This window comes from Raphanus sativus, chromosome 9 (genome assembly GCF_000801105.2).
Source record: "Raphanus sativus cultivar WK10039 chromosome 9, ASM80110v3, whole genome shotgun sequence".
NCBI classification, from domain to species: Eukaryota; Viridiplantae; Streptophyta; class Magnoliopsida; order Brassicales; family Brassicaceae; genus Raphanus; species Raphanus sativus.
This window is the reverse complement of record NC_079519.1, coordinates 18,499,633-18,639,463: the sequence shown is the minus strand read 5'-3', so window position 1 is coordinate 18,639,463 and position 139,831 is coordinate 18,499,633. Positions and strand designations below refer to the sequence as shown.

General features: G+C 35.6%; 18 protein-coding genes, 3 long non-coding RNA genes and 2 other non-coding genes across 38 annotated transcripts; 14 read left to right on the top strand and 9 right to left on the bottom strand.

Annotated features, from left to right (window-relative positions):
* The first annotated feature begins 10,001 nt into the window (after positions 1-10,001).
* Positions 10,002-10,109, top strand: LOC130500519 (small nucleolar RNA R71). The gene has a single exon (XR_008939140.1). It is a non-coding gene; the product is annotated as a small nucleolar RNA R71 (small nucleolar RNA).
* Positions 10,110-16,885: 6,776 nt separating this feature from the next.
* LOC108825780 (uncharacterized) lies at positions 16,886-17,784 on the top strand. Its single transcript, XM_018599128.2, has one exon. It carries the CDS (start codon positions 16,971-16,973, stop codon positions 17,526-17,528), a length of 558 nt encoding a protein of 185 aa, XP_018454630.1. The 5' UTR covers positions 16,886-16,970; the 3' UTR covers positions 17,529-17,784.
* Positions 17,785-33,048: 15,264 nt separating this feature from the next.
* LOC130500462 (small nucleolar RNA R71) lies at positions 33,049-33,155 on the top strand. Its single transcript, XR_008939087.1, has one exon. It is a non-coding gene; the product is annotated as a small nucleolar RNA R71 (small nucleolar RNA).
* A 4,754-nt stretch (positions 33,156-37,909) lies between these two features.
* LOC108823933 (uncharacterized) lies at positions 37,910-38,982 on the top strand. Its single transcript, XM_018597248.2, has 3 exons — positions 37,910-38,223; positions 38,297-38,438; positions 38,659-38,982. Exons 1-3 carry the CDS (start codon positions 37,978-37,980, stop codon positions 38,760-38,762), a joined length of 492 nt encoding a protein of 163 aa, XP_018452750.1. The 5' UTR covers positions 37,910-37,977; the 3' UTR covers positions 38,763-38,982.
* A 226-nt stretch (positions 38,983-39,208) lies between these two features.
* Positions 39,209-42,321, bottom strand: LOC108823932 (subtilisin-like protease SBT3.8). Of its 3 annotated transcripts, none has more exons than XM_056993415.1 (10): positions 42,220-42,321; positions 42,040-42,131; positions 41,851-41,948; positions 41,544-41,699; positions 40,803-41,464; positions 40,633-40,721; positions 40,325-40,573; positions 40,130-40,244; positions 39,867-40,059; positions 39,209-39,780 (listed from the first exon to the last, which is right to left on the bottom strand). In XM_056993415.1, the coding sequence occupies exons 1-10, from the start codon at positions 42,319-42,321 to the stop codon at positions 39,209-39,211; spliced, it is 2,328 nt and encodes a 775-aa protein (XP_056849395.1). The 3 variants fall into 3 exon arrangements, with proteins under 3 accessions (XP_056849395.1, XP_018452749.2, XP_056849396.1); XM_018597247.2 differs by having other exon boundaries at positions 40,325-40,540; XM_056993416.1 differs by having other exon boundaries at positions 40,325-40,602; positions 40,659-40,721; positions 42,220-42,300.
* A 6,967-nt stretch (positions 42,322-49,288) lies between these two features.
* LOC108825634 (molybdopterin synthase sulfur carrier subunit) lies at positions 49,289-50,134 on the bottom strand. Its single transcript, XM_018598963.2, has 2 exons — positions 49,900-50,134; positions 49,289-49,723 (listed from the first exon to the last, which is right to left on the bottom strand). Exon 2 carries the CDS (start codon positions 49,691-49,693, stop codon positions 49,382-49,384), a length of 312 nt encoding a protein of 103 aa, XP_018454465.1. The 5' UTR covers positions 49,694-49,723; positions 49,900-50,134; the 3' UTR covers positions 49,289-49,381.
* A 115-nt stretch (positions 50,135-50,249) lies between these two features.
* Positions 50,250-51,718, top strand: LOC108838180 (uncharacterized). 5 transcript variants are annotated; one of them, XR_001947465.2, is made up of 6 exons: positions 50,250-50,501; positions 50,620-50,705; positions 50,800-50,857; positions 50,958-51,097; positions 51,203-51,283; positions 51,359-51,718. It is a non-coding gene; the product is annotated as an uncharacterized LOC108838180 (long non-coding RNA). The 5 variants fall into 5 exon arrangements; XR_008938258.1 differs by having other exon boundaries at positions 50,251-50,501; positions 51,453-51,718; XR_001947464.2 differs by having other exon boundaries at positions 50,252-50,501; positions 50,620-50,716; positions 51,203-51,718.
* A 1,392-nt stretch (positions 51,719-53,110) lies between these two features.
* On the top strand, positions 53,111-54,530 carry LOC130500347 (uncharacterized). Of its 2 annotated transcripts, none has more exons than XR_008938955.1 (4): positions 53,111-53,411; positions 53,692-53,916; positions 54,014-54,070; positions 54,179-54,530. It is a non-coding gene; the product is annotated as an uncharacterized LOC130500347 (long non-coding RNA). The 2 variants fall into 2 exon arrangements; XR_008938954.1 differs by having other exon boundaries at positions 53,156-53,411; positions 53,769-53,916.
* A 7,937-nt stretch (positions 54,531-62,467) lies between these two features.
* On the top strand, positions 62,468-63,787 carry LOC108828426 (uncharacterized). 3 transcript variants are annotated; one of them, XM_018602122.2, is made up of 3 exons: positions 62,468-62,595; positions 62,719-63,282; positions 63,479-63,787. In XM_018602122.2, the coding sequence occupies exons 2-3, from the start codon at positions 62,824-62,826 to the stop codon at positions 63,602-63,604; spliced, it is 585 nt and encodes a 194-aa protein (XP_018457624.2). In that variant the 5' UTR covers positions 62,468-62,595; positions 62,719-62,823; the 3' UTR covers positions 63,605-63,787. The 3 variants fall into 3 exon arrangements, with proteins under 3 accessions (XP_018457624.2, XP_018457623.2, XP_018457622.2); XM_018602121.2 differs by lacking the exon at positions 62,468-62,595 and having other exon boundaries at positions 62,604-62,821; positions 62,915-63,282; XM_018602120.2 differs by lacking the exon at positions 62,468-62,595 and having other exon boundaries at positions 62,604-63,282.
* On the bottom strand, positions 63,731-66,182 carry LOC108828423 (probable serine/threonine-protein kinase PBL17). Its single transcript, XM_018602118.2, has 6 exons — positions 65,844-66,182; positions 65,325-65,665; positions 65,070-65,205; positions 64,820-64,956; positions 64,573-64,696; positions 63,731-64,465 (listed from the first exon to the last, which is right to left on the bottom strand). The coding sequence occupies exons 1-6, from the start codon at positions 65,917-65,919 to the stop codon at positions 63,951-63,953; spliced, it is 1,329 nt and encodes a 442-aa protein (XP_018457620.2). The 5' UTR covers positions 65,920-66,182; the 3' UTR covers positions 63,731-63,950.
* Positions 66,183-66,446: 264 nt separating this feature from the next.
* Positions 66,447-67,945, bottom strand: LOC108828424 (elongator complex protein 6). Its single transcript, XM_018602119.2, has 5 exons — positions 67,564-67,945; positions 67,419-67,491; positions 67,109-67,305; positions 66,873-67,019; positions 66,447-66,766 (listed from the first exon to the last, which is right to left on the bottom strand). The coding sequence occupies exons 1-5, from the start codon at positions 67,801-67,803 to the stop codon at positions 66,653-66,655; spliced, it is 771 nt and encodes a 256-aa protein (XP_018457621.2). The 5' UTR covers positions 67,804-67,945; the 3' UTR covers positions 66,447-66,652.
* Positions 67,946-68,143: 198 nt separating this feature from the next.
* Positions 68,144-70,958, top strand: LOC108825943 (uncharacterized). 3 transcript variants are annotated; one of them, XR_001945326.2, is made up of 6 exons: positions 68,144-68,352; positions 68,445-68,624; positions 68,846-68,917; positions 68,992-69,096; positions 69,508-69,658; positions 70,216-70,958. It is a non-coding gene; the product is annotated as an uncharacterized LOC108825943 (long non-coding RNA). The 3 variants fall into 3 exon arrangements; XR_008938752.1 differs by having other exon boundaries at positions 68,705-68,917; XR_008938751.1 differs by having other exon boundaries at positions 68,445-68,917.
* A 142-nt stretch (positions 70,959-71,100) lies between these two features.
* Positions 71,101-72,303, bottom strand: LOC108826927 (mitogen-activated protein kinase kinase kinase 20-like). Its single transcript, XM_018600271.2, has one exon. The coding sequence runs from the start codon at positions 72,273-72,275 to the stop codon at positions 71,208-71,210; it is 1,068 nt and encodes a 355-aa protein (XP_018455773.2). The 5' UTR covers positions 72,276-72,303; the 3' UTR covers positions 71,101-71,207.
* Positions 72,304-77,597: 5,294 nt separating this feature from the next.
* LOC130500132 (glutathione S-transferase T3-like) lies at positions 77,598-78,506 on the bottom strand. The gene has a single exon (XM_056994859.1). It carries the CDS (start codon positions 78,504-78,506, stop codon positions 77,598-77,600), a length of 909 nt encoding a protein of 302 aa, XP_056850839.1.
* Positions 78,507-80,351: 1,845 nt separating this feature from the next.
* Positions 80,352-83,601, top strand: LOC108834202 (probable serine/threonine-protein kinase At1g09600). The gene is made up of 7 exons (XM_018607550.2): positions 80,352-80,804; positions 80,879-81,163; positions 81,284-81,601; positions 81,688-81,915; positions 82,021-82,121; positions 82,202-82,505; positions 82,596-83,601. The coding sequence occupies exons 1-7, from the start codon at positions 80,352-80,354 to the stop codon at positions 82,764-82,766; spliced, it is 1,860 nt and encodes a 619-aa protein (XP_018463052.2). The 3' UTR covers positions 82,767-83,601.
* A 2,470-nt stretch (positions 83,602-86,071) lies between these two features.
* Positions 86,072-87,701, bottom strand: LOC108834203 (uncharacterized). Of its 4 annotated transcripts, none has more exons than XR_008938592.1 (3): positions 87,353-87,701; positions 87,111-87,203; positions 86,072-86,534 (listed from the first exon to the last, which is right to left on the bottom strand). XR_008938592.1 is itself a non-coding variant. In XM_056994038.1 (3 exons), the coding sequence occupies exons 1-3, from the start codon at positions 87,366-87,368 to the stop codon at positions 86,431-86,433; spliced, it is 285 nt and encodes a 94-aa protein (XP_056850018.1). In that variant the 5' UTR covers positions 87,369-87,701; the 3' UTR covers positions 86,072-86,430. The 4 variants fall into 4 exon arrangements, 3 of the variants coding, with proteins under 3 accessions (XP_056850018.1, XP_056850019.1, XP_056850017.1); XM_056994038.1 differs by having other exon boundaries at positions 87,111-87,275; XM_056994039.1 differs by having other exon boundaries at positions 87,111-87,256.
* A 1,260-nt stretch (positions 87,702-88,961) lies between these two features.
* On the top strand, positions 88,962-92,526 carry LOC108828146 (N6-adenosine-methyltransferase non-catalytic subunit MTB). 2 transcript variants are annotated; one of them, XM_018601736.2, is made up of 6 exons: positions 88,962-90,816; positions 91,054-91,137; positions 91,221-91,325; positions 91,420-91,528; positions 91,674-91,825; positions 91,937-92,526. In XM_018601736.2, exons 1-6 carry the CDS (start codon positions 89,014-89,016, stop codon positions 92,342-92,344), a joined length of 2,661 nt encoding a protein of 886 aa, XP_018457238.2. In that variant the 5' UTR covers positions 88,962-89,013; the 3' UTR covers positions 92,345-92,526. The 2 variants fall into 2 exon arrangements, with proteins under 2 accessions (XP_018457238.2, XP_018457237.2); XM_018601735.2 differs by having other exon boundaries at positions 91,665-91,825.
* Positions 92,527-96,164: 3,638 nt separating this feature from the next.
* On the top strand, positions 96,165-96,642 carry LOC108824863 (uncharacterized protein At1g43920, Chloroplastic-like). Its single transcript, XM_018598237.1, has 2 exons — positions 96,165-96,290; positions 96,367-96,642. Exons 1-2 carry the CDS (start codon positions 96,165-96,167, stop codon positions 96,640-96,642), a joined length of 402 nt encoding a protein of 133 aa, XP_018453739.1.
* A 593-nt stretch (positions 96,643-97,235) lies between these two features.
* On the bottom strand, positions 97,236-99,762 carry LOC108824862 (uncharacterized). Its single transcript, XM_018598235.2, has 4 exons — positions 99,474-99,762; positions 98,792-99,347; positions 98,335-98,700; positions 97,236-98,235 (listed from the first exon to the last, which is right to left on the bottom strand). The coding sequence occupies exons 1-4, from the start codon at positions 99,760-99,762 to the stop codon at positions 97,236-97,238; spliced, it is 2,211 nt and encodes a 736-aa protein (XP_018453737.1).
* Positions 99,763-103,755: 3,993 nt separating this feature from the next.
* On the top strand, positions 103,756-107,936 carry LOC108823748 (agamous-like MADS-box protein AGL11). The gene is made up of 8 exons (XM_018597026.2): positions 103,756-103,879; positions 105,328-105,510; positions 106,716-106,794; positions 106,903-106,964; positions 107,085-107,184; positions 107,293-107,334; positions 107,430-107,471; positions 107,580-107,936. Exons 2-8 carry the CDS (start codon positions 105,329-105,331, stop codon positions 107,763-107,765), a joined length of 693 nt encoding a protein of 230 aa, XP_018452528.2. The 5' UTR covers positions 103,756-103,879; position 105,328; the 3' UTR covers positions 107,766-107,936.
* On the bottom strand, positions 107,904-110,367 carry LOC108823747 (immune-associated nucleotide-binding protein 13). Its single transcript, XM_018597025.2, is given in 7 exon segments — positions 107,904-108,230; positions 108,233-108,311; positions 108,399-108,533; positions 108,632-108,799; positions 109,614-109,882; positions 109,967-110,200; positions 110,289-110,367. Coding segments are annotated over 6 exon segments (1,008 nt in total). The 5' UTR covers positions 110,193-110,200; positions 110,289-110,367; the 3' UTR covers positions 107,904-108,099.
* A 10,595-nt stretch (positions 110,368-120,962) lies between these two features.
* Positions 120,963-122,564, top strand: LOC108823986 (uncharacterized). Its single transcript, XM_018597308.2, has 7 exons — positions 120,963-121,122; positions 121,190-121,339; positions 121,412-121,677; positions 121,760-121,824; positions 121,908-122,010; positions 122,086-122,196; positions 122,278-122,564. The coding sequence occupies exons 1-7, from the start codon at positions 120,969-120,971 to the stop codon at positions 122,401-122,403; spliced, it is 975 nt and encodes a 324-aa protein (XP_018452810.2). The 5' UTR covers positions 120,963-120,968; the 3' UTR covers positions 122,404-122,564.
* Positions 122,565-123,858: 1,294 nt separating this feature from the next.
* Positions 123,859-126,589, top strand: LOC108825863 (putative methylesterase 12, chloroplastic). Its single transcript, XM_018599219.2, has 5 exons — positions 123,859-124,327; positions 124,800-125,039; positions 125,153-125,296; positions 125,628-125,762; positions 126,201-126,589. Exons 1-5 carry the CDS (start codon positions 124,061-124,063, stop codon positions 126,471-126,473), a joined length of 1,059 nt encoding a protein of 352 aa, XP_018454721.2. The 5' UTR covers positions 123,859-124,060; the 3' UTR covers positions 126,474-126,589.
* Positions 126,590-139,831: the final 13,242 nt, after the last annotated feature.

Here is a 139,831-nt window from a genome sequence, read left to right as displayed (position 1 = left end):
CTTTCAATGATATGATAAAGAACAGTGGACTCCTAGAGTTCCCGGCTAGGGGAAATAAAATGTCTTGGCAAGGTCGACGAGGAAAAGGCAAAGGGGCTTTTACAGTCTGATGCCGACTAGATCGGGCACTAGCCAATGAGGAATGGCATACTCAGTTTCCGGCTTCTTATACGGAATATTTAGGAATGGTAAGGTTAGATCATCGACCGGTAGTTGCTATTATTGAGGACAAAGTTCGCAGAAGAAAAAGGTAATTTCGGTTTGATAAAAGATGGACTAGACAGGAGGGTCTTTTGGAATCAATTACTTCGGGTGGAAGGAATCTAATAACGGAATTGGGGAGGACTTTGTCTCGAAAATTAGTAATTGCAGATATGAGATTGCGGCTTGGAGAAAAAATAACCCACCGTATGGGAAGGAAAAATAGCAAAATCTTCAAAAGGCATTGGAAGAGGTTCAAACAGATGATTTTAGGTCTCAAGAGGAGATCATAGAGGTCTCTAAAAAATTACAGGATGCATATAAGGATGAGGAGGAGTATTGGCATCAGAAAAGTCGAAATATGTGGTATTCATCGGGGGATCTAAATACTAATTTCTATCATGCATTGACGAGGCAAAGACGGATACGTAATAGGATCGTGGATCTTTATGATGAGGCAGGAAATTGGATAACGGATGCAAATGGGGTCGAAAAGGTGGCAGTGGACTATTTTGGGAATCTTTTTCCTTCTACGGACCCTTCAGATTTTGATCATTTCCTGGAGGAGGTTACAACATCAATTTCCGTCCAGATGAATCAGTGTCTTTTACGAGTGACAACGAAGGAGGAGGTGAAACAAGCTTTATTTATGATGCATCCGGAAAAAGCACCAGGACCGGACGAAATGACTGCTTTATTCTTTCAAGTTTTATGGCATATTATTAAGGATGATATGGTTGAATTGGTGAATCATTTTTTAGCTACAGGAGAGATGGACCCCAGGTTAAATCTTACCAATATTTGTATGATTCCAAAAACGGAAAGGCCTACAAGGATGACAGAGTTGCGAGCGATTGAAAATATGTCTTCTAGGACTTATTTCGGAAACACAATCGGCATTTGTACCAGGGCGTTGATTTCATATAATATTCTGATTGCACAAGAGATGTTTCATGGGTTGAGGACAAATAAACTTGTCAAAATAAGTATATGGCGATAAAGACGGATATGAGTAAAGCATATGATAGGGTGGAATGAGATTTTATACAAGCACTACTCAATAAATTGGGATTTGACCCACATTGGACGAAACTAATGATGGAATGTATATCCTCGGTTCAGTACCGAGTACTACTAAATGGTCAACCAAAGGGTCTTATAACCCCACATCGGGGACTTCGGCAGGGGGATCCACTATCCCCATATCTTTTTATCTTGTGCACTGAGGCTCTGATTGCCAATATTAAGAAAGCGGAGCAAGGAAAACAATTAACGGGAATGAAAGTAGCGAGAGCTTGTCCATCAATATCTCACCTACTGTTCGCGGACGATAGTCTCTTCTTTTGCAAGGCACAAAAAGATGAATGTGAGACTATTCTTAGGATTTTGAAGGAATACGAGGTGGTGTCAGGTCAGCTAATAAACTTTCAAAAATCGTCCATTCAATTTAGACATAAGATCGAAGAATCTAGGAGACAGGAGATGAGGGATATATTGGGGATACATAATATAGGAGGAATGGGATCTTATCTGGGGCTCCCAGAAAATTTAGGGGGATCGAAGGTACAAGTATTTGGTTTCGTACAAGATCGACTGGATACTAGGATCAATGGATGGACTTTTAGATTTTTTTACTAAAGGAGGGAAAGAGGTGGTTATTAAGTCAGTGGTTACGGCCTTACCAAATCATGTAATGTCGCGCTATAGATTACCACAAACTACTATAAAGAAGTTAACGAGCACAGTATCAAAGTTTTGGTGGAGTCCTGGGGGAAGCACCAAGGACATGCACTGGAAATCATGGGACAAAGTATGTATCCCTAAGAAAGAAGGTGGTTTGGGTTTTAAAGATATTAAGAATTTCAATACAGTGATGCTTGGAAAGCAACTCTGGCGGCTAATAAATAAGCCGAATACTCTTTTTTCTAGAGTTTTTAAGGGTCGATATTTCAGGAATGCTTCACCCTCGGAACCAATCCGTTCTTACTCCCCATCATATGGTTGGAGGAGTATTGTATCTGCTAGATCTATGGTTAACAAAGGACTAATCAAAAGGGTGGGAACAGGTTCATCTATCTCAGTAAGGAATGATCCCTGGCTTCCAACCACTCGTCCGAGCCCAGCAAACAAAAATCAGCACAATCTGTTACCGGAACTTACCGTTGACGCTCTTATTATTCCCGGTTCTAGGACCTGGAATACACAAGTCATTCGAGCTTTGGTGGACCCAGTGGATGCGAAGATTATCGAGAGTATACCACTCAGTAGAAATAGCATGGAAGATAAGGATGGTTGGCATTTTACTAACAATGGAAAATATACGGTAAAATCAGGATATGAATTGGAAAGGGTCTACCCAGACAAGGAGAAACAACCAGATTTCTATGGTCCGACAGTAGATGATTTGAAAGCTTTTTGTTGGCAGCTACAGTGTCCACCGAAAATGAAACATTTCCTCTGGCATATTGTTTCGGGGTGTATGGCGGTTAAGAAGAATTTGAAAGCACGAGGGATGCAAGGGGAGATTGTTTGTGATAGATGTGGGAATGTAGAGGAATCTCTAAACCATGTCTTTTTTGAATGCCCTCCATGATAGTGCTCAAATTACCCAGTAGAGCTTACTCTCTCAAATAAGAGGTAAAGCTGTAGTACTTAGGGATCAAATCACGAGGAGCTAGGGAACCAATTAAATAAAATCTACTAATCAATCCTAGGCAAGGTTAGTTTATATGATAGAAATGAAAATAACAAATCCTAAAATGAGCAAGGTAGTTGCTCCAACTAACAATATGAAGGGTTGTTTAAATGAGATAAAGAGTGCTAGACATAGGGTTTCTATTCAGGAATGGAGATTATAATCTCTATAAATGCTTTAATAAGTTTCTTGCATGATACTATAGATCTCAGCCGCTTAACATATGTGAATGAATCACTGGTTAAAATATCTAGATCTCTGGCCACACCTTTCGCATGATGACACAGAAAAAGAGTCGGTCGATATCCTTTTGAGATATCGAGCGATACACCTTTCAGGGCGCCGATCGATTTACCAGTAGGGTATCGATCGACGGCTTCTAGATCTGCCTAGGCGCGAACCGAAAATGACCGCGAGGTCTCAAGGAGGAACTGTCGTTCTTCTCAACGGGAAACAGGCATCGCTCAAATGGATAATTCAAGATAATCTAAGATCCTAGTGTTCTATGTTCTAGTTAGCTACTCTAAAACAAGCATAGGGTGCAATCCATTTGATGAGTATCACAACTTAGCAATTATAGCTTGGGGCTAATCCCACAAACCTATTTAAACCCTAGATCTAACAAGTAGACTACTCAGACATAGCTAAACAATTCATAACAATAGATAGATGAAAGAATTGCATAGATAGAATAAAGTAGAAATACAAAAGGAGATGAGAAATCTCTCCAATCTCTCTCAAACAAATAAAACTCTAGTCTCTCTCTCACACTCTCTGCTTTGGTTGTGAAAAGCTTCAAGCTTCAAAGGGTTTCAAAACTTGCCGTCAAAAAGACTTTGCAGGAGTATTTAAGCATTTCCATTAGGTTAAAAACTCGTCAGGGGCAATCTCGTAATTTGGTGAAGTCTTGGTGAAGTAGTCGGCTAAACCATTTCGTCCTCGATATCGATCGACAACACTGAATGTGTATCGATCGATTATAATCTTCTAGTACGCGGATCTTCTCAGCTACATCGATCGACAACTCAGGATGAGTATCGATCGATTGTAATCGCAATGTTGACTTCCGACTTAGTCTTGAATGGTCAACTCGGGTGTATCATCTCTTGTACTCCAAAATGCTCCAAAAACATCACTTTCTCACGAAATGCTCCTGAACCTGAAAACATACCTAACAGGCTAGAAAACAGATTAAATATATAATAAAATACTAGTATACCATGGTTAAAAACGGGTAAAATCCATGGTATATCAACTCCCCCAGACTTACTCCTTTGCTTGTCCTCAAGCAAAAACAGTAGTCTTTGGAAAAGGTTTGGAAATAGCAGGAACTCAAGGATTCAATATATTGAAGTCATCACTCTATGGGTTTGCAATTCATGTCTAAAATCCTAATCACAGAAGTTCATCATGCCTTATCCTAGCTTAGCAACTAAACTCATCTAGTCAACAACTTAGCAATTCTCATCTGACATTCCCCTCTACTAACCTCATTTCTTAACATAAAATAAAGTGCAGGCTTTACCTTGGGAGTATCGATCAAAGAACACATGGATTCAACTCAAACAAGTATCTGAACACACAGGTAGTCTTCTCTGATTCCTTTCTCCCCTCTTCTCTCTTCACTGAATCTCTTATTAGTTTCAATTTCAACAGGTTTCGATGCCACATAGGCCATCTAGTCCATCTCATTGACATTTGCATTGTAACTCATACATTTTTGACAAAGTGTAGCGAATATTGGGGTCGCAGGAATCACTCCTACCCCTCGTTTCCACAATGTGTGATCATTCTTGAGATTTAGAATACTGGGGTCGCAGGAGACACTCCTACCCCTCTGCTTCTCAAGAAATCATTTCAATCTTTTATAACATAAATTTAGATCTCGAGATGCCGAAGAGAGCGAAGGAAGGGAACCAGAAACACACAGACTTTTTACCTTCCAGACTTGTAAGAGGATTCCGATCCAGTGATATCCAAGCCCCAAGACAAGCAAATAAGTCAGTATTAGTGTTGGAGGTCAGCTTTGGTTCCTTCAAACAATCTTAGCTAGTGAATATAGATAGCAAGTTGATCCACTTTAGCATCTTTAGTACTATCTGCAATTAGTAATCTAGAATGGTGCTAAAGAGTGGTCAGACAATCAAATAATAATCCATATCAATGTTCCTATTTAATACTTATGCGAAAAATAATTTTGAAAAACATTTTAATAAAAACCAAAATAAAAACACATATTAGTAAACTCCCCCCCAGACTTAAATTACACTGTCCCAGTGTAACATCCGGTGGTGAGGTAAATAAATAAAACATAATAAATATAACAAGTTAGAATGAATAAACCTGATCGACAAGATGTCGATCGATTCGTAGTGGTATACGTCGATCGTTAGTAATGGTCGTGTGGTGTCGAGCGATATGAATGGTGAATGTCGGTCGATGGAATTATCATTCTACTTGGATCTAAGAAAAACTGCAAAATAAAGTCGAAAAATAAAAGCAAAAAGAAAAATAAAATAAAATAAAGAAAAAGAAAACCTAATAGTGGGTTGCCTCCCACTCAGCGCTTGGTTATAGTCATTTAGCTTGACTGTGGTAGGTGAGTGACTCATGGGGTGCAAAAACTGCTGATTGCCGGACAGCAATCATCAATCTTGTGTCTCCTACTGTTGAACCATGTGGCGACGAAGCTTCTTGTGGCATCGTCTGCTCGTAGTTGCTTCTTATCTATCTGGAGGACTGTATCTTGAAGTTTCCTCACAGAATTCTCGATGTATTCGATTTTGTCAACTTCCTTGTCAATGGTCTGGTAGGTGTGTACGGACAATAACTTTAGTTCACTCTGTAATGCATCGATCCTGTCCATAATAAACTGATCTCGGTCTGCTAAAGACTCAGTGTCGATCGATGCTACGAGATGCGCGTCGGTCACTTCGCTGACGGGTCTGTCGGTCGACTCAGAATCCCTTGTGTCGATCGATTGTGAACATTGTCCTTGGTACTGCAGAGCACGTATATTGCCCTTCATGTGGCGAGTAGTTCTGCAGAGGCTGTTAACCCTTTCGTTAACAGTGTAGTCAATAGTATCACAGGTCCCGTTGAGTCTTCTTTCCATAGCATCCATAGCCTCATACAGCTCAAGTTTAAGTTCATCAACTGCTGCTGGAGTGCATACTCTCTTCGCTGGTGGTGGTTCGGTGTCGATCGATGTTGGTCGAGGCCTGTCGATCGATGCTTCGTAGCTGTCACGGAGATCAATATAAGCTTGAACAATGCTCATGTCTCTTTCTAACTTGTCCAGCTGCCGTGACATTGTGTGTTGGCATCGCAGGATAGGGGAACTGAAGAGTTCATGTTTTCTTACATACGCTTTCATCCTATCTTCCAGTTCTGCGAACCTTTTGTCGATCGATGATGAAGTATATGTGTCGATCGATGAAAAAGTGGCAAGCTTAGCTTTGTCATTCTGGCGAATTGTGTCCAACTCTCTCTGTAGTAGATCGATCCTCTTGCTTAACCATTCGACATTGTTGTTGAGAGGGCTGTAGACGTCTCCAATCCGTGTATTGATGTAAGCAACCTCCCATTCATCTTTCTTAGGTGATGAACATTCCGGTCGGTCCATGGATGTAGTCTTGCCGATGTCGATCGATGGTACAGGTACTCTGTCGGTCGATACTGGTGGCGTAGCCTCTTTCTCAAGCGTGGTTAATATGTTTCCAAGCTCCACTCTTATCTCAGCCATATCATTCTGGAAGTCTTTGTAACTGACATCCAAAGGCTGGAAAGTGTCTTCCACCAATGTGCGCATGTTTGCCTCAAGGTGCGCCTGAGCTCTCCATACATCAGTCACCATATCATCCACCTCCTCTGTACTGTAGGGCACTGGTGGTGGTGTGTATGCATGGGAAGGGCGTGTGTGTATTGGAAGTTGTAAGCAACCTTTGTGAAAAAGGGATGCTCTATCCAAAAGTCTCTTTACTTGCTCCTTGGTAACATGGATGATCTCACCATCAACTCCTCTAGCATAGCCAAACTCATCTCTGTAGACACCATATTCATCCTTAGCTTCCCACTTGAATCTCCTGGATCCATCGGTAGTGAAGGCACGTCGTCCAAACTCCAGTCGTCTGTCGGGCGATCGGACTCTCGGTCTGTCGATCGATCCTGGATATCGGCCGTCGATCGACGGTGTTGAAACGATGTCGATCGATTGTGAATGTCGAGGTGGACCGAAGTGTTGAGGAACTTGATCCTCCCTTGTGTTGGTGTTGTGGTTGTCCTGGACGTGTTGTAGGATGTTTGGATGGCTACGTTGCTGTGTGAACAGGTTTTCTGGTCCATTGGCAACTTGGAGGATGTCTGCTATGTCCTCTCTGGTTATGTGCAGAACTCTTCCATCCATAGCTCTTGCATAGCCATCTGTGTCCCTGAAAATTCCAAATTCATCAGGTGTTAGTGAAACATTCCTGATGTCATAAGGTTCATGAGATCTCGGTTGAGCTCTGTTGAAGGTGTCGATCGATGGGTGTGTGGTGGTGGCGGTCGATGGTGCACGTCTAGCTGCACGGTTGGATCGATTGAACATGTTGTTGCAGTCTTCCATTGATGAAACTCTGAATGCTGGAAGCTGCTGGGTAGAAGGTGAAAAGTTTTGAATTTTCGTGGCTTGAGTTGTCAACCTTTTATACCCATGTGTTGTCCTAATCGGTGAAATTCCGATTTTGTCCTTTAAGTCGTCCGGGTTAATATCGATCGATATTATACTGGCAATGTCGATCGATGGACGATGTCGTTTTGCTGGATGAAGTAGATAATCGATCGATGATGGACGTTTGTTGTCGATCGATTGTGGTGCAAATCTGTCATTCTCCAGGTAGATTTCCCAAGCTCTCTCTTCCCAATAGTCTTCATCATATTCTTCACTGTGGTCTCCACTGTGGAAAGAGGTGGCTGTGTCTACTTCAAAACTCTCATGAAATCCGCTATCTGCCCAACTCCTTATTGAGTAATCATCTTCCTTTCGGTTGGGTGGGATGGCGAAATTCGGGTAGCAATGATCTGGTAGATCGAGTTTATCATCTGGTGGGTCTCTGTCGATCGATAATCCATAGTTGTTGTCGATCTCCTCTGACTTGAATGTGTCGATCGATGACGTCAAAGTACTGTCGATCGATCCCGAGTACTCTGTCTCGTACTCAACTTTACAATGACAAACTGCGATGATACCAGTATCATCTTCCTGTACCACTAATTTGGCTGGTGGTTTGTCAAGCTTGACAGGGTCGTAGTGGATATCTGGATCTATCATAGTCAAGCACATCCTGTTGGTCTTCATGTCACATATGACTCCTACTGTAGCCATAAATGCTCTTCCAAGTAAGAGGAAAGAGTTCCAATTTAGCTTGATGTCTAGGACATGAAAATCCACAGGGACGATAGCATCACCAATGTGTACCTCGAGGTCTTTGATGAAGCCTCCAGAGTTTCTCTGAGAGTAATCCACGAAAGTAAAGATCTATGGTGAGGGCTCTACTTGCATGCCCAGATGGTCTGCCATGACCTTTGGTAAGATGCTGACTGATGAACCAGTGTCACATAGTGCGTGAGGAAATTCAATACCTTGTACCACACAGGGTATTGCAAACTTCCCAGGATCACTCTTCTTTAGCAAAGTAATCCTTTTCCTCATCTCTTCTCTGACGTTGTCAAACCTTCTCCTAATGTCAGTTTCAGTCTCCCTTGTTTCTCTGAAGAACATCCACAATCTCTTTGTGAAATAAACCTCCTCAAAAGGTTTCTCTGGTGGGATTCCGATAATTCTCTTAGTGAAACCATCAATCTCCTTTTCATTAGCTTCCCTCTTAAGGTTCTTAGGAATCTTTTCCTTCCGACTCCTTAACCTTCTTCCTTCAGTTCCCTCTGATGTAGGTGTAGTGTCTGAAGGGTTACAGTTATTTCGGTAGGGATAGCTTGTGGTTTCGGTGTGGGTCTGAGTGCATTGATTCGGTTGCTGTCTATCGATGGTAGTTGCACTCGGTATATGAGAGGTGCGTGTCGATCGATAGGTGGAGAATAGGATCGATCGATACGTTTCTCTTCATTGTGTTGATCGGCGAGTGGCTCGTCTCGTCGGTCGATATCTTCGTAGGTGTGGGTGGGTGGGTATGGATGAGAAGCCGCGAACTCAGCATGTGTCAAAATCCTAACCGCGTTGCAGTCTGCAAGCGTGTTCGGAAAAGACATCGTCGATGTCGATCGATGTGGACTAGTTGGTGTCGATCGACACCATTGCGATCCACCGAGACTTAGCGAACTTTCCACTTCAAAGTCTCCTTCTTGTAGCTTCTCCTGTTTCACCACTTGCCAGAAATCATCATCTATGATAGCATTGACGTGGTGTTTCCTATTTCCTTCCCCTACTTCCTTAGAAGTTCCAATCCTCCTGATAGAGTCTTCAGTCTGGACAATCTGTGTCTCAAGTTTCTTAACTTGAGTGCAGATGGTATCTATCCTCGTGGTCAGATTGTTAAAGACAGAATCAATCTTCCCATTGAAGTCTACCGTAAGCTTCTGCTGACCTTCCAGAACTCTATCAATCATGGCATCAAACTTACTCTCTTGGGTGGGTGGCGGTGGGTTTTGGTAAGCTGAGTTGTCGTAGTTCCTTGTGTTGGTGAAGGGTTTGATACTGTGAATTCTGGTTGTAGTTACTCTTCTGACCACTGCCAAAAAAGTTTCTGTTTCCACTCTGGTTTCATATCTCTGAAATCCAGTACCTCCAATGTAGTTCACATCTTCCTCTGTATCATCCTCTCTAGCCTCTCCTTCTTCAGCTGAGCAGACTGGTTGTCCCAGAAATGCATGTAAAGCATATATCTTGGTTCTGACTTCATTCATCTGGTCTTCACCTATGGCTGCAACCGATTTCTTCTTGTCAGAGTCAGTGTTCTTGGTGCTGCTGCTGTTGGCTAGGTTCTCAATAAGTCTCACAGCCTCTCTTGGATTCCTAGTGTTGAAGTTTCCCTCATTAGCAGTATCAAGAGCCATCTGATACCTTAAGGCGATACCTCTGTAAAAAGTGCTTAACAGCTGCACTTCATTGAATCCATGGTGTGGACAGTCTTGCTGGAAGAACTTGAATCTGATCCACGCGTCTTTAAAAGTCTCACTAGGCTTTTGCGCGAAAATGGCTATTTTGCTCCTTAAGTCTTCAGCGCGTGCCTCATCAAAGAAATTACGCAGGAAGGCGTTTATGATGTCGGCCCAGGATGTCAGTGATCCTGTAGGTAGCTGCTTGAGCCAGTGCGAAGCTTCTCCAATCAGTGAGTATTTGAAGAGCTTGCAGAGTAGGTAGTCCTCGGGGACTCCATCCATACGAATAGCAGCGATGAGATCCTCGAACCTCTCCAGATGGTCCATAGGATGCTCGTGTGATTGCCCAGAATAAGGTATCTGAGACACGAGAGAGTAGTACTGAGGCTTGAGCTCGAAGTTCGGCTTCTGAATCTCTGGAAGTCGAATAGCTGATATGTTGGTGTAGTACTCGTCTGGACGGTTATAGTCTGCCAACGATCGTGTTTGAGCTTCTCCTGTAGCCTCAGCTTCAGTTTCAGGGATTATGTTTCCCTGTGCATCTAGCTTCTGACCTGTTGCATTACGCAGATGACCATCTTGATCATACAGGTTTCCATTCTCGCCCTGCGTGAGAATGATAATCGCGACCATGCTTCGCGGAGTAGTGTCGATCGGTATACAGTTAGAAGTATCGATCGATGTAGATCGGTGAACGGTATCGATCGACGGTGCTGTCGGAGTGTCGGTCGACTGTTGAACGTGAGTATCAGTCGACGGTAATGCGGTTCTGTCGATCGATGCGAAGCGTAGGTCTTTGCGGATTGAGCGTTCCAAGTGTGCAGGATCCTCTGAGAATAATAGTTGATTTCCCTTGTTGCTTCTGGTACTGCTGGACATGTACCTGAAAAGTCAAGGAAAAAAAATTTAAATAAGAAATGAGGTAAAAGAAAAACCTAAGATTAATAAGATTAAATCTAATGGCGATCAAAGCTCCCCGGCAACGGCGCCAAATTTGATAGTGCTCAAATTACCCAGTAGAGCTTACTCTCTCAAATAAGAGGTACAGCTGTAGTACTTAGGGATCAAATCACGAGGAGCTAGGGAACCAATTAAATAAAATCTACTAATCAATCCTAGGCAAGGTTAGTTTATATGATAGAAATGAAAATAACAAATCCTAAAATGAGTAAGGTAGTTGCTCCAACTAACAATATGAAGGGTTGTTTAAATGAGATAAAGAGTGCTAGACATAGGGTTTCTATTCAGGAATGGAGATTATAATCTCTATAAATGCTTTAATAAGTTTCTTGCATGATACTATAGATCTCAGCCGCTTAACATATGTGAATGAATCACTGGTTAAAATATCTAGATCTCTGGCCACACCTTTCGCATGATGACACAGAAAAAGAGTCGGTCGATATCCTTTTGAGATATCGAGCGATATACCTTTCGCGGCGCCGATCGATTTACCAGTAGGGTATTGATCCACGGCTTCTAGATCTGCCTAGGCGCGAACCGAATATGACCGCGAGGTCTCAAGGAGGAACTGTCGTTCTTCTCAACGGGAAACATGCATCGCTCAAATGGATAATTTAAGATAATCTAAGATCCTAGTGTTCTATGTTCTAGTTAGCTACTCTAAAACAAGCATATGGTGCAATCCATTTGATGAGTATCACAACTTAGCAATTATAGCTTGGGGCTAATCCCACAAACCTATTTAAACCCTAGATCTAACAAGTAGACTACTCAGACATAGCTAAACAATTCATAACAATAGATAGATGAAAGAATTGCATAGATAGAATAAAGTAGAAATACAAAAGGAGATGAGAAATCTCTCCAATCTCTCTCAAACAAATAAAACTCTAGTCTCTCTCTCACACTCTCTGCTTTGGTTGTGAAAAGCTTCAAGCTTCAAAGGGTTTCAAAACTTGCCGTCAAAAAGACTTTGCAGGAGTATTTAAGCATTTCCATTAGGTTAAAAACTCGTCAGGGGCAATCTCGTAATTTGGTGAAGTCTTGGTGAAGTAGTCGGCTAAACCATTTCGTCCTCGATATCAATCGACAACACTGAATGTGTATCGATCGATTATAATCTTCTAGTACGCGGATCTTCTCAGCTACATCGATCGACAACTCAGGATGAGTATCGATCGATTGTAATCGCAATGTTGACTTCCGACTTAGTCTTGAATGGTCAACTCGGGTGTATCATCTTTTGTACTCCAAAATGCTCCAAAAGCATCACTTTCTCAAATGCTCCTGAACCTGAAAACATACATAACAGGCTAGAAAACAGATTAAATATATAATAAAATACTAGTATACCATGGTTAAAAACGGGTAAAATCCATGGTATATCACTCCAGCACGGCAAGTATGGGCTTTATCAAAGATACTAACAAATCCAGATGTTTTTCCTTCGGGATCGTTGTTTGCTAATATAGATCATTTATTCTGGCGAGTTTTACCCAAGATGGATGATCACCATTTTGCATGGATACTATGGTATATTTGGAAAGCAAGGAACAATAAGGTGTTTAGTAATCGAGATATCGATGTCAGGGAAACATTAAAGTTAGCTGAAACGGAGTCTACTATGTGGGCTGCGGCTCAGAAATTGGATCTAAGCCATACTATAACACCGCAGGTGCATCAAACTGTCACAAAATAGAAGAAAAAGAAAGAAGAAAGATAGGCGGACGACTTGACTATAGTATAGGTCGGATGTTTCCGTGAGCAGTAAGCAGCGGATCTCCCCTTCTTTTGGGAAAGCACAGGGCGATGGTGCTTTATCGATAGATCGTGGAAGGATAAAGATTTTTTCTCAGAACAAGGTTGGTATAGTACTTTGGAAGGATTTGAGAGACTAATGGGAGCACGAAATGTGCGGACAAGTATGTCCCCCCTCCACTCGGAGGTAGAGGCTTTAATTTGGGCAATAGAGTGTATGAAAAATTTACGACAGTTTCAGGTTACGTTTGCAACAGATTGTTTTCAATTGGTGAAGATGGTTTCGGAACCAGAAGAGTGGTCAGCGTTCGCAAGTTATCTGGAGGATATTAAGAGGATATTTAGCACGCAGTGCCAAGCAGCAATCGTCTTTCGTCGTTCACATGGATGCAGAGCTCCCAGTTTGGTTTACAGAGTCTATATGAATCTGTATGTTTGTATGTTTGATGACAAAAAAAAATAGATAAAAGTAATTTTTGGATTCATTTAGCATAAAATTGATTGTAAATAAACAATACTTATTGTTTTGATTTATATGTCCATACCCATTTAATTACATATGTATAGTTATTGACTTCTCAATTAATAGTACGTAAAATATTTGTATGTATAATACTTATTACGCACAAAGTGTGGATCTTAATATAGTCTTTATTAAATAAAAAATTACTTAAATGACTTCCGCTTATGTGTCAATCACTTTTAAAATATTAAAAATTATTATAATCTGATCGGTCAGTGATTTTTATTTTTTTAATATTTTCATTGGAGTTAAAATTAAAAGTAAGTTTAGAATTAATTAACACCACTTTCCAAAATAATCTAAAGAATATTACAAAGATATCTTATGTTAAATTTGTTTTGCCAAATGTCTCTATATTTCCCTAAATAATAACACAAACCATACCGTCAATGAATGAAGAACTCTTTTTAGAATCATTTTTCAGTTATATCATTACCTTATTTACTATATTCTGGTCTATTTGACTTCAACACGAAAAAAGTTTATAATTGTAAAGTTCTCACATGTTTAGTTGAATATAGTATGTCTGATCTTCAAAGCTTATAGGTCGAAGGGCTAACATATATATATTCTTCGATGTACATTGCAATAATCACACATTTATATAGATATGTAATTATCATATTGTTTTTAATTTTTAATTAAATACAACATGATGTTGTTTTTAATTTTTAATTTCTATTACAAATTTCTCATCATTCTCCAAATTTATATTTTTAATAATTTCTTATAAATATTTTAATTTCTAATAAAATAATTTTGTAAGCCATGATAACTAATTTTAATTTTTAAAATCTTTATATTATATCATAAATGAAATTTATAATACAATAATAGTTATTATATAAATATATATGAAAATAATTAACTATGTAAAGCACAAAATTATCATATTTATTTTTGTATAAAAGATTCGTTCATATATTATATATGTTATAAATATTAAAATAACTGATCAAACATTATTAATCTTTCTATAATTTCGAAATTAAGTTATTTTTTTATATTCTTAAGATTATTTGGCAAGTGATGTAAATTGGTTCTAAACTTATCTTTAATTTTTTAGATCCAATTAAGGTGAAAAACCAATCAAATTATAACAATTTCTTAATATTTTACTAGTGATTAACACATAAGCGAAAATCCTTTAAATAATTTCTCAAGATAAGATTTACCGGAAGTTTTAAAATGTTATAGGCAGAGCCATTCGTTGTCGTTATGTGCTGGGTAGAGAGTAGTCCATCGAGAACATTACACATGCAAAACCATTCATCCGAGTGTTTTTTTTTTTGCTAAATCATCCATATCACATACGTTTGATACGGTATGAACCATATCATCCATCTGAGTGTTACAGAGAAAGTTACGTCATGGATCGATATCCTTGAAGCTGTTCATCAATATCACATACGTTTGATACGGTATGAACCATCTAGGTCACTAATCAAGATGTGGTTCAGTGGGCTATTTAAAAAAGCATGTTGGTCTTGTCCAACAGATATCTAGACGTGAGTCTCATTCTGTGCGACGGGCGATGCGTTAATTTTTGTTCTTGAGGCTTGAAAATCTTGCCTACTGATCCTACAATTATCATATGATGCTTCTCCATACTTTGGCATCATTCACACGATATCGTGAATCACTTCTCGATATATCTTCTATTCTTTCAATACTTCAGATCAAGCACGCTTAAATTCAGAGTTATTTTTGGATGTGTGACCAAAAATGTAAATTCACTTTGATGACATATCTTTAATAATATTATTTGAGAAGTCAGTTTCCTATGTGTCGCATTCACGTTAATTCTCATGATTATAGATTAAAGTGATATCCTTAATGAATTAAAAATATTACATATAATAACTATACTAAAATTGATTTTATTTATTTTTAAAATAATTTATGTTAATTAGAAGTTTCATTTTATAGTTAACATATATATAACTAAAACATTTAAAAATTAAAAAAAAAACGAATTTAAAATAAAATAATATATTTATATATAATGTAATTTCATAAAAAGGAAATTTAACAAAAATACTTTTGATATTAAGAAAAACAAATATTTCCTTTAAAACATAATCTTCAGAAATATAAATATATTTTTCAAAGTAATAAAAATATTTTCCTTAAATCTATATGTTTTCTAAGATAATTACAGAAACAAAATTGATTAGATAAACTAAGATACCTTTAGTTGAATAATGATAATTTATAATTAGTATTGTTGAAATGGTTTATTCATTATTATAATATTTGCTGACTAATAATATTTTATAATTAAGAAAACATAAAATGTCTATAAAACATTTTACTTATATAAAATAATTTCTGAAGAAAAAATTTAAAAGAACTGGTATTTAGATTTAAAACGTTAAGATGATATTTTTATGAGCTTACAAAATTTTATGCATGAAATTTCAAAATATTAACGTAAAACATATATTTTTTTACAATTTATTTATTTTGTAAAACATATATGCATGAGATTTCAAAATATTATCGTTATATTTATTTATGTATTCTAAATCGATCAATACTTAATTTTATTTTTCTATTTGATTTTTAAAACAATATATATAATATTATTACTAAAATATATTTGCATATCTAAGAGAAACCCCAATCTAAATGAAAATCACAAATTATTAAAAATTTAAATCTATTTAGAACAAAAAATATCATGGCTGAATTCGAAGAATTTGATGCTATCTAATATACTAAAATGATAATCAAACTAATCATATATTACAAATCCAAAATCACATGTCTAATTAAAATAATATCATTATATAAATTTTAAAATAAATGAAATTGAAATTAAACTATTAATAAATTATTTCGTTATATTTATTTATAAATATTTATATCCGTGCATGAGCACAGGAAAGTCACATAGTGTAGCTAAATTAACAAAATTGTTACTCATGTTAGTGTGAACCCACACAAGGGCTCAACTCTCGTCTAGGTCCGGCTTTGTTACCATTGGTAACGTTTTGACTACTTACGGCTAATACGTCTCCCATGTATGTTCATTCGGTCCGTGACCCTAGTCTTTGTGACGGACGGTGCGTTAATTTTTCAGAGGTTTGGAAGTTTTGTTTACGAACCATATAAGGATCACATAAAACTTCTTTGCCCATTAATCTCACTCATACGATATCACGACTAATTTCTTGATAGGTTACTTATCCTTATACAACTACATTTTAAACACCTTTAATTTTAGAGATTTTTCTAGATGTATAACCAAAAAAATAAATGCATTTTGATAACATAGATAATCAAATCAATTCTTTTAATTTTTTCAATATAGCACAAAACTAAATATTACAATCAACTTATATGGTGATTGATATATGATTTTGGCAAAAACTTTATAATATTTGAATTTTTCAGAAGTGGTAAATATATATATCGTGATATATTGAGCATGGTCTTTTAACTTCTAAGATCTTTTTATAGGAAACTTTAGTATATTGACTGTTATATCCTGTTTGTTTATCTAGACTATTTTAAATTTCAAGTTTAAGTTTAAGTAATAGAATAGTATAGTTAGTCGTCCGAAAAAAATTAGACTTGGCCTTTTGACTTTTTTCAGTGTGGAAGCTAATTGAAATATTCTAAACCGAATCGAATTGAACCAAAATGCAACCGAAATCAATTGTGAAACCAGAATTGCCTTACCCTAACAACCCTTTTGGTGAATCGTAATTTCACAAGGATTCAACAATCATGCTTCTGGGTGAAACTTCTCTCCTCGAGACATACTACGAGATTCTCTCCGTCAAAGAAGATGCGAGCTATGACCAAATCCGCAACAGCTACCGATCCGCCATCCTCCACTCACACCCAGACAAGCTAAGCAGCTCTCGTTGCAGCTCAGACGAAACGTTTCTCAAGATCCAAAAGGCGTGGCAAGTCCTAAGCGATGCAGAGCTACGCGTGGTTTACGACAACGACCTTCGGTCTTCGAGACAGGACGGAGGAACCACTGCTGATGAGATTAGCATAGAGGATATGTCGGTGGAGATCACTGGAGAAGAAGACGTGGAGATTTTTTATCAGTGTAGGTGTGGTGATTACTTCTGTGTTGATTCCTCTGAGCTTGAAACGATGGGGTTTGAGTTGTTGAGAGACGGTGGTTGTGTTCGAGTTAGGAGATTGGGTGCTTCTCTGGCGTCTGTGGTTCTTCCTTGTGGGTCTTGTTCTTTGAAAACAAGAGTTTGGGTTGATTCTGATATGAAGATTCCTTTCCAGGATGATTTAGATAATTTAGGAATCTTATCTTAGAGGTGAACTCCCTCTGCTTGAGGATGATCTTTGAATGTGTGGATACATTCTTTTAGGAGAAGTGGTCTTACCAATGTGATTTTGGTTGGTTCAAGATTCGGACACTCTTCCACAAGCTTGTTTCTTTTGTGACTTGTGTGTACCTCATTTTTATATTAGCTGGAGAGCTTTTAGTTCTGTAAGAATCTTAAAACTTTAATGGGAAACAAAAGGGGCATTTGGATTTTCAGTCCTGTCTCGTTTTTTTTTTAATTTCCATTCATTTGTGCCTTTTCTGTATGAGAATAAAAACCTGATCGAGACAAAGTAGTGTAAGTGTGATTGATGTAGTACATCAAGACTAATACTTTCTCAAGAGGACGGTATCTCTTTTTCTATATCATAAATTCTCTGATATCTATTGAATCTATTTATGTGGTAAAGTCATGGCTTATAGTGATTTTGATTAAGGTGAGATGTAGAGGACCTAAAAGGTGAATGGTCTGTTTTGGAAGTACTTATACAGATTTGACTTTGGTGAAAGACGTAGATCAGGGATAATTTTTCTAAACAGTTTCTGGATTCAGTTTTGGCAATTTGGCATGTACAGTACAGATGATTCAATAAAAGTCTTAGCAGTTGAAGCGTCTCCTTGTCTTTGGGTAGAAACTTTTCCGGTTTGGTATTTCAGTTCTGTAATCACAGTGCGGGGAAAAAGTTAACTGCAAAACGCGAATAACCCAAAGTTAGTGTAAGAGAAGCCTAGGGAGTGGAGATAGCATAACAAGATAGAGTAGTAGTGTACCATTATCCTTCAGGTGTCTAGCTATCATACTCTCTACCAACCTGTGAACTGTGAACACCTAAAGTAACTAGGAACAGACTGCACATTCTAGTTCTATTGAATCTGTGCTTGTACAGTTGTATCCAGCTTCTCTTATTGCGCTATATAAATTTCATACATATATAATGTTGTGTAGTTCCGTTATTATGCACTGTTTACTACTCATTGAAGTATATGAACTGAGTTAATAAAGAAAATCAAGAAAAATTACTTGATCCCGTATGCGTCAGCGTGGATTGAATTTCTGGAGCTCCGCCACTCTCTTCCACATAGGAAAAGTTAAGGTTGTCTCATAGAACTAAGAAGAAGCTGCTCACTGTTCAGCTTCCACTGCACCTTTTATAACGATGCTTTTGTGGAGACAACCCCGCAAGTCATCATAGTCTGTGTCTCTGTTTTCTTTCAAAGAGAAAACAGACTTCGACGTTTCAGTTCCTGACCTTATCGAAAAGCAAACAAGCTGTGTCATTCCCACTGTATGATCATCTTACACATAGCATATTTGGTCTTGACAGTATCTAACCTGACTGCTTGGAATTTTGATGCACATAGTGGTATAACATTTATCCTTGTTGCAGCATGTGTGTAAACAATATAGCTCCTTACACCTCTCATCTGAAGCCTCTGTCTAAGGTCATCATCTTTTAAGTCTGCGGTCAGCCATTCACACACAGGCATCAACTTTAGTTTCATGATTTTGACGGAAGTACGCACTTAGTGAAAGAGTTACATCAATTCCTTGTTTGACAGAATCTGCATAGCATGTTGTACTAAATGCGCTTGTATACTCTGTGATGTCATACTCAGTTGCAGGTGCTGTACATGCAAGTCTCGGAATCACTGACCTAATATTTTCATCAGGCCACTTGTTGCCCACATGAGCTTCATGGTCTGCATTAACGTCCATATCTCTCCATGGTTAGTAGATTGAAAGGAGTAGTCTTAGGGAAGTCATGCATCTTCCAGTTATGGTTGAGTACAAGGCTTGGCGGACAATCAAATTTTTTAACTTTGGTATCAAAATTGCCAAAGAGATAAGACTAGTTTAGTTGAAGGAGTTGAATGAAATCATAGTTGAGTTTGATTATCAAGTGTAGTTGTTCCATTCCCGGTTGATGCTATTTACCCGGGAAAATCAGATCATAATATAATTTTATTTATTATATAACTACATATAGTTTAATATCTTTTATTTATTGAAGAGTTTAAAATAATATTATTACATAACTAGTTTATTATGAAAAAATCTAACTTAATTTTCCATTTCCAATATTTTTCTTTGGCTGCAACTCCAATACAATTTTTTTTTGGAATAAAAACTTCCTAAATACTTAATTCATGTGCATTCCAAAAATTGTTCACCAATTACAATGAAAAAATTGATTAGATATTACATTTCATTCCGTATCATTCCAAATAAAAAAATACCTTATGTTTCAAAAATCATTCCAAATCAAAAATATTTTAAAATAACTGGAATGTTGATTCCATTCTATTAAATTCCATAAGATATAATTCATACCATTCCATATATTCTTTTTATTTGTCACCAGTTACACTCTTTGTCTTCTCTATAAGCAAAAACTTAAATCTACATTTATGCTTTTTTCTCTTAACAATTGTTTTTGGGTAAAATGTGTGCCGAATCGCATTTTTATGCATTATGCCGAATCTCATTTTTATGATAATTGCAATTTGAGATTTTAATAGGTTTTAGATGGATTATTCAATGCCCAAAAATATATTGTGTATAAATATTATTTTTTAAAAAGTCAATAAAATGTTATATTATAATACATTGATTTTATTGGGAGATTCATGAAATCACACATTAGGATAGATTTTATAAAGGGAAAATTTGGATAAATGCACTCCAATACGATTATAATTTGAAAAGTACACATTTATTTAAAATTTTGAAAAAATACACTTATTTATATATAAATTTACCAAATTGCCAAATTTTAATATTCTTAATTCTTATTATATTTTTCAAAAAATAGTTTTAAAAAAGAGTTAGAGAATCTGTTTTTTTTTAAACACAGTTAGAGAATCTGTATAATATCTTTTTAATGTACTAAACAATATATTTCCCATATCTTTTTAATGTATCTTAATTATTTTAGTATTTTGAAAAATAAAAGGAAGCAATATATTACCCATATCTTTTTAATATATCTTAATTATTTTAGTATTTTGAAAAATAAAAGGAAGCAATGCGTCGTCTTCTCATTTATTTCCCACTTGAACTGCACAATGTTTTGGGCAGATAATATTTTTTTGGAAGTCCCGTTTCATTTTTGGAAGAAAGAACAACAAAGTTGTTTTGTTTCAAATGCTAACGTCACTATGTTTGTGAAACTAAGAATGTGAAACCAAGAGTAAGAAAAAAAAACATGTCTGCTTTGTTCGTTTTCATTAGATTCAGTTCTGGTTACAGCTTTCTTGCAGTACAAGATGCACTTGATCAAAACTTAATAAGCTATACAAGAAGCGTATCCATTATATAAATATATATAATCCTCTATGTATGTACGCTCTTTCTAATTTATTTTTGTTTTAGTAAAACCAATAGTTTTAGTCATCATCATCCCTTTGTTCATCCTTCAGAACTCTTGGTTTAGCTGTAGGACTTATCTTAAAACACATATTTATTTTAAACATAAAATAATTATAATTTTTATTAATTTCAAATTTATATATTAATTATTGAAATATCAAATTGGGATAAAAAGTAAATTCACATTAAAGAAAGTGTAGTTTAAAAAAAAATAAAGGCAGTGTATTTTTCAAATTTCAAATCCTAAATAGGGTATTTTGCAAAATATCTCCTTTATAAACACTATAACTGGTAAAATATTATAATTGGTACAACTTTAGGAATATTTTTCCTCGTATGGTAAAAATGGCCAGTTGTGATGAATGACTTATATGAATAACTTTGATATGTATGTGTTTTAATCCTAGTGTTCTTGTCTTAGAATAGATCGAACTAAAGAGAGAGAGAGAGAGAGAGAGAGAGAACCGTATGGCTTAGAGATGAATGAATTGTTATATTATTCCATGAGTAATGAGTTCCTTATATAAGATTACATAGCTTGGAGACAAAGTCTAATAACTTGGAGTAGGGAACAAGTAAATCTAGAACATTCCATAATAGACATCACACAATATTCATAACACTTCCCCTTGATGTCCATTATGCGTGTAAGATGCTATCTCGTTAAAAACCGAGATTGTAATGCCATAACCGTCTAGAGTTGTAATGCGTTTGGAATACTGCCTCGTTAAAACCTTTCCATGGTAAACCCAAAAACCCAATGTGGTAAAAACGGGAAGCCATGGATAGGAAAAAGAGTACAGCCGCATTACTCCCCCTGAAGTGAACATCACTGAAGGCTTATCAGTGATCGCATACCAATCTGCTGCATAAGCTTCCTGAGCGTGCATGTTGGTAATGCCTTAGTGAAGAGGTCGGCTGAGTTCTCGCTAGATCTGACTTGGAGTACCTTGACTTCTCCTTCTTTCTGAAGATCGTGGGTGAAGAAGAACTTGGGGAGAACATGCTTAGTCTTGTCACCCTTGATGTATGCATCCTTGAGCTGAGCTATGCAGGCCGCATTGTCTTCATAAAGAATGGTCGGCCCATCCTTACCATCTGTGATCCCACATGCTGTCCGAATGTGATGTGTCATGAGTCTCAACCAGACACACTCCCTACTTTCTTCATAGATCGCCAATATCTCCGAGTGATTGGATGATGTGGCTGATATAGTCTGCTTGACTGATCTCCATGAAATGGACGTGTCTCCATATGTGAAAACATAGCCGGTTTGGGACTTAGCACTGTGTGGGTCGGATTGGTAACCTGCATCAGCAAAATGCTTTCATGATATTCATGGTCCATTCGGATCATATGGTTTATCTCTCTTAGATAAATTCGACCATGAATGTCTTTGTATGTCCATGATCTGTCCGGATCATAATATCATCCATAATCCATCCGGATTATGTTCTTGTCCACTGCTGATCTGTGCGGATCATGCTCTCGTCCATAATCCATCTGGATTATGTCCTCGTCCACTATGTATCTCGTTCATAACCTTTGACCAAAATTCTTCATGAACCTTTTAGTATATGTCCACAGTCTGTTCATGAATGGCTACTATGTTATAGTTTGATGTTAATCAAAACTAAGCCAATTTTTGGGTCAATAGGACGTTCCCCTTACTCGGACGATTCTGGTCGGTTTAAGACCTAAGGGAACTGGTCGGAACGAGCTGGACGGGACGGACTGGTCGGGACCAATAATGATTAAGGTCGAGCTAGGTCGGACATGATCCTAGTCGGTATGGTTCCCTTTGGTCGTGAATCTGATGGATTCTCGGACCATTTGATCAATCTATTCTTGGTACGTTGGATCATAGATCCCAACATTCATATACGGCTAATGATCTCTATTATAGATCATCGTAGTCTCTTCATAGCCTTTCCAAGAATCAATCATCTTAATCATCCTTTCTTTAAGTATAAACACAAGGAATATATTGACTACTATATGGAATGATCTGAAACGTTCTTATAGAACTTTCTACTAAGCATCACTTAGTCTTATCATATCGTGTGTACATACACGCATGCAGCTGCATTTCAGTCCATGAACAACGCAGGAACGATGTTGTTCTATGAGAACTTCTTTCTCATCTTTCAAGGTATCTTATATTACCTTTATATATATCCAGTGAGATATCAATTGTCTACTACATCTTTCTTATATGCCCATATATTTATCAATTTCGATATTGGGTAGTAGAATTCACCACATAGGAATTTATTTCATTGTTCCTTAGTCCCTGTGAGTATCCTTGTGTGATTTAGCCATTCTATTGGATGCTTCATGTAGCAACATGTACGACCACTTGTCTGTATTTTCATGTTCTACTGCTCACGATTTTCTTTTTCTCACAAGACTCATATGTTCACTGGTTAGATGGCGTCTCACTTATGTATTTGGCCAATACGCCCATCATATACATTCTTTACTATAACTCCACGTCGCATTCATTTCTCTATGATGAGTACTCTTACGTGGGTTAGTGATCCTCGCATATCTCTTATGCTCAAGTGCTTTCTCTTTATCACTTATGAGTGTGTGTATGTGTCGACACATTATATAATGTTCCATCGCGTTCTATCGCGTTCTAGACATGATACAATCGATTGAGATTTTATTATTATCAGGATCATTGAATACTTTGTAGTTTGCAAGGCTACATTGTATGATACCTGTACCTTAGGACCGGCCGGTCTTATCTCATTGTCTAGTATGGTTTCTCTTTCATGAACTCGGATCTATCATTATGAGCACCTTATCTCTTTCTATCCGAGGTTCCTTGTATATGGAACATACTGGTCTATCTTGTATAGACTTCTACACAACTTGATTATGTCTCTACTAGGACATTTATATAGTGGTGCTAAGCTGGTATGACTTAGTCATTCTTTCGGGTCTGTCTGGCTATCATTCTTTCTTTGTTTATGGACGTCCAGTACATATATATCTGGTCCGAGGATCTTTGCCAAGACTTGGATGGTTAAAACCATTCCACTTTTACTTTCTATTTACCAGCTTATAGCTTTCTCCATGATGTTGGATAGTCGGATTCATCTTGTATGTAATCCGTGTACATTGGCCACAATATGATCACCTTTGTTTGGCTCATGGTCTCATTGAATTCGTGGGAGAAAGATCATGTTCTCTTATCCAACATATATTCCCGATTTTCATCTCATCCTTAGATGTGGTGGTTTATCCATAAAGTCTTAGGATGGTCTATATCTGGATTATGACCCTTTATCATCTTTAGACGGGAATATATATGCTCACTTTATATGGCCTAATGTATCTTATCTTTCATACATGTATTCTTGTGGTGTACCCAAGCTTATAGACTTTTGAAGTCTCAACCTTATAGGTTATGCCTTATACGGCCAAGCTATAATGCCTTATGGCCTTCGGCCAGGCTTATCATGTTCGGGTTTTATAGTATGGTCATGGACCACACGGAGTGTTTATTCTCCCCCTCATGAACATGCTATAAAATACGTTTGTTTGTCCTCACTTAAACGTAATGCTTGGACGGTCAGCATGGTTTTAGACCATGATACACGAATTTGTGGTCTGGTCATGATCACGGGTTTTGTCCTCACTACCCTCATGATCAGATTATACTTTCGTTTTGCTTGGAACAATGAAGCCTACTGAGTTTTTCTTGTGTACATGTTTCACAACGTGAGATCTTATGAGATAACCCTTTGTGCCTTAGTAATCAAGTTCGGACCAGGATGGCTAATCCGGTCATGCCATAAAGTGTATAAATTCGTTGGTGAACCTTACTGGTTACCTAGGCTTTTATGCCTTATCACACTGATCCTTAGCATAGTATTAGATCAGTAGGGAGAATGTAGTCTCGACCTCTTTTATATGTATGCCTTTGGCGATTTTCATAAGCTAAAGGAACATTTCCTTTTTTTTTTACTTTGCCCATTGATTTATTATTGAAACCATTTTGATGTGGCTTGTAATGCCATTTCGACCTTTACTCCCTCCTCGGCCATGATTGGATCTACAACCACGGTTATTGTGGTATCCTTGTCCACGGCCAGTGGGGATTTTGGGTCTCTCTCAATGGGTCTTAGGTGATAAATTTCGTGCCTCTTAAGGCCATGCCTTAGGCGTGGTGGTCTAGACATACTCTTCTCGAGTTTTCATTCTCATTTGTCAATCAAAAATATTTTTCAAGCAAATCAATCAATGAAGATAAAAGAAAAACTTTTATTAATGCTATGAAATTTTGAATGACAAAACACCAAATCATAAGTATGAAATCAGAATGTCTAAAGGCTTTAGACAATGGTCTAGCCGGCCACTCCATCAGTCACTTTGGACGTGGCTCCCATGGATTCTTCATCATCACTATCTGCCTCATAGCCGCTCATATCATCTTTCATCTGATTCATCTGTTCATTTTGAGATAAGTATAAGAACAGATCGTTGTATGTGGTGAAACCTTTATCTCGATAGGTTAGTTGTATGAATAGATCTTTTGGATCTGCTGTGGAGAAAACTTTTTCAAGTAATTCTTCTTCTGTCAACTTTTTACCACAAAACATCAGTGTATGAGCTACTTTGGATAGAGCATAATTGTATTTTTCCACGGACCCAAAGTCCCGGAAACTGAGGCTCATCCACTCATGCCTTGCCTTTGGTAATATCACCTTAGTGTATTTGGACTTTAACTCTGTCCAAAGACATCGAGAGCTTTGTATATCTTGGTACTGATTTCTCAGTTCCACATTGAGATGATGGCGCATTACTGTTAATGCCATATATTTCTCATTCTCGGTTCCATGATCATCCTTGATGATACATTCACTAAGACCTTCTATCGTTAGTATAACCGAAATATTTATTGCTCATCTTAGATAGTTCTCTCCAGAGATATCTAAGGTATCGTAGTCCATGGGTTGGAATCTCAACATCTGAAATCATATCAAAATGATTTAAGTGTTATTACATACAATTTCTGATGCCATTCGGCTATACAAGAAATAAAAGGCACTCGGCCAGTATGTAAAGAATAAAGCCATATGGCTTGTGTGACCAATGCCATTCAGCTATTACACAATTAAGATCACACGGCCAGCAAACAAATAAGAGGGCCCCACGGCCAGTTTGCATTCTCTTTAGAAATTTACTTTCTCATAACTCATCCATCTCTTAATCAACTTGTTTGATTTATAAATCCCTTGAAAATAGTGGGATGGACGAGTGCATGGTCTAGCCATACCATATGGTATGCTACATTGACCCATGCGGTTTAATGGTCTAGTAGTACCATTCGGTACACTTCCTCGACCAAATAAAACGGATCGTGATTTAGCTGCACTGTGGTGCGCATCATCCATCGCCTGTGATTGTGGATCACCGTGGATCATCGAGGATCACCGTGGATCACCTTGGATCACTGATCATCGTATATCATCGCGGATCATCGAGGATCATCATGGATCATAGATCAACGCGGATCATCGTGGATGATCACCGTGAATCACGGGTGAAAAATCTAGTTGCACCTGAGGGTGAACATCATCGACCATTGATTTTGTTTTATGGTCTAATCGTACTTAAGAGTACGTATCATCGACCTTTACTTCATATGGTCTAGTCATACCTATTGGTATGCATCATTGACCTAAAAGAAAATCATGGTCTAGCCACACTATGGTGTGCATCATCGACCAAAAGATGTGGAAAACATTAACCTTATGTTTTGTTTGGACATATAGCGTGTCATCCTTAAAGGGGTATCACTTGTTGTCCATACAAAACGAAAGTCATGTAATCACATGCTTTATATTTTTAGGTTTTAGGGTTTCTTAAAATCGGATTTAAACTTTAAGGATTAGGGTTTAAAATTCAAATCTGATTTTAGGATTAGGTTAAACATTGACCTTAAGTTTTGTTTGGACATATAGCGTGTCATCCTTAAAGGGGTATCACTTGTTGTCCGTACAAAACTAAAGTCATGTAAAACTATTAAGGGTTTAGGGTTTTGATTTTAAAATAAAACAAGAACTAAAATCAACCAAATCAAATCGCAAAACCTTTTAAATCGGATTTAAGATGAAGAGAAGTTTGAAATTCGAATTGCTTGAACCACAAGTAAAGATTATGGTTCTTGAGATCTTACCTTAATCTTTGCCGATTCTTCCCCTTGGTTTCTTTCTTAGAAACTCTTGATGGTTGATCTTGGAGCTAGATCGTGCTGATAACGTGTTCTAATCCTAGTGTTCTTGTCTTAGAACAGATCGAACTAAAGAGAGAGAGAGAGAGAGAGAGAGAGAGAGAGAGAGAGAGAGAGAACCGTATGGCTTAGAGATGAATGAATTGTTATATTATTCCATGAGTAATGAGTTTCTTATATAGGATTACATAGCTTGGAGACAAAGTCTAATAACTTGGAGTAGGAAACAAGTAAATCTAGAACATTTCATAATAGACATCACACAATATTCATAACAGTATGTATAATGTTACATTTGATGTTCTATTTATTCAACTCTTATAACTCGTCATATTAATAAAGCTAAGATTATTTTACAGTATTACTAGATAAAAATTATACAACTTTGTATTTTCAGAAATTGACGAAGTTTCACCATCTTCATCTATATGAAATAAACAAACAAAAATCTAAATTGATATATGTTAGAAAAAGTTTCATCTACTTTATTCAAAGTTTTCAAAATTTTGGGCAATTACTACATCACTATCTTAAGTTTAAATTATCTACATTATATTTTAATGTTTTTTAGCTTTTACTAACTTAGCCACCTTATTATGGAAAACAAACACCAAATCTGTTTCTACAAAAATTGTTATGTGGAGATATGTTAAATATAATTTGTATATTTAGGTTGAATGGTACAACTAAAACAGTTACACATAGTGTACGGTACAACTAATTATAAGGTTTTGGTGTCAAAATACAACTATGTTCATCCTATTAAAACAATGTGTTATGTTGTGATTGTTATATATGTGTTCGCGAACTTTTTGATGGAGAAAACTCCGATATAATATTTTATGCACGTTACTACTAGTTGATGTTAGGAGTTCTGAGGCTCCTAAGTCAAATGATAATATAGTGGAAGTAAGTTGTCGAACCAGTTCTGAGGGATTCAAAGGAGTGAGAATGCAAGTATTTGCCTAATCTAAGTGCAGCCAGTGATTTGATGATTTCTAAACTAATGATTAAAGCTAAAGCAAAATAATAAAAATGATACTTTTAATCTATTGGAAAGGAGAACTCATGGGTATAGGGATTTAGACCTTGGGTGATCAGGTTTCGAACTAAGGAATGTAAATGATAAATCAAACTATCAACCTTAAGCCTAGACACAATTCTAAGCAAGCTCTATGTCTAGATGAATGCTCATTTGCTAACATGTCTCAAACATCAAATGTCTTTGGTTTAATAACATGCAAGCAATCATTACTAACAAGTCTATTAGCTATCTTAGCATCTTTAACAACAAATGTCTTTGGCAAAGTACACTAAAAGCCTAGGAGAGTTGACTCAGGCATTTCATCAAACACCTGTCGGGTGAGAAATGCCTAGAGATCACCCTTTGAGTGGCCTACTCAAATGATGCATTAAGATCACTCTACTATGCAATGAACAAGTATGATCTATACCTAAAAACATCCTAGAACTAGCCTAATCACCCTTAATCACCCTAACCCATGAATCCAAAAGGTGATTACTCACTAATCTCCATGATTCCTCTTAAACCCATGGTGGATTTCAGATGAATCATATAGAGAATTAGAAGAGAAACTCACAAGAACACAAGAACAATCAAATCCAAAAGACAACTTTTTTTTGAGAGAGTTTTGTGTTCTTCAATAGATAAAAGATAATCTGCCCATGGTGGCTACAAAGAATACTTAAACATTAGGTTTTTTTCAGTGCAAAAATGTGCACAATAAATTGCAAAAAGGTCCTTGAAAATAATAAAAATCGTGCACTGATAACGCGGAGCGACCTCGGCCAGTCGCTCCGAGAGGTCGCTCTGGGCTTCGGGAGCGACCTCGGGTGGTCGCTGCGAGGGGTCGCTCCGGAGGCATTTCCTTCGTCTTCGAGCCGTGTAAAGCCGAGCGACTTGGAGTGGTCGCTCCAGCTTTGGTCGTCAAGGTCGCTCCGGCTGGAGCGAGGTCTCACAGCGACCTCTGCAGGTCGCTCCAGGATCCTCTCGTCCAATCATCCTCCTGTTCACATCTTTTGAGCTCCAAGTGCATCCAAATGTCTCCAATAACCTCACTTGGCACTCCAGTACCTAATAGAGACTTATGCATGCAAAATGCAACCTAAACATGTCTAAATCCTATTCTATATGATGAAAATGCTTATGAATGAATGGTTAAAACAATGCAAATATGCAAGACATCAACTCCCCCACACTAGTCCTTTACTTGTCCACAAGTAAACTTTCAAGAACCAAGGAGAAAAAGTTTGAAAATGGGGACTCATAACCAAAAGAAACTCTTCTTAGTTCTCAACCTAACAACCTTACATAATCATACCAAATAGCAAGAGCAAAGATTTTATCCATCTCTAACTTCTCTAAGCCTATCTCAGCTCCTTTGATCTATACACTCATTAACCATGCATCTACAAACCACAAATCCACATCTCTCTAACATTTATGAAGCAAACTCAATAGACATCTCACAAATGGTCAACTGGTCCAAGTCATTTGGTTTGGTAAGACAAATGCTTTAATGCAAGTGAAATCAGAGGTTCAAAATGATCTTTTAAGGTGGTTTACTCTCAAAACAAAGTAGCTTTGACATTACACATAATATATCTAAGAAAAGGATCAACTCATGCATACAATGCTCAATCTCCATTGTTCTACCCTTTCCCAAACACACAAGATATTCAATTATTCCTCAATGTCAAACCCAACTCACATCTCTCACCAAAAGATCCCAAGAACATTTTTCACATCAGACTCTTTCTTTTTGAAATCAATAAAGGATTTTTCACAATTTTAAAACAAATCTTAGCTCCTAACAACTTTGCTAGCCCCCTTTTTCATTATCTTTTTTTTTCTTTTCTTTTTTCTTTTTCGTTTTTTTTTTATATATTTGGGGGCCAAGACTTTTCACAATAAGAGCTAGATACTTCTCCACTTATCCCATAAAGACTAATCATTTAAGCACAAGAGTCAAACCTTTCATATTCCCAAATCACAATCACAACACTCACCCCCTTCCTATAGCTAGACAATAAAGTGACTAATCTAGCAAGAATGGAGACTAAGCATTGTCGTTCCCAATACTCTCAACATTATGCACATGTAAAGCTTTCCAAAGAGGCTTCACTCAACAAATAATGATGGTTTAAAAATGAGGTATGGGTTTTGGGAGTGGAGTACCACTTGAGTTTGTCAAGAAGATTGGTAAAAAAGATGGGACAACTCAAGTGTGTATATCCATGACTTAGTACACAAGGGACCATATGCAAGAGACATTAAAACAGGAACTTGCTTCAAAGAGAGAGTATCAACAGTCAAATGAGTTTCAAGAGGAGCATTCAAGGCGCGAAGTTTACAAGCTTTCCAAATGGTGCTCAAGCTACTTGTCATGATTACAAAGGTCAACAAATTCAGTACTTAGCATGAGCTCTTTACAAGGTTGAAATCCCCCTAATGCATGAATGCAACCTATATGCTTCTAGACTCAATCCTAAAAATGCAAATGATGCAACTAAATGATTCTTTTTGTGCTTTTCAAATTTTTTTATTTTTTTGGATTTTTCTATGCAAATAAGAATGTAATATGCAATGCATGAGACTCAAAAACATGGAAACAAACATGATCAAATACTTGGTACCTCCCCCACACTTAAATCACACAGTCTCTGTGTGAGTGAGGTACCCAATGGATATGTGAAATACAAAGAAAAGTGGGATTGTGTGTTACCTTCCGTGGAGCGAGGTGTGAACGTCGCTGCGACAGGTCGCTCCCAGCTGGAGCGACTTAGGCATGTCGCTGTGAGAAGATCGCTCTGAGGTCGGTTTTTGTGTTTCCACTCGCGTGTGACGCGAGCGACCTCAGCATATCGCTCTGGACATGTCGCTCCCAGGTGGAGCGACCTAGAGGTGTCGCTGCGATGAGATCGCTCTGGTGTCCGACTTTATGCTCAATACCTGCACACAACTTCACTTTCCCATTGTTTTATGCAATAGAATGATAATGCAAATACTAATGCAATATATACAAGGATACTCATGGGACTTCCTCCCAAGTGAGCTTGTTTTAAGTCTCTAGCTTGACTTTGCCTCCTTTGGATCAGGCTGGACTAGGTGCAGAGAGTGGAGTTGACACCCCATCTTCCTCAGGTGGTAGCTCAACAAAGTGATCATCAGCAGGAGGAGGATTCATCTCTTCAATGGTGAAGGCTTGTCCAAATATAGTGGGGTTCCTCATCTTCTCCTTGATGTCAAAGTGGAGGATGTTCTCCTTGCCCAAATGGAGGTCAATCTTCCCTTCCTTCACATTCACAATAGCTCCTGCTGTAGCTAAGAATGACCTTCCAAGAATCAATGGGTCTTGAGCCTCCTCACCCATTTCAAGCACCACAAAATCTGTAGGTATCTCATACCTTCCAATCTTCACAGGGAGGTTCTCTAGGATGCCCACAGGGTACTTCACTGAACGATCAGCCAACACCAGAGAGAGTCTACACTTCTTGTATTGAGTGAAGCCAAGCTTCTTTGCCACATACAAAGGCATCAAGCTGACACTAGCTCCCAAATCGCAGAGACATTTCTCAAATACTATAGGTCCAAGAGCACATGGGAGTGTGAAGCATCCTGGATCCTCTAGCTTCTCTGGAGCATCAAGCCTCTGAATGATGGCATTGCACTCATGACTCAGAACCATCATGCCCTCCATCTCCTTCTTCTTAGCAGCTACAACATCTTTCAGGAGTTTGCTGTATTGAGGAATCAGCATGAAAGCATCAATGATGGGCATTGTAACCTGAGCTTCACTCATCTGCTTCTCAAACAAAGCCTTGTACTTCTGTAGCAGCTGCTTCTTGAATCTACCAGGGAATGGAAGCTTTGGTTCATAGGGAGGGGGGACAGGAGAGCTCTCACTTGCTGGAGCAGCAGATTCACCATCTTTTGTTGTTTTCTTCTCTTCTCCAACCTTTCCTTTACCCTTGGCTTTCACAATCTTCTCCAAGATCTCAGCATCTGTCTTCTCATCAACAATGACCACTTCATCATCTAGGTTGATGGCCACCTCTTCACCTTGTTTCTCAGCATCCTTGGTGAGGGTTACAGGAGTCAACTGCTTACCACTCCTAAGTGTGACAGCTTTTGCTTCCTTGGTGTTTTTATCTGACTTTCCAGGTAGAGATCCTTGTTGGCGGTTCTGGTGGGAGCTCATGGAAGCAAATTGATTCTCCAAATTCTTGACAGAAGAAGCAAGGTGGGAGAATTTGTTGTTGAGCTCATTATAGCTCCCATCAATCTTGGAGTGAAGGTTCTTCAGCTCATAGCCCACATGCTTCTCACTCCTAGTCTGAGATTCCAAGATCTGTTTCAGTAAGGCATCAGTGCTGCTCTGTTGAGGGGCAAAGGAGCTAGGAGAGGAGTTTTGCTGAGGCTGATAGTTGCTCTGCTGGTTGTTTCGAGGCTGATAACCACTCTGCTGGTTGTTTGAATAGAGCTTCTGTTGGTAGTTGTTGTACTGAAAGTTGGAAACACAATTCTTCTTGCCCTTCCAAACCCTCAACCTCATTGACAGTAGGAGGTATCTCCTGGCTTTGGTTGCCAACAAAGTTCACCTGCGCTTGTGTGGCCTTATCAGCAATGAGTTTGTCAATATTCTCCTGAAGAGCCTTTATCTCATTCCTTGTTTGATTGTTATCACCTCTGCTGCTTCTGTCATGGTCTCCACTGTAGACTGCATCACTCTTAACCATGTTGTCAACCAGAGCCTCTGCCTCTTCCTCAGTTCTCCCCAAAAAGAACTCATTGCTAGCTGTATCCAGTCTGGCTCTGTACTTAGGAAGAGCACCTCTGTAGAATGTGCTCAGCAAGCTCTCCTTAGAGAATCCATGGTGTGGGCACTGAGCTTGGTAACCATTGAATCTCTCCCAAGCTTCACTGAATCCTTCCAAGTTCTTCTGTTGGAAGCTGGAGATCTCATTCCTCAACTTAGCAGTTTTTGAGGTAGAGAAGAACTTCTCCAAGAATGCCCTTTTGCAGTCTTCCCAAGTGGTGATGGAGTCACTTGGTAGAGACTTCTCCCATTGACGTGCCTTATCCCCCAAAGAGAAAGGGAATAGCTTGAGCTTTAAGACATCCTCTGACACACCATTAGTCTTTGACATACCACAGTAGCTGTCAAACTTATCCAAGTGATCAAATGGGTCCTCCACAGCCAGACCATGATACTTGTTGTTCTCTATGCAGTTTAGCAGTCCTGACTTGATCTCAAAATTGTTAGCAGCCACAGCTGGTGCTCGGATTCCAAGTCTAGGACCATGGATGTTGGGGCAGTCATAAGTGCCAATGGGGCGAGCTGGTCGCTGTTGGGGCCCTTGTGGAGCATTGTTTATTCCATTGGGGTTCAGAGGATTTTGTGGATCAGCCATCTCAGCTTCATGTGTCTGCAGTAAAGCTTGTTGCTCTTCTTCTCTTCTTTTTCTAGCACACTCTCTCTCTAAAGCTCTGATGTCTGCGGCTCTTGGAACAAGGTTTGATGTACCCTTGCTCCTCAAGTTCATACACCTGAAAATCACAAAGAGTGAAGAAGAGAATCAGTAACTTACAAAAATAAAAATGACTTAGTCTCAAGCAAATGACTAAATCTCAATGTTCAAATCAAACTCAGAATTTGGCAACGGCGCTAATTTGATGTTAGGAGTTCTGAGGCTCCTAAGTCAAATGATAATATAGTGGAAGTAAGTTGTCGAACCAGTTCTGAGGGACTCAAAGCAGTGAGAATGCAAGTATTTGCCTAATCTAAGTGCAGCCAGTGATTTGATGATTTCTAAACTAATGATTAAAGCTAAAGCAAAGCAATAAAAATGATACTTTTAATCTATTGGAAAGGAGAACTCATGGATATAGGGATTTAGACCTTGGGTGATCAGGTTTCGAACTAAGGAATGTAAATGATAAATCAAACTATCAACCTTAAGCCTAGACACAATTCTAAGCAAGCTCTATGTCTAGATGAATGCTCATTTGCTAACATGTCTCAAACATCAAATGTCTTTGGTTAATAACATGCAAGCAATCATTACTAATAAGTCTATTAGCTATCTTAGCATCTTTAACAACAAATGTCTTTGGCAAAGTACACTAAAAGCCTAGGAGAGTTGACTCAGGCATTTCATCAAACACCTGTCGGGGGAGAAATGCCTAGAGATCACCCTTTGAGTGGCCTACTCAAATGATGCATTAAGATCACTCTACTATGCAAGGAACAAGTATGATCTATACCTAAAACATTCTAGAACTAGCCTAATCACCCTTAATCACCCTAACCCATGAATCCAAAAGGTGATTACTCACTAATCTCCATGATTCCTTTTAAACTCATGGTGGATTTCAGATGAATCATATAGAGAATTAGAAGAGAAACTCACAAGAACACAAGAACAATCAAATCCAAAAGACAACTTTTTTTTGAGAGAGTTTTGTGTTCTTCAATAGATAAAAGATAATCTGCCCATGGTGGCTACAAAGAATACTTAAACATAGGTTTTTTCAGTGCAAAAACGTGCACAATAAATTGCAAAAAAGTCTTTGAAAATAATAAAAATCGTGCACTGATAACGCGGAGCGACCTCGGCCAGTCGCTCCGAGAGGTCGCTCTGGGTTTCGGGAGCGACCTCGGGTGGTCGCTGTAAGGGGTCGCTCCGGAGGCATTTCCTTCGTTTTCGAGACGTGTAAAGCCGAGCGACTTGGAATGGTCGCTCCAGCTTTGGTCGTCAAGGTCGCCCCGGCTGGAGCGAAGTCTCACAGCGACTTCTGCAGGTCGTTCCAGGATCCTCTCGTCCAATCATCCTCCTTTTCACATCTTTTGAGCTCCAAGTGCATCCAAATGTCTCCAATAACCTCACTTGGCACTCCAGTACCTAATAGAGACTTATGCATGCAAAATGCAACCTAAACATGTCTAAATCCTATTCTATATGATGAAAATGCTTATGAATGAATGGTTAAAACAATGCAAATATGCAAGACATCACTAGTTACAACATGTACAACATGCCTTTCATTATATATCAGTTTAGTACTACTACATATGACTTGTATATACAACTTTGTAATTTCATAAATTGATTAAGCTTCGTTAGTTTCGTAATTTAAAATGTAAGCAAATATCCAAATTGGCATGTCGAGAAAAAGGCTCCATCAATGTTTTTCAAAACAAAATTCAGTTTTCTTACAATTATTACACAAATCTATTTTTTCGTTCACACACAACTATTTTAAATTTACATAATCTACCTTATATTTATAGGATTTATTCACCACCTTAAATTTTGTGTATGGTACAACTAATATAACTAGTATTTTAAATTTACATAATCTACCTTATATTTATAGTATTTATTCATCACCTTAAATTTTGTGTATGGTACAACTAATATAACTAGTACAATTTATCATTGCATACTAATATGTGATAATACTGGATACTACTTCTCATTAGATACCAGATTGGTACAACTAGGTATTTATCAATTTAGAAATTGATACTACTCATTGAGTATTACAAATAAAAAAAATATATATCTAAATTGGTAATTGGTCAAAAAGTTTTCCTCTAGTCTATTTGAAGTTTTGTAAAAGAATTTACGATTATTACTCCACTCCATAAATTTATATTTTTGACATGCCTTGTCGATAGTTTTCCTGCAACAATTCACTTTTATCATCAAACAAAAATCTTCTCATAAGAAGATGGTGGCAGATGCTTTAATTCGGAGTCATTCTCTTGTTGTGATGTTAGAAGTCAAAATCATTGGATTTGCGGCTATCGCAGAGTTATATAGAAATTGAAACTCACACCATCAAAATTTGTAAAAAAAAATATATAAGTTTTTTGGAGACTATAATTTATATTTATATGAGATATTTTAAATTTTTGAGTTTAAATATAAATTCCCTAGTCTATATTTGAGAAGTGATTTGCCATATGTCTTCTCTACAATCGTTTTCACAAAAAAAATTGTGACGTGACTATTAGAGTTGATGACATGTCATATGGTTAAATATGACATGAACAATTATATTTAATGCTGATATATATTTTTGGAAATCTTTTTAGAATATGAAAATAACTCATATATTACATTTAATATTGATTTATATTTTTGGTAAACTTTGTAGAATATGGTAATAACTCATAAATCATCACTAAAATAAATATATTCAAATATGACATTTTGAATTTCAAAATATTATATAACTTTACTTTTATAATTATAAAATTTTTATTATCTAAAATTTTCTAAATTTTCTGAAGTTTAAAAAAAAAAATTAAATAGTAATATCATTAGTTTCTTTTAGATATCTATAAATTATATAAATATTATTTAGTTTTAATTTTTGATAACTATACAGTTTTATATGATTTTAGTAATTTTGTACAAGTTGATTTAATATATTTAACCAAATGAAATAAATATTTTTTTACCTATATAAATATATATTCTATAAATAATTTAAAATAAAAAAAATTATCTTAATTTTATGCTTAATTAATGATATTTATATTAATTATTGGTCAAAATGATAAAATATATAATATTAATAAATTATATTTTAAAATATAAAATTTAACTTTTAAAAAATTCATCACTACACATGGTGCAGAAAACACCTTGATTAATAATTGTGACATGGCTAATAAATTGATGACATGTCTTATAAATTAATATGATATAGAAATTATATTTAACGTTAATTTATATTTTGGTAAACTTTTAAAAATATGGTAATAACTCATATATTACATTTATTGTCGATTTATATTTTTGGATTTTTTTTTAAATATGGTAATAACTCATAAATCATCATTAAAATAAATATATTCAATTATGGCATTTCAAATTTTGAAATATCATTTAAATTAAAATATTTCAAAATATATACATATTTTTAGAAATTATAAAAATTAAATCATAAAATCAAATTAAATCGTAAAATCATTAGTTTCTTACATATTTCTACAGATTTTATAAATATTGTTTAATTTAATTTTTGACAATTATGCAATTTTACATATTTATTTAATATATTTAATTAAAATAAATAGATAGAAAAATTTACCTAAGATTATAAGTTTAAATATATACATGCACATTCTTAAATATAATTCAAGATAAACAAAATTGTTTTTATCTTAATTTTAATGTTCAGTTAAATCAAATTTATATTAAAATATTGATAAGAAAAAAGAAAATTTATAATAGTAATAAAATTAAATATAATTTATATTTATCTATTAAAAAATATTTTAAAATTTTTTTACTGCACATGGTGCAGGAAAATACTTAGTTTATTGTGATAGATGATCAAATTTAGATATATAAAACATAAGAAACTAAACAAATTTGTAAATTTATACTAATATCATTGTTTAATTTAACATATATTTAGACTAATTTAGATTGATTTGAATCGTATAAATCGGTATAAACTAAATTAAAAAAAAAAACATTTTATATAGAACCGAATTGATGTCTACCTAGACGCTGCTTATACTGTTTTTTTTTAGAATCTTGGTCAACACTCATGGTTAATGACTTAAATAGATGGTTGCTACTCGGTATTGGTGCTGCTGTAAACCGAAACCACTAGTACGATACATAATTTTTTTTTTCTCAAAATTAAAGGAAATTACAGTTCCACCCCTCTTGAAGCTTTTCTCTTCTCAAATTCACAATCACTTCACACGGAGACGAATCTTGGAACAGTAGTATATCTTTTCATCTTCTCCTCTTTTTTTTAGGGTAATCCATGTCGGGGAACACCAATTGCACCGTCTACATAGGGAACTTGGACGAGAGAGTGAGCGATAGGGTGTTGTATGACATCTTGATCCAAGCTGGGAGAGTAATCGATCTACACATTCCTCGCGATAAAGAAACCGATAAACCAAAAGGCTTCGCGTTCGCAGAGTATGAGACTGAAGAGATCGCCGATTACGCCGTCAAGCTCTTCTCCGGTCTTGTCTCTCTCTTCAATCGAACTCTCAAATTCGCCGTGAGTCCTCTCCTCCCTCCTCCTTTCTTTGACTTTGTGTGTGGTGCTGATTTTTTCGCTTGGTGGATTTTAGATATCTGGACAAGACAAAGCACAGTCAGGTTCCGGTCACAGGACAAGACCTCATTCTCTGAGTTTCGATCATCACCATTCGGAGAGATTCTCATCACAGTTGATGTCTTCACCTTCTCCCATGCCTCTTGATTACACTCAAGGTCTCTTCTTTATTATCCCTCTTGATTGATTCATGGAACTTTTCTTTGATAAAGACACTGACTACTGTATATATCATTTGTTTGAGATAAATAATTCGTTACATCTTCTTATTACGTGTTACGAGCCTGTTCAGTCTTTTGCCTTTGATCTTGTAATTGTTATTAAGAAACAGAGTAATTAATTAGTTTGCATTAACCCTAGTCTCTTGGGTCTTTGCAGAGCCACCTCCGCCAGGGGTTTCAAATGGAGCCGGTTTGGAGTACAGTAGAAGGGTTCTGAGTTCGGCGCTAGATATCAACCCTCCAAGACCGGGTCGCTACTGAACTAGTGAGAGCACACTTTTCTTTTGCTTTTTGTTGTTGTTGTGATAAATTAATATGATAATCAGTGTGTGTCTTGATTCATCCTGAAAAGAAAGAAAGAACTAGAGTGAGATGAAGAAGAACCCAGTGATTGTAATCATCCAAAGAAGTTTAGTACCACTGATGTGAACCCAAGTTAATGGAATTACATTTGCAGGTGCATTAGCCACCTTTTATTGAAGGCATTGTCTTTGAGATAGGTAAAAACCTACAGAGATCCATTAGTCAATAATAATAAACTTTTCTAAAAACTGGGGATTAGAGAACAGAGATTCAACTCTGTTTTTGCCTGTATATCCCCTGGTTAAATTACAAAGTTATTATTCAACATTACATACAAAGTTAAAATAGTTTGAACACATACAATATAGTATAATTACAATCACAATTGCTAGTCAGAGAGAAGCTCAATTCTCATCATAGTAGTTCTGCAGAATCTGTGTTCTCACAGACAAAGGAATTGTAACGTTATGAACATAGTCACTCCAAGTCAAGCTTCCAAAGTAATAGCCTGTGTTGGTTTTGTGTGTGGTCGAGACTCTCACTTTGAAAGAGACCTTTTCGTTGGTTGAGTTGAACACTAGCGTTTCCGGTGTCACAGTCACTTGAACTCCCAATGGTGGCTCAACCTCTACTTTATAGACCGAATTGGGTGGTCCAACATTAGTGAGGGTTCTGGTGAGAGTAACTTCTTCTTTCAGGTTTGGGATTGTGATGGAAGGCAAGTTGAAATCAAGTACGGAAGGTATGGGGTTGGAGCAGACGGTTCCTTTACCAACAAGCTGAGAGATTGATGACTCGTTATAACCAACAGAGCACATGTAGAGAACATAGTCTTCAAGGCCCAAGTCATATACAAGACCTGGTGTTGCTGCTTTCTCTGGATTCACAAGACCTCCACCATAGTCGAACGGATCAGCTAGCTTCCGGGGTGATCCTTCTGCGAATATCGGCTCTCCAAATGGATCTGTTCTCCAAGCTGCATAGTTATTAAACACATTTGTCAGGATCAGTATGTTCTTAAAGAGTTATCTCCATTAGTTAAAAGGTAAAGCAGGTAAGGACCAGTAGTGACAATGGCTGATCTAATGGCAGCAGGAGACCAATCACGGTGTGTAGCTTTGAGAAGTGCAACAACTCCTGAAATGGCAGGAGCCGCCATCGATGTTCCTGACATCATAATGAATCCTCGGTCGTTGAAAGTGGTGTTAGTGTTTGTAGCTGCTAGTATGCTTACTCCTGGTGCTGCTATATCCGGCTGCATTAAGAAAATCATAATGTGATTAAAAGCATTTTGACACAAGTTATCTGTATGGACTTTGACATACTTTAAGGATCGCAGGGGAAATCGAATTAGGTCCTCTTGACGAGAACTCAGCCACCTTTGTACCAACTGGTTGTCCAATGAGAGTTTTAGAAGGTTGTATCTTCACAACAGGTGATCTGCAAACCACACAAGCACATTATCAAGAATACAAGAGCCAGAGTTTGATCACATTCTCTCAAAGTTCATGTTTCCATACCCACTAGAACGTATGTAGAGAAGTATATTTGTCCCCAGCTCGTAGTCAACAGCAACACAAGGGAAATCATCTACACATGGTGAGAGAGTGTCTCCTGGGTTTTTTGCGACAATTACACCAACACCACCAGCCCTTTTCACAGTACTTGCATCGTTTAATACAGCGCCTGAACGTTTTGATGTTGTAAAGGACAACACAACCTTTCCCTCCACTTGACTATTAGAATTGATGGCAAGAAACAAGAGTGAGAACTTAGAGAATATTTGGTGAAAATAGATCTTAATAAGAAACTAGAGATTTAGTATTACTCAGAAAAAGTTTGGTTGCTGTCCACTGAATCATCTGGGTAAACCAAGCTAGTGAAACCAACTTCTGGACCTGTGTACATTGCTTGACCCTGGAATACAGTGATAAGACATTATCTTGTGAAAACATCTACACTTGTAATTGGTATAACAATGTATTATCTTATTATTACCAATATGACTTTATTGTTCCCAAGTGTAAGAGGTGTGGGGAAGGACCGGTCTAAAGTAGTTGCAGCCACTGTCAAGATCCAAGGAGCCGCGTTTCCCACAGTCTGAGCAGCTGGGCCAGAGTTACCACCTGAACAAACAACTGTGATACCCTTTAAAACGGCATGGAATGCCCCTGTAGCTATCGGAGCGCGAACATCAGTTTCTGGGAAGTAAGGAATTCGATATCCAATAGAAATGGACAAAACATCAACACCATCATGTATAGCTTCATCCATAGCTTTCAAGATGTCAGCTGAATAACAACCAGAATCGTCCCAACAAGCCTTGTACATTGCTATACGAGCACGAGGTGCACCACCTCTCACAGTCCCTCCGGCTAGGCCCTTGTAGCTTATGCCAGGCAAGAAAGAACCGCCTGCTATTGTGGAAACATGTGTGCCATGACCATCATAGTCTCTAGGGGAAACAAAATCAAGTGATTCTGTCTCGTTGAAGCTTTCGTTCTCCGCAAGAAACCCATTGATGAAATATTTGGCTCCTATGAGCTTTTTGTTGCAGTTAGAGGAGTTGAACTCCTCTCCTGATTCACAGCCTCCTTTCCAGTGTTTTGGCACCGGTCCAATCCCATTGTCGTTAAAGACTTCAGACTCTGGCCATACTCCTGCACAATCAGAATATGTTTTTTTTATTGATTATATTCAGAAGCAACAGGACATGTATGTACAAATTAACACTCGAACCTGTGTCAACAACGCCAATGATAACTTCTTCACCCATATTACTGTCGTTTAGAAGATTTTTCGGAGTGGCGGCTGAAAGTCCTAAGTAGTCCCACGTCCGAGTTGTTGCCAGTTCGTAGACACTATTAGGTGTGACATGAACCACCTCAGGTAAATCTGTTGCCACATAACATTAGCAGTGAGGAACATTTTCAGATATATGTGTGTGTGATGAGACAAATGAAGATGGAATGTAAATGAATGACGTAGGTGTTTGTTAACAAGAAAGCAAAGAAAATAATGAGACTTCCGATACATGATATGATACCTGCTATTTGTTTGGCTTGGGACTTGGTAAGCTTGGCTGCAAAACCTGAGAAGCCATGTCGGTAACTGTACACCATTGAATCATAAGCATCCTCTTTACTGTAATCATGGGAACAAAAAAAACTTAGAATCTGAGAAACAGTTTCAGGCATTAATTTAAACTTGGGAAAGGTAAACTACTCTTACATACCTTCCAAGAAGTGACCACAACATCTGATGATGAGATTCCGTGACAAAATCAGGATCATCATGCTGCTTCTCACCCAAATACACTATATGAACCTATTAATGTTTATGAAAACAGGACACCTTTGTTAGTCTATTTATGTTGCTGGTCAAAATAATGTTAATAATAATCATTGTCGAGTACCTTTCTGTCAGCACCAGCTCGTGCCATGAAACTTCTCTGCCCATTGAGAATTATTAGCAGAGTTAGCACCACAAAAATTATGTAATTCTTCCTTCCAAGCATAAAAAGGAGTCCCATTTCAAATCTCAAGCCACAAAGAGAGAGAAAGAGAGAGGGAGAATGAGATGTAATGTACTTGAAGACTAATATCAAGAACTCTCAAACATTTATATAGATGTCTGCTCAAGAAGAGTTTGACCAAGAATGATTCTATTTCTACTTCTTGGAACTGTTCTAACTTTTGATTGTTTGAATCTCTTATTTTACATCAAATGTATAACAATAAAGCGCAGACACACAAAATCTAAAGAATATGTCAAGCTGCGTGGTTTAGTCAACTAAATAGTAATTTATTTGCGGAGAATGGAGCAACAACAATAACCAGGGCAATGAACATATCTAAACGAAGTACAATCAGTAACTATAACAAGCGAATGGATGGTGCAAAGACATCTTGCTTTGACCATAAACTCAGGTATCTATGCGCAGTCATGTTTGCTTTATTGATGCTCTTGTGCGTGGGTGTAAGCAAGCGTTTGACAAAAGAAACGGTTAAATTTTAGCTTCGGAACTTTACTTGGCATGTTGGTATGCACCATGCTAATTCCTTTGTTCTATAGAAATCAGAAAAAGTCTAATATGACTTTTAGAAAACAAGTATTTTTTTTTTAATTTTCTCAATATTATAAATTATATGTTTGAAGTAATTTAGCGGAAAACTACTCTAGTTTCTTAATTTGACCAGTTCTATTCTGAGTTAATACTTAAAATTACATATTTGAAGTATTTACTTGCAACTAAACCCAACAAATTTCTTAGTATATACATCTGAAAAACTATGCATATGACATAGTTATTGGGGAACCTTGCCCTTTTTGTATAAAAGATGATGGTTTAAAATGAGCGGATGCCCTTTATACATGGATTTGAATAAGGCTACCAGAATTAGTACCACAAGTCGTTCTTTAGTTATGATCACTACACGAATTTTCGTATAAATATTGACAAAATAAATATATTATAAAATTTAATAGATTATTTAAGTTTTATTTAAAATAAATTTGTAATTATATGTATGCTTTATTTAAAATAATATTGTATTATTTTAATTGGCCAATTTAATCTTGGGTATATTAGATTATATTTATTTTTCCAAATTAAACCAAAGTAGTTTTTGTCATGAATAAATTTAATTTTAATTACTTTTTTTTTATTTTCATTTATACTCTGATTTTGGGTATAAGAATTTGGATTGTTCTAGTTATTCAATTTGTGAGTTATATTGAGTTTTATATATTTTTACAAATAAAAGTACATTTTTGATTCTAGTTAAGCAAAACTTAATTAGTTTTAATTGTTGTGACTATCAAGCAGTGACAATTGCTTTTTTCCAGCTAGTTGATGCAACAAATAAAGAAGATATATCTACGTTAACAAATGCAATGCAGTACTATTGCCATGCGAGTTTAGTGTATGGTGTTGCTGATGATACAGTGGATGAATATATAATAAAAGGAAGTACTGCAACATTGGAGTGTTTAAATCGATTATGTAAAGGAATCATATAATTGTATGAGCAAATGTATCACAGAGCTCCAACTTAAACTGATTTGCAAATAATTCTACATATTAGTGAAATGCAGGGTTTCCGGAGTGATCGAGAGTGTTGATTGTATGGATCAGGAATGTAAAAATTGTCGAATGGCGTGGGAAAGTCAATTTACTAGGAAAGATAAGAGAAGCACCACCATGCATTTTTCGGATGTTCAAGCACATCAAACGGTGTAAACGTTCTAGATTGTTCCTAGTGTTTGATAATGTTGAACAAGAAAATATTCCAAGAATAATTTTTCGTGAACCAATATCTCTATGACATACATACTATCTACCTAATGGTATCTATCCTTCTTATTCAACTTTCTTTAAATTAATCCAACTTCCTCAAAGTGAATCAGACAAATTATTTGAAAAACATCAAGAAAGACGTTAGAAGACAACCAAATGTGCATTTGAAGTGTTACAGGCTCGATTCAAAATCATTCTTGTACCAGTTCACATGTGGGACATATCCGATTTGGATATCATCATGTCGTCACCTATAATATTGCATAAGATAATTGTAGAGGATGAACGAGACACGTATGATCAACATTAGACCGATTACGATCGATCTGAGGTAAGTGGTTCTTGTACACCATATCTATTTTCGACTGAAGTGTTACCCGTATTTTCAGATCATGTGTTTGTTCGATCTCAATAGCATGGTTCAAAACATCAACGAATTACAAACAGATTTATTTAAAACACATGGCAAAATTTGGAATGTTCCATGAGTAAGGACATTAAATTTATGTGTGTAATTTAAGAGTTTTATTGTTGGAATTATGTCTATTATACCAATTAAGTTTTTTTTTTGTTTCTGAATCATGTGTATTTGAAGTTTCGTAATACTATTCTTTTAATAATATAAGTTTTAGTATCATTTTCTTACAAACAATTAGTTATGAATAATAAATAAAAATTATTAAAAAAATGTTGATTTAATTATTTAAGTTAATTACAATTAAAGTAATTATTATATATACTTTTAAAATTATAAAAATATAAATATGAGTTAAAAATGGTGGATCTTGTATTGAATTTTATTAAAAAATTATCATAGATGCTTAAATGAAGTAGTGTTGAATAACTAGATTAGAGAGAGAATATGATGTGGAGCCTTAAGAAGAAGAAAAAGGGTATTGAATTTTTTTTTTCTACAACAATAAACTAAACTATCATATATGCTCAGCCGACTTAGAGAACCAAACCGGAGGCATAGAATCGACATCGAACATAGCAGAAGGGGAACATCTAACACCTCGTGCCAGCTTGTCCGCCACTAGATTTTATGCCCTCAGAATATGTTGGATCTTGAAGGTAGGGAAGAAAGTTTTACTGCATTGGAACTCCTCCAAATGTGTAGTAAAAGCTGGTCATTCCGGGTGATGACACCATCTTAACCAGCTAAGAACAGTCTGTTGCAAACACTACGTCTGAGAAATTTAGGGTCTTCATGCACTCCATAGCCCATATCAAAGCTTCACATTCAGCATGTAAAGCAGATAAACTTCTTCGGAGAGTCATATCTCCCATCATCTTCTCGGTTGCACCATGGTTTCGACTGAGAAGATGATGGGAGCTATGAATCTCCGAAGAAGCTTATCTGCTTTACATGCTGAATGAGAAGTTTTGATATGGGTTATGGAGTGCATGAAGACCCTAAATTTCTCAGATGTAGTGTTTGTAAGAGACTGTTCTCAGCTGGTGAAGATATATTAGATTGTATAAATATTATATAAAAATTAAATCAAAATATTAAGCCCTATATAATTTTCTTAGTAGTATATTAGGTTTAATTAAGTTTTGTAGATTTTTAATGTAGTTTGTTAAAATATAAATCAAAACATATTAACCAAAAAATATGCAAAAATAAATAAACATATCAATAGTACAAATTTTTAAAAATATTTTTAGTTCACCAAAGGTATTTTAGTTATGTTATTTAATTACTTTTTCTAATAATCTGAGAAACTAAATTGATATATATAATATATTTTTTATTATTTTATAATTTATATAATGTTGTTTAATATTGTATTTTGAAGAGATGGTCACTTTTTACTAATATCATGATTGTTTTTTGTGAAACTTCCTTTTAATAAAATAACATTATATATAAATGTATTTTCATGCTCATATATTTATAAATATATACTTTCTTAAAATATGTTTTATTTCCTTTTTGTAAATATAGTTTTGGTTTTTATTTTTATTTTTAGGAAAATTTTATTATTTTATTTGAAAAAGAAAATATAAAAAAAGGAAAAACTTAAATTTAAAATTTAATTGACAGAAAATATACAAAGACATTTAATTATAATATTTTTAATTGGTTAAGTGTACCTCTGTAATTGACATCGTAAAAATTAGTGGGAATGCGACATATAGAGAACTCACTTTCCAAATAATATAAATAACTAGTGGTTTTCCGGCGCTATGCGCCGGGTCTGTAGTTTTATTCTTACATGAATTTATAATTTATTATATGATCTTAGTAAAGAGAATATGTTAAAAATATGAAAATATGTTAAAAGAAAATGATATTTTTCTAATATTTTTGATAGTGGTTAACAAACGTAGTATATTACTTTGTTTGAAATTGTTTAGTTCAAGAGAAATAACATAAGTGGCTGTTACTAATTTATTTAATAAAAATAGAATAAAAAGCTGATAGTCGTAACAAAGTTAATTTAATTAGAAATAAAGCAAAGTTGATATTTTATTTAGAGAACATACTTATGTTATTAATTATTAGAATACTTATGAACTATTAAACTTGTACTAATATATGTAGTTCAAAGAATAGAAAGATAGAATAAGTTTCATATTTTATAAATTTTTTAAAAAAAATAAGCGTGAAGTATCAATTTTTGGTAAACTAATTGATGAGTATTAATATATATTTTTCAGATTACCACGTTTATTTTTTAAATATGGAGGTGCGAGTTGTATGTGTTAGTTTAGTTTGAAGGCCTCTAAAACATATGTATTTTAAAATAAGAAACATAAATTTATTCTCTATATTAGTTTTGTTATAATGGAAGATTATGTTCGTCTGTTAACGAAATTCTTGTTTGTCTACCCTTATTTGAAAATACCAACGAATAATTTAAATATATTTTTTTAGCTAAAAAATATAAATGTTTGGTAACTCATCTATTTAATGGACAAATTCTATTTTAACCGGAGTGGAACATTTCACCAAATCTTCCTACCTTCCCATCAATCAACAACATATCAACCCCAACAGCTTGCCTCTTTCTTAACATTTCAGGCTTGCCAAAATTGTTGTATCCTAGTCTTAACAACATCTCTATAACGGCTTGTCTTTAACTCCGAGCAATGAAACTGGTACTTCGACATGATCTTAAATGGAAAAAGTAAAGGAATTCCCACCCGAGCTCTCACACCGTCTATACATACGCAATGAAGCTGAGGAAGCATGAATTAAATAAGTATTCAATATGAGAGAGTGGGATGAGTGGGATTTCTGGATTAATGAACGGTTACGTCGATTGTGTTAAAGAAGGAGAATCGTAGAGGTCCTATTCTCCATCGTCTACATCAAATTCTAAGAAATCCCGTGAAGCAATATTTTGAAATTTGATTCGGATACTGAACCAGACGATTTACCGGGTCGTTTGGTCAAATGATCAACTGCTGATTAATATGAATTAAATTTATTATATAATAATATATTAGCAATGAAAATAAATATATAAAAACCAAAGTTAATATTTTAAAATGTTTTTTAAACATCAAAATAATAGTTTTATAAAATACTACAATTCCATCAAATATTTTTTCTTTGGTTCTTAAATTTTGGATTTTTTACAAAACCTAAATCCGATTAATATGAATTAAATTTTGTTGTCAAAAAAAATCCGATTTACATTGGGTCATCAAATCTACCGGTTCAACCGCGGATCCGGATCGGATTCAAAACACTGTTATAAACTCGTGGACATTTATGAAATAAAGTTTAAAAATTCAATGCATTTCACAATTAACACCAATTAAAACTCATTAAATATAAGTTGAGAAAATATTTTAATGGTTAAAAAGAGAATGCTACATGACATTTTTTCTCCATAGAGAGAAAAAAGTCTACTTTATTATATAAGATATTATAGAGACTCTAAACATGGAAACGGTCTTATTTGTTAATCCAGCAACAAATTGAGACATGTAATACACTTGGACAATGTTTATATTGATGTCCATTCAAGGAGAGTTTGACCAAGAATGCGTTCTACTTTTTTGAATTGCTCTTACTTTTGATTGTTTGAATCTCTTATTTTACATCACAGTTAGACACCACACCGTAAACACACAAAAACAAAATCTATAAAATGTCAAGATGTGTGGATTAGTCAACTTATGTATTCCATAATTTATTTGCAGAGGACGAAACAACCAACATGGCAAAGAATATATCTAAACAAAGTATTGGAAGCTATAACAAGCAAATTGATGGATCAACACACATCAATCAAAAGGCAAACTAAGAGTTAACCAGTTCGGTTGGCTCTCTCCCAAACCTTAAAACTTATGTACTGATCAGTCAACCTTGCTTGGATGGTATTTAAGCGTGTAAGCAAGCTGATAAGTTTAAAGTACTGATCTCTCTTCTCTCTCTCTCTCTCTCTCTCTCTCTCTTTCCTTAAGAACTCTAACGCTGAACTGAACGAAAATAGAGCAATCTCGAACAGAAGTCCAAACGAAAAGCTGATAAAGACATATCGCATAGGTATCATTGATGGATGGACCCATGGCGATGTTCCAATTTGTCAATGTTCAGCTTGAAGAAAACACTCTTCATGCAAAGAATGTGCCACTCCGTGGCTTTGCTCCCTCTTGCTAATCACAGGCTAACACACCGAGTTAAAACTTACCTCTATTTTATGCAAATGAGAATCCGTTGCTCCCTCACTTCCATGAAACTTACTCCCGAAGTAGACACCTTGTATCATCATATCAATACAATTGTTTCTTGTTTGGGCTATTCACTTACAGCATTCTTTGCGTAGACTATGCAATATTGCAAACTGCATAGAACGTTTATGAGCAAAGTTGTATTCCTTTTCTTGTCTATACAAGTTTTCAACAAAAGGCCATGGAAGAAGGCAAACTTGTGTAACAATCAGCGCCTTTATCAGGTTCAAAACAAACAAAAAACATGAAAAAGCTGAATGCATTGACACTAGTAAGTAAGCGAAAATGTAGATGGCTGTAAAGCTATAAACCAGACACCGGATACATAACTATGTGGTCAGTTTAGCGGCTAAGTTACGAATGAATACACAGAAGAAGTCATGATTGTAATGATCCAAGGAAATAGAAACAGAGCAAAGTGGAGCTGATGTAACCTTCTTCTCCTGCAAAAGACAGATATTTATGTGTTGTTTAAAATTTATAATTTTCCAAGTCTTTTAACTGTCACATTTATAATTTTATTTCCAATGAAAATACAAAACCCCAACGATAAAAGGATTTAGTTACATATACAAAAAAAAAGGCATTAGCCACCACTTATAGGAGGTATGATGGCTAACTCATCTCTGTGCTTAACAATGGCTGAGTCAGTTGTATATTCCTCGTTCAAAGCAAGAACCACACAGCTGCGTACCTCTTCTAACTTTGGAAACTTGACGACCAACTCGTCCATACATTTCTTTGTTGTACTACCTGATGGCATCTTCAGTGTTAACTCAGGCACACCCGTGAGCTCACGCGCTCTGGCGAATAACAACACTTTGATCTCGACTGATGAAAGGTCGTCGTTTACAGTCTTTGAAACCTCTTTCTTCTCTGCTTGTCCTGTAACGTCCATGGCCAAAAGGGAAGATCCCGACCAAAGCACCTGAGAAACAAGGATTAACAGTGATTGAGTCCTAAACAGAAGCAGAAAGTCTCCAACTTTTGATCAACACACGAATTCGATTTGGACGCATCGGAGTTGCCGAAACAAGAATCACTTTCTTTTGTTGATTTCAGATATCATTGCTTTTGAATATTGGGGATATATAAAGAGTTTACCCGGCTGTGATTTAGCGAAACCGTGAGATTCTATTGCCGGAGATTCGAGCGACGGAGGCAGAGTGTCGATTTAAGCGGGAATCGCAATCAGGCGGTGAGCAACCAACCACAAGGAGATGTTATTTGGTCAGCGGTCGGTCGATAAATTTTCTTTGGTTTATGTCCAACCACGAACCACCGCATGCCCCCATGGTCCACGCGATCTCAAGTTATTTAATATTCCCTTTCCTTTAGCAACACCTTTTATTTTGTTATCTTTATATATAAAGGAGACTTCTCTGGATGCTCAGCCAGGGGCTTTTTTGGACACGTGTTTCATTCATATTAATGATTCTATTTCGTTTTGTTTTGTGTTCGAATGGACTTTTAGACGAGTTAGTTATCTGCATGTATTGGGCCGCAAGCTTAAAAAAAATCTGGCCCTTTAGGTCTACCATGTCTCAGAGAGACGAATCTCCGTCAGTATTGATTCATCTCCCCCACAGGCGTTACAAACTTCATTGATTCAATGCCATTAGCAAGTTCTTAACTCTTTAGTGATCAATCACTCATTCAATGATTCTTATCCATCTTCCAAACGGTGTATCTCCACCTATAAAACAGTAAGACCTCATTCCTTAATAATCATCCTCACAATTCCAATAGCAATAGAAATTAGTTTAATGGCTTACTCCTCTGTTTTTTTTTTGCTGATTTGGCCTTTGTTCTTCCACTTTGAAGGTCCAGCGGCTCAGATTTTGGGAAGCCAGAACCGTTAAAAGCTGTGGCGAGTTGATCGGTGTCGACATACTCTTTGTAACTATGCCGTATAATCTCAGTGCGATCTAAATATTTCTTCTTACTCTTCGGGATTTGATTTCAATACTGTTTATTGAGTACATTTCATTACTCTCATGTCAGCCACCACTGAAAAGGCGGTGCAGCTCATAAAAAACACTAAAGAGGCAGATGGTTAATGGTACGTAAGGTCACTTCAAACTTAAAGAGTGTACATCTAATGCAAAGCATGGTCATGAGAAGTTATTGATGTGTAAGAAGCGTTTCTTTACCATTGGCAGGTATGGAAGTTGGGGAGGTTGCTACACATATTCATCATGGTTTGCTCTTGGAAGCTTGGCAGTAACTGGCAAACGTATGAAAACTGTTTGGCTATGCACACAGATTGACTTCTTTCTCGAGAAGCAAAACAGCAATAGAGGTTGAGGAGAAAGCTATCTTTTAATGTCTCTTCTATAATCAATTCTAAAGATTTAATTTCCTTCAAATCTCTCTCCAAAACTCTTGATTGTTTTTGGATATGTAGGGATACATAGAATTAGAAGGAGGAAGGTCGAACCTGGTGCAAACCGCTTAGGCATTGATAGGTCTGATTCAAACATGACAGGTTTGCCATACTTATGTAACATATCTCATTTCTCTTAAAAAGGTTTGTTGTGTTTAATTAATATATTTTTAACAGGCCGAGAGAAACTCATTGCCTCCTTCACAGCGTAGTCACTACCCTCACTTAGATTATCATAAAAACATATGTTTTTGGTGCTGGTGATGTGCAGGAAATGACGGGAGTTTTCATGAACAATTGTTTTCTAAACTATGTCACTTACAGGGAAAACAACAAATGCACTTTTGAAGAAATAACTCAGGGAAAGCAAGGAATCGTATTTGCAGAAACTAATAAGAATTTTGTTCCAAGAACTTCCTTTTTCCAATTATTACTGTCACACAGACAAGTGGTTACAGTTAGTCAAACAATAACAATCTACTTTGGTTATGCCGTTTCCAAATATTGGGTTTCATAATAAAATAGCATTTAATTGCATGTGTTATATTTCAAATCATTATGAGAGACCAATGTATCATCCTCACATGAGAAACGAAAATGAAGAATATTGCACATCAGGATTTACAACTACAACAAAGGATCACACGCAATGGACAAACTCAAAACAGTAACACCTATCACCTACAAAATTAACTTCAAGATTTTAAATATGAAGTGCTGTACACTCAAAAAGCAATTTCATAACTCCAAAATTTTAAGTTTTGTACAGTAGAACTTCATATTCGAAGTTTCTTTCTTTTAAATCTTATACAGTTATATGTTTTTCTAATTATCTTACTAATTTTGTTAGTTATTTTCTTAGTCCTTATAGTTTTTTAATCCTATGCAAAAATCAATATTAGTTACAGTAAAATAAATATTATACAAGACAATATTACAATACACATTTAATACAAATTATAAAGCAAAAATACAAAAAAAAAGATAAAGTCATGAAAACCAAATTATTACATCAGCTAACGATAGTACAAGATTTTAAAAACTTTTACTTTTGTGATCTGCAAATAAAGATAAAAAGATAGTTATTATTTTAAAATGCATGTAATATGCTATTAAAATGCATTATTTTACTAATTAATAATATGTTTGATATTTTTATCATATATTTATTGCTAAATGAAAGTCTTATGATTTTTGTTAACTTTTATTAACTTTTATCAATAAGAAGGCCTATAGTACAAAATATAAAACTTTTAAAGTTAGGTCTGAAGTTGTTTTTTTTTTGGAAAAGACCACCCTCAAATTTCAAATTTAAGATTTGCTAACTTCAAATATGAAGTTGTTTTTGAAGATTTATAAACAGATTTAGTATTCTATAGCTCCATACAAGCACTCCATACAGCCCTAAGTAATATAAATTATCAATAAATATTCCAAACTTCTACAGCCCAACACAACGGATTTTATACCTTTCACACATTTTAAACCAAATTATACCGAGGTATTTACACACTCTTCAACTGGATTTTACAATGAGTCAATGACTAACTGGTCCTTCAGCCGCAATCTATTATAGTTGTCGTATATTCAGAATGATTATATCTTTCTTCAATATTATAATTTGCAAGAATGATAATTTAGAATTCTACTTACTCTTATTTCCTATCAAATATTGTAACAATGAAATCAATCGTAAACATTAAATTTTTCTAATAAACAAAGCATTCACAATACAATTCATATGGAAATAAAAAATATTAATAATAAAAACATAAAAGTATTTATTATATTCAGTCTAAAAATAATTTTTAATTTTTTTTATAAATTTAAAACAAATTATAATATAGGGCGGGCCAATCCCTAATGTACTCATAAAATCTATTTATATAAAATACAGTGTGCTCTCTCCTGAGCTATGACACATAGGATGATAGGCTGGAAATTCAGTCTCCCAGCGACTGACACGTGTCTCTGTCGAGTAAAACTATGCGTTTCATTTAATTTTTTTTGTTGGGCTTTTGCGTAATCCATCTTTCTTATGGGTTTCGATTGGGCTTCATACCCTAATCTGGATTGGAGCGCATCTTCGTGTTCTTCGCTTCTCTCTGATCGGCAGAAGGGACGATTCAGCTTTCTGTAACAGTATGCGTTGTGATTTTCCGTATTAAATTCTCTTAATTTGTAAGCCCACTACGAGACCTTCGATTGCTCTGTACGTCGGCGAAATCAGGTATAAATATGTTACAATCTCTCCTCTGTGAATCGCAATCTCCATACCTCTCTTCTACTCATCTCTTCCATGCTTGGTAGTTGTATTCTCATTGTGTTGTTAATTAGTTTGTTTTATATGTTGGATTTTAGATATTTAATGTTCACACTATGCTGCTACCTACTAATTTTGTTTGTCAATATGGAGATTTAGTGTGTTAGATGACTGGATTGTGTTGTACGTTTATGAAAGCTTTCTATTTTATGATCTCTAAGCTTGAATTGATTATTTTGTGATGTAGCCATGATGAATCTGAGATGGAGTTTTGATGTTCTTTCTGGTCTTTTTATTGTTGTATCTGGTGATGATATGATACAGAAAGCGAAGAGATATGGGATCTGCATGTTTTCAAAAAGTGCACAGGAAAAAGCAGAGGTTGTCAGACAAGAGCTAAAGAAGGCTCACCAAGGAAATATGAGCCCTTGGCCGGAGCTTCTCACGCCAAATGAATCGTCCTTGAGCTCATGTAAGACATAGAATCTGCTTCTTTTTCTGTTTTTTTTTTTTTTTTGGTGTGGACATTGTTGATGATGAGCGATTCTCTGTCTGTTTGTGCTAAGCAGCCAAACTCTGGTATATGTAAGTGTGCTAGAGTACAACTTGTCAAGAATGGAAAGAAGGTTGCTTCTTTGTCCCCAACGATAGCTGAAAGAATAAAGCTTTTTGTAACCATTTATGATTAGTTTTGTCAAAGGTTAAATTCATGTTTTGTGTTATGTTGTTTGCAGGACGAGGTTTTGATCTCTGGATTTGGGCGTAAGGGTCATGCTGTGGGAGATATTCCAAGAGTAAGGTGCAAGGTCCATTCGTCAAAGTTTCTGGTGTTTTACTCCCTTCTCTGTACAAGGACAAGAAGGAGAAGCCAAGGTCTTAAAACAAAACCTTCAAAGCTTTTGAATTTTATTTTTGATGGCATAGCACTTTTCAGTATTTTAGTTAAATAAAAGAACTTTAGTGTTCTGTTCTACTTTGAGATTCAGTAACTTGGTGTGTGAAAACTTGTATTCTGATGAGCATTTGAGTTTAGTTTATTCGACCTTATAATATGACATTGCCAATGGCATGGAATTCTATTACTAATCGAACACAAGTGATACATATTACTACATAAAGATGATACTCATTCGTAATCCTGGCAATTATAAAAGTCATAGAGATAAACAAAAGTCACACAGCCAGCTTACAAACTGAACAAGGTAGCCAAACAAGTTTAAGATCAGATCAATGGCCGATCAAAACAGACCAGAAACTAAACAGACCATATCTAAATATTACATAAATAATTTTATAAATAGATTATACATTTTAACTCATACAAAATTTTACCAATAATCTACTGTAAAACAAAAGATAAAATTAAACAAAAAATTAAAGAAAAAGTTATGTAATACATAAGATAGTCCATTTAAGTATATAAAATTAAACAAAAAAATTATGTAAATTTCTTTACAAGTTTGTTTCTTTTCTACTAACAATGAAAAAAGAACCTCATGAGTTTTGTATGATCACCTAACTACAGAAACTCACGAGAAATTATGTAATGCCACATCCAACTCTTAATATATAATTAAAACATAGATCATTTACCAAAATAAAATCGTCTTGAACCTTTTAGCAAGAAAAAAGAAAATCATATTTTAAAAAATAAACAGTAATATTGTTTTAAAAATCATAACTAATTTTTCAGATAACTTGATTTATTTAATCTTCATATACAATAACATGTACAAAATTTAACTAATATGTATATTTCTAAATAATAAGAATTATATTAAATATTTATTCTAATTACTTAAACTATTTGTTAATTGTCATCCCGCCCGTAGGGCGGGCCGACCCTAGTTCATTTATAAACTAGGACTCGAAATTCTTAACTGCCAAGAAGCCTTAATTATATGTCCACCGTTTTAAAACTGAGCACCCAAAGAAACATATAAAATGAAAAATACAAATATCTTCCCTTAACTGGAAAAAAAAATCATTAAATTATTAATATAATGTAACATCAATACAAATAACGAAAATTAATATGCTTACTCACTAATCTACACATAATATTGAATATTACAGATAATCTAACGAAAACAAATAGACAATTATGCAAAGGCTCCTATGCAAATGATCCTTATAACAAAATGTAAAAGATAATCAAGAGAATAAATAACTAAAATTCACCATCAATAAAACATAACTCTTTAACCTTACCCAACTTAGAACTTTGAACTCATACACAAAACCAAAGAATAATTTATAAAATCAAGATACTCACAATACAAACAAAAATAGTTTATTTATATTATTTTCTCTTCGGAACATCAACGTTTAAAATTCTTCTATATTTATTTTGGTGCAACTATCACCTACTTACGATTAAAAAAACAGATTAAAATATATGCACTAACAACTAACAAATGAAATAAATAAACAAAATGAAATCATTAGAAAATAAAACGTCTCAACCCGGCGCGTAGCGCCGGAACACCCCTAGTTGTATTTGAAAATGATGTTTTACAATATAGTTTAATCCATTTATCTTTGAAACAAAAGCATCAAATAAAATGTAAAATTATGATTGGTAAAACTTTATTTTAAAAACTAAAAAATATTAAATAAAATAACAGATTTATTATTTACTAATATGTGTGAAATAGTTAAACATAAATGTTCATGGTTAAACTTTGAGCGGTACACAAATCAGATATCCGAAGTTTTATTTTATTTTTCTACATATATGTAATTTTATGATTCAATTATTTTTGTGACATCACTTGGAAAATTGATGTCTGAATATCCTGGTAAAATATGTATTTTTAACTAGATATTCAATTAGAATCATAAAATAAATAAATAAACTATTTTTAACGAAGAATTAATAAAACAGGAAAAATTTAGTGAAATTTTCAAATATGTAATAACTAAATAATAAATTTAGTGAAATTTTAGAAGTAAATAATAACTATATTCTATATGTTGCCAATAATTGTAAAGAATAATAATTAAAATTTGTAAATTTATGTAGGAAAAAATAGTTATACTTGTATAGAAAATTATACAATATAGTATCAACTATATAGGCAAAGCATTCTAATTAATAGCAAGACTCGAAATTATTTAACTCTAATATATATAATTATTTAAATGTACATATATATACCGGATTGGATAATAATACTTGTCTTCTAATTTTTTTTGAATTTATGATCGGATTCATTTTGAAAGGATACTGCATATTAGTATGTGTTTTGTTCTACATGGTTAAAGAATCTAAATGTTTTATCTAAGCAAAATGAATAATGTATTGAAACAAAATTTATAGATATTATCTACCCTAAACTTAAACTATAACTTGATTTGAATGTTTCAAGTAATTTATAGTTTTTATTTAGTTACCCGACCTAAATAGTAATGAAACCATCAAACCAAAACAAAATATGATCTTATAGATTTCTGAATAGTTTATATACCTATATCTAAAAGATCAAAACTAAATCAAAACTGAAGATCCGAACGGTTTTACCTAAATTCGAACGGATATTTGAAAAAACCAAAAACTTCAAAAACCTGAAACACAGATCCAGAATAAGTTCTTGAAATACTTAAAGATCCTAATTAGTACCTTCAATACGTATAATATTACATGGTTAATTAAGTCAAATACTCGATTTATTGTATATTTGGTCAAATATTTAGTTCTTTTCTGTTGTTATGACGATTTCATTTTAAGCTTGATTATGAATAAATTTTCATCTGAATTCTAAATAGAGAATTCTGATTTTACCTCATTTTTATTATTATTCATGTTTATTTTCATTAGAGGGATATTTTCACAAATGTATAAAGTACGAGGTTTTATTAAATAGGCAAACTTCGATCATCACTTTATAGATATAAGTAAATAATTAAAATATAGGTTTCGAATTATTAATTTTTAGATTCTTAATTCTTATAATTTTTTCAATTTTTTTTTTGAAATTCAAAAAGTTATCTTTGAAGCTATTTTAAAAATTCTTACTTTAAATTGTAAGTATTTGTTCATTACTTTTTAAAAATCCTAAACCCCATCTTCCACCCCACCCTACAAATCTAAACTCTAAATCTAGACTAGTTAACACTAGAAATATAAGTGTTTATTTATATTTTTCAAACCAGAGTTAATTGGCTTAAAATCAAGGAAAGATAGTGATATTATCAGAAGAGAAATACTTGGGTTCACCCCTAGAGTGAACATTTAGGTTCGCCCAACCAATAGAATTTCGTTATTTCATATTCAATATTTTTTAAAAAAGGAAACAAAATATTGTCAAGTTTTATTATGTTTTTAAAATAAAAATAAATAATAAATAATAGTAGTAGCAAAAAAAGATTTTATATTTAAAATACCGTCAACAAAACACTAAACCCTAAAACCCTAAATCATAAACCCTAAACCCATGGTAAACCCTTGGATAAATCCTAAATCTTTTGATTTTTTTAAAATATACTTTTAACACAATCAGCAAAATACTAAACCCTAAATACTAAACCCTAAACCCTAAATACTAAACCCTAAACCCTTGGGTAAACCCTAAACCCTTGGGTAAACCCTAAACCCTTGGATAAATCATAAACTCTAGGATTTAGAACTTATCCATGTGTTTTGGATTTACCAAAGACTTAGGATTTACCCAAGGGTTTAGGATTTAGGATTTAGGGTTCAGTGTTGATTGACGGTATTAAAAAGATATTTTTTTAAATGTGTTTTTGTTTGCAATTATTATTATTTTTTATTTATTTTTATTTTTATTTTAAAATATAATAAAACTTGATAATATTTTGTTTCCTTTTTTAAAAGATACTGGATATGAAATAACGAAATCCTATTGGCTGGGTCAACCTAAAGGTTCACTCTAGGGGTGAACCCAAGAATTTCTCTTATTAGAATGCCAAAAACAGTGAAAAGTTGGATGTTATTGTGGTATCAGAACATACAAAATTACCTCCAAAGCCTTTGAGAATGTTTTTCTGGTTTAAATATTGTAGATTTGTAAGTAGCACAAGATTTATTAACTATTATGTGAAGATTTTGAAGATTTTGTTGGAAAAAATTCAGCCATACAATTTATAAAATCAAGAAAAAATTATATTTCTCTCTTATTAGCAATAACATCTATATCTACTTTATCTTCTGTTTCTTTTTTATTTTTCCAATTATTTGAAATCAAAGAAGATACGAGTTCTAAACAAGCTCACTAGATTTTGACCCGTCCTTCAAAGGGCGGGTATATTTTTATTTTAATTTTTTTAGAAATTTAATTTTTATATTTGTATTTTTTGTAATCATATTCGTGTTTGATATTAATTTAATTTAATATGATTTTAGTAACTATATTAAATATGTCAAATTGTATAACTATACACTTGTGTCATATGCATTTTGGAAACAATTTTAAAATTTTATTCATAAAGCTGGCAGCATATTATATTTTCTTATTAGTTACTTAACATAATTAATCATGAATATTCGTCCCAAAAAACCGACTCGGAATCGACTCAAAAATCAAAGTCACATATTCTATTAAAGATGATCTATATACTCGAACGGTTCTTAACGTGTTATATCCGAAAACCAATATCAAATTCAACCCGCACCGAAGACCGAACAAATTTTTTTGAAAATGTGAAAATAATTTTTAATATATTTTGTTTTATATATATACATATATATGTAAATGAGTTAATATGGTCTTTACTAACTTTAAGTAAAATCACATTTAATAAAAAATTCTTAATCGAATAACCTATTTAAAACCCGTTAAACTAAATGAGTTTATAAGAATATTGATTCTATTAAAGTCCATTTAAAGCCTGTTAAAACCTAATATCATGTACTTTGTTAATTTATAAATTTAATGTATGTGTAAAATATTTACAATTTGAATAAATTAATGTCTGGTTGAACAAATCTCAATTTCTTGGACTGAGATTTTAGTTATATTTTTACAGTGTGATAATGATCTTTGAAAAAAATTGTGTTCAATTGTATTCTTGCTAAAACATATGTAAATATGATTACAAAATGTAAGTTGACATACTTTATATTGATGTAAATAGATTTGCATTAGACATGAACAAATTTGAATAAAGTAATATAAGATAAAAATCAGCTTCAAATATTTTAATATATATTATATTTACTATTATTGTTAGGTTTGTGTAAAAATTGTCAAAAATAAAAAGAATTTTAAAATTTTAATATTTTATTATTCCAACAAACCAATTTTTTCAATAGAAATAAACCAAATTTATTTGATATAGTTCGCAATTTTGTATTTTTGCTTATGATTTAATATATTTTTTAATTTTTTACATGGGTAAAATATATTAGATGATAAGAAACCCGTGTCAATTATACTGTTGCATGGATCAATGAAGAATAAGATCACTTAAAATTAATTATTAAATATATATTAGTCGACCTAATATTAAGCATTTATTTCTACATTTACAAACATTATACTCACGGACATTATGTACCATTGACTATAGTATGTATAAGAGAGAAGTGGATCCGAAAATTTTGGAATCATAACGGAGGTTACAAATATTTATTTTATTAATTGGTAGTAATATATTACATGATAGTTTATATATTCAAAAGTAGATTTAGTGTGTATATATTACATGCTAGTTTATATATTTAAAAGTAGATTTTAGATTTAGTGGCTATGCACAATCAATAATTCTAAGGCAAATTCTAGGACATTTCTGCAACAAATGGAAGTATTGGGGTCAAACCGTAAACTGTCAAAATCTCAGGGATTAAGTGTGCAAAAATACAGAAATCGGCCATAGCCAGATCGAGAATTGCAGGGCGCTCGCTGCGGTGAAGACGGAGTGCTCGACGTGGTCTTCTTGGCTGAAGCTCGCTCTCCCTCTTCCCCGAGACGACGAATCGACCTATAAGCAGAAGTGTGGCTTGCTCGCTTTGAGTTCCTCGATCCAAGCTTCACGCTTTCGGTCCACAAAGCTTGCAGCGACCACTTGGAAAAGAGATGAAGGAGACATACTGCTCGATTCATCATCCAAGGAGGGGCGAACGCATCACTATTCCTAGATGAGAGAAGATCCCAACAGAATATATAAGATAGAAAGCTTCATCACTATCGTCGGATTGACAAACCCTGCAAAAAAAACTTTTATTAGCAGGTTCAATTGAGATTCCAAGAATATATCTGGGTTTCTGTAATTGGGTTCAATCCTAAAATATTGTGTGTTCATCAAAAATCAATAATCTTAACATATTTTTGTAAGAAGAAACGTAACTGTTTTGGTTATAGACAAAGAATAAGTGAAAACTGTTTCTGGCACAAATAATTATAACGTGGTTAGTGGTTAGTGTTTAGATATAGTTATATAAAGAGAATAATAAGTGATTCTTTAAATAAATAAAAAAATGGACACAACATATATCAACTGGTCATACAGGAGAATTAATAGAATAGATTAGCTCATAAGTTTCTCTATTCTACTTTTTTTTCTTCCTCTAAATAATCACTTGATTGTACCCGACCACTCATCACCACAATCCCAAACAACTGATAGAAACACTTTCTACAAGCCCGCGATCAGAGTCGCCACCACCACAGCAGTACCAACAAAACTCAGCCGGCGGCTTGAACATGAACATGGAAGTGAGCTGGAGAAGAATAGAAGAGGTAGACCGAGAAAAACAGACAGGAAAGTGCGGAACATTACTGGGTTTTGTACATGGACATTCTTCTTTCACCGCTAGCCAACCTAGTGGAGAATGTGGTGGCTGAGAGCTTGTCTACTTTTTCGACCAGGGATTGCAGTACGGCTGAGAGGTCGGCGCTTGGCAAGTCCTTTCCAGGCGCACAGGAATTTTGAGGTTCTGTTAGGTATTAAGTCGCTTGTGCTGGATGAGTCCGACTTATTGTAGATTCGTTGGGATGGTTTGTTCGTGCCGTGGAAGGCGTCATGGTGGAAGCGTTTCTAGCATTGGAAAGCATGATGTCCATAGGGGCATTGGTAGGTGGGCGCGCGCTTCTGGGGTTTATATGGCTGCTCTTATCGGTTTCTACTGTGTTGTATGTTGCAGCGTTCGAGGATTGCCGCTCGATTGCCTTTGTTGGAGGCTGACTGCTGGATGAGGTGGACATTCGTGCGGTTGCTTTGTGAACTTCGTGCGGTTGCTTTGTGAACTTCGTGCATTAGAAACCTTTACGGCCTTACGGTGGACGCTAATTGTTAAATCCTAAATCCGGTAATGGAGGTTTGGAATATATCAATCAGATATCAAATGAGATTAAGAGGGCTAAATGTTTCGTTTAATGAAGCGTAAGCAAAAAGCCGAATGAGAATACAAAGAAAGAACTCGTCGTTCTAAGACTAACTCGTCATCAGAGCTATTTCTCTCTTTTAGTTTCTCTCTCGAGTTTTCTCCGGTATTTTTCTGTGTATATTTTTTCATTGAATGCTTCTCTTATTTATACTCTTTTCGATCTCACTTCCCTGCTTCGTAGTTGTTGTGGTGTCAGAAAGTCGGTTCGGTGATCATCATTGTACTATTGATTGCCTAGGTTCATGCCTACGATCGATAGTCAGTTCAACCTACATTTTTAGATGCCTTTTCTTTACGTGCGTGCACCGAGGGGTTACTGATTGACCGGGTCAGTTTTTTGTTTACTGGGCTTCTTCACTGTTTCCTTATGGCCAATCGCGAATGGACCAAAAGCTCATCTTCTTACACAAAAGAGAAACTCAATTCTCCTTGTTTAACTTATAAACAAGTATTCGATAACCAAAATAAAAGTTAGATTTGAGTCCAGAGTTCTAAAAAGTTTAATTGGTTTTGCGATGTTAATATATCTGAACCAAATTTGAAAAAAAGAAAACTACACTGAATCTGAACCAAATTTTAAAAATATAAAAGTAAGTAAAATTTTTTTTTAGGCCATATAATTAGTGCCAAATCGACGTCCAGAACAATTTACGGGCCCTTACTGCTCATAATAAAAAAAAAAAGAAGAAGAAGATTGAATTAGGTGGAGACACAGCGAATTATACCATACTTGTGACCTTACCTTTACACATAAATGCCGTGTCGCGAATCTAGATGAAGACTTGAAGACGCATGCATTGACAGGTAACGAATTATATACCTCCACGTGTTCATCATTTGAGTGGATAAAGAGACACAGTCGGCTATTCTGATCATAATCAACCGCTCTAAATTTGAAATCTTCGATTCGGTTTGATTGTTATGGAGGCAGAGTTGCTCGATTGGGAGCTTGTGCATGGCTCCGACACCGAACCAACTGATTCAATCGCATTGGAGAAGGAATCGTGGAGTTCAAGTGTAATCGATGATGGTATGATTCTCTCTCATCATTTCTCTCCCGATAATCAGAGCATCGATGATGAATCTCATATTGATGACGCAACCGAGTGTTTGTCGGAAACAGAACATCTCCAAGTTGCGGATGGTGGAGAACCTATTGAGGATGGGAGCAACTCGTGCTCTGATTCAGGGGGAAAACAACTCGTTTCTAGAGATTCTGGGATTGTTTATGGTGAAGAGGAGATTGGATCTGATAGGGAAAGTGGAGGGGGTGCTGTGGCTGTGGGATGTGGTGATGAGAGCAAAAGCAGAGAGACTGTTTGGTGGAAGATGCCATTTGTGCTTGTCAACTACTCTGCTTTTAGGATTCGTCCTGTCTGGTCTCTCTCCATGGCTGCAGCTCTCGTGGGTTTTCTTCTCTTGGGACGCAGACTCCACAACACTAAAAACAAACCTCAAAGGATTCATCTTAAAGTTGCTATCGACTATACGGTAACGTTAAAGTTGATTTGTGTTAATCATTTTGCTTAGATTGATTCGTTTTAGGACTCAGCTTTACTCTATGTTATACATTGATGCAAAGTAAACTTACTCTATCTTTAGCTGTAGAATTTCTACTTCACCGTCCTATTTTGGAAGGCTGAGATTTGAAGTTTTCCTCATCTTGGTTTGTTTATAATCTGTGCAGAAGGTGTCCCAGGTGATGAGTCAGGCAGCTCGACTCAACCAAGCATTCACAGAGGTAAGAAGGGTCCCTGTGATCCGCCCTGCTCTGCCAGCTCCTGGTGCATGGCCAGTTTTGAGCCTTAGATGAGAATCTGGATCATACAATGTTTTCATCTACCAAAAGAACAGAGATGCATGCCTGTACAGCGTCTTTTCTCCTATCATGTGCTATATTGCTATGCAATGCATAGTAGTTTACCAAGTTATGCAATCATTTTGTCAAATAGTAGATACCATTTTCTTTGATCAAAAAATTCATTTGAATTTCAAAGGTTGATCAAATTGCATATTGCACTAATTAATATTCGTAATCCCCCAAAAAGATAAAAGAAGATCCCAAAACGAAGACTCAGCTTATTTATTTATACACTTAACCCAACTCTGCTACCTTTCTTGATCATAAATCACTTGTGAATCTTTCCTGTCTTGAGTCTTTAAACTTTGGTAGATTCCGGATCAGAGTCTGAAACAAGATCAGAAACATATCGGTCGGCTTCGCTCTTGCTTCTACCACTTTCCGGTCTTCTCCTCCTCTCTCCATCAACGTTTCTTGTGCCTTGGGAATCACTAGGAGCTGCTTCGTATAAAGTTACAGACTTGCCTCTGCTATGGAGATTAGCCATGACTTCCTCCTGACCATTACCGTCCTCCTTGAGAGTCTCCAGGACTTCTACCACATGACTCATGAGGGGCCTTCCTTTCGGGTTTTGGCTTAGGCATTGGTACGCCAAATCGGCTACTTTCATCAACGCCTTGGTGGTGTACTGCCCATCCATTCGAGGGTCTATGATCCTCAAAAGCTTTTTGTTGTGGTTGAGTAGCGGTCTTGCCCACTCAACCAAGTTATGCTCCCGGCAAGGTCTGCTTTTGTCCATGGCCCTCTTCCCAAGGAGCATCTCAAGGAGAAGTACCCCAAATCCATAAACATCACTTCTTGATGTCAAATGTCCTAATTACAAGAATCACAAATTTGACTTTAAAAACTGGTAGACAGAAACAGCTATGAGTTTAATGGGTGAAAAATGCTGATGGAAAGAAAATTAGTAAAAGACAGACCTGTCATAACATACTCAGGAGCAGCGTATCCGTAAGTGCCCATAACACGTGTTGACACATGCGTTTGATCTCCGCTGGGACCATCTTTGGCTAGTCCAAAGTCAGCGAGTTTAGCATTGTAACACTGCACAAGCATTACACCTTTCAGGGGGGCAAATCGAAAGAAGTTACAATAACTAGGTCACTGTAACTTCACTAACAAACTCTAAATGTAATCTCTAAACAAAAGGAGGTAATAATAGCTGACCTCGTCGAGCAATATGTTGGCAGTCTTGAGATCTCGATAGATAACGGAGCGTTCAGCACCATGAAGAAAGGCGAGACCCTTGGCTGCGTGTAGAGCGATCTTCACTCTTTTGGACCATGTCAAAGTGCATCCAACTCCTGCCAAAACATTTATAACAGCCGCCATGCATAAATAATGACAAGGAACTCAGACTTTATTATCACAAAAACGAGTTCATGTGTGTTTAGATGATGAGGAAAACTGAACATACTTCGAAAAAGATGTTTCTCGAGGCTTCCCAAGGACATGTATTCATAGACTAATAACCTGTGATCATCTTCACAGCAGTAGCCAATAAGCTTGACCAAGTTGGGGTGACTCAACTGTCCTAAATAGTTAACTTCAGCCTACAACAACAACAAAAAAATTGAACATCATCATCAAAAACATATATCTCTAGAGATACATTACAAGGAGCACAATTATATATATATATATATATATATTTTTTTTTTTTTTTTTTTACCAGCCACTCTCGATCGCCCTGAAACCCCTCTGGATTAAGTTCTTTGATAGCAACTTTGGTGGATTTGTAACCAGCCCTCACGTTCTCATCAACGACACCTTTGTAGACGACGCCGAAACCACCCTCGCCGAGAATGAAATCAGGCCTGAACTGCTTGGTGGCTAACTTCATCTCCTCGTAGGTGAAGATATCGACGTTCTCGTAACCAGGGTTGGACTGCAGATCTTTGATGTTTTTTGGAGCCAAAGGCAAACCGCTTGGACTCGGTTTCCCACCACCAACCGATGATGACGACTCTTTGCAATCCGTATTCATTTGATAATACACTGCTGATTTTTTCCCTGAGAAAATCATTTAAAGTTTTACCGTTACGAACTTTTTTTTTTTTTTTGCTAAATACCGTTACAAACTTACAATGAAAATTCAATTGCTATACTACAGAGAAACATAGAAACTTAGGAGCAACAAAAAAAAAGAAAAGAGAGAGATATGAATCTGATTAGATAAGATTGATGATACCTGATGGTGTCTTCTTGTGAGAGTTTTGATTTTGAGAGAATTGGAACTGTCCTTGAGCGCTAAAGCAAATCCCCATGAAACTATTAGAGAAAAAAAGCGTTATTATTATTCCATTGACATCACATTGTCCATATTAAGGAAGAAATCTGAGACAGATCCACGAGAAGAAACGCCCCCGATCTCCGAGAAACTTGGCTACTTTAAAACAAAATATGGAGAATACAGTAGATGGTTTCTCGGAGTCAGAGAATTTTTTTTTTCTAATCGAAACAAAATTAAAAGGAAGCAAGAATAATCGTAGAGAGAGAGAATGATCCGTTGGAATCGATGGAATTTTAGAGACTAGCCGCCAAATCAGAAGAGCCAACCCCATTTAATTCCTGTCTTTCTCTTCCCAACCGCTCTAACCAATTATCTTTCTCCACGTCACCAAACAGGTCCGAGCCATACATACATTTAGACTTTTTTTTTTTTATCAACACATACATTTAGACCATGAATGGTTTTGGTCGGTGTTGAAAACGAATGACTTCTCTTTCGTTAGGAATTTAGAATCACGGTACACACTAAACCCGACCCGGATAAAATACTAAGAAACAATACTTAGGCCAAGTGCAAAATAAATTCCGTTGAAACCAAATTTAAAAAAGAAAAACAGAAGTGGTTGAGATCTCAAAGAGTAAAAGAATGGTGGGCAGAGTCAAAGAATCTTTCAAACCGAAATGCATCAAATAGCTTCTTCCACACATACATAAACAATGTCTTAGCTGCATCTCACTAACATACAACATGAAAACCGTCTCCAATCCTCAGGTTCTAGAACCAGGGTAGAAATACTCGATGCCATTTTCCTTGATCCTGAATTGAAAATTCTGCAACTTGTTCCTCGAATTGCTGCTTATCCCCTTGTTCAGAACTGTAAGCTGTAAATACACAAAGAATCGTTTAAAACACCCAATGATTCACCAAACACACACAAAAGATTAGTTTCTAATGAATGATTCCAAGAAAAGGAGGAGGCATAATTACTTGGCCATGAACGTCATTAGCTAAACCAGAGGCTAAAGGCTCTGCTTTAATGACAACATCCGCAAGGCATACCATCTGCAGCAAATACGCAGGTCTCTCCAAGCTCAAGTAAATGTCTTCATGATTGAGAATGACCAGCGAACAATTCTGTTGGGTAGAGAAAAAAGTTATTAATGGATAGAGAAGTTTGACAAGGGGCTAGTAGAGTAAATAAAACCAAGGCCATTGGGCTTTACGCTATCAGAAGTTAAGGTGTGGCAGTAATGAAGGAAGTCCAAGACGTGATGTGAATTGGTGGCAGAAATTTCGAGGAGAGACATGTCATCGACCATAACAGTAATGTTGGTATCAGTCACGCTGCGTAACTTTCTAACCGTTGCTTGTATCTCCCGAAATAGTTTTGCAACTGCACTCACATTGTCTTCTTCACCATCTGCTCAGCAAAAACAGAGGTCGTTGGATAAAAGATGAGACAAAAACAATGAAACAACGCCCCCGCTATCTAACAGAGTCTTTGATAGTAAAACAATCTGAGTGAGGCCTAACCAGAGCATTTCATCATGAGCATGTCGACGAAAACCAACCGATTGTTTGCCTTTTGAGCGGCTAGATTGCATCCCTGTCGTCACATCGGTAAGAAGACACTATGAGAAGGCAATGAAAATGGAAAAAGAAAAAAAAAAGGATTTACCAGTTTACGGAGGATACGATCGTAATGAGAGAAAGGGCGAGCAAAGGCGAGAAAGATGAGGGAATGAGAGGAGGAAGGAGGGGAGAGAAGACGCTTCATGATCTGGTGAAGGACGAACGAACCACTCGTCTCCACACAGTCTTCTATCACCACTACCTTCCCACTTAGTGGCGATTGATCAGATACCTGGTGCTCACCAAACCCTAAGGCTACATCCAGCAGGTTCACAGATCTATCCATGCCTTCTGTTTAATTCAAGATTTTTTTTTTGGTGCGGGCGGAAGGCAGAAGACTATTATTATTATTATATGGAGAAGAGAATCGAAGCCGGGGAGGTGACCAGCTTGCGGTGTTTTGGTAACGACGACGGAGAAAGAGGGAAGAAACACTGAGATTTTAGGTTTTCTTTTTGCAAAAATCCCTCGAGTTCTGATTAAATCCAAATTTGTTTTTTTTATTAAATCCAATATTATACCCTAAACAATTAAAAAAATAATAATAATAATTTAGCCGCTGGAACCAGCGGTAAACCATCTCTCTAAACCGGATTCCACCACCCGCTTACCGGACATAAATCTCTGCTTCTCCAAACCCCTTACTTAAGCTTTCCAGATTTAGGATTCTACAATCTACAGATGGATGTTGATACGATCCCTTAGCTGTCAGTGGATCTCAAGCGACGAGGTTGAGTCTGAGGTCTATTGAATGATGAAACTTGTCAGATTGGCCAAGAAAATAAAAAGGTTGGGGTGTCGATGACTCGTAGGATAGAAGGTCCCAATTTCAAAGGTGATATCATTTTGTTCTCTTTTTCTTTTACTCTTCTGTGAGTTGTGTGCCTACTCTATACTGATATAAATTGCTATCACAATGCTCTGCAGGTAGGTGTGCTGATTGGTAAAGTCGCGGAGAATATACGGACTCAAAATCCAAATCTTTTAAGGATTCTGAAGCTGATCCCATTCCCACCTCTGCTTTTAGACCAGTCGACATAATTGGAAACGTTGCGTGCATTGAAAAAGCTTATTAATGCAGAGCTTAAAACTTGTCTTGACTTCACTGTAAGCAATTTGGTTACACAATAATTTCTTCTGCTACTACATCAGTCTGAAGTAGGAGGTTCGCCTGCCCTTGTTGCCAGGGGACATCATGCCACTCCTCCTCCGACAGGGGTTTCAGAACAAAATAAAGATTAGAGATCCTTAGGATAATAAGCTAATGCCTTTTGTATTATTCTCTATAGCATCAGTTTAATCATGTCTAAGCCAGTTTCATTTGACAGGTTGGTCTGATCATTGGCCGAGGTGGGAACTCGATCAAGAAAATGCAGGCAAGATCAGATGCACGCATTCAGGTGGTTATTTATATTTGATGTTCAGTATATAGAAAGACGTTATATATGAAAACTGATTAAAATTATTTTTGTAGTTGATACCACAACATGCATAAGGTGAGGAATTTAAGGAGAGAACTATTCGCATAAAAGACAAATTGACATAGCAAGGGACTGATAAATGATATGTCATGTACCAGGTTTGTTTTTAATACTCTTTCTTTCAACGATACATGTGTTATCATTACGTTTTTGTGTTTATTTTGTTTGCTATAATGCTGATTGATGTTTCTGTTTCATTTTATTCATTTTGTTTGAGCTGATAGATACGCGTTTACTCAAACCTTTGCCATCGTATGCTTTAGTATCTATTGGCAATCATTCTATTCATGCTGTGCAATTTAAAATTGTGAATTCTCTTTTTATAGTATATGTACTCTTCTGAGGTCACTAAACAGCTGCATATTCTGTGAAATTGGTTAACACAATTAAGGAATAATTGATCTACTCCTACCATAAGAATGATATGTTGCCAAAAAAAAAAACAGAGAGTCTAACAATAAAGCTCATTTAAACCTGCTTATATTCTATCATCTGTTGTCTTTTTTAAGTTATTGAAGGTGCCGGTCTCGGGATGGTGTTAAAAATGCAGATTTCGCTATTACCATTTACACGGGGTTAGCATTGCCTCATTGAGACTGATGTTTACAGAAGAAGAAGGTATCTGGCCTTGTAACAGGCTTGCCGGTTATAGTAGAGTCGGTAAGGCTGCTTTGACACTTAACAACTCAAGGACCATTACTTTTGTGTAAACCTAGCTGGCAGATATTTATTTGCGTGCTCTTTATTAGTTAGCGTCCTAGAAGAAAGCTTTATCTGGAATATTTGTGAACCAATGCACACCATATGTAAGAAACTGCATAAAAATGGCCGAACTTACATGGAACGGATTAGGAGGGGTAATAGGAAATTTGCTATTATATGACCTGATATTCTATTCAGAATTAGTTGTGAGATTTTACTTGTAGCTTCATGTAGGAGTCTTGACCGTTTGACGTTTGTTTCCGAATATTATGTAGACCTGACTGCCGTGACGAGATCCATCTTGTTTTTCGTGTATTGATATGTTCTCTGCTCACTCTTTGTGTAGATTTCTACTGTTTGTTGTGCCATGGATTTCATGTGCTTAAATGTGGTAGACTTCTATGTGCTTAATTGTGGTAGACTCGTGTTCCGATAATAGTATCACCTGCCGTGTGAAATGTTATGCTATGTTTGTTGTCTCTGATGGGAAGTTTCATTGTCGTGTTTTCTTGTAGAATGCAAGGCAGTCACCCTATTCCGGTGGTTGCCCTGAGGGCCAGTTGGTCCACCTCAATGGGTTCACGAGGTCCTCATCCTCCCTACTCAAGGCCCTTTGATTACCATTACCATGGACCGTATTCATCTCAAGGTCAGCATATACCGCCTAGAGGTCGATATGGTGCTGGTTGGGACCACATACCTCCGCATTCTGGTCCGTACAGTTATTACGGTAAACAAGGAGCTCAAACTTTTGGTCCACTTCCACATCCTTCTGGCTATGCACCTTCCCCTGTCTTGGGTGGTCCCCCTTCTTCCCAAGTAAGTTATGATTACGGTCAGAGTCATGGTCCAGAGTATGGAAATGCTGCTCCATACTCTCAGACCGGTCATCAGCAGGCTTATATGCAGATGTATGAACAGCTCAAGTATGACAGTAATCCTCCTCCGGTGCAGCCACCTTTTGGAGGTTCGTACCCACCAGTAGGTGGTGGTCAGCCAAAGCTATTCCCAAGTGCAGCAACCTAGGCCTCACGGGACGCAACAAGGTCCTGTCCAGCATGGGTACTTCGCAAGATAAATAACAATTTGATGCTTTATGTATTTTTCTCATGATTTCTCATAAAAAAACAAACGGTTATATATCTACAGTAAAGCAAAAAAAATGTTGTCTTGGAAGTTAAACAGCACAATGGCATCAGCCTAGAACAAGCCATGTTTCAGGATCAATCACCATATTCCTGGAAGTTTTTTTTTTCTCTTTGCGGCATATTATCAAACAGCTTGACTGCTAAGTATTAATATGACAATTTTTGTGTAAAAAAACAGAGCCAATCTCCTTAAAGCAATGATTAACTAAGAACATGTAAGCAAGAAAGACGCAATATATTATATATCCTACATATTTCGTTCACTAAAAAATTATATCAACATATATACAGATTGGGAGATGAAAACAATATTTGCATCAACATGAAAACTACATGTACATACTAAAAGTAAACAGAAACTATTGAACCGAAACTAGATTGGAATTCGAGCGTTTCATCATAGGCATAATCTTCAACCTCACTAGACTATTCAGAATTCTCTTAAACTTTGGGGCCTTTGTTGGGAAAAACTTCACTTTCAGGGGCTTTTTTGAAATATGAGTAGATTTGTTCCAAGCTCCTCTGATTCTCAACAGCAACGAATCTCTCTTCTTCACAGCTGGTGAGGCAACGGCGATAAGCTGCTTCTCTTTTTCTGGACGAAGAAACGGATGAAACCACAACTTGAACGCGCTTCCTCTCTCCTCAGGGTACCTTGAGAAACACGTTTCGATAAACTCTCTTGCATCGCAAGGCACACTCTCGGGAATCTCTGGAGCGTTACCATCAAACAGAAGAGCCTCGAGAAGATCGATATCAACCCCTTCCCATGGCCTCTCACCTGTGTACATCTCCAACACCAAGCACCCCAACGACCACAGGTCTAGGGTTTCCTTGGCGACCCCGTCTTCGACCGTCTCAGGCGGCATGTAACAAGGCGTCCCCACGAACGGGGAATCGATGCTCCAGTAGTCAGGAATGTCTCCCGCATCTAAGGAGATTCCAAAATCAGCAATCTTCAACTCGTATGAATCTCCTCCGCACGACGGGAAGACGAGGAGATTGTCTGATTTGAGATCGCAATGGACATAACCGTGACCGTGAACGGAGACCAAGCCTTCGAGAATCATCCGCGTGAAGTCTTTGATCAGAGGCTCTGGTAGTTTCCTGTCGGTGTACTTGTCCATGAAAGAACGCAGACTCCCTTCGGATGCGTACTCGAGAAGCAGCTTGTAGACTTTGCGATTCCCATAGCCTAGACCTTCTTCCAGAGAGTCTCCGAAGCATTTAACGATTCTTGGACAGCCTCTGAGTTCCCGCAGAATCTTTAACTCTCTCTTGAGGGAGTCGTGGTTCATCTGGCAACAGCCTTTGACAGCGGCGTGAAAGAAAGAAAAAGAACCGTCGCTTAGAGTGTATTTAACGAGATCTACCGAACCGTAAGCACCTTCTCCTAAATACTTCACGAACTCTCCCATTGATTTCATCTTTAATTCGCAAACTCGAGGGTTACGAAGCTGAGTTACAATCTTTGAAGAACAGAATTACTCTAGAAAAGAATGAGCGAAAGAGAGAGAGAGAGAGAGAAACGAGAATTGTTACAAGTGAAATTAAAGAAAAGGAAATTGGTAATGCGAGAGAAATAGGTATGATGCTTTTATAGAGTTACGGTTCGAGTAGAGAGGAACTAAAAAGGAAATTGTTGTAGAAAAGGAAATTGATAATACATGTTACCGTTAGAGTCGGTTATTTTTAAGATCTAGGTAGATTTTGACCGTCGGATCTATTTCATTGCGTTCTTCAATGAGACTGTAACTTAAAATAAAAATGAAATTACAGCGAAAGAGAAAAAAGTAAACTTTTGATTCGAGTTATTCTTTTTTTTTTTTAAACTGAGATATTTTTTTTATTTAACACTAAGAATTGCATTACTTAACCAAAAAAATAGGATAAGAGGCGCATGTTGAATGTATATGAAAACAATTAAAAAATTGTATGAAAAAATAAAATTTATATTTTGATGGAATTAATATTTTTGGCCCCTAAATTCTTTTTAGAACTTTTTTAATTACATAATTGTTTACTGATAATATGATCTTATTTTTTTTTTTTTAAATATCTAGTTCAGAAAATCACTTATCGCATAAGAACCTAACATTTAGGTCGAAGAATCTCAAGTCTACTATTTAGTTACAATGAAACTATGTCAGTTCAGTTTTATATCATGATTAAACAATTTTAAAATTAATTATGGTTATAAAAAAATTATGTTCACGTGTCAATCCTATCTATCTTCAATATTTTTCTCTTCTTATGTCGTTTTTTTCATGTTGGTGATTGCTCGATATAAATATTAATTTTAGAGTTTATTCTCATTTTGTTCTTTTGTTTTGGTCTCAGATTTAGAAATGTTTAAATTTAAAATTATTAAAGAAGTACATACTTAGGTTAAGATATCCGTCTTGTGCAGAATAAATATTTTATATTTACTACTTATTTTATGTTTTTCTGTATATTATGAAATAATAAATTAATAATTATATAATAAATAACTAAGAAATCAGTTACTATTATGTAATAAATTGGCATGCTCATATAGATTAAATGATTAGTCTTGTTTATTCGTAATTATTTTGGGGTACATATATCAAAATAATCAACTTATATATGTATATGATGTATAATTAAATTTAAATGATATTAACATAGATATATAGTATACTTTTAATATGAATATTTATTAAATTAGGTTTTTACCCATATAATTTTATGATTATTTACCTATTCGTGTAACAAAATTTTATACCAACAAAATTTCTTTAATGTGAAATGTTTAGTGGTTTCAATAACTTATAATCATTTAAAAACAATGAAGATTTTAATATTAAAATATTAAATTTTTAATATATTTTCAATGTAAATATCAAAATATAAGTATGTATTTTCATATGATGTATAGTTTAATTCGATTTGAAATATATATATAAATATATATAAAATAAAAATAGCATATATATATATAACTTCATATAAGTTAAGAAATTTAATTTAGTTTTACTAGTAAATCATCAAGAACCTTTTGAATCAAATAGTACAATGATTCAAAAGGTTCTCACAATACAAAAACCAAAGATTCCGTATATGCTTTAGGGCAATATATATCTATGTCTGTCCACAAAGCACGGAGAGTTATTGATCAGATCCATAGACGTTCCTACAAAAAACACTTATGATATTAGAACTTATGTCGTATCGAGAATGTTATCCCATTTTTTATTAGTTTATTCTGCAGCAGCAAATGTTAGTCACAATAAAGATTTCAAAGAAACCAATTTAGTCATTAATAAAGCTGAAGTGAATCAAGGAAATACGGTGAAAATATTAAAACCTCAGGCACGAGAACGGATTAACCATATATATATATATATATATATATTAACATAAACACCTATTAAAATAATATATACTTATGAAGGCCGGAAACTCTTGCCTCTATAGCTTCTTTTGAAGACCGGATCTGCAAGTGTATTATGGTTTCTTTTTTAAATGGGCTTCATCACATCATATGAAGAAAAATCTCAAGTTTGCAACATTTATAGTTTTTCCATATTCTAAGCCGCACATCATCTTTTAACATGAGTTAGGGTTCTCTCATCATCTCAGACATGTCTGAGTTACAGAGCTGCGCCATGTGTATGTTCGTAATCTTTTTTTTCATCGGTGAACTCTTCATCTTCCCATCTTAAAACGCTTGATCATAAAGGTTCCTAATTTGTAGCCCCTCTGTAAACCATATATATAATTCTCATATTTGATGAACCCAATCTGCATTTCCACAAAAAATAATTGATTTCTCTCAGCTTTAACTATCTTCTAGAAACTGTCTCTCTCTGTTTCTCCAGTTCCTCAAACCGGCGTCACCGGTGTCCGTCACTCAACCTTCGAGTCTCTCCGTCTTGGTCGTAGTAATTAGAGCACAGTGGCTCGTCTCCTCCGCTTATGGAATTCCCTGAACTTCAAGAAAGGCAGTGAAATTATGGGAATCAAGGTTCTCTTCCTTGATGAAAAGGTAAGTTAATCTTTCTATCTATTACACTTATTTAATATAATTATTTTAATTGATTTCATCATTCTTTATTGAATAATATTATTTGTAGATTCCGTTATTCATGGGTTCATTTTCGCCAGACGTTCTAATCATTACAGGCCATCTTTGAAAGTCGGTTCCATTGTGAAAGTCGATCATTTTGAGGTTGCTAGGTGCTCAAGCATATACATGATAACTAATCATACATTCCTCATTTGTTTTATCCCACCAACCATTATTGATGAAATAATCATGGGTGCTCCTGAGATCAATCTCTAATCATGATTAGGCAGTTCGACAATATCCAAGTTCTTGCGAACACAAACCTCGAACTCCCAAGTATATTATCATATTGCAGCTGGGTTTATATTATGTTCCGATATCATAATTGATATTTAAAATCGCATATATGGTTTGGCAAATCCATTTCCAGTGCTCCTACTCGTTGTCTGTCTCCTCATTGACCCGTAAGAAACAATCAACACACTATTCCCTTCATATTACTGTCTATATGGTGTTAACATCAATGATTAAAAATATTTCATACCCAAGATCTGTGGTCATGTATTTATCTTCATTATTTATCAAACTAATTTCACACAAACCTTTATTTTATAACTTAAAAGAAACCACAACAACCAAACCAATCAAAACAGCAAAAACTAAAATCCCCAAAAGATGAACCATTAACGATCACCTCTTTTTTTTGTCTAATCCTACAAATAAACTTCAAAAGTCAATGACACGTACATCGAGTCAGGTAAACAAATACAAACTACACAGCAATATATTTAACAATTTATAAACTTACTTTCGCGAATGTTTACGAAGAAGAGGAAAACATCAACCAAGATCAGTAAAATCACCTAAACCAAGAAGCATAGTAAGTTACGAACTCTGATAAATACAGTTAACAACGTTTTTTGTTTACATATTACCAATCAAATAAAAGAGAAACAAACACATGCATACCAAGTGATGCAAGAGACAATTCCGACCGACATAAAGGCGGCAACAACATCTCTATCTCCTCACTCCTCTTTTCTTACGAAAATAGCTTACATGCCCAATGTCGACATGCCAATGCTATTGTCTTCTAATGTGAAATACATAAATTCGTTAAAAACCTTTAAGGCTCAAATACTCATAATTGTCACTCATTTTACAGTTATTTCTACAAGTCTTCATGTATTTATTTTTAAAGTCCGGTAAAAATGACAAGTTTAAAAATAAAAAAATAACACATATAACAAACATAATAAGAATAGTAAAAATTATTAGTTAATACACACAACTTAAACAACTAAACTGGAGAAAAATATTCAGAAACAAAAGGTACTCTCAACAATCTTAATATAATTTATATAATTTATGTACTCCCAATAGTACAAAAAACAAATTAAAAAAACAAACAAACAATAAGTTTTAGTGACACAGCAAGCAACACCACGAACTATACCATCCCCAACGGGGGATGATGAGGAGTTCTTACTCATTTATACTATAAAAAAAGCTGACAATATACTAAACAAAATATATGGATTATATACTCAGTTTGAGTCTTTTATCATTAGCCATGCCCTAACAATCACAATACTAAAACAGTTTAGTTTTTCATAAGTAGAAAATAATACGGCAATACATGCACAGTTCATCGTCACAACTCAACCATGTAACAATTAAAAAAATTTGAAATAATGATTAACGCAAAACACAAACTTCACAACTATAGCAATATTAAGATGAAACAAGAATTATGTTCATGACTTCAGTCCTGCGCTTGCACGAGGCAACACCCCTAGTATTTAAAGTGGATGAGATGATATTTGAGAGGGTTTATCAGTAGTATATTTTAGTTTTTTTTTTAATTTAAATCTTAGTTTTTCTTTTGAAATATATAGTTGATATTTGAGGAGTTTTATTATTAAGATCCCCGGTATTATGCATCTCTTCTTTTTTTGTTCAAATGTATCTTTTTAAATGCGGTTTATCTAATGCAACATGGAGTTTATATTCTAATAAAAAATAGAATATTACTTCATAGACCACTTTTTATCTTCTTAATACGTTGTGGCAGTAACCAAGAGCTCTTGGCCTAGTGGTAATGGAACTCCAGCTGGAGTGCCCGCCCTGGGTTCGAGTCGCCTTGGCCACCTTCCCGCCTATAACCGTGCGTGCCCGGATGGAAGGCCTCGTGGGGATTAGTCTGGGCTTACCGCCTGGGAACCCCCACGGTTATCAAAAAAAAAAAAAAAAAAAAAAAAAAAAAAAAAAAAAAATACGTTGTGGCAGACTTGAACTTAGAAGGGTCTTGGGATCATGTTCGGACGGATATATCAACATAGAAAAAGTGGGTCCCATGATCTCTGACAGACAAGATCTTCCTACGTGGGTCATTGTCATAACAAGCACAGGAAACAACAAACATCTCTCATTTTTGACCGTTGGATCAAATTTGTACCTCATGCAAACACGTTAAGAGCATGTTTATAGGTAGAAACTTTATTTGTATCTTAAGTGGGAGTTAATGTTATTTTAATGATTATCATTAAGCTAAGATATATTATTAAGATACACTTAATTATTTTCATTTATAGGTAGTTTCTTTAATTAAAGTTCTTAACAATAAAAAAATATTACATTTAAATTAAACAAACATTAAAATAGAAACAACTACAGACATTAAAACAAGGAGACATTGAAACATTTAAACAAGGAGACATTAACTAGAGAACAAATCACTGATAAGCTTCTTCTTGAGGACTTCTTCGTAATCAGCTAAGGCATCTTGTCTTGCAAGGAGATTCTCAAGCATATGAGTCTTAGACAACCGTTCTTTGGCGGCCAAATCCTGCTGTTTGATTGTCCACATACTCTCATACTTGTCAACATCCAGGATCTCATGCACCACAGGCTTCTTTCCACTTGCCTTTGCATCCTTTGCATCCTTTGCAGCCTTTGCAGCCTTTGCAGCCTTTGCAGCCTTCACACCCGGTGGACGCTTGCTTCCACTTGCTTCAGAGGGAACTGAATCCTCACCTTCCTCACCTTCCTCATTCTTCCTCTTCTTCTTCTTCTTCTTATCATCGTTATTAGTAATGTCGCGCCACTTCTGGTCAAAGCGCAGCTCCCTCCATGCGTGTTCTAGAGTAAACTTCTTCTTGTGATGGATAAAAAAAAGATGATGTGCTTGTTTGAGAACATCAACTTCATTCTGGCCGGAGCTTTTCTCTCTAGTTGCTGCTGCGTATGATCCACAGAACTTGGACACGAAATCATTGATCTTGTGCCAACGCTGCTTGCAGTCACCCGTCTTTCTCACCAAGCAGCCAGCAGCGTGAGGAGTTGCAGCATAGTATGCAGTAACTCGCTCCCAAAAGGTTCCTGCTCTTTGCTCGTTGGCCACCACAGGATCTTTGCTCGTGTTCAACCACGCGCTGATGAGAACAATGTCATCCTCTTGTGTCCATTTCCTTCGTTCTTTTGGCGCAGCAGAAGTGACTCCATGAAGGTTTGAAGCTTCGGTTCCTAGACTAGCTACAGATGGAAAGTTACTGAAGGAAACTGTTTGGGTTTGTGAACTAAGTAAGTCCACTAACGAACCGGTTCCAGAACCAGGAAAGTAAGCCATTGAATAGAAGATGAGAGAAAGAAAATAACAAAGATGAGAAAGTGGAGAAGAAGGAAGAAGAAGAAGACTGTTTTTTCAAGACAGAGGAGAAGAAAGAAGAGAAGTACACGGTTTATAACCGTGTTTGACATCACACAAAGCATTGATCACAACCTACCACTACCGAGTTGACATATAGCTACAATCCATTAATCACACAACACCATTCCTCACACAAACCATTCAATTCAGTCTAACCATAAAATTTATTACCTAAATCTACCAATATCTATTTAAGCATACAATTTATTACCTAAACCTATGCATTGATCACAACCTACCACTACGGTTGAATTCTTTAAGTAAAAATCAACTACAATCGCGACATATATGACAAACCACAGACTAAAAACTCTACAAAGATTTACCAAACCAAACAGAGCAAAGAAGAATGTTTTATACGACTCTAAATTCATTAGCAATGACAATAGTTTATCCAATTAAATAGAGCAAAGATATCAGGTTTTATTCTATTCAAATGATCAAAGACAGAGGTCTTACCTTAATGAACAATCGTGGGGGTTCTGTCTGAGTCTGACAAAGAGCAAGGTTTCGCCATCTCTTGATCATCCAAAGGTCTTGATCATCCATCTCAACAGACAAATACACAAAAAAATTAAAACAAATCAGATGCTTGTTCATTCTAAAGATTCACGATTCAAAAAAGACATGCATGAATGAAATAGTTTGTCTTTGAAACAAATTCAACTCATCTTTACCTTTCGATCATCCAGAGCAGAAGCGTTCACCGATGTCTCTTCGTCTCCGAGAGCCACCACGAGAGAAATCTCGCCGTTTTCGTTGGTCGAGGAGAGCAACCGCTAGAGGAAACGTCGTTCTCCTTCGTCGAGACGAGCTACCAACAGAGACGCCGTCTCGTTGAGGAGATTCACCGAGATGAAGCAAATCGCCTTTCGTGTCGCCGAGGAGAGGAGAGAAAGAAGAGAAAAAGAAAGAAAGAAAGAAAAGTGAGAGAGACAAAACGATGTCGTGCTTCACCTCTTCTCTCACCAATCACCTTTCAACACGTGGCCATAAGATACACTCTCTCCTTCTCTTAATTAAGCGACGAGTTTAGCATAAAGGTGGTTTGGTCTTTTTAATTTAATCTAAATAAACCTAAGATACACTCTAAGATGTCCCTATAATCATGCTCTAAGCTGTATCCTCCTTTTTTTTTTTTTTAATATTCTTCAATCGTTAAGCTGTATCTTAAAGACCCCAAAATAGAAAAAACAAAGAGAGAGCTAGATCTTTTGAGTTGTCTACTCCACAGAATCTAGGGCCCCTCCTAGTTTCTCGCGAAACAAAAACGAATCAATCTCTCATGATCCTAAACACTAATGACATTCTGTTCGTCAGTTTTCTCTCTCCGGATTTTTCGTTATCGACGAACAGAGTTTGCTGCAACTTTTTGTCCACCATGCAGTGTGACTTAACGGGAAAAAGAAAACAAAAGCTTTGAGTAATATTTTTTTCTTGTGAACGTTCTTTTCATCCCCATGGATCTTGTTACTTTCAAGTCTTATCTCCTGTGATTTTTAAATTTCTCATTGTACCAGGAGTTTCGATTTCCGAAAAGTCATTGATTCCACATTTGGCTCTCTCTCCTTCCTCTACATAGAAAAGATATTCCTTCTATTCACTTGGATATATAAACGTTTGAAGAGAATCAATTACATCTTGATCATCCTCTGTCTTCCATCTGGTGAACCTGAGATTTTTTGGGGATCAATCAGGGAGATAGTATTTGTTCTTGATGCAGATAGGTGACGGACACGAAGATTGTGAATTGTCAGGAGTATTATGGGCTGCATTTTCTCAAAAAGAAATACAGAAGAAGAAGAAGTTAATAATGTTCAACATGAGAAGCTTCCAGAAACTGAAACATCCTCATCAGTTCAATTGATTGCACCAACAACCTCCCAGAAAGATGACTTTTCACATAAATCCGTGGGGGACGGAAGCTCATCATCGCATAAACCATCTAGCGGATTGATTGTTCCCATAGACGATAGTGATGGTAAAACGGTAATTGTAGAGAGACCCACAAGGTCTCACCGGAGATGTTCAACAGCAGATGTTGGAACAGGAGGAGGATTTCAATTGTTTCAGCAGCCCCCGAGTAATGTTATCTCAAGTAGTCCCGAGTCTGAGCTCATTGCAGCTGGATGGCCTTCTTGGTTAACCTCTGTTGCAGGTGAAGCCATCAAGGGTTGGGTTCCTCGGCCTGCAGAGTCCTTTGAGAAGTTGGACAAAGTTAGTTAGTTTCTTTTGCTATAATATTTGGTTTGATTGAAATATATTTAAAAACTTATATGTCTTTTTTGTAGATTGGACAAGGGACTTATAGTACGGTGTACAGAGCTCGTGATCTTGAGACTGGTAAAATGGTAGCCATGAAGAAGGTTAGATTCGTCAATATGGATCCTGAGAGTGTGAGATTCATGGCAAGGGAAATCAACATCTTGCGCAAACTTGACCATCCAAACGTTATGAAGCTCGAGTGTCTTGTGACCTCAAAACTCTCTGGTAGCTTGTACCTTGTGTTTGAGTACATGGAGCATGATCTTTCGGGTCTCGCGCTTAGACCCGGTGTCAAATTCACAGAACCTCAGGTACATTTAACGTCTATTATTGAATTCACTCGACCCGATAGTACCAATTTTGGTAACGTCCATTCAGGAATCATGGGGGACTAAAACGCAGTGACAAAGTTATCTTGTTGCTTCTTGCAGATCAAATGTTACATGAAACAGCTGCTTAGCGGTCTTGAACATTGCCACACCCGTGGAATCCTCCACCGCGACATCAAGGGTTCAAATCTCTTGGTGAACAATGACGGAGTTCTCAAGATTGGAGATTTTGGTCTGGCGAGTTTCTATCATCCAGATCAAGATGAACCCTTGACCAGCCGTGTAGTAACCTTGTGGTATAGGGCCCCTGAGCTTCTACTGGGAGCTACAGAGTATGGAGCCGGCATAGATCTCTGGAGTGTTGGTTGCATTCTTACAGAACTTTTCTTAGGGAAACCAATCATGCCGGGAAGAACAGAGGTGAGTTTATTCAACATCACTTCTTTGAGTTCCAATACAACCAATTCAGCTTAATTTTATTTATTGATTCAAGCAATGTCTCTTAGGTGGAGCAAATGCATAAGATCTTCAAGTTGTGTGGTTCACCATCCGATGATTACTGGAGAAAGACAAAGCTACCACTTGCGACAAGTTTCAAACCACAACAACCTTACAAACGTGTCCTTCTGGAGACATTCAAGAGTTTGCCATCTTCTGCTCTTGCTCTTGTTGACAAGCTTCTATCCTTAGAACCAGAGAAGCGAGGCTCTTCTTCATCAACGTTAAACAGCAAGGTAAACAACATAGCCTTGTCTTTCTTTATCTTTTTTTTTTTTAATCTTGTGTTTCTTTATTATGCCTCCTGAACTAAAACTCTAATCTTCTCTTTTTTTCTCTAGTTCTTCACAACCGGACCACTCCCTTGTGATGTATCAAGTTTGCCCAAGTATCCTCCAAGTAAGGAACTTGATGCAAAGGTCCGTGATGAAGAAGCAAGAAGGTATGTGAATAATGTTTCATATTCTTCCCACAAATGATTCATGCAACGTTTCTAAGCATATCTTTTTTACATGCATTCAGAAAACGGGCCGAAACTGTGAAGGGACGTGAAGCTGAATCAGTGAGAAGGGGTTCGAGAGACTTTAATCCTGAGGAAGCCAGTAGAACAGGGACGAGAGGAGAGACGGGAAGAGGCGACAGAGATAAAGGATTCTCTCATACAAATTCAATGATTCACCCAAGCATAACAGCAACATGGAGTAAAAACGAGAGCACTAGGCACAATGTAGTAGAGCTGAAAGCTACCCGATCTAGCAATGTGCCAATGACAGGAAGATACTTGTCTCCATCATTTAAAGATGATGCAGCCATTGAACCCACAACGGTAATAAAAGTCAACATATAAGCTCTAATTTACCCCCTTTAGATAATATGGTTCATAAGATGTTTTTTTATCTGGCTCATGCTGTTACAGACGACATACAGACGCAAGAAGAACATTATGCACTGTTCAGGTCCACTGATGCCTCCAGGTGGAAATATTGAGGACATTCTGAAAGAGCATGAGAGGCAAATCCAAGAGGCTGTAAGGAAATCTCGGCTTGAGAAATCTGCAACAAAGAAAAACCACAGAACAGGTTCATAAATAGAAGACATGAGTGAAGCTTTGGTAACACCAAAAACCATCACCTTAACTGGAAGAAGGAAGACTGACAATGGCTATCGGGCTCTGCTATTCGGTTTTGTGCTGCAATAGTGTGACAGTTCTTCAACATCTTTTAGCAGGCCGTTGCCACCACAGCTATGCTTGTGCTACTAAGCTCTGTAGTTATGTGGTCATTGTAAATGGAAACTCATTGTTTTCTCTCTCACTCACATTTTGATGATTTGCATTGATCGTATAATGTGAACAAAACTTAGGTTAGTCCATAAGGAGAATGGTTAAATTCACCACTCTTTGTAACCAACCAAACAAAGTGCTATGTAAGGTTAGTTAAAAAGGTAATAAAATTAAAAAGGATAAATGCTAAATTCTAAACACTTAAGGTTTAAACCCTAAACTAAAACAATAAACTCTAGATCCTAAACTCTAACAATCAATTATGACTTTAGGGTTAAGGTTTTGAATTTAGGGTTTAAAATTTAGAGTTTTGGGTTTAGGGTTTAGGATTTAAGATTTAAAATTTAGGGTTTATGGTTTAGAGGTATTGGATTTAGGGTCTAGAGTTTAAGTATTTCGGTTTATAGTTTAGAGTTTCTAATTTAGGGTTTAAGATTTAGGGTTTATGGTTCATGGCTTATGATTTAGAGTTTAGAGTTTAAGATTTAAAGTTTTGGGTTTATGGTTGATGGTTTATGATTTAGAGTTTAGGATTTAGGATTGATGGTTAAGATTTAGGGTGTATTGTTTTAGTTTTAGGGTTTAGACTTTAAATTTTTAGAGATTAGAGTTTTGCAGCCAGTATTAATGTTGGTGTTATTTTTTTCAGCTATATATTTTTAATTTTATTATCATTTTTAACTAATCTTACATGATACTTTGATATCTTATTATATAAATCTTGGTTCTTCAAAGTTATTAATTAACACGATTGCGACATGTGTCAATAAATATTTAAGATTATGACATATGTTAAATAAAAATTTTCATATAAATAATTATTTAATAGTTATTTTCTTTTTTTGAAAAAAAATATTGTAAATAAAATAACTTCCATACAAATAATAAATTAACAGTAATTTTCCTTTTTAAATCTAAAATGAAAATTATAAAAGCTATATGAAAATAATTTTTATTTTTGAGAAACTATAATTTCCCTTTTGTGTTAAATAAATTTTTTTATATAAATAATATTTAATATTAATTTTCCTTTTTTGAGAAAAAATATTGTAAATAAAAAAATTTCCATACAAATAGCAAACTAAAGTAATTTTTCCCTTTTTAAATCCAAAATTAAAATTTTCAAAGCTTTATGAAAATAAATTTTCTTTTCAAAAAATTTTAATTTTCCTTTTTTAAATCATGAACAAAGAGAATTATAAAAGAAAAATAGTAGTTTAATAATATTTTAAACGAATGATAAAATCCTAATAATACAACAAACTGCTTAATAATAAATCTAAATATTTTGATTTTATATGAAATCTTTTTATCTATCAAAATATCTATAACTTATTATTGTGTTCAAATTTAAAAAACACTTACATATTAAACATTTTTAGAAAATATCTTCATACAAATGCTTTTTTGATTATTTTTAACTATAAAATATAATATATCTTAATTTTGTAAATCTTATTTTCGAAAATATTAATTTCAGATAATAACACAGTATGTCTAAAAATAATCTTAAATTTTAAGATATATTTGACAATTTATTATATTAAATCATAATTAATTATTTAATATAACATATAAATCTATTATTACTAATATAAAATTTGTTTAAATTATATAATAATTTAAATATAAAAAATAATTAAAGGTAATAATTGACTCGATTGACGTTATTTAACTTTCAATTATTTATATTTCATTCTATTCTTATTTCAGAATGGATTCAATTTAAACTTATTGTTTTCTCCATCCCTAAGTACAAAGTAGATAACAATTCATCTATGCACCAAAATTATAAAATACAAATAGAAAAATTGAATTTATGTGTGAAAACAAAGTCTTAGTTATTAAATAAATCTCACACAATATATACAAAAACAATAATAAAAACAATGATTTCTTAGTTTATAGTTTTTATTAAATTAAAAAATCAAATAAAACATGTTGTAACGCAGGGGCTCATATCTAGTTGGTTATAAAGAATGAGGTGAATTAAACCATTCACTTTACGGGTGAACTTAAGTATTGTTCGTATAATGTATACATTTATACAAAGAGCGTATGTGTAAGAAGGGAAAGAGAATCAAGAATATTTACAGTGAAGAGAAATTTACTACATGTGTCACTTTCTGACTTTTAATAACAATGTGAGTCACTTTATGCTACTGAAGCACTTTGTAGGAGTAAAAAGACAAATCTATACTTATTTTAACAAAACAGAATAATTCTTTTTGCTTTCGTGAATGTTAAAAAAAGAGAAACGACGAAATCCTTTTTTTGGCCACCGACAAACTGGTCCGACGAAACCATTGTTAATTTTCAACCATGATTTCAGAAGTTCTCTCAATCCACCTCGTATCTTTGCTCAAACCCCAATTAATCTCTTCAATCGTTAGTGTCTCCACGGATCTGAAGCATATAAGATCTCCAACAGACCTGCTCATCTCTGCCGATTGATCTTCTGAGGAGATCAAAACTCTGACAGGACCATGGTTTTACAGTTACTCAAAGTCGCCGGAAGAAGAAGACGAATCGAGCTTCAGACTGTCCGACGGAGCAGCGGCGGAGGACAAGAAGAAAATGATGCATCGGACTCGACGGCGCGCTGAAGAAATAGCCAGGCAGTGGACCACGGCCGGGGCTCGACGGAGCGCTTACGAACGGCGTGGAGCAAGCTGAGCCTGAGTTATAGTTTTCATAATCAAAACAGAGTGTGCGTCTTATACTCTGTCTTGTTTCCTTCTTCGGTCAAGGCCATTCTTTTAGAGGAAAGTTGTTTATAGTTGAGCTAGTGAAGGTAGAGATTCATGGCGCCGGATTAAAAGTTGGGAAGACGAAGACAAACAGCATGGATGTGGGTATGAGGGGACAGAGGATGTTTGTTTGTGTTCACATTTTGTTTTCATATGTACAATAAAGAACATTTAACAAACATGTACACTGATGTAGTGCTATCCACATGTACAATCCATATATTTATGCTAATTTAGAACGTTCATATTTTTTGCTAATGACATGTACACTTATTTGGTTGTTCACATGTACACCGGTTTATATATGGATTTTGTACATGGCTTTTGTGTACATGTGAATTTTTGAATTGGAAAAAGATCGAAACTTTGTAACAAATTATCATTGTTTCAGAGAGATTCCAACAACCCAACAACATCTCTAAGCTCTGATTCAATAGAGAATAATTACAAACCCTAAGAATAAAAATCAATAATTTCAGAACCCAATCAAAAGCCTGATCAACAACCCTAACCTCCTCAGTTCTCTTGTACACATGTACATTGTAAAGTTGTTGTACGCATGTACTCCTTTAAATCCTGATGAGTCTATGGTCGCCTTTAAATTGCATATAACTGCGAGCCATGGCATGGACGACCAGAAGTGTTCGTAGAATAAAGTCATGTCATGATCAAACGAAACAAAGATGATCTTGAGTTCTTCTCCTCGCTTCTGGAGACACTCATAGAGTTTTACCAGCTCTGGAGTGAAGTCCTTGCATGGCCTGCACCAGTTTGCAGAGAAGAAGAGACAGATCGTTTTCCTGTGAATGTATTCCAGTGGCACCTGATAGAAGTGAGCTTATGGTTTAGTATAAAAAAACACAGACGCTGTGATTGAGTATGCTATATATTATATGTTATTCAGAACAGAGCATATCTTTTGTGATTGAGTGAAACAACACATAAAGACAGAGATGTTCTAAATAGCTCTACAATCAAACCTGAGTATTTTTTTCAGGCGATTAAAAACCCCTTAGTCCCATCTTAGATGATCAAACATACACAAATATGATGACCAGTTTAAAAACATCAGAAACCGAGAACACAACTGAAACGCAGACCATCTTACAACAGGTTTTAAAGACGATGAACAGTTTCAAAAGACCTGTTCAGAGAAAAGGTAGCAAGCAAAAACTCAACATACCTGAACCAGACATATACAAGGAAACTGCAAGAGTAGATTGTAACAAGATTTCACCACAGATTTAATTATTTGTTTGATATTTCTCTCGGTTGATCAAATCCAAAACATGATACTAGAATGAAAAACCTCTCTAAAATTGATATCCTTCTCAAATCACAGTGTAAATGAAGAATCTGTGATTGAAACCTCAATTTTACCCAATCCAAAAGTATGTACCTTTCAAGATCCGCCGTTCCCCATCGGATATTGCAAATGAGACCACTTTCCTTGTCTGAACCTTGAAAACTTCGCATCCTTGACACACCAAATCTCCAATAATCAAAGCAAACCATACGGGAAAAGAGTATTTTTGTGACCAATTCCTATAAAACCCATGATATTCTAAATAGTAACTCATCAATCATAAACCATGATTAATCATTCAAAGAGAAAAAAACCAACAAATATTTGTACTGTACCTGCATCTGAGATCATGGCCGCCGAATTATATAATTTTGACAGCGAATCAGCTTCAAACTTTGAAGCTTTTGATCTTCTCCGGCTGATACAGAGCAAAATAGCCACTTTGAATCCAATATAAATGGAACCACGATGTGATAGATGTGGGAGGAGAGAGTTGAGGAGAAAGAGAGCTTGTGTTAAATATAAAAATTGAAACTTTGAACAGATATTCAAAAAAGAAGTAATAGATGTGGGAGGAGAGAGTTGAGGGGAAAGAGAAACAGAAGACGGAGGAGGAGATCATGTGAGATTCAGATTAGTGATTGGTGGCTGAGGAGAAGAAGAGGAGGAGCGTAGAAACAAAAGACTGAGAAAGTAAGAAGGATATAATTGGGTTTTCACGTTTTTTTTTTGGTATCAAGGGGAAGTTTAGATAAAGTGTCCTAGTAGTAGTATGTGATCTATTGTGATATTTAAAAGATAAAAAGTGACCTGAGATGTAATTGTTTCTACAATGAATTGATACATACGTGATATGCAAGTAATGCATAATAGTCTTTTTTCTTTGATATTCTCCCTCAAGATAGAAGTGCTTTGGCAACACCAATCTTGCCTGACTGCGTCTTCAACGGAGAGAGAGATAGTGGCTTGGTCAGTGCATCGGCTAACTGATCTTTCGAGGAAACATGCACCACCTGAATGAGCCTTAAGTGATCTGATTCCTTATAATTTTTACATCAACTTATATATTAGATTTTGTATACATATATACATTTTTAATAAAATTAATGTTTTATTTCACAACTAATGTTAAAACGTATATATGTATACAAGAATTTTTTATATATAAATCAAGGTTTCATGTTTACAGCTATAAAAGATTCTTGTATACATATATACATTTTAACATTAGTTTTGAAATAAAACATTAATTTTATTAAAAATGTATATATGTATACAAGATGTGCATTTCAAAATTATATATATAATTTTGTAAAGATTTTCTCAAATAGCATTTTTTAAGTTTTTGTAACAAAATAGCATTCAAAAAATAATCGTATACCTTAACTCTAAACTCTAAGTATTAAATTAATTAATTTTTGTGACAAAAACTTGATTTGGTGTTGTCATGATCTTTTTCTCATTTTGTAATGATGAGATGATATATGAGTAATTAGTTATTAATATATTTCAAAAGATTATAAATGTGTTAAAGTAACTAATAATATATTATATTACGGATATAGTTGTAGTAGCACAGTGGTTTTTGTGCAAGTACAACGTCGTTTTAAGGTTTACATTCAAAATTAACGATTGACTAACTAACAATTAGTTAAAGTAGAATTTATATTACGTTGAATTTTTATTACGTCGTAAAGTTTGGGTAAAAATTTTAAATAATTTTATAGTTTAGGTATGAATTTCACTTATTTTTCTTTTTCGGACAAAAACACAACTGAAATTGTTGAGGTTGAAATTGACTATTTTCCCTGCGTACAGCTGAATTAGTAAAGAATAAAACGTAAATATAAAATAGATGTAGGCCATAAGCCCAAGAAGGCCCATAAGTTTTTGTCTTTGGGTGAATCACCGTCTCGTCGATTTGATCGGCGTTGATATACAAACCCTAACCGTAGAGAGAGAGAGAGAGAGAGAGAGAGAGAGAGAGAGAGGGGAAATGAAGAAGAAATCAGAAGAGAGTTCGTTGGAAAAACTGAGCACTTGGTACGAAGACGGAGGAGAGCAGGAAGGTGGAGAGAGAAGCGAGAAGAGAAGATCGAGCGCAAAAGCATCGGAGATCGAGAGTTCTCGAACTAAAATCAAGGAAGAAGAGTATCAGGATCGCGATTCCAAGAGTTCCGACAAAAGAGAAAGCGGCGGTCGGGATCGGACTCATGGTTCTTCTTCTGATTCGAGCAAGAGGAGGAGATGGGACGAAGCTGCTACGGACAGTGAGAGAGGGGATCACAGCAAAAGCAGCAGTAAGGTTTCTGATTCTGTCGGAGAAAGAAGTTTGAAATCAAGTAGCAAAGAGGAGAAGGGTAAGACACGTGGCGTTAAAGAAGATGATAGAGATAGGGAAGGTGGTGGTCGGTCAAAGACACCAGAGAGAAGTGGAAGGCGTCATCAAGAATCAGAACATTCAGAGGCAGAGTATGACAAGGAGAAGTATAGCCGATCATCCAGAGGAAGAGATGATGGATGGTCTGATAGAGACAACAGGGATCAAGAAGGTTGGAAGAGAAGACATTCTGATAAAGATGGGAGGGAACGTGATTATCCAACAAGGCAAGGAGGACGTGAGAGGAGTGAAGGCGAGAGGTCGTCACACTCACATAATCGTTTGGGTGGTAGGAAAGGTGAGGCTGTTAAAGCTTTGTCAAGTGGCGGTGTTTCTAACGAGAATTACGATGTGATTGAGATTCAAACCAAACCACTTGATGCTCCTCCCAAAAAGCCTGATGAAGATTGGGGTTACAACCAAGACAACAGACAGAGAAGTGAAACTTACGGTGAGGATTCGAGAGACGAGGCTGGTGAGGCTAGCTCTGATTACTCTGGAGCTAAAGCTAGAAACCAGAGAGGTGCAACACCTGGTCGGACCGGTTTTATGCAAACGCCTAACCGAGGAGGTCCGCAGACTCCACAAGGTGGCATGAAAGGGAACAGACCCGCAAGGGGTGGAAGAGGAGGAAGAGGTGGTGGCAGAGGAGAACAAGGTGCTATTCAATTGCAACCTATCATGGGGCCACCGTTTGGAATGCCACCACCTAGTCCCATTCACTCTCTTACTCCTGGCATGTCTCCCATTCCCGGCGCTCCTGTTTTCATGCCTCCATTTCCCCAAGCTCTTGTCTGGCCTGGTGCCCGAGGAGTCGATGGCAATATGCTGCCTGTCAATCCTGTTCTCTCACCGCTTCCTCCTGGACCATCAGGCCCAAGATTCCCTTCCATCGGCACTCCGCCGAACCCGAACATGTTCTTTAACCCACCAGGCTCTGATAGAGGAGGCCCTCCGAATTTCTCCGGGTCTACATTCAATGTTCCTGGACCAATGGGACGTGGAATGCCCTCTGATAAAAATGCAGGAGGGGGATGGGTTCCTCCTCCTCGAGGTGGTGGACCTCCTGGGAAAGCTCCTTCCAGAGGAGAGCAGAATGACTATTCCCAGAACTTTGTGGATACTGGAATGCGTCCCCAGAATTTCATCCGAGAGCTGGAGCTTACCAATGTAGAAGACTATCCCAAGCTTAGGGAGCTCATACAGAAGAAAGATGAGATTGTATCTAACTCTGCGTCTGCGCCAATGTATTTGAAAGGCGACTTGCATGAACTTGAGTTGTCTCCAGAGTTGTTTGGAACAAAGTTTGATGTCATTCTTGTTGATCCGCCTTGGGATGAATATGTCCATAGAGCTCCTGGTGTTTCTGATACTATGGAGTATTGGACATTTGAGGATATCATCAATCTTAAGATTGAGGTAACTATTCTCTTTGCTCTTTTAACTGCTCAAAGGGGCTTTTTATGGTTTAAGTTCTCTACAGGGTTAATAATTTTAGCTTATTGTTATTATTATTTGCTTACCACTTGGCTTAATATTTGAGTAGCAGTATCATCTGTTAGACGTAGTAGATGTAAGGTTGTGAGTAGACCATGTGGGTAAGGGTTTGTATCCATATTTGTTATAACGAAAGCAAAACCTTCCATGTATCTGTAGGCAATAGCTGACACTCCCTCCTTTGTCTTCCTTTGGGTTGGTGATGGTGTTGGGCTAGAGCAAGGGCGCCAATGCCTGAAGAAGGTGCAAGATTCAAGCAATTGCTCCTTTCATTTGTTATTGTGGATTAATTCGCTACATCTAATATTTTCCTTGGGGTGTCACAGTGGGGTTTCAGAAGGTGCGAAGACATTTGCTGGGTGAAGACCAACAAAAGTAGTGCAGAACCAAAATTGCGCCACGATTCTCGTACTGTGTTTCAGCGCTCCAAGGTCTAATATGGCCTAACAGTGCATCTTTGTTTGATTCATTTGCTACTGCTGCATATCTTTTACTTGTTTTTTTTTTCTTTCTCTCTTTGTAAAGGAGCACTGCTTGATGGGGATAAAGGGTACTGTTCGACGTAGCACTGATGGACATATTATCCATGCTAACATTGACACTGATGTGATTATTGCTGAAGAGCCTCCCTACGGTTAGTAAAAATGTGCTTTGCTTTGCTTCCAAAATCAAGTGTTTCTTATTAAGTGGTCTTGTTGATAGATTATCAAATATATAAGAGGGCCAGGTCTAAAAAAATTAATGAATCAGTATCCCTGCTTTGTTGCAAGCCAATGCAGGTTCGACTGAAAAGCCTGAAGATATGTATAGGATAATAGAGCATTTTGCACTTGGTCGCCGAAGGCTTGAGCTTTTCGGTGAAGATCACAATATTCGAGCTGGCTGGCTTACTGTTGGAAAAGGCCTTTCTTCCTCAAACTTCGATTCACAAGTAAAAAACTCTTCTATTCTCACTCTCCTTACATCTCTTTATCTATTTTTGTGTCCTAAGGTTTAGATCGGTTTTGACCGGTTTTGGGATATTTTGCGTGTTTCTTTTTAGGCTTTTGTGAGGAACTTTGCGGACAAGGATGGTAAAGTGTGGCAAGGAGGAGGAGGTAGAAACCCGCCTCCAGACGCACCACATCTAGTTGTGACTACCCCTGATATCGAATCTCTACGGCCAAAATCACCAATGAAGAATCAGCAGCAGCAATCATACACACCGTCTCTGGCCTCCTCTGCAAATAACTCAAACCGAAGAACCACAGGGAACTCACCACAAGCAAATCCTAATGTTGTTGTCTTACATCAAGAGGCTTCTGGTTCTAACTTCTCTGTTCCTCCTCCACACTGGGTCCCATCTCCCGTGACAGCTCCTCCACCGATGGAGGGCTTTAGAGTGCCTGAAGGTGGCAACAACCCGAGACCACCCGAGGACAAGACTTTTGACATGTACGGATTCAACTGAGCCTCTTTTTTTTCTTCTCAAAGTGCAGCAAGGTCGTCCAGAATTGTTTTTATTGGATGGATTTTTGTTTTTCTCCCACTTTGCATTGAGAAACTCTGTTGCATATGGGGTTGGTTCTCTGTTTGTAATTCTTTAAGAAACTTTTGTGTTCATTTTCATTATCCACATCAAGCTTTACCAAATGGTTCCAATTTCCCATGTATGTGGAAACTAAAGCTGGTAAAATCTGGTGCATATGCCACATGAAAAATGGATCTGTATTGTGTATATTCAATATTTTGATGATAGGAACCAAACTAGCAAAGCGTCTGTGGACATCGATCAATGTTGGAACAGAAATATATGTTAGCAATAGACAAAGAAAAACTGCAGAGTGGACAGTGAATGACTTTGATGTGTTCGGTTTCAAAACAAAACAAAATATCCTCGTAAAGAGGTTGTAACAACACAATTTGTTATTAGCTTTTGCTTCTCTTTTTTCTTGCTAAGTACTCTTTATTGTTTGTCAAATGATTTTTTCCAAACAGAAGCTAATTGTCTCAGTTAGATGATGATCTTAAGTTTTACTGTTGAGTTTAAGTTTTGGAGATGTAACATTTAGGAGGTAAGGTTTAGTTTCTAGATCATATTATTTAGATTTTAGGTTTTATAGTTTATAATTTTCTCACTTCGTGCGCTAAAAGTCCAATTTGATGAGCTTGTTACACAAAAGTATGATAAATATATTCTTTTGTAAAAAAGTATTTATGTATTATTGGGTTGCTATATTTAGGCCCGACCAGTGGTGTTAACTTTATGAAAACGTGTTTCCACAGAAGGTTCGAGCACAGCTTTGACATGTTCTTAACTCTTCATTAATACACCCAAGTGGTCTGAGCATAGTTACAAGAAAAGCAATAACTTTAGCGATCCATTAAAACGGGGGAAAAATGGTAGATTCAACCTAAGCTAATATAATTCTTTGGTGGGTATGACTAGAATTTGATAATAATCGATATATTAAAGTTCTAAATAATAGTAGAGGAAATCATCGACCCTATTAGACTTGTGTACCGTAGTCATATGAAATTAGTTATAACATATTAATAGTCTGATAATGACAACGAGCATTGCAGTGACCGCACGTAGTTTCTTCCGTGTTTAAAAAACTTATAAATCCTGTTAGGCCATAAATATGTATAATTGCCAAAACTTTTTGTAATTCTTTTAATTGATTAATTAGATCTCGACCCGTACAACCGTTCAGATTTTATTTTCTATACTAAATCACTTTTAGTTTATAAAACAAAATTTTTATCAGTAAATTAGTATAGTTTAATATTATGTATTATCTAACTCTACTATACTGTGTTTATGTGATTTATGATATTATTATTGTAAAAAAAATCAAATTTTGTAATCTTGTAACAATTTTTTTTTGAAAACATAATTACGTAACAGTACTATTTTACATATTTTTTATTTCTAAATTTGAAATATACATAAAATTTAAATCAAATTGGACCTACTGTTAAAAAGTAAATCAAATTGGTAATAGCTAATTTTTTTTGGCATACTATTAAAAACATAAAATTTTAACACTATAATATATTGTGCTTGTAAAATATTACAGTTGTAATTAGTTAGTCTATAATTCAAATTTGGTGTATATAATTTGTTTTATTAACGCAGTATACATATGGTGATTAATTAAAGTCATTTGGTATAATATTCGTCGTTAGTCTAAGAGGTTAGTCGAAATTTGGTTTATATTGCATGTTCAGAATAATAATAATAGGATAATGTATTGGTCCACAGACTGGTTTGATAATGGTTTACATCTTGGCTATCTAAATTGATTTTACATTTAATAAGGATTAAATTCGGTTATGTTTACCATTCTTGTTTTGTAGGAGTTGATGATTATATTAGTTATTATATATTATTAAACTATGTTATTAGTAATAAATGAATAATAACTTATTTCTAGTGAAAATCTCTTTTTTTTAAATCACACATGAATCAGGGTTGTGACTTCTGTTTAATATATAAGATATACTTTATATTCTTTGATTATAATTAAAAAGTTAGTAATTAAACAATTAATATCTTATTGTTGCATAAAGTATACACGATCATACGTGTATATAATCATATATTATGATTTCATAAAATACGATTTTTTGTAAATAACCTGACCTACAAAATAACTAATGGCGTACAAAATAATTATATATGTTGTTAATAATTATTAGATTAATAGGTTGAAATATTTTTCATAAATCAGTTGGTATATTTATTTATTTTAATTGATTGGTCTTAAATATAGATTTTTGAATTTCATATTTGGGATTATCCTTCCTTAAAAATAGTATATTAAAGATTTTGTTAAGATATTAATAAAATATATTTGTGATTATATTTATTATAGTAATAAATGATAGAATAAGTAAATGTGATGATTTTCTAAGAGATTGTCCAAATGAAATATCACACATGAAAGAACTCATGACTTCTTTTTTAATATATAAGATAGGCTATCTTGAAAGAGTCGTTCTCACATCCTAAACAACATATTCTAAAACATAGTCTAACAATAATGAATGATAGGTCTAGGTATTTTTAATTGGACCTTAAAAAACTAACTGAACAGACTCAAAAATATAAGTTTAGTTAGTCTAGGTTTATGCTAAAAAGCTGTTGCATTTTTTGCTGGACCCGCAGATTCAGTTCGGGTTTCAGGTCTTATCCAAAATTTGATCGAATATTGGAATTGCACGAATTTTATCTATATTAGGTACGTTTGTATATTTAAGTATTTCATATTTTTATAAGTTCTAATTCATGTTTTGGAAATATTTTCAGGTTTCAAGTGAAATTTGGATTTTAGAAATATATTTTAGCTTTTTCATATATATTTTGTGAATTTTTGAATATTCAAATATTTTGATTTTTTGGATTTGGATATATTTGGATTTTTGAATACAATTCATATACGTTAAATCTTTTCGGGTTCTAGATATCCAAACCTGACACATAACCAAAATATATCAATTCTTACATATATTAGTTTTGTGACTCAAGACCAATCCGGATACGCTTGGAAGCGACCAAAATCACACCAACAAAATTACAATACCTATAAGTCCAGATAACTAAAATCTGAAGGATCTAGACCCAAAGAAAATCAATCTGAATCCAACCCGAGAACATGAATAGCCAAATCTATGTTTGGGTATATTTTATGAGATTTTCTGAGCCCTAGATATGTGTGTGTATGAAATTGCCATTCATGGCTAGATAAGGTCTTGAACTAGGTGAATGAGAGGTCCGGGAAAGGGTGAATTTCGACCCCGACAATCCGTGTCGTGTGTTTTTATACCCAAACAAAGAAGCAGTGCATATACATACCCAAACTAAGATATTTTTAAAATTTCCAATCCGAACTTAGTTCCGTAATGTGAAATCCGACATTGACTAACGTTTCGTTAATTCACCGTTAAACCCTGCTTAGTCAGATAATATGTGGCATATTGATTTAATCAAAGACAAAACAAAACGACGTCGTTTGTTTCATTAATCAAAACGACGTCGTATTCAATTGGGGGAAAATCAAAATTAAAAACCCTAATCCCCTTTGTTCTTCTTCTTCGACTCACGACTCTCACCTCTCTCTCTCTCAGACCTGAACTCGAACCAGAGACAACAACTTGAAGAACCGAAAGCTCTCGTCGAGGTAAGCTTCCATAGCTTTTGTTATTCAAGAAGAACTTGCTTAGTTAGGTTATAGATGATGAATCAATGTATTTGAATCAAATTGATGAATGTTACAGTGGCGAAAATGGGTGAACAAGGAAGAGGAATTCCTAAGATATGTCGTTGTGGAGAAGCTGTATCAATGAAAACATCAAAAACTGTGAAAAATCCGGGTAGACTGTTTCATGCTTGTCCTTTTGCTAGAGATGGGGTAAGTGTCGATATATATATGTAGATTGTTTGATGCTTTCCTTTCGGAAATGAGTTTCAATATTGTTATGTTACAGGATTGGTATCATACTTTTAAGTGGACCGATGTATGTATGTATGAAGAGCTTGAAGACTTGATTGAGAAAATGGATAACATTGAAGGAGCTTCAATCACTTTGCAAAAGGGAGTGAACACTTGTGAAGCTGAGATTGAAACATTGACAATGGAGACTCGGGTTTGTGAAGCGGTTGTTGAGAAGGAAATTCGAGAGTGTAAAATGCAACTCCGAAGCTTGAAGAACATAGTAGTGTTTGCTTTGGTCATGATTTTGTTCTTCAAGTTCATGTATTGATGATGTAGTAAAGCTCTTATCAAGCTTATGTATGGTTTAGTGTAGTGAAACTGACTTGTGTAATGCTGTGTGAACGATGATGTTGTATGAACGATGATGATGATCTTATCAAGCTTATGTATGCTTTGAATCACTAAAAGACTCTGTTTTTTTTTTTCATTTTGAATCAATACAAGACTCTGTTTTTTTTCATTTTTAATCACTAAAAGCTTCTGTTTTTTTTTTCATTTTGAATCACTAAAAAACTCTGTTATTTTTCATTTTTAATCACTAAAAGAATCTGATTTTTTTCATTTTGAATCACTAAAAATCATAAAAACCATGCTTGAAACAAGAGTATTAGTCATTACAAATCAAGATAAAAAGGAAAAAAGAGTCAATACATAAGTCTTAACAAAAGCAACATAACAACAAAATAGATAAATCCGCAACAGCCTTCATGATCCATCAAAAACCGCCTTTATGGTTCATGCTTCTAGCAAAAATAGACAGACAGAAAAGCATCAAAACAGATCCAAACGACCATCAAAATACAGCAAAACCATCAAAACACAGCTGAAGAGAAGAGAGAGTCATGTACCTTCATCTTTCATTTATTCTTGTGTTGGCTGACTTGGTCCAGCAAAGTCATCACAATTCATGAAGTCTTGCTCATTTTCTGCCATCGTTCTTGTCTTCTTTATTGGGGGTGGTCTCTTCTTTGGCACTCCTGGACGTGGGCACTTCGTAATATTGTGATTTTCACCGCCACATCGACTACAATGCATCACTCTACCACTTCGGTTGACCTTCTTCTTTGTTGGTGACTCGTTTTTCCCTTTCTTCCTCTTTGGTTTTGGCTTCCTTCCTTTCCTGTTCTCGAGTTCTTCTTCCAAGCTAGGAGGTGGAATAACAATGGTACCGGTTTGTTCCCAAAAACGCATTCCATTCACCGGCCTAATTGAATCACTATAAATTTGTTGCTGCCTTGTGTTGAGGTACCAACTAGAAATATAATCTTCATAATTCAGCTTCTTCTCGGTGATCACACGTAATGCATGGCGACAAGGAATACCACCTAGTTCCCATTTACGGCATGCACATGTCCGCTGCCTCATATTCACGCTGTAAGATATGCTCGCCTCTTTCACCTCACATCTACCATCACCACCCGGGATCATCTTACAATACTTCAGCTTTCTCTGCTCAGCCTCTATGATCTTTGTGATTCTAAAAGGGAACCTCCTATCATTGTCAGCTGCAATCCTCTTTCTCAGATCAATACGGACCATTGTTGTTCTTCTAATAGTTTCAAGCATCTCAACCATCGGCATGTATCTAGCAGGATCAATGGCGTTGTTGAATGACTCTGAGATGTTGTTGTGTACATCCAAACAAGAAGACATCGGAGAGCAGAAAGCGAGACTGCAATTCTTGGGATTTTTCTCCATCATGGCTTCATAGATACGCATATCATACCTTTGGACCGCCGCAATACTAGCTTCATACTCACGAACTGTGGTGCTCTCAGCTACTCTCCAAAACAGAGTCTTCATCTCGGCTTGGCGCGGGAAGAGTTTTTTCAGATTGCCATATATATGGCGAGCACACATCCTGTGTTCAACATGTGGTAAAATCCTCTCAACAGCATTCAACAGCCCATGGATGATTTAAATAACTAAAATCAGAATGAATGTAAATTAACTAATAAACTTTGACTCAACAAAATCAAGTGATACCTTTTGTCTATCAGATATTATGGTGAAATTTTGACCTCCTTGTAGGTTAAAATCAAACTGCAGCTTCTGTAGGAACCAAGTCCAGTTATCCTCGTTCTCCACATCAACAACAGCCCAAGCAATTGGGTACATTCCATTATTTGCATCTCTTCCTACAGCAGCCAAGAGTTGACCTTTCAGTGTGCATTTGAGGAAGCATCCATCCAATCCAAATATAGGCCGACACCACATAGTCCACAGCTTTTTGATGGTTTCAAAACACACATAGAATCTTTGAAACACTTCAGCTCCATCATCATTTAAGACCGTGTCTAGCACGACAGTTGATCCTGGATTGGTACTACAAAAGAGAAATGAAAATGTTAGTTAATTTATTAAAAACAGAGACAATAATTAAAAAAAACTACAATTATTAAAAAAACTTCACTTACGCCAGAATCGCAAGTCGGTAGTCTTTTAGCCTACTAAACTGCTCTTCATGGTCACGGTTGATGATGATTTTTGCCATCTTCTTCGCATTCTTACACTTGTCAATTGTGGTTATCAAGTTGAACCTTTGCTCAATCTGCTCTTGAATATACTTAGGCTTCAAATCGATATCATTCCTAATCTCGTCCATGAAGATCTTCATGATCACACCCGACTTTAATATCTTACTATACCCATCCTTTTGGCATTTGTGGTCAGCTTCATATGTCTTCACCATCCACTTCCCATATCTCTCTTCATAAGAGCAATAGATTCTCCATGGGCAGTTGTCTTCAGTCCCACACACAGCCCCAGATTTAATGCCCCCCCATTTGTTCAACTTAATGTTCCACCCTCCCTTCAATGCATACTCAACCAATGCATCTTTGAAATCTTCAATGGTGTCGAACACTTGCTTTAGCTCTAGGTGACCACTGCCTGGTTTGAATCTCAACAAAGGCTCTTCTTCTTCCTCGCCATCAGAATTGGGAGGTGTGTTATGATAGTCGAAATCTTCATCTTCATCCACAAAGCCAGCAACATTTCTTTCTACTCTGATCTCTTCTTCTCAAGGTTCCTGAAACTGATCTTCAGGATGATCGACTGTGTTCACTAAGAACAAATTAACAACTCCTTTCCACTCACCAGCTTCACACATCTCTTTAAAAGCATCATCTCTAACATAGCTCAGTTTCTTTCTATCCTTGTGATCCTCAAAAGGAAGCGTGTACCACAACTTGTTGATATATAATCCCTCTCCAAACTCATATGATAACAATGTGAACAACTCTGTCGGTTTGCACTCAATTGTTTTCACATCTCCACCAATATACCCAACATCACCGGTTCTTTTCTTCACCCAATATCCACCGCAACTAATATTAAACGTCACAATCTCGAACATTCTGTAAATGAGAGGAGGAAATTTCAACATTAATACACTGGAAAATCAAACTCGGTTTGATTAAAATCGATACAAATCAAAAGCTTTATCTTCAATAAAATTGAAAGATTTACCTCTTTTCCAAGTCGCTAACGCCTTTGCATTTACTTTCGAAAGTTTCTTTCCACTTCACTAATACAAGCGTTCGACGAGAGCTTCTGGTTCGAGTTCAGGTCTGAGAGAGAGAGAGGTGAGAGTCGTGAGTCGAAGAAGAAGAACAAAGGGGATTAGGGTTTTTAATTTTGATTTTCCCCCAATTGAATACGACGTCGTTTTGATTAATGAAACAAACGACGTCGTTTTGTTTTGTCTTTGATTAAATCAATATGCCACATATTATCTGACTAAGCAGGGTTTAACGGTGAATTAACGAAACGTTAGTCAATGTCGGATTTCACATTACGGAACTAAGTTCGGGTTGGAAATTTTAAAAATATCATAGATTGGGTATGTATATGCACTGCTTATTTGTTTGGGTATGAAAACACACGACACGGATTGTCGGGGTTGAAATTCACCCTTTACCCATGAGAGGTCTGATGATAGAGAGTGTGTATAAGAGTGTTTAAGTGTATAGAGAAGAGATTAAAGAGACTGAGAGACTAGAGATTAGAGATTATGTTTCTAGTTACCAAAACCCTTTCATTGATGAAGGAGGAGAGGTAACCCCCATCTCTCTCTTGATAGTTCCAAATCGTCACATACATGCTTATTTATAAGCTCAATAGGTTTACATAATCTGAAACCTAAATCCAATGGCTAATATTAACTTGAGATGAATGGATGGCTAGGATGGAGAGTTGGTCTTGCAATCTGTGAGATATCTTCTGATTGAATGAGAGATGATGGTGCCTGATTGGTAGATTCAAACTGGTCAAAGGGAAGGCTAGCCTCTGATTGGATCATCATAGGCGCCCATGAATGTAGCCTCCTCTCTGTCCAGATTCATGGTCAATACACAGCTAAGAGACAGCTAACGTCAGCTCACACCTTACTGTGTCTTATCCTCAAATGGTCTCAGACAATCAGATGAGGCCGCCTCTTTTCATACTGAATCGGCACCCTATTTTTCACTTCTTTACTTTAAGTTGGACCGGAACAAGTACGGTCGATGGTTCAGACTGCTTGTCTATACCTCACCCTATTTTTGCACAACTCTCCTAAGCTTCTCCAATGGTCGAACCTGACTCGGTTTGGGTCGCCCCAAATTTGCACGGTCCGTCCGTACCGTCTGAACCTCCGGGACGCCTTATTCTTGCACCATCACCCACTTCTCTCCAAATGATGTTTAAATCCCTTCTGGACTAAAACCCTAATTTTGCACAGACTTCAAGATACTTCTAGAATTCTTTAAACACACCTGAAGCCTTGACAGATAATCTCTGAAGATCATGTCATATCTTTGCACAAGACCCAAACTCCTCCAAATCACTCCTTTACCTCCATTTATTTCTTCAAGTTAACATATTTATCTGGAATCGAGGAACCAATTTGTACTGAACCAAAAAAAACCGAAAGTGGAACTGGAATAAATTCCATAAATATCTGAATGGATCCTATATCTCTCGGACAAAAAAAATTGAAACCAAACCGGAATTGAACCTAAAACCAATTTGTACTGAACCAAAAAAAAACGAAAGTAGAACTGGAATAAATTTCATAAATATCTGAATGGATCCTATATCTCTAGGACAAAAAAAAATTGAAACCAAACCGGAATCGAACCTAAAACCAAATAGGTACCATGTTAAAATACACATTATATATCTAGGAATATTAATTTATTTATTTTCAAATATTCTAAAAATAAAATGTATAAACATAATTACCCAAAACCCGAATTATTTGACTACATTTATCTGAAATATTTAAAATTATCCGAATTGCCTAATATTTTTATTCGGACAACCCGAATTACCAAATATTTAACTTGAAACTCTGAATAATCTGAGGTTTTTACCGATAACATCTGAAATTATTTGAAAAAACAAAAATCAAACTGTAACCAAACTGGAATATTTTTTTTGGATATTAGTCGGTTCTAATTTTGCTATCCGAAAAAATAATCTAACAGAAACCGAACCAAATTTTGTAAACGAATGGTTTCTATCTATATAACCAAAAACCAAAAAAAAAATCAAAATATATGAACCCAAATTGAATCTGAAAACCAAATATCTAGACCTACCAGAAGCTACTGATTGGCTTAAATTGTTAACTTAGTGAATAAAATATAAAAGGGTTTTGAATTTTGGATTAACGAAGGAAAGTATATTCAAAATTTACTTAATAAGGTGAGAGAGAGAAAACGGAAACTAGGGCAAATGAATAAGGAGATGCATCACAAAGTTAACGTCTCTCTCTACTTTCGGTCTCTCGCTCTTCTGCAATAATACAATTTGCGCATGTCACTTTCAAACCCTAAATTAAGCTCTGCAATTTCACCTTTCTCTTTAATTTTTTTTGTAACTTGCCTTTCTCTTTAATTTTCCCCCAAAGGAATCTTTTAAATCTTGATGGTATAATTTGCGTGCCACATAATAAAATAATATTATGTGTATGTTCTCACTTTCTTTAACGAGTGATACATGCGTACATTTACGTGGAAGTTAGGTATACATATGTCTAATTGTAAGATAAAATTTTCTTTTTTTGTTAAAAGTATATGGAGAAAGTTTTTTCTTTGATAAAGTGTAGGACGACGGTTTGTATAAAACTAAATTGAAGGCTAAGGCTAATATTATTATTTCGTTTTGAATGTCTCTAAGGTTAGTATTATAATGAGTAATAAAATTGTCTTTTGATGTCAAAAAGGTTAGTATTATAAATCACATTACATATGTGTCTAAGAAGTGTAAGAACACTTAATCACTCGGTGGTTCTACAGTGACAAACTGTGAACGGTGCATATTTTCTATGGGTTATAATAGGGTTTGAATCATCATATCAAATCATCCAAAGATTCTCACTGTTAATTCTTCCTTGGCCATGGTAGGTGTTCTTAGATTTGTAATACTAGATTAAGTTTCAGTATAAGGATTGGTCTATTATGAAAAAGTACAATTCATTGTTATCTTACCTTCATATAATGAGTTTTATCATTGTGGAGATTAGCAATCATCTAAACAGGAAACTACACTAGTATAGAATATCCAAAAGGTAATTAACCGCGGTGAAAAGTAGCTAGACAGCTTTACAGATATAGAAATATTCTCTGTATATTTTAGACCGTTTGCTTACCACATAATTTAAAGGCAAGAAAGCTATTTTTAGTTTTTTATAACACTTGATTTTATTAATCTATTTTAGTTTTTATTGTTGCAATATTACAGTAAAATAGTATTAATAAACTTATAGTTATAATGCTTTTGCTGTGGACTATCTTTTTTTTTGTCAAACTGCTATGGAATATCTTAAAGCCCTGAAATCACCAATCTATTTATTTCACATATTTTAAAGTGAAAATGCCATGACTCTCAAAATTAAAAAAAATACAATTGAAAGTAAATACTTTAGAGTAATTATCAAATTGTAAGTTACAATAAGTTTAAACATGTGATATCTAAAGTGAAAAATGCAATGTCTGAAAATTAAAACCTATACAAATGAAAGTTAATTCTAGAATAATTATCAAATTGTAAGTTATAATAATTTTAAACATGTGACGTTCCTAAGACGTCCGAGTAAATTACAGTTCTTATGTCAATCTGAAATTTTCATTAAGATTTTCTGATTTTCTAACCATTTACAATTGACAATTAGCTGGCCAAAAATTGACATTCCTGGTCACAATACATTGGAATCTGCAATCTCTCTCTCTCTCTCTCTCTCTCTCTCTCTCTCTCTCTCTCTCTCTCTCTCTCTCTCTCTCTCTCTCTCTCTCTCTCTCTCTCTCTCTCTCTCTCTGGACGTTGGAAGGTGAGCAAAGAAAAGAAAGAAACGTCTACAAATAGACGTATTGAGTGGGCATCTTAGGGTTTTTGAAGAGAAACGAATTTGGTTTGTTTTTGGGATTCTAAAAACTCAAATTTTCTTCTTTCCTCTTTTTTTTTCTTTCTGTTGTCTTGTATTCCGAAAGCTGAATTGAGTTGGGTGAAGCAATTCTCAGGTCTGTCTGTCATGTCTTTACTTCTACTTCTCATAATGGAAAACACTTCTTGATCTCATCAAGTTCCCATCTTTGTACACATCTCTTCATTCAAAAACTCTACATCTATATATATACATCTCTCTATATATTGAAGATTCTAAACTTATAATAATCTTTCATAATGGGATGTTGTTTCTTGACTTTGCCTCTGTTCACAAACTAAATTTCACATTTAGGAAAATTAAAAGACAAAAACCCAATTTCTTCTTCTTTGTTAGATGCGTTTTCCAAGGATAAGTAAAATAAAATAAGAGATCGATCGTAAAAATTGTTTCGGTCATATCAGATTAGGATTAAATTTAGGTTCTATTTATTTTAAGTTTCTCGCATGTAGATCTCTGCAAGATTCTGTTTCCTTTCCTGTCAGCTAAAGTTATGGGTTTTGGTCTGAATATCTTCCAACTCTGCTGGATTTTTTCTCTTCATCTTCTTGAAACTAAGCATAGTTTTGTCTCCATCTCTCTCTCTTTCTCCTTTATGTGTAATAATGTTTCCTTTTGTACTAACTTCAGTTTCATGTGCATCAGTGCCTTCTCAATTCTTTTTGTAGCTGTTTATTTTCTTTACTCTCTCCATATTTCTTTTTTTATTGGTTAAGCTCTTGAAACAAAAATATATATTAAGAATTCGTCATAAAACCCAGATTACAGATCAATGATTTTGTAAATCCTTTTCTGAAGTATGTAAATCTTGCAGATCTAAAGTCAAATTACATGTGTTTGTTTGCCGTTTGTGCCCGTGAAGCATTTCAGATGTTCATTGAAGAGAGAGAGAGAGAGACACACACAATATATAGATAGCACAAGGGATGGGTCAAAATAAATTTTATCTGGGTTCCAAAAAGTCATGTAATTAAATTGGTCAGATCTACCTCCTCATTTCATATCAATAAAAAAAAAATTTGATGAAGCGTTAATATTATATATAGATCTATATATGTCTATTACACATTATGAATAGAAACAATGGTATACACATGATTTTCAAGCATGGTAATGTTTATATGTAGTGATATATCTGAACAAATTCATAAACTGTTGTTTCAGCTACATCAGATCCGCATGGAATCCAATTGATTTTTCTTGTCTCTCCTTGAAATCAATCAAGTAACATCCTTAATTTTATTTCCCAAGAAAGTTGGCATACGAAAAGAAAACTCTTTTATTCACTTAACACATAAAATTGAGTTTGGATTATATTAATTCAAACCCTAGCTTAGGGTTTTTGTTTAACTACAAGCTTTTACATTTTATATAATATCATACTCGTTTGCAGTATATCAATCATTTGTTTGTTTGTTGAACCGTATTTATCTATTCAATAATTGCCAAATTGAGAAACTTTTAGTGCATTTATATATAGTAAGTTATTTATAAATCTTGTTGGGTTTGTCAATTAAAATGAAGGATGGGAAGAGGAAAGATAGAGATCAAGAGGATAGAGAACTCAACAAATCGACAAGTGACGTTCTGCAAAAGAAGAAATGGACTCCTGAAGAAGGCTTATGAGCTTTCAGTCCTCTGTGATGCAGAGGTTGCCCTCATTGTCTTCTCAACTCGTGGTCGTCTCTATGAGTATGCCAATAACAAGTAAGTAATCGCTTTGTGTATATAGATGTGAGATAGTTAATTACAAGCCACAGAAACGAATATGCTATTTTTAGTTAAGCCTTTTGCTAAACTAAATGATGTAATTTCACGATATTTGCATTTTTATGTCTGTGTGTTTTAATTCTATAAGCTGTCTTGAACTATTGATGCAACACAATTGAAATAAAACAGAGAAATGTTGACATGATACTTGATTTCTAGGTATACAATAAGGTTTCAATTAGATTTCAAGAAAGGAAATCTAAACTAAAAATATATATCTAGACTTATACATATGAACCTAAACGAAATAGCAAAAGTACAAATGATATTTGAAATTCAAGAGGCTCATGATATTTACTTTTAGTTATATTTACATATGCATACCCGTATATCATACAAAAGTATTTCTATGTACACAAGTACTATACACTATTTTCATATATATACAAATAAATCTTAAGAAACCCTTTAAAGAGAAAGAGAGAGATAGTACGATGTGTTTAAAGTATCGAATTCATGCTAGCTAGCCTGCAGCTGCTGCAGTGTCGGTCAACAAGTCTTTTTATTTGTTTGCTTTGTCAAAGCTTTTTCTTGGAACTTAAAAAATTTGTGCAGCGAGGAGATGTGTTGTAGTTCGTACTCTTCTTTCCTCTTTCATCTTAAGCAGATCAGACCATGTCTTTTCCTTCCTTTTTTGGCTTTCTCATCTTAGATCTTCCACTTCCTTTTTTAAAAATCTACAAGTCACTTCACCTATTATATATCCAAAACAATTTTTTTTAATATTTGACATTCTCAACGCCAACTTCCGCCCTTCAATTAAAACCCAATAGGTTTGAGTACAAATAAATTCATTACATTGTTCTATATTTATTCAGAGTACATAATAATGATGATTTCTTTTTTTTTGCTAAAGATAATGATGATTTCTATTGTCTCTATATATTGTTTGTTTACCAATGCTATGGCCTATACAAATACTATATATAAATTTAACTTAGCATATGGTTACTTAAACGTTATTATTTTTTTGTATTTACGCATATGTTTACATTTTTCATGTTTTAATATAATAACCTGTATACACGAATGCATCTTTAGGCATCTGAATTAGAATACCGCTGTGATTAAATGCACTAGTATTTATATATTATATATACTCAATATTCCAAGTGAATTGGATGGTTATTTTTCCGTGACAGCATAAGATCAACCATTGAGAGGTACAAGAAGGCTTCTGATAACACCAACACTCACTCTGTCCAAGAGATTAATGCAGCGGTTTTATTTTTTCTCCATCTCGCTATACTTCATTATAGCATCACATATAGACACATATATGCGTATGCATTCATGACATATATAGTCTAATGGGTGTTTAAATTACAGTACTATCAACAAGAATCTGCAAAGCTGAGGCAACAGATTCAAACGATTCAAAATTCCAACAGGTTCTCTACCCTCATTTATAGTTATTAATTACTTTTAAAATTATATATATATATATATATATATATATATTTATATTTATATTTATATTTACTATAACACTTTTATATATATCGTTGTAGGCATCTGATGGGAGACTCTTTGAGTGCCTTAAGTGTCAAGGAACTAAAACAGGTTGAGAATCGCCTTGAGAAAGCCATCTCTAGAATCAGGTCCAAGAAGGTATGTAGCTACAACATCTCATAAGACCTCTTATAAGCTTTTATGTGTATATATCATATAGTTTCCTGAATATTTTTTTAATCTTCTTTGTGTACTTGCGAGAAATAGCATGAGTTGCTTCTAGCTGAAATCGAGAACCTGCAGAAAAGGGTAAATAGATCTCAAACTAAAGTGTTGCTTTAAGTTTTTAATTAAGATCACTCCAATATTTCTTGTGAAAAACCTTTGAATATGGTAAATGACAGGAGATTGAGCTTGATAACGAGAGTATCTATCTCCGAACCAAGGTAAAAACATATATAATGCGTTTCTTTATTCCATAAACACATCAATTAATCATCTATCCCTCATTAGAAGATTCTTCAGTATAGCTAATTAAAATGTGTTAATATCAGATAGCAGAAGTGGAGAGGTTTCAGCAGCACCATCATCAAATGGTTACTGGTACAGAGATGGCAGCGATCGAGGTCTTAGCCTCTCGCAATTACTTTGCTCATGGCATTATGGCTACTGGTTCTGGTTCTGGAGCTGGCCATGGATGTTCTTACTCTGACCCCGACAAGAAAATTCATCTTGGATAATCTCTTGGTGGGAGAAACAAAAAAAAAAGCTGCAATAATGGCTATATGAAGCTCTCTACATAAACTATGTTTGCTGTTATTAAGTAATTCAAAGAACAGTGAAGGTATTAATCCTTCAAGACTCGTTGGAAACTTGTGTTTGTGTAATAATGAAGACATGCTTTGGTTTTATTGTTCTTTATGAAATACATTATGGTATCTTAGGTTTTATTGTTAATGGTATCTTAGGTTTTATGAAATACATTATGGTATCTTAGGTTTTATTGTTAATACATTATGGTATCTGATTAAGTGATTCATATGATATCGTACAGCATATAGCATATAGATATGATTAAAGAACAGAGCATTTTTGTGAACCCTGCTGTCTGCGCAATCTAGCGGTTTCTCTCTCAGCGTTGTTGAGTTGATCTCTGAGCCTCCTGATCTCATCAGAAGATAGATTCTGCAATTCAGTCATCTTTTCTCGGTTTCTGCTCTCTCTAATTGTGCCTTAGCTAGTTGCTCCTTCACATCATTCAGTGATTCCTTCAGCTGGTTAGCGATCTAACCATATACAACAAAACCAACACATAGTGATGATATGTAAACGTTCAATATAACTGATGAATGAAGTGAATATATTATATATACCTTCTCTTTTATCCCTTCGAGCATTTCGTTATAAGTTTTCTCCATTTCCTTCTTAACTTGTGATATCTCTTGTTTCGACTGACCCTTCATTGCTTGAATCTGCTTCTGTTTTTCCTCTAACGTGGCCTCGTTTTCCTGAAATGGATATGAAGATGCAAGTTCAGATCGGTTTTATTTATATAAAGGAACTAAATGTGGAATCTTGTTTTGTTGAAGACTCTATCTATTTTCACCCTTAGCTCAAGTGATAAGTCAGCCATAAATGGTTTTCCATTGTTCTTCTTTGAGATTTGCTGGACGAAGTTGAGAAGATCCTGGACCTGCTTGTCTTTCGTGCTTTTAGGGATATTACGCCTATTGTCAAACAACACCATGCGGTCATCACATTCTTTGAGAATTTCCTGTAAAGGAGCAATTCTTGATAGTTAGTACAGATTTAGTTTTCAAATGTTAACCCAAATAGAAATAGTGAATTCATTTTCAATTCTTTAAATTTTACAGCATTTAAGGAATATTTTATACATGTTTATTTTCATTTTTCTAAAAGAATTGTATAACAAAAATATTTTTTCTCATGTATAAGAAAGAAAAATAAGTAATAAATATTCTTTATTTTATATTATTTTATTCCTATTATTTTTTCATTTTATTTGAATTATCTTTAATGGCTGTTATTAGACCTAACACATTTACCCAGAACCAGAGAATCGATCAAACCCTACCAAAAAACTGAAACCAAAATCGAACCAAGTTTCATTATTATTCAAACAAATTATATGTTTCTGGAACAAAAAAATTGAAACTGAACCAAAAATCGAATGAAAACTAAAATTAAAATATAGTTTATATATCTTAAAATATTAATTGCATTTATTTGTGAAATAAAAGAGTATCATAAAAATTGACTACAGACAAAGTCAAAGTATATGGCTATTTTATCCAAAATATTTCAAATTATCAGAATTACCTAATATTTTATCCAAAAACTTTAAATTACCCAATATTTTCTTCAAAAACTCGAATTATCCATAAATTTCATTCGAATTAACCAACTTTATCTGAAAACTGGAGCCCGACATGAATTTGATTGAATGAGATACTAGTTGGTTACCAATCTTTTTATCTGAGCCTAACCAAGAACCAAATTAAGCGAAAATCAAAATGTCCAGGACTAGTTACTGTAACTAAAGATATTGTGCATTATAATAAACCAACCTGAAACTCAGGACACTCCTCTAAATAGTCATCAAGAGTATCTCCATCCTCAAACGCATCTCCATTGGTGAAAACCACAATCATGTGGTCAACGATCTGGCTTCCGAAAAGGATCTTTAATGTGCGAAGCGTTAATTGCTCCTCTTCTGTTAATCGGTTCCTCACGGAGAAAACCAGAATGACTGCATCTATGCCATCTTTAGCCAGACGTAAGCATCTTACGATTTCTCTGATGGTGAAATCGGGCATCGAGGAAGCACTGAACAGACCTGAAACCACCCTACTTGTTAATCTAAAATGTGTGTGTTTAAGAAAATGTGGGATTTGACAATAGATAGTGTAACAAAACTCACCAGGAGTATCGATAACATTGATTCTCTGACCACTTGATAACATAGAAGTATGTAGCTTACACTCTTTAGTAATGAATCTTCCTCTTGTTTTTGACTGGAACTTTGTCTCTCCTAGGATGCTATTTCCAGTTGCACTTTTACCATTCCCCGTTCGGCCGAGTAGGACTAGAGTTCTTTCAGGTTTCCAATCAACTTCCACATTTACTTTATTTGAATACCAAGACATTGTTCAATCTGAAAATTTTCAAAAGACAAGTGAATGGTTCTTGAAATGAACAATATAAAAAGAAAGGAAACAATAACGCAAAGAGAAACTTATTACTTAAAACAGTTATGTATCTTAGTTCCCGAGTGAGAAAGCAAAGAAAAATATTTGTATTTTATAGAGGCAAAATATTTGATTCATTGACGGATGGAGAAAGAAACTAAGCATAAAGGGAAGGAGAAAGAAAAGAATAACGGTGAGAAGATCTTTAAAGTAAGAATATAAAAGGAAGTTTCTTAAAACAATATAAGAGAAAGTAAACAAGCAAGGAATCTAAGAGAAAGATAACAATCTTTACCAATTTGTTGGGTCCAATACTGCTGCTATATTCTTTTTTTTTTTTCTATATACTTCTAAATTGCCTGAAGGAAGAACCTTGAAGCTGCCACTATGATCAGGGGAAAGGCACAACATACACTATTGGGGTCTGTGCAACCATAGATATATCAATATGTACAGTTTTTTGTATGTAAAATCAATGAAAATGTGCTAGGTATAATAGTAAAATCTCTCGTGTGCATCCATGATAATCTCTCATGTGCACGAGTGCATCCATGATGTTTCAAGTTCGAGTCCATCTTTTGCTTATGTTTTATTTTGTTACAATGTGGACCCAATACAAAAAGAATCTAGCTGCACCCTGCCTATGATTAACCAATAAGACTGAAAATCTCATTCCTAAGATTCATGGTTTGGTTTTCAGAGATCTTTTTGTTAGGCATATTTTTCAGATATGACTACTAACTAAATAGATGTAATTGTTAGGGGTATTTTAACCATTTACCTTAATTTATGTGAAAAGTGTTATAACTACATTTTAACTGAAACAGAAGAAGTATTTATTTTAATTATTAAAGTATTTTTGTTTGTCCAGTTTCAACTGATTTTCTTTTACCATTTTTGTTTAAATTTAATGGTATAAAAGGATATATTTTAGTTTAACTTTTCCCCACTATAACACAAAGTTAACGTTTTTGTGAAACAGATTTTCATTATATGAAAGCAAAAATAGACGAAGAAGGCAGTTTGTGGTTTTTTCTGTTTTGTTAAATTAATTATATTACTTGTGTATAAGACTTTAATCATTTTAGTCGAAAAGAAACGAAATTTGTCATAAATAAATCTATAAGAAAAGAAAATTTCAATATACAATATAACGCTCTTAACATTATTTTTCTAGGTTTATGTCAATATTTAAAATCGATTTTTTTTAGGTGATCAGTTGTAAAAAGAATTCAGTATATGAAACCAGAGTTGCTAGCAGAAGGACTCAATCTCCCGCCATCAACAATATCTTCAGGATCAGACCATAGGAGGCATGGACTCCATCATGAGGTACTTCTTGATTCAGGTCTCTTGATCTGTGTATTCCAAAAGAAAAAGGTCTCTTGATCTGCCATCGATTTGTTAAATAACACGTTCACAGCAGTAACATCCAAAATATATCAGTATAGAGGGATAACACGTTCTATCAACTTGATCAACATACATAACATCTGGAGAGAGACAGCCATGAACATGTAACATCTTATTCTTAACAAAAGCTAAAATACTTTATAGGAGTCGTATCAGTTCAGCGTCCCAAAAACTGAAAAAAATGAGGAATGCGTACGGGACTGACTAACTCATGTAAAAATGTTGGTGCAGTAACAGAGCGATATTTACGTACATACTCATAGTAAAATTAGTAAACATGTTAAAAGTAATGGTGTAAATAGTCTATATATATGTTGACAAAAAATAGTCTATATATATATACATATATATGTATATAATATATTTATTTAGACAGTACCAATTTTGTGATGAGACTGCACTCTTGGGTTGCATGCTTCTTTGGTCTGTGTATCTAACCTGGGAATATCAAAACAACCCATTTAAGTGATCCTAACCTGGGAACATCAAAACAACCCATTTAAACGATTCTTAACCCCATTAGCAGAAAAAATTATGAAAAGAAACACTGTTGAACAAATACCTTCTGAGTGTTACTTTGAGAGGGAGTAGAAGTAACTCTAGTTTTAGTTCAATGCAAGTATATGTGAGATCTCAACAATAATAAGAATGTGCTCTCTTATTAACCTTAAGGAAAATCTCCTTCTCAAAACCTTAAGCTATCTCACGTCAATCTCTAAAACCTCTCAAAGTGTTGTAACACGTCTACAACTCCTTTTATACATAAGATTTAGATAACTCCTAATCTTATAGATAAGATCTATTCTTATTAGATAACTCCCAATAAAAACTCTTATAGATAACTTTCAATATTTAAACATATCTTGATTTAAGATAGCTTGTTCTTCAAGCTTACGCCAACAATATCCCCTTTAAGCTTGAACCCATTTCTTGACTTCAAATCTTCCACACCAATCATGCTCCTCATCTCCTTAAACCGGATCCTTGCAAGTGCTTTTGTTAGAATGTTTGCCCTTTGATGACTTCCTGCGACGTGATCAACTTCGATCAAGTTGTTATCCACACACTCTCTTATGAAATGGTACCTCCGGTGAATGTGTTTGGATCGACCATGGAAAACAGGATTTCTCGTGAGAGCTATGGCTGACTTGTTATCGATGTAGATCATCACCTTCTCACTTGGTTTCCCGATTATCTCACTAAGAAGATCTTGTAGCCAAATTGCTTGCTTGGCTGCCTCTGTCCCTGCCATGAACTCGGCTTCACAAGAAGACAGAGCTACTGTCTCTTGCTTCTGTGAACACCAAGTAATGGGTGAGCCTCCAAAGTAGAAAACATGTCCAGTAGTGCTTCTCCCATCGTCTTCATCAACGTTGTGGCTTGCATCACTGTAACCAATAAGTTTAGTATCGGTTCCTCTTCTGAAAGTAAGACCATTTGAGCGTGTGCCTTGTAAGTAGCGAAGGATCTGCTTCAAGGCTGCAGCATGCGAGGTTCTTTGTTCTGCCATATACCGGCTCATTACTCCAACTGAATACGAGAGATCGGGTCGAGTGTGTAGTAGGTATCTGAGACACCCTATGTTCCTTCTATACTCTTTCTCATCAACTCGGTGCTCCTCACAACCTTTGCTCAGTTTAAGACTCGGGTCCATTGGTATGTGGACAATGTTGCAGTCTTCCATCTTAGACTCCTCCATTATCTTCTCAGCATATCTTTCTTGTTTCAGAGTGATCCCACCTTCATGTTGGTTTACCTCAATACCTAAGTAGTACGTGAGCTTCCCCAAGTCACTCATCTCAAATCGTGCAGACATCTCCCCTTTGAACCCTGCAATCAACTCAATGCTTGATCCTGTCACGAGAAGATCATCGACATACACAGCCACTAGTAGAAGATGTTCTTTCTCCTCTCGTTGATACAACGCAGGTTCCTTAGAGCACCTCACAAACTTCAGCTCACTAAGTACTGAGTTTAACTTCTCATTCCATGCTCTAGGAGCTTGACGTAGTCCATAGAGTGCCTTTCTTAACTTGTATACCTTGCTCTCTTGTCCTTTAACCTCAAATCCCTCAGGTTGTAGCACATACACCTCTTCCTTTAGGTCGCCGTGGAGGAATGCTGTTTTCACATCAAGGTGATGCACTTCCCAGCTGTTTGAAGCTGCCAACGCCAATATGAATCGAACGGTCTCAATGCGTGCAACCGGTGCGAATACTTCATCGAAGTCAATTCCGTGGTGCTGGATGTATCCCTTTGCTACCAGCCTTGCCTTGTACTTGTTGATACTGCCATCTGAGTTGCGTTTCACCTTAAATATCCACTTAAGCCCAATTGCTTTAGCTCCAGCCGGAAGATCAGTTAAGTCCCATGTCTTGTTCTTGATTATAGAGCTTATCTCATCTTCACACGCATCTCTCCATACTTTCTTCTCCTTTGCTTCATCAAAGTTCCAAGGCTCATCATTAAGACTCATCAGCAACCATTCTCCTTCTTCCTCTGCAAGAAGAACGTAGTCATCCAAGTAGCTTGGCCTTCTAGTTTCTCTCTGTGATCTTCTCAGGCAGTCACTAGAGGCGTCGTGATCATCATCTGAAACCTCAATGGGATCGTCTGCATTCTTTTCCACCACTGTTTCATCGTTCTGAATGACTGTCTCGTCAGTCACGTTACTCTTCTCACCTTCATTTATCCCATGGTTTCCATACTCGCTAAACTCGATACGAAGTATTCATGTATCACTTTCTTTCTCACTCTTCTTCCAGTCCCAACTTCTGCTTTCCTCAAATATCACATCCCTGCTAACTACCACTTTTCTACTCGCCGGCTCAAGTAGTCTATAGGCTTTTGATCCAGGTTCCGTTCCTAGATGGACGAGCATCTGTGACCGATCATCTAGCTTCCTTAGTTGATGTCTATCGATCTTAGCATGACAGACACATCCAAATACTCTGATGTGGCCTAGAGAAGGCTTCCTTCCTTTGTAAGCTTCGTAAGGAGTTTGATCAACGAGCACTCGTGTAGCTACTCTGTTTATGATATATGTGGCGTGTCTTACTGCTTCTCCCCACAAGTAATTAGGAACCTCCATATGCTTTAAGACACTTCTTGTCATTCCAAGCAAAGTTCTGTTTCGCCGTTCTACGACGCCATTTTGCTGAGGCGAGTAAGGAGCTGTGAGCTGTCTTATGATTCCATTTGATTCACAATAGCTCAGGAAGGCGTTTGAAGTGAACTCTCCTCCCCTGTCTGATCTAAACATCCCAATAGTTGCTCTTTTCTCCTTCTCGACGATTGCTTTAAATAGTTTGAACTTCTCGAATGTCTCTCCTTTCTCACTCAGAAGTATCGACCACATATACCGCGAGTAGTCATCGATGAGCACAAGTATGTACCTCTTCTTTAATGGTGTGATAGGTGAGATTGGGCCGCAAAGGTCACCATGAATCAGCTCAAGTACTTTCTTTGCTCTGAACGTCGTTGCTTGAGGAAATGGATGCCTCGCTTGCTTTCCAAGTAAGCAACTTGAACAGATGTCCTTGTCAATCGTAATCTTTGGTATCCCCATGACGAGCTCCTTGCTGATCATTCTTCTCATAGACTCTCTGCCCATGTGTCCCAGTCTAGCATGCCACCTTGCTGATTCACTTATTGTTTCCAGCTTCAAACATCTCTCTTCGACTATATTGATAGTTACTTTATACAGTCGATTCATGGACCTCTTGGCTTTAGCTATCAGTTTCCCATCTTTATCTCTCAGCGTAAGAAACTCACCTTTCATCCTTACATCACAACCAGCCTCCGTAGCCTGACCAAGACTGATTATGTTGCTTCTCAAATCTGGGATATAATAGACCTCTGCTAGGAGCTTCTTTTCTCCATCGTTACTACAGAACATAATTGATCCCTTTCCTTTGATATCAACTCGTGAGTCATCACCAAACCTCACCTTTCCTGTGATACTTTCATCAATCTTCTTGAAATACTTTAGATTTCCGGTCATGTGATTACTTTCCCCGTTATCTAAGTACCACACGTTGTCTGAGGCTGTTTCAAGCTCCTTTGGGTTGACATTCTTCTCGTTTAGGTAGACTACCTCATGCATCATCAACTCCTCTGCTTCCTGCGTGCTCTCATCTTTGGTCTCAGTGGCCTCTTGTAACTTTAAAAGTCGGTCAGGGCATGTAGAAGCATAGTGTCATGTTTTATCACAGCGAAAACACACGATTTTTGAGATGTCTTGAGACCGCTCATTGTATCTTCCTCTTCCTCTTCCATGGTTATAGTAGCGACCGCCACGACCACGACCTCTCTGGAAGATATGCTGAGAAGATAATGGAGGAGTCTAAGATGGAAGACTGCAACATTGTCCACATACCAATGGACCCGAGTCTTAAACTGAGCAAAGGTTGTGAGGAGCACCGAGTTGATGAGAAAGAGTATAGAAGGAACATAGGGTGTCTCAGATACCTACTACACACTCGACCCGATCTCTCTGGTAATTAGGAAACTCGCGAGCTGACGAGTTTGAGGTAGGTTGTGCTTCGCTATTTGCATACATGAGCTTACTCTTTGTCTCCTGTGTTTCTTCTTCTTCCTTCACCCTCTCCTCAAATGCCTTCATCCGACCCACAATATCCTCAAACGTAGTTGTCTTAAGGTCAAGTACTTGCTCCAACGATGCGACCATGTGAATGAACTTCTTTCTTGGAAGGCTCGTCAGAAACTTCTTTACGAGTTTAGCTTCACCGATGTTTTCCCCAAGTGAGGCTGACTTCGATGAGAGCTCAGTCATCTTTCCAGCAAATTCATCTACAGTGTCGCTATCCTTCATCTTCAATCTCTCAAAATCGCTTTGCAGCGTCTGTAACCTTGCTTCACGAACTCGTTCTGCCCCCACATAGCGGGACTGTATTGAATCCCACACCTTCTTTGCACTGTTCAACTCGCCTAGTTGTAGCACTAGTGTCTCAGGCACGAACTGAAAGATCAAGGCTATAGCCAGATCATTCTTGTCTACAGCATCTGTTTCCTTCTCCGCTGCTTCCCAGACCTTGTTCACCTTCAGCAACAGTTTGATACGTATCGCCCAGAATGTATAGTTAACCTCCGTAAGCATGGGACAGCTTATTGTAGGTCCTCTTCCTTCCACTGGCTTTGCAACAACGATATCGCCCATGATGTTAGTCCGATCGTTCCTACAAGCTCTGATACCAAATCTAGTTTTAGTTCAATGCAAGTATATGTGAGATCTCAACAATAATAAGAATGTGCTCTCTTATTAACCTTAAGGAAAATCTCCTTCTCAAAACCTTAAGCTATCTCACGTCAATCTCTAAAACCTCTCAAAGTGTTGTAACACGTCTACAACTCCTTTTATACATAAGATTTAGATAACTCCTAATCTTATAGATAAGATCTATTCTTATTAGATAACTCCCAATAAAAACTCTTATAGATAACTCTCAATATTCAAACATATCTTGATTTAAGATAGCTTGTTCTTCAAGCTTACGCCAACAGTAACAACATCTCAGCGATTTATTGCAGTGTAACAAATCTCCTAATCGATGGTCTTAGCGCAATCACTCCAACTTCGGAAGTCTACATCATGTCATAGAACTGCTTCGAGTGGTTGCTAAGCCGAGATATATTCCCTTTACATGTACCATCAACCACTAGTTTCTCACGGATCTTGAACAACTACAACACAAATCTTTCCTTTCTAAGGTTCGTAACGGTACATCTCACCTATTGCAGACTATATTCAAGAACCTGAAACAAAATACCGTTTGTTATCATTCACTGTCTTCACAAACAGACTAAACCCACATTCATAGATGGGCCTGCCTACGTACTATTTTCCATCTTGGATACTTCTGCTTGCAATGTATTCCAGACCCGATCAATTTCTATCATTTGTGGCATGAAATATACTTGTTAGATTAGGTAATAATAATACCAAAAGAAACTGTAGAGTAAAATCTCTTTTAAACATCAGAGAATGCTTGCCTGCAGCGAATACTTGAGAGAGAGCCTTCTTCTTCTTTTGGTAATTTGCGTGCAAGAAACTCTTTTACTCGTTGCAAGTTTCAATCAAATGTAACTGACCAAGCCAGTTGCTAGTCCCTATGGATTGAAGAGGGTTGAAACCGAGTAAAAATTAGATTGCAAAGAAGGAGAAAAAGAAAGAAAAATAACGCATGATATATCATATAAGACGTTAAAAACAGAGATTCATACAAATCAACAACCTCAGTGCTATAAAGGCTGCATCATGTGGTCTTTGCTTTAGAGCTTGTTGCAGTTCTAGGAAGGAAAAAAAACATGATGTCTTTTACGGTTGAAATAAACAACAGCCATGGTTAATGTTATTACTCGCTCCCTCTCATCAGCACTATCATCCAAACCCTTTGGCTTGATCTGATTAGGAACACAAGGTCAAGTAAACAGTGCATAATTATGTATTTTACAGTGTTTGGAATCCAAAAAAATAACAACAGAATACCTGCAACTTTTCTTCTTTTACAAGCTTATGAAATCGCTTTTAAGATATTTTTCCCAGTAGATGCAGTATTCGACCTGAAAGTGTTGATTTACAGGAATCAATGGGTCCGATTGGTAATGATTGTAGATTCGAAATTATTGCTGTAGAAAAAAATCTGTAGATTTTTTGCTGTAGCTTTAAATTTTATTACTGTAGAATTTTATGGAAAACACTAAAAATTGCTTTGGATATTCGGCTCTGCAGAGCACTTCTACAGCTGTAGGTTGGGGATGATTGATAAGTGCTTTGGACATCCACTTTTTCTTTCTACAGCATTTTTCTAGAGCAATCAAGCTTTAGATCTAAAAATTAAAGCTACAGCCAAAAAGTTAGAAAATGAAATATATTAGCTTTCTAAATCAATTTTTCTACAGCTTTTATTTAGTGCTTTGATAATAAATTTACAGCAAAACAATTAAAGCCAAAGCAATAAAATTCACAGCCAATTTTCTAAAGCATAAAAATTAAAGCTACAGCACCAACCAATCAACCCCGTTATTTCAAGAGCTGTGGTTTTAAAAAATAAATTAAAGTTTGATTGCTCTAATTTTGGTGCTTTATAAATAAATGGAGCTGTGGAGAGCGCCCACAACCATTACCAATCACACCCAATATGTCCAGCCTACAATCAGATTGTGAATTATCAGTAATCAACATTTAAAAAGTTAATAAGTAGTCGCCAAAAAAGGATTATCATGTTAATTCAAGAAAATACAAAGAAGGTCGAACCGTGAAAAACAATGATAATTCACTGATCATTCATTCAAAAATGGATTTACCCGGATTGAAGCTGTGACTCAGATGGTCATGGTGAGATGTCGTCGAAATACATGCCGACATGAGATTTTCCAGTGGTAAGCTAAGACTTAGTGGTGGATTTCATTGCCATGTAAAGGAATTTTTTTTATTTAGGATGAATTTAGATTTGGAGAGAGGGTTTCATATAGGAGAGTATCAAGGGGAGGTAGGACAAAACATTAAAGAATTACTTTAACATCATTATTGATTGAGAAGGTTTTTTTTTTTGTAAACTGGCTTTATTGATTGAGAAGGTTACGGGGAAAAATCAGAGATTGGAGAAGATGAAGCTGGAGAGTCCGAGGAAGAAAGCTTCAACGCTTGAAAATAAAACAGATTTTTCGGTGGATTCAGATGGGCCGAATGATAAACTAAATCTATACTATTAAAGCAGATGACTGTTTATGAATCTGTCCATAAAATTTCTAATTAATTACAAAAATTGCATGTACCTTTTTCCAGCATTATTTACAACCAATCAAAAGTCATTAGTTTGCTATTACATTAAAGAGTATTTAATATAATTCAGTTCTTAACCTTTTTGAAAATTTTGTTTCCTAAATGTTTGCACTATATCTTTCCAAAAAATATTTCACATTATTAATTATTTGAAAGCATTTATTTAATGAACCTCAAAATAGAATCAAGTTGAAATAAAAAATGATTAAATCGACAAAATGATAACACGGGTCTGAATTATCCCAACTCCTTAAAAATAGTTTCATTTAAAATAAAAACTAAATCACATAAACTAAATTTAATAAAATTATAGAAAATATTTTGAAACGCAAAAATGAAATTTTCAGTACAAGAGTGTTTAAGATATAAAATATTTTATTTAAATTAAAAAAACAGTGTAAAATAAGTTGAACTTTTGTTTGAATAAATAAAACATATTACGGGTTAGAATTATTTAGAGTCTTCTAAAATTTAGTCATATTGAAAATAACAAAAAGAAGTCATATAAGTAAATTTAAGATAAATTTCATAAAAGGTTAAAATATATAATTTATCAATAAATCATAACTTTTATTATGTAAAAGAATTTTCCAACAAAAAATATACCCGCCCTTACCTTTTTGTCAACATTATTTGCAACCAATTGAAAATCATTATTTTGCAATTACATCAAAGAGTATTTAATATAATTCAGTTCTTAGCCTTTTTGAAAATTTTGTTTCCTAAATGTTTGCACCATATCTTTCCAAAAAACCTTTCACGTTATTAATTATTTGAAAGCATTTATTAAAGTAAACCTCAAAATAAAATCAAGTTGAAATAACAAATGATTAAATCAACAAAATCATAATACATGTCTGAATTATCTTAACTGCTTAAAAATAGTTTCATTTAAAATAAAAATAAATCACATAAACTAAATTTAATAAAATTATAGAATATGTTTTGAAATGCACAAATGAATTTTTCAATACAGAGAGTGTTGAAGATATAAAATATTTTATTTAAATTAAAAAAATCATTGTAAAATAAGTTTAACTTCAGGTTAAATAAATAAAATAATATTACGGGTATGAATTATTTAGAGTCTTCAAAAATTTAGTCATATTTAAAATAACAAAATAAGTCATATAAGTAAATTTAAGATATATTTCATAAAAATTAAAATATAATTCATCAAAAATCATAATTTTTATTACGTAAAATAATTTTTTCAATAAAAAATATACTCGCTCTTTTTAAGACTGGTCAAAATCTAGTACACGATTAAATATAGTCCACGAAAATAAAGTCTTCTGACTGGTGAAGTGTCAAAATAGAACGTTTTGATTGGTTAATTTTTTATGCTTAGGTGGATAGGTTAAAAACACTCCCTTTATCTTTTTTATATATTGGGATGCAACAGAATATGGGTTTATTTAGTAACAAATTAAAGTGTTAGGTTTTATCGGTTAAGAGAAAAACTGTAGGGGGCAAATGTGAAATTCTATCAAGATAATGTTCATCCCAAGGAGAAGATGTCGAACACAAGAGAAAGAGATAGAGAGATGGAGAATGCTTTGTCTCCATCACCGGCAGGTGAAATAGCCGGAAGAGTAGCGTCTCTTTACGTCTATCCTATCAAATCATGTCGAGGGATTTCTTTGTCTCAGGCTTCTCTCACTCCCACAGGTACAGTACTTCTCAAATCTCGTTAGTTTGGTTATGATGTTGATTGAGATGTGTTCTTGGGTTTTAGGGTTTCGATGGGATAGAAACTGGTTGATTGTCAACTCTAAAGGAAGAGGACTGACTCAAAGAGTGGAACCAAAGCTTTCCTTAATCGAAGTTGAAATGCCTAAACATGCGTTTGCACATGACTGGCACCCCGACAACAACTCTAACATGTGTAAGCTTTTCTATTTAGTGTCGTCTACTTATGAAGATATATCCTTTTTATTTTTTCTGCTTGTGTTTACAGTGGTTAGAGCTCCTGGGATGGATGTACTCAAGGTTTCACTAACCAAACCTGAGAAAATAGCAGACGATGTCTCAGTCTGGGAGTGGTTTGGCTCCGCACTTGATGAAGGAGAGGAAGCCTCTAACTGGTTTTCAATTTTTGTTGGCAAGCCTTGTCGACTTGTTCGTTTTGATTCAGCCTCTGAGACAAGACCTGTGGATCCAAATTATGCTTCTGGTCACTTTGCCATGTTCTCAGATATGTACCCTTTCTTGCTTATATCACAGGTCAGGTCAGTCACCATCAACCAAAAGGTTGCTTTGTGTTCTTGTTCTGATCAGATAGTGTTACGTTACGCGTTTTTTATAGGGTTCCCTTGATGCCCTGAATGAGCTTCTCAAGGAGCCTGTACCCATCAACCGATTCAGACCCAAGTATGTTTGTTTCAAATTATTGCCTATGCATGTAACAACAAAACAACTAACTATCTTTTCACTGGGATATATATGTGTGACAGCATCTTGGTTGATGGATGTGAACCATTTGCTGAAGACTTATGGACAGAGATACTTATAGACAATTTCACCTTTCACGGTGTGAAATTATGCTCCCGTTGCAAGGTAGGTATATACAGCTTCGTCAATATACTTTTTTTCTTAAGAGTTAGCTTTTAAATTTGTTTGGGATGAGATCAGGTACCGACGATAAATCAAGACACTGGAATTGGAGGTGAAGAGCCAATTGAGACTCTGAGGAGTTTCAGGTCAGACAAATTTTTACAGCCACAGAAGAAACCACAGGGAAAGGTACTCGAAGAAAAAAATACATTGTTGGTTTAACATCATAATCAATGAATATTGAAGTTTTGAATGATGATGATGATGCAGATATACTTTGGACAGAACATGGTTTGGAAAGATGGGTTTGGGGATGGAATAGCAAAAAAAATTGAGATTGGTGATTCTGTTCTTGTCCTTGGAAAACTCTCCTCTCCTACTGAAGCAGCAACTTGAAAGCAAAAAAAAAAAAAACAAGAAAACATGCATTTTGTTCATGGTGTAAGTTTATCCGCGGACATCAAAGCTTTATTAGAGCACTTGTATATTATCATTTCTACTAACAATCAAACCCAAACCTTTAGCATTATGAAAGCCAATTAATATTGGTTAAAACATTAATGTGCTTCCCAATCATCTTACCCTCCGTGCATACAACAGCAAACCTCTGAGATCAATAAAATTTCATAGATACAAACATGAACTATACAGCTAATTAAATAGTAACCTATGACCTTAAGTGCTTTCCGTCTCTAGAGATGTCCTATCTTGAGGCTTTAATATTTGTGGATGTTTTGCATTTCTCTATAGAATTCGACTGGGACAATGAAAAGAAGGGAAACCACCCTTACTATTTTATTCTCAGATGTTGCATTAATAATCCTAAGCTACACAAAAAAAGACTCTTAGGTTCCTCAATCTGCAAAACTTACAAATTCCAGCAGACAAAGCAAGTAAGAAAGGTTTTCGTTACTATATCACCTTGATGTAGCTTGCTTAAGACGTGACATTGTCTTAATAAATCGGTAAGTTTTTTTTTCCCATAAACATTTGATCAGTACGTGCCTCCCAAATTTCTCTGCGAGTGGGTAATGTAAACCGCCTAGAGTAAACATTGCTGGCAAAGGATTAGTAATATTACACTTATGAACTTGTAACATGGAATTGTTTGGTGTTCCATGTCCCTCTGGTTTCCGAAACATAGTTTATATTTATAGGGAGATGAATTACCCGTTGACCAAAAAAGTTCGATGAATAATTCATATAAATCTATTTCTTCTACAAAAATGTAAACTGATGTGTCCAGCTCTTGTGAGTGATGCTGTTTGAAGCTGCAGAACTCACTGATTATAGAATAGATGATTATTGAATTACACATTTTGATGTAAAGAAAGCTAAACTTTGTTTGACCTTTTTTTTTTATATATATACACAGAAAATGCTCTAAACGCTACATGCTCCTCCATTTGAAGCTCTCCCTATAGGAAGGTTTAGTTAGACCTTCAAACTTGAATTCTCTGATTTTCATGTAACTTTGACTGGATCTTTTCTGTCTTCTTGTCCACTAGAGAAAAATATTATGGTTCTCTTAACTGGACTGCAAATATGTTATATGTGTTAGGTTAGTGGTTGCCAATATGTTTTGATTCTCAAGCAATGCTTTTCTTGTTAGAAGATTATCGACTTTCATATATCTCAACTAAAACATAACTTCTTATCAAATGAAACGAGAGATAATAAAAAGAAAAAGGTTAAAATAGTGTTGAGGCACGCAATGTAGCAAGTCCCAGAAATATCAACACACAAAGACGAAGCAAAGTTAATAAACTTTGGCTGCTTTATCTTAAATTTGAAACGTCTTTTAGCGTGTAAATTAATAACCGATTCCTTTCTTCACCCACTCTTCTTCTCCTTCTTGTTTCTCTCTCTCTCTCTCAGATCTTTTCTTGTAACCTTTGAACTTTCAATGGACATTAAAAACCCGATTTTTAATAAAAAAGAAAAAAATAAAAATATCAGTGCCGTTTTCTTGGGAAATTTAATAACTTCCCGTCTTGGAATAAAAGTTAGAGACACACTTGTGGTGCTCTTCTGAGAGAGATTTTTTTGGAAGATGGGTAATAGAGTTATGTGTATGAAGAAGAAAGATGTTGCCATCAGAAGCAGTGGAGGAGGAGGAGATGGGTCTAGAAGCAAGAGGGTAAGTCGTTCTCAAAGGAAACTGCTTGGTGATGAAGAGATGTTGCATCGACGAGCTTTGTCCATGGCTATTCATCAAGCCCAGCTTTCTCAGAGATTCGATGGGTCCATTTCTAGACGTGTCGGGTCTACTAGCTCCAGAAGACAAACTCTCTCTGACCCTTTTTCAAACAACAAGCAGGTCATCATCATCCTCAAATTTTATAATAAAATGATTAAAATAAAAGGTTTCGACTTTGTACTTTTTGAGACATCAGGAGAAAAGGGTTTGTGTAAGAGATTCTTATAATGTTTTTTTTTTCTCTGATTGTTCTGGAAAGTTTTCTAGTGGCTTTGCTTTTTCTTAGTACTTTTTTTTGGAGGAGAAAGTTCAAAAGTATGTAGAGATTGAAAATCTGATACTGACACTAGGTTGGGACCAGACAAGAAGTGTTATCTTTGTAAGAATGTTTGTTTTCTCTGTTTGTTCTTAAAAAGTTCTTTGCTTTTTGCTTTTTTTTTTTTTTAAGTTTAATATTATTTGCTATACCTCGTTGTAATTTAGAAACATAGAGTGTGACAAGAAGCTTCTTTTTGGTTATGAGAAACCAAGTGTCTAGGGATCAGAAGACAAGTTACCTTCTAAACGATGTTAGTGTCCTTTTGTCTTTCAGGTACCTGATCTTGTGGAGAGCTTGGCGGTTAAGAAACTCGTTCTTGTACATGGTGAAGGGTTTGGGGCTTGGTGTTGGTACAAAACTGTTGCTTCATTGGAAGAGTCTGGACTATCTCCTGTTACAGTTGACCTTACTGGATCTGGATTTAGTATGGCTGACCCAAATAGTGTTTCCACTTTAGAAGAATATTCGAAACCATTGATCGAGCTTCTTCAAAATCTTCCAGAGGAAGAAAAGGTTAGGAAATGCTTGTGTCAGGTTGATCAAATAGGTTTATCTTGAAACATGGAAGGAAGGTTTTCATTCTACAAATACATATGCATGAAACAATTGAGTGTTGATTGTTGCAGGTGATTGTCGTAGGTCACAGTACAGGAGGTGCATGTGTTTCATATGCATTAGAGCGGTTTCCTGAAAAAATCTCAAAAGCTGTATTCATATGTGCCACTATGGTTTCTGATGGACAAAGACCCTTCGATGTCTTTGCTGATCAGGTAAAACACTAGCAAAAATTTACCCACACTCAGTTTCTTGAATGTGTTTGTTCTCTTAACCAACATAATTATATTCAGTTTAGCTTCGGTAAAGATTTATTTACACAAATTAGAGAAAAGCTAACAATTTTTAAGAAATCAAACGTGAAAGCATAGAGTTTAACATGTGTTGTGGAGTCACTTGCAACCAGTGTTTAAGTAATGTGCATTTCTGTAGATCCTTGTGAATTTTAAATTCGATGAATAGGTGGGTGGGTGCTTGGTTTTCTCTTCCTCATCTTGTGAATGTTTTTGTTTGTTCTAAAACTCTTAGAAACTGTGTCTATCACAGCTTGGTTCTGCAGAAAGGTTCATGAAAGAATCACAGTTCTTGATCCATGGAAATGGAAAGGACAAGCCCGCAACGGGGTTCAGTTTTGAGAAGCAACACATGAAAAGCTTGTACTTCAATCAGTCACCCAATAAGGTAAACACAGCACAAGAACAGCCCAATTGTTGTTTTCTTTTGGTTTGCTTCAGTTTTTGTTTCAGACTTGGTTCAATTTTGGATACTAATCAATCAAAATCTCTAACTGTTATATAATACATATTTTTGGGACTATCAAAACAGAAAAAAAGTTAATTTTTAATTAACATTTACGAAAGTTTGTTCAAAAAAAAATTAAGATTTACGAAATAAAATTCAATCAACTAGCATTGGAAAAAAAATATCATTTGTGAGAAAACTGATATGCAGTGTGATTTTTTAAATTAGTAAATTTTTGGTGCATTTTTGTTGGTTTTTGTTTGTCAACAATGGTTTTTGACTTGTTGACTTGTTGATCTCGAAAAGAATAGGTCAACAAAAAAAAAAAAGCTAGACAGAACTCATAAATGTGCCTTAACATGTTTTTTTTTTGTTCAGGACATAGCATTGTCGATGATCTCAATGCGAGCAGTACCATTGGGTCCAATGATGGAGAAACTGTCGCTGAGCGCAGAAAGATATGGGAAAGGTCGGAGATTCTATGTTCAGACGCTTGATGACTTGGCTCTCTCACCAGACGTTCAGGAGAAACTTGTGAGAGAAAATAGTCCCGAAGGAGTTTATAAGATCAAAGGAAGTGATCATTGTCCTTTCTTCTCTAAACCTCAGTCTCTTCACAAGATCCTTCTTGAGATCGCTCAGATTCCTTAAAAGAGAGTTAAATCTTTAATTCACTCGACCATGTATAATACTTTTAATTTTTCAACTTATAAACTTCTGTATAATTCGTCTTACGTCGATACCAAGCAAGATAGTTTTTTTTTTTACCAAGCAAGATAGTTAATTGTGTGCATACGATTTAAAGTGATACTAGATTTTGGATGTATGTTTGGAATGATTAAATGTTAAACATAAATTTGATGGTTTTCATATTTGTTAATTTTTGATATTAGTTTTTTTTTTTAACAACTTGATATTGGTTTATTTCGTTTGGTTTGTTGAGTATCTCATTATAAAGATTTAATTTTTTTTTTGGTCAATTTTTTTTGAAAATATTTAAACATCTATTTTTATTAGTATCAATATATTATTGTGGGTTTTGTTGACTCAATCTTATTATATTATTGTTTATGTAAGTTTACATGTTTTTAATTTTTAATTACATGATTTTTAAAAATTACAAAATAATGAAAATGTACCAAAAATAAGTTGTTATGCGAAGCCCACTAAATAAGCCTGATTTTTTTTTTTAACAACTTAAGCCTGATTTGTTATAAGTTTGAAAAGAAAAGTAAATGTGAAGCCCACTAAAAAATTTTGTCCGCGAAAGAAACAGAAAAAATTGTTAAGAGTTATTTTCTTTTACCAGAAATTTTTATTTCTCTTTTTTGGTTTCTGTCGGTCAAGTTTCATCTCTCTATCTCTCTCTCTCTCTCTCTCTCTCTCTCTCTCTCTCTCTCTCTCTCTCTCTCTCTCTCTCTCTCTCTCTCTCTCTCTCTCTCTCTCTCTCTCTCTCTCTCTCTCTCTCTCTCTCTCTCTCTCTCTCTCTCTCTCTCTCTCTCTCTCTCTCTCTCTCTCTCTCTCTCTCTCTCTCTCTCTCTCTCTCTCTCTCTCTCTCTCTCCATGTTCTTGTCGATGTTCTTCTACAGAACCCAAAAAAACGTGAATCAAGTTACAAACTTAACCATTCTTTGTCTTAACTTTCAACATGGTGTAGGAACCGACAGAATCAAAGGTTCTCTTGCTGTTCTTTTTAATCAGATTAATCGTTTTTTTGAAGCCCTAACCATCACTAACATTAATCAATTGTTCTTATGTTTCACAGATCAGTCATCTCCATGAGTAGATCGGACTTCAATAATCGTCTGTAAGCATTAGAAAAGTCAAATCGGGGATTTTGAAAGACGGTTTCAACATCGAGGAAGACATCTAGAAACAATGGTGCACATTCTATCCTTGATTCTGTCTGTTTTTTTTAATAGATTAGATTTCGAGTTTGTATTTTACATGTAAACACTGCTTAGAAGTAACCTTGTTTGTTCATTCTTGTTATCCCGAGAAAAAAAAATTGTTTTAAAAATATTTCAAATAATTATTCTCTTGATTTAAAATCCAGCATCAAGATCATTAGCATTGGTAGATGCTTTATCAAAAAGTCCCACATAATTTTAAAATTAGTGATCCCGAGTGTTCTTAATAGAAACTTATTTTACTTCTCTTCTAAATAAGATTTTAATTTCTGTGGTAGGTCGGTGAATCCAGCATTGATGAACGCTATTAGAGGAGGAGGAGCTTCAGTTAAGAAGTAATCTGCTGGTGAACTTCGTCTTCACAAAGGTCTGTCTCTATATATGTTTTGATCTTTATCTTTCTTTTTAAAGTTTTTAAATGTTTCTCGATTGTTTTAATTGGTGTAGATATATCAGAGTTGAATCTTCCAAGCTCTTGCAGGATATCATTTCCCAATGGCAAAGATGATTTGATGAACTTTGAAGTCTCCATTAAACCCGATGATGGTTACTACCAGTTAAGTCATAACTCATGCCACACTTTGAATGGATCTTGTTACCCTAACAAAAAACACAGTCATATTAGATATTTTAGAAACATTAGTAACACAATAAGAGGAAAACGTGTTTTACAGAACTTACCCATTCATCTGCCAAGACCATCTCAAAGGAATCACCTGCAAAAGGGGTGTTTTGCTTCCATGAATGTAAACATTTAACTTGAACACGCTAGTTGTCTTTGAATGGTCTCAGCTTTGTGAGAGGAACAAAAGTAGTTATCTTCGACATGCTATAGGTTTTGCGTTTTTTTTTTTATATTATTTGGAGAATAGATGAGGACCTATATATACTGGTGGAGATAAATGGTGTAGGTTAGGTTAAAAGTCATTAAGTTCTATCGTTTATTTTAGGTAGTTACAATTTAAATCAGAATTAAAGGCAAAAGATCTTTTAATTAATTAAATGTACATTTATTATGCTTTAAATCTAATAGGGAAAAGGAATATTCGATATGTAGAGAAATATTAACAACTTGGTGGGCAAGTTTTTTAAAAAATTTCGAGCTGTTGTTAAATTAATATGATAGATATTCTGATTCTGATAGCGTAGAATTATGAATATCTTTGAGTAGTTATATTCTGGTAGCTTAGAATTAGGAAAATCTTTGAGTGCTTGGCAATTAAAAATCGCTTTAAATGTCATTAATGTATATTAATGAAAATTATGTATTAGATTAAGTCTGCGTAATATTAGGAAAACAGGTAGAATGTCGATTTGTTTTGATATTTTCGTGAATTCAGGACTGGTAAAGGAATGTTTAATTAATGTAAATTAATGACATTTAAGGTGATCATATTTTAACGGAATGGTTTAGTATTTTTGATATTTCGATTGCATTGATTGCATTGATATTTCGATTGCATTGGTTTATTTTGATTGCATTGGTTTAGTAGATTAAGGCCACGTTTTTTCAACTCTTAAAGACAAAACTACTGTGTTTTAAGACCAGTGGCATTCATTTGTAATATTTGAGCAACTTTAAGGGGACATAGCTAAGTGTACTTCAGTCTTAATAGTTTAGATGGTCATAGGAATTATGGTCAGGTGCATATATGGTAAAGTAATATAGTCAGGTATTCATCTTTGTTTTTTTAACGCTGAGTTTTCATTCAATCAAATAAAGTTTCAGAGTTTACAACCCATGATGGGAGCAAACAAACCAGACCAAAGGCCGGTTAAGACACTGCTGCCATGAAAAAAAAAACAGAATGAAAACAACATCGGAAAGAAAAAAACAAAACTAGCACCACCAATAGGCAGCGATGGTTCGATAAGGGAGTTCCTGGTCTCGAGATTTGTCGACGAGTGTTGCTACCATCCCTGTGAGTTCAGCTACTTGTTCCCTGGTTTGAGCCATGGGGTTGGTGAGATCGTCGTTGTTTGTTTCCCCCGGGCGATCGGATCGTTGGCGGACTGAGCTTACCCGGGGGAAACAAACACTGGCTCCGGTTTTTCCTGGAACCGAGGTCTCGGCTGTTCCTGTCAAGGAGACTCGCTGTTTCTGGGATGTTTCGGTCCCGGTTGTGTTAGTGAGCCCGATGGGTGATGTTTCGTTTCTTGGATGGGATCCGGTGGAATCAACGTTGGTGACTCCTTGTCGAGAGTTTCCTAATTGGATTTGAGTGGGATCCATTGTCGTGCTTAAGAACCTTAGATTGGATTCTTACCAAAAATGTTATCGTTTTCTCCCCACAGACGGCGCCAAAATGTAGATCCTAAAATATACATTAAGTATTTGATAGTGTTTGAGATGTAAAACTAGGGAGAAAAAGGATGTAAGCCACAATATCCTTAGAACACAATTATTTAAACAGATTCCAATTGACGAAAATAGATTTTTATTGGTTTGTGAAGGTTGAATACAATAAAAAAATGAGATCAAGAACTACAATTAAGATCGAATAAAGAAAAGATCTAAGTCGAGCTCGACGTGGTCAAAGTGTATTGCAAGTTCTCTCTCTCGTGTTTTTCACGTGTCCTTCTCTCTCGACTTAGCCTCTTACTTATAGCAGCTTGGTTCCGCAATCTCTTTACCCGCTTGCTCAATTTTCGGAACTTCTTCCTCCATAATTGAGCTTGTCTAGTGCAAATTATGGGTCCTTTGCGTATTGGGCCTCGTTAAGTTTTATCTCGGCCCATCCTTTGACTTGACATAAGATCCACGCTCGACTTCTCTTTGGTTGAGACCGATTTGTTGATGGGTTTGGGCCTTCGGTCCACTTTATTTGTGGTTAATTTTGTGTCCAACAATTATCAAAGGCCATAAACTTTCACAAACTAAACAATATTTTTGACAACACCATGATCAATGATCCCTTAGGACATAACAGAGTGATCTTAAAGCATGATCAATGATCCCTTAGGACATCACAGAGCCTCTGATACCAAATTGTAACCCTCCCTTACCTGGACAAGCCAAATAATGCGAGATTAGGAAAAGTGTCTGCACCCAAAGGCTAGCTATTGTGTCCTCCCATTGGTCTCAAGATTCCCAGATGTGTTTTCTATTTTAATACACCAACCCGACCATATCCATTACTTCTAGTTACAGTCTTTCACACAAGAAAATACAAAAGAAAGGGATGAGAAAATGGATTACTTAGTGAAATAGCTCCAGACCAGCCTCCCATCATAAGCCACTACACTACTCAACGCAGAAAGAGAACTAACTAGCTGTAAACAATAACTAAACATCACCACAACTCATCACTATCATTACATACAACATTATCATTCAACACACAAGTTCAGAAGACTTTCCCACAAGGGGCACTACTGATCAAATCTCTAGCACTGTTCACATGTAGCTCCTATGTTACTACCCCTCATGGCTGTTTTAGCTTAATCAGGCACTGTTAACATGTAGCTCCTACGTTACGACCTGCTCATGGCCGCTTTAGCTTAATCAGGATCTGCCCACCTTATGATCCCATAATTAGTTATGCCGAGACTCAGCATGACTTAAGCATGCTAGTGCCGCCAGTCATGTCCCCAATTTCATTCCTAGACACCCCCCTTTCAGTGTCAAATACATCACATAATCTAATACTCAAAAGTCATCTCAATAACCAGTTCATTTATTCATCTAACATCTTAACTCGTTTATTTCTTATTACACAATATATTCATTCAATTCATTACATCAACACAAAGTTGTCCATGTAGCCCTTTAACAATATGAACGTTCTTATGCATAATACAACATCGATCTACCAGCCTAACAACATTCATGGCGGCTAAGAAATCCTATCCAATATTAGGAAATATAGAGAACAAGAGAAGAGAACTTGTTTTCAAAACCACCTCACATGAATTAAAGGGGCAAAGATCTAGGTCTAAGAAAGTCTGCTAGGAAGAAGAAATAAAAAAATATTAAAAGAAGAATGAGAACAACAACAATGAACCACGATCAAAGGGTGGTCATTATCTGTGGTGAGGTGAATGTTCCGCCCTTTGCAGAAGCAGAAAATTGATCTAGCGGCTACTCGTGTATCTCGATAGCAGCAGTGGCGAGGCGGCGGCTCATCAAATTCAGGACGCAACGGTGTGAGACGTGATGGCTATGGTGGTGAGGCGCCACAGTGGCTTGACAAACTCTGGAATGTTGTGGTTGCTCGGCGACGATGGAGCAAAGGTGAGAGGAGATCAAAGACGGCACATGATAGGGCTTTGGGTCTTGATGGTTCCAGCTCTCGGTCTCTCTGCAGAGCTTAGATAGAGTTTTTGTGATGAAAAACATAGATGGGTAGATCTCTATTTATAGGAAAGGGAAGGTTAAATCCTAGGTTTAACTCTAATAGGTCATGTACCTAAATAGTTTTCCATTAGGAACCAAATTAAATATGGACTTTGGATTAGGGATATTACAAGGAGATTAATATATAACAAGCGGAGCTAAAAGCCAGTGGACTAAAGGATCAAACCTGGCACCAAAATTCGAAAGGTTAATGAGATATACCCGGAACAAAACATACACAACCTACAGAAGTACAAAATATCTAAAGCGAACATCAATCAGTTCATTAACCATAACAACAAGACAGCCTAGTAGGTAAAAACAGCCAAGGAGTAGAGATAGATATATATTTAGGTTTCAACAATCATCAGAACTCATTATATTGCTCCAAGGAAGTGTTGGACTTAATTAACTAAAGGAAGCAACACTTCAGACAAAACATGTCAATTATGAGTCGACATAGATGTTGATTAAAGGCACCTCTTGGGTTAATGTATGCATTGATTAAGGACACCATTTGAGTCAATATATAAAGCGATTAAGTGCCATACGAGAAAATGGAGAAGATAACAGAGAATCAATTAGATTCAATCTTCTTTTACCACATAACAAATTTCTGAAGGAAAATGCAGAATATTTTTTGCTAGCGTCTTCGTACGGGTGTATTGTCGGAGATTGATAGTTGTATCCTCAAGATGACGTCCATGAACTACACACACCATTACAGGGGCGAAATTATGTCTTAGGAGATTGCTCAAGCAAGTATCAAACTATAATCGTTAAGTGGTGAAAGGAGGAAAAGTAATCATCTAGATAATTATTTATAAAGGTTTATAAATCTCATAACTATTTACAAGGGTTTATAAATATAATAATTAGTTATAAGGGTTTATAAATTATATACAATCATAACTTGTATGAAGTAAGCAAACATAGTTGATTATACGTGTGACTGATTTGCATTTATACTTTGAAATAACAATCTAAGACAGAATTTTCATTTTGTTCTTTCAAAGAAAGCAAGATGTATCAATCTAATGCAATTGTGAAAAATCACATAGAGAAGTCTTTTTTATCCCGAAGAGTGGATTTCAAAAGATGGCATCAAAAGAGTGATAAAACTCTATACAAAATTTGAAAAATAAGATTACTTCATATAAAATGTGAAAGTGTGGGATTGTCTCCCAAAGGTTCAAGTACCTTTACCAAAAAGAACCGTTACAAACCAAAAACGGTTGATTGCGTTTATATTGTTCATGCAGAAAGCAGTGCTGTATATAGATTTTTGGTTCACAAATCTGAGAATGCTGAGATAAAGGTAAATACAATTATTTAATCAAACGAGACTAGATTTGGATTACTCATTGAGTCGAAGAAGTCGATATTCGAGTGATACTGAGTAATCCAAATAAAGAAGTTTGAAATGCTTTAGTTAAAGTATTAAATTAATTAAAGCATACAATGAATTATGTTTTGTATTTCACGAAATTTTCTCCTGTTTAGAAGGATATAGTGATGAAAATAGGATTTCAAAGAAGCAGAGACAGTAAATCTACAAGTGGTTATGTGTTTACATCTGGTGGTGGTGATATGTCTTGGAAATCATCTAAAAACGTGTATTGCATGTTCTACAATGGAATCCAAGTTTATCGCATTAGATAAAGGTGCATAAAAAGCTGGATGGCTTAGAAATTTTATTGAATATATTCCTCTATAGCCAAAACCTGCATTCGATGTGATAGTATGACTGCTTTAAATTGAGGGAAAATAAAATTTACAATGGCAAGTCAAGACGTATCAGACGTAGACATGCATCAATATGACAATTTCTTTCCAGTGGGGTGGTAGCATTAGATTACTTCAGATCAAAGGAAAATGTGGATGATCCTTTGACTACTAAAGGGCTACCTAAAGAGCAAGTTGTTATTACTTCGAGGGGAATAGCTCTCAAACCAATACAATAAGTCATCACTTGATGGAAACCTAACCTAGCAACATTGGAGATCTCATGGTCTAGGTTGAGGAAACTCAAGAATGTATTTTACACATTTTTCATTCCTATGAAATAACAATGTGTATCCATTAATGATTAAGGGTTAAATAATTTATTCTTAATAATGTTAGTATCTTTTGTAGAAGAGAGATAGAATGGGCTATCATTAACTAACATTACCTATACTAGAGTGTTTCTCTGCGCTACGCGCGATAATTTACTTGAATTTTTGTTGGTCAATGAATATATTTCGAATTTGTAGATTGAAATTAAAAGTAATACATAATTCCAATTTTTCTGGATACTTAAAATATCGCACTCTTCCACAAATCATTATTTCGGCAATAATATATAATATTTTAAGATTCTTTATCAACTACTTAAGAATCTCATTGTAAATAAATATAAAAAATATTAAAACTTAAGTATTTATAGAATTATTTTTTAAAAGTGTATAAGAGTCTATATATATTTTATAAAGGTTTATAAAATCATTTCTTAGAGTTTTAAAAATTTTATTAAGAAAAATTAAAATGTATGTCGAACATTTTTAATAATTTATAAATCATACAAAATACACAGATAAATAATGGTCTTTTATATTGGCGTTATGATGGCTCATTTTGACCAGAGTGAGGTGGTTGGGTTCATGGATGATGATGATACTGAAGATGGATTAGGAAGTGAGAAGAGGAAGAGTTCAGGGATGAAGATGTTTGGTGACTTGTGGAAGAAGAAAGGGCACAAGTGAGATTGCAAGACTATGTTTTTGCTTACCATTTGTATTTGTATTAATCTAGAGACTTTTGTAAGTTGGTTGGCTTCATCACGAGCTAACTTATCAATTCACATCATGTTTAGCACTTTACATAACTATTAGAAATCAGATCCTAGACTGGTTGCTCTTTGTAATGGTTCTATGATCTATAAACTGGCCGTGTTTGTAATGGTTCTATTATCTATAAACTGGTCACTGTTTGTAAATGGGATCCTTTTAAAAAACTCAGGTTGAGATTAATCCAAAAACAATGCTTATACGAACAACACTAAAAAAAGAGTTGAATTAAAAAGAGAGGAAAGAGTCTTCATCATCTCTAAACATTCTTGAGCTTCTTCGTCTCGGAAGGTGGCCATCGACCCTTCTTCGTCAATGATCATTGATGGAAAGGTACGTTGCGGTGTGTTTTGCTTTCTATCAGATAAAACTCCGTTCAAACAACAGACTTACGCTTTCGTAGTAGGCAAGTGTTGGTTATTGTTTTTTTCTATAAAAAATATATTGAGAATATAGTTTCTCTTTAAGAACATTTGTTCTAAAGCATGTTTGATATATTGATTGTCAGCAGGAAAAAACCTTTTATGTCATATTTTAGCTGTATTGAATTCAAGAAATAAACATACCAATAGAAATGATCTATGTTTATGTGTTAAATCCAATCGATTTAAATTTTCTAAAATTACAATCTCCTTGCTTTCAAAATTAAACTATAACAAAAATCATGAATAATTTCTTTTTCAAAAAAAATCATGAATAAATAAAATAATTACACTTTCTTGAATTATTTTGATAGTCAAACAAAGATTTAATTTTATAAAGACAATAATTAAAAAAGGGAAAGTTGTTATAGAAAATAGTGAAAATAAATATTACGTATAAAATAAATTAAATACTTACAACATTTTCATTAAATTGGTTTATTATAAAATAAATATGTTTTACGTATTGTGAACACGAAATGTAGGGTTGTTGTATCCAAATAAATGTGAAAATAAATATTATATAATAAAATAATATAGTTCAACCATAATTTTAAATTGCTATGAAAAAAGTATTTTTTAAAATATCCAACAAAGATTCAATATAAAATAGCCTGACATAAAAAAAGAAAGCAGAAATAAAATTACAAACATGTTATATATCTAAACCGGTATAATAGAAATACAACCCAATTTCTTTAGTAATCACAAATTTTATTAGGAAAGTTATTCAGTAGTAATGGAATTTACAGAACAATTCAACAGAGAAGCTGATTTTTTTTTAAAGAAAAAATCAAAAATAATGATCCACTCAGATTATGAAACAAAATCTTTTACAAAAAAGTTAAAAATATAATAAAATAAAATTATGCGGGAAGCGCGAACTTACCCTAGTACAAAATAGTTGAGTTGTTTTTATTCATTAATTGAAGCCCAAAAATGAAAGTCCATTTCAAAATATAAACATTCAAGCCTAGATAGAGAAGCGTCTCTGATGTGAAAAAATTACTTCTGATTGGCTAATTATTTTTGAGGATATGGCATGCCTCTGCTTTGAGGAAATCCCCTTTTAGTATTGTTAGATAAGTCTAATATAACTTGAAGTGATTGAGTTTTTTTTCTGGTAATTAATTTATTTCTTACTAATCATATCAATAGGCTATAGCTAACCATAATCAGAATGTATAAATGTCAAATGCCTTAAATGACATTAAAAACTGTTTATAAATTTTGATCCCAACAAATTTGCATATTTAATTTCTTTACAATAAACTAATAAACTCTAGCAGCTATAATATCCTCAATGTTTATTAAATGGTGCAAACTTTTTTGAAACTTTTTCCCTAAAGGTTTATATCATTTAGTTTATAATATGGTTTCAAATCTTTGACTGTATTTTAAGACTTTTAAGACGACAAAACCCAACGGACAGCTATATTAATCGGTTGGCGGAAAAAATCTAAATTAAGAGAGAAAAAGTAGAGAAAGTAGACCTTACCTCGGGTCCGGCGAGCGGCCGCCGCGTGAGCGTGCGTGCCGTTGCCGGAGCCCTTTGCCTTTCCACCAAGTCGCCTACATCTGATCCCTTCTCCGTCTCCTCTGTTCTTCCGCCTTGTCCGAGCTCTGTCCAGTTACCGTTCGCGGTGGTTCTGTTGCTGGAGGGAAGACGCGGCCGTGCAGAGATGATGTCGCGATGAAGTGGGTCTTCTGATTTTGCTGTTTCGCTTATCCGGGAGGCGGAGGCTCCGACAGCTCCGTCGCCGCCGGTCTATGTTTCTGGAAGGTGGAAGCTTCTTCAGCTTCGCCATCGTCGGATCTAGCTCTCGGAGGGTGGAGGCTACCGCAGCCTTGCGTAGCCGGTTTTGTTCCCTAGTTTCTTAGGGTTTAGTTTTTCTTTTTTACGGTTTCTGTTTCTATGGTTACGATTTGGTTTGACGGTTGAGATCTCGTCGGAGGACGATGAAGCTCGCCGGTGGAAAGGATGTGGATGCAAACGAAGCTTTATCTTGGGTGGCTAGCGTTGAATGGTTGACGGATGAGATCTCGTCAAGGCGATTTACTCTCTCTGATAATGAGTCCCCATGTTTCGAATGTTCGTGGTGAATGTGTGGAGTGGTGTAGCTCTGGTGTGGACTGGTGAACGGCGGTTATGTTCTCCGGTGGTAGCGAGAAGAGGAGGAGACGCGATGGTCAGAGCTGTGTGGCGGCGACGGCGTTCCTTCTCAAATTTTAGGGTTTCTCAAACTGGGCTTTAAGCCTTTGTGGATATGGCTTTAAGCCTTTGTGGATTGTTGTACTGGCCTGCTTTATGTGGGCTTTATAATCGTATATTGGGCTTTGGCCTTCTTTAATATAAACTTTGACGGAAAAAAAAAACCTTTGACTGTATTTTGTAAATCCAATTTAAAAAAAGAGTGCAGAATAGGTTACGTATGTTTCATTTATACTACGTCGCATAAACTATATTGTGACCATAAAAAAAGTTATGGGTTCTTTTGATTTCTCTCAGCGAGCCTATTACTTACAAAAAAAAACACAAAGAGTGGTCCAATCAAGCTTCCAAATCATGTCTAAGAGGACACGATGATGCTATTGTTCCGTTAAAAAATGTTTTGATGTGATTATGTCTTAGTGGAATGAGCTAAAAACATTCTGAACTGAAGAAATCCGGTCATAACTATGTTTATAATTCCGTCCTATAGCTTTCATCTCCATAGTATAAGCACAAGTTTCTCAACACTCTTGCAGCGTTCTCTTGCAGCGTTGACACGTATCAATGGAACTTCAAGTGCTTCCACGAGTCTTCCTGCAGCCACGCATCCCTGATTCCCATTGTCTCGGAGTGTCAGAAAATGTTGAACAGCTCTTTCAAAACACCACCGGTTCTGCCAATCCTCTCCCGAGCTTCCGTGTCAAGCGCAATGTTGGTTAATATCTCTATCCCAGCTTCGAGTATCTCGCACCGTGTCTCAGCAGATCCCTCACGTTGTTTACTGTAAAAACAATCTCTGAGATCTCCCTCTTAAGGCACTTCCTTGTGTTCTCGGTCGCGATGGCTAACATTTTCACCAGCTGCAGGGACTGTTTCAACGTTAGAACATGTGACCTGGCAACGTCTGCGTTCTCATCCCACAATAGAACTTGGTCAACATGTGTGAAATAATAATATTTGGGAGAAGACCCCTCGTGTTGCCAAGTTTTCCACAGTTATCATGATCTTTGGCTAGCTTCTTCAGAATCAAGAGTCTCAAATTGTTGAATCTATGAAGATGCAAGAAGAGCTTGCAGATGTTAATATTCTTCCGTGACTAACTAGGCGACGAAGTCACTGATGCTGGAGGCATTAGTCGTTACTACATAAGGCATGCGGAGTGGTGGGTTACCATGTGGATGCAAGGATATGCTGAGATGGAGAAGAATAAACTGAGGGTTTATATCTTGACGTAGTCGTTGAAGTAGTTGCTGATGCAGTGTGTCAGAGAGTGAATCAGGAGGCATGCGGAGTGGTACAGACCATGTGGATGCGAGATGCTGAGCTGGCGTTGGATAAACTTGAGGAGCAAGTTTATACCGTGGAGAAAATGCAAGAGATAAACTTGGGGAGCAAGTTTATGCCTTGAGGAATAAGTACATTCTAAGAAAAGGAAAGTGTACTTATTAATATGGAAGTTGTCCATATATCCATGTTGCCTTGGAGACTGGGGTTTCAGGAACGTGGAGATCACTATAAAAGAGCTATGGAGTCGTGGGTATTCCAATAAGACACTGGCGGCTATTGTTAAGGTGAAAATCCCTTAGGGTGTTCTTGGGTCGTGCCGAAGCAGTTGCTGAGGTACTTGACGGTGGAGAAACATAAGCGGGTAGCTTAGGAATTGTTCAGTGGCGTGTGTTAGGGTGTAACACTAGACGTGTAAAGCTGATTAAGCAGAACTTGTAATTGAGTTGTACAAGGCGATTTCTAATAAAGCTATTGGTGTGTGCTTGTGTATTGTCTCTCTGATTTACCTTCTGCATTACTTAATTGTGGTGTCATCTTTGCACTTACAATCTACAGAAATAGTAGTGTAGATTATGGTCATGGAACACTTTTTTCTCTCCAATCTCATCAGGAGATTCCCTTGATGATCTCATGCTCTCCTCTTTTTGCAGATTTCTTCAGTTCAACAGCTCACCAACCTACTAACAACAACAAAGTTAGCAACCATGTTATCACCTCTCTGTAAAATTTAGACATTTTGAGTTGTAAAACCTGTCAACAACAGGGAAGTTGATTCCGATCTTCTCAAGTGTCTCATCAGAGTACAGTTCTGTTGTGGGCAAGGGTCAGGCCGTCCGGAATATGGAACTGAGATTTAGTCCAATAGTTCGGATTGGTACCTGAAACAAGAGTGAACCTTTTTATGAGTTTTTTTATAAGTTTTATGATTCAAACAGAAGCAAATATGAAGATGAATCAGAATGATAATATGAATAAAAAATAATAGAAAAATGATAGATTGATGGAGATGGGATC

Excerpts from the sequence above, each read along its gene's own strand:
- LOC108834203 (XM_056994037.1), bottom strand. Across the intron at positions 86,473-87,110 it reads GGAACGGCGGATCTTGAAAG|GCCATGCAAGGACTTCACTC; the intron begins GTACATACTTTT and ends AAACTGGTGCAG.
- LOC108825634 (XM_018598963.2), bottom strand. The coding sequence starts at position 49,693 with ATGGACGTTACAGGACAAGCAGAGAAGAAAGAGGTTTCAAAGACTGTA.
- LOC108823748 (XM_018597026.2), top strand. The coding sequence starts at position 105,329 with ATGGGAAGAGGAAAGATAGAGATCAAGAGGATAGAGAACTCAACAAAT. Across the intron at positions 106,795-106,902 it reads TCCAAGAGATTAATGCAGCG|TACTATCAACAAGAATCTGC; the intron begins GTTTTATTTTTT and ends TTTAAATTACAG. Across the intron at positions 107,335-107,429 it reads TCGAGAACCTGCAGAAAAGG|GAGATTGAGCTTGATAACGA; the intron begins GTAAATAGATCT and ends GGTAAATGACAG.
- LOC108823932 (XM_056993415.1), bottom strand. The coding sequence starts at position 42,321 with ATGCTTGGAAGGAAGAATTACATAATTTTTGTGGTGCTAACTCTGCTA. Across the intron at positions 42,132-42,219 it reads GAGCTGGTGCTGACAGAAAG|GTTCATATAGTGTATTTGGG; the intron begins GTACTCGACAAT and ends AAACATTAATAG. Across the intron at positions 41,949-42,039 it reads TTGTGGTCACTTCTTGGAAG|TAAAGAGGATGCTTATGATT; the intron begins GTATGTAAGAGT and ends CCATGATTACAG.
- LOC108834202 (XM_018607550.2), top strand. The coding sequence starts at position 80,352 with ATGGGCTGCATTTTCTCAAAAAGAAATACAGAAGAAGAAGAAGTTAAT. Across the intron at positions 81,164-81,283 it reads TCAAATTCACAGAACCTCAG|ATCAAATGTTACATGAAACA; the intron begins GTACATTTAACG and ends TGCTTCTTGCAG. Across the intron at positions 82,122-82,201 it reads CGTGATGAAGAAGCAAGAAG|AAAACGGGCCGAAACTGTGA; the intron begins GTATGTGAATAA and ends ACATGCATTCAG.
- LOC130500132 (XM_056994859.1), bottom strand. The coding sequence starts at position 78,506 with ATGGCTTACTTTCCTGGTTCTGGAACCGGTTCGTTAGTGGACTTACTT.
- LOC108828426 (XM_018602120.2), top strand. The coding sequence starts at position 62,713 with ATGGAGGCAGAGTTGCTCGATTGGGAGCTTGTGCATGGCTCCGACACC. Across the intron at positions 63,283-63,478 it reads AAGTTGCTATCGACTATACG|AAGGTGTCCCAGGTGATGAG; the intron begins GTAACGTTAAAG and ends TAATCTGTGCAG.
- LOC108824862 (XM_018598235.2), bottom strand. The coding sequence starts at position 99,762 with ATGTTGAAATTTCCTCCTCTCATTTACAGAATGTTCGAGATTGTGACG. Across the intron at positions 99,348-99,473 it reads TAAAGAGATGTGTGAAGCTG|ATGAAGATTTCGACTATCAT; the intron begins GTGAGTGGAAAG and ends TTGTGGATGAAG. Across the intron at positions 98,701-98,791 it reads TACCGACTTGCGATTCTGGC|TACCAATCCAGGATCAACTG; the intron begins GTAAGTGAAGTT and ends TCTCTTTTGTAG.
- LOC108828424 (XM_018602119.2), bottom strand. The coding sequence starts at position 67,803 with ATGGATAGATCTGTGAACCTGCTGGATGTAGCCTTAGGGTTTGGTGAG. Across the intron at positions 67,492-67,563 it reads ATCGTATCCTCCGTAAACTG|GGATGCAATCTAGCCGCTCA; the intron begins GTAAATCCTTTT and ends ATGTGACGACAG. Across the intron at positions 66,767-66,872 it reads CTAATGACGTTCATGGCCAA|CTTACAGTTCTGAACAAGGG; the intron begins GTAATTATGCCT and ends GTGTATTTACAG.
- LOC108823986 (XM_018597308.2), top strand. The coding sequence starts at position 120,969 with ATGTCGAACACAAGAGAAAGAGATAGAGAGATGGAGAATGCTTTGTCT. Across the intron at positions 121,340-121,411 it reads CGACAACAACTCTAACATGT|TGGTTAGAGCTCCTGGGATG; the intron begins GTAAGCTTTTCT and ends TTGTGTTTACAG. Across the intron at positions 122,011-122,085 it reads AATTATGCTCCCGTTGCAAG|GTACCGACGATAAATCAAGA; the intron begins GTAGGTATATAC and ends GGATGAGATCAG.
- LOC108826927 (XM_018600271.2), bottom strand. The coding sequence starts at position 72,275 with ATGAAATCAATGGGAGAGTTCGTGAAGTATTTAGGAGAAGGTGCTTAC.
- LOC108824863 (XM_018598237.1), top strand. The coding sequence starts at position 96,165 with ATGGGTGAACAAGGAAGAGGAATTCCTAAGATATGTCGTTGTGGAGAA. Across the intron at positions 96,291-96,366 it reads GTCCTTTTGCTAGAGATGGG|GATTGGTATCATACTTTTAA; the intron begins GTAAGTGTCGAT and ends GTTATGTTACAG.
- LOC108825780 (XM_018599128.2), top strand. The coding sequence starts at position 16,971 with ATGCTTCTGGGTGAAACTTCTCTCCTCGAGACATACTACGAGATTCTC.
- LOC108828423 (XM_018602118.2), bottom strand. The coding sequence starts at position 65,919 with ATGGGGATTTGCTTTAGCGCTCAAGGACAGTTCCAATTCTCTCAAAAT. Across the intron at positions 64,957-65,069 it reads CGAGAAACATCTTTTTCGAA|GAGTTGGATGCACTTTGACA; the intron begins GTATGTTCAGTT and ends ATGTTTTGGCAG. Across the intron at positions 64,697-64,819 it reads CCAACATATTGCTCGACGAG|TGTTACAATGCTAAACTCGC; the intron begins GTCAGCTATTAT and ends ATGCTTGTGCAG.
- LOC108823933 (XM_018597248.2), top strand. The coding sequence starts at position 37,978 with ATGTCGGGGAACACCAATTGCACCGTCTACATAGGGAACTTGGACGAG. Across the intron at positions 38,224-38,296 it reads ATCGAACTCTCAAATTCGCC|ATATCTGGACAAGACAAAGC; the intron begins GTGAGTCCTCTC and ends GGTGGATTTTAG. Across the intron at positions 38,439-38,658 it reads GCCTCTTGATTACACTCAAG|AGCCACCTCCGCCAGGGGTT; the intron begins GTCTCTTCTTTA and ends GGGTCTTTGCAG.
- LOC108828146 (XM_018601735.2), top strand. The coding sequence starts at position 89,014 with ATGAAGAAGAAATCAGAAGAGAGTTCGTTGGAAAAACTGAGCACTTGG. Across the intron at positions 90,817-91,053 it reads TCATCAATCTTAAGATTGAG|GCAATAGCTGACACTCCCTC; the intron begins GTAACTATTCTC and ends ATGTATCTGTAG. Across the intron at positions 91,529-91,664 it reads TGCTGAAGAGCCTCCCTACG|CCAATGCAGGTTCGACTGAA; the intron begins GTTAGTAAAAAT and ends CTTTGTTGCAAG.
- LOC108825863 (XM_018599219.2), top strand. The coding sequence starts at position 124,061 with ATGGGTAATAGAGTTATGTGTATGAAGAAGAAAGATGTTGCCATCAGA. Across the intron at positions 124,328-124,799 it reads CTTTTTCAAACAACAAGCAG|GTACCTGATCTTGTGGAGAG; the intron begins GTCATCATCATC and ends TTTGTCTTTCAG. Across the intron at positions 125,763-126,200 it reads TCAATCAGTCACCCAATAAG|GACATAGCATTGTCGATGAT; the intron begins GTAAACACAGCA and ends TTTTTTGTTCAG.